Here is a 140,000-nt window from a genome sequence, read left to right as displayed (position 1 = left end):
GGCGCAGCACAGCGCGGCACAGCACAGCGCAGCAAGGCACAGGACAGGAAAGCACAGCAAAACACAGCTCAGCACTGCTCAGCTCAGCACAGCTCAGCCCTGCTCAGCGAAGCACAGCACAGCACAGCACGGCACGGCTCGGCACGGCACGGCACGGCACGGCACGGCACGGCACGGCACGGCACGGCACGGCACGGCTCGGCACGGCACGGCACAGCACAGCACAGTCCTGCTCAGCACAGCACAGCACAGCACAGCACAGCACAGCACAGCACAGCACAGCACAGCACAGTCCTGCTCAGCACAGCACAGCACAGCACAGCACAGCACAGCACAGCACAGCACAGCACAGCACAGCACAGTCCTGCACAGCACAGCTCAGCTCAGCTCAGCTCAGCTCAGCACAGCTCAGCACAGCACAGCACAGCACAGCACAGCACAGCACAGCACTATTCAGCTCAGCACAGCACAGCACAGCACTGAGAACCTTTCAGAGTGCTCAGGGGTTCCCACACAGTAATAACTGACTTCCAAATTTCTTAATGACTTTCGTCGAAAAGGGGAGACTTTTTTACTTTATTTTTGAATTTTATATTTATTTTCACACTTGTTAAGTCTCTTTCCACTGCCAGTTTTGTGGTAGGCCTAAAGCTCCACACACAGCGTGACTCGGCCGCCACATTTTGCTTTTCGATTGAGCTGTCATGCGCAATCGAAAAGCAAAAAGTGGCAGAAGAGTCACGATGTGTTGCGGCAGTGGAAAAGAGCAAGAGCCTACTGTGTTCTGTTGATGGATTCACATCTAAGGCATTGGTCTTTGTCAAGGGCAAGTAGTAAGAGGATAAGTGGTAAATGGTCCAGTTATTACCCACAACTAAATTCTTTTGGCAACATTGGCCTGGGATGATGAGTAATTGGGACAGACATTAGTTCCGTTAAATTTCGATACAATGAAACCAAGTTCACCGAAATGCCAAGTTGACTTGAGCAAGTTAGCACGAATGCCAATGCAAATATTTGCTTAGAGTGTCCCTGATGTTTGCTCATATTCATTCTTCAGTACAGATGAATTAACCCTTCGTATCCTGGTGACTGTGGGCTGGGACTGTCAAACTGTCCAGCCCAGGAGACTGCTCCCAAACTGACAATGTTGACTCTTCAGTTGCACAGTGCACCATAGTCTGATGGTAAAAATGTCAAGGTTCCTCAAAGAACCCTTAGCTCAGGGGTGTCAAACTGGCTGAGGGCCAACAACAAAATATGGAGCGAAGTTGTGGGCCGAATTCAATATTTATTTTCAAAAATTGACTGAAATTGGTGGTATCGCATAACACATAGTTCAAATGTTCAAATGCTCAAATATTCTCCACATATTGTGTTGCATATGAGAGTGAGCTATTTCATTAGCCCGGGCCCACTCTTATTTCTGTGACACACCAAATTTCATGTTCAAGTCTTGCACTATATTAATGGTGTTTGTGGGCCAGCTGTAATATATATTTGAAATGATCATGTGGGCAGAATAAAATGACTCCACCCCCGGGTCTGAGTTTGACATCCATGGTTCATAGGACAGCACAAAAGTTCCCTGAGGAAACCAAAAGTTCTCAGAAGAACCTAAAGGTTATCAGGAGAACGCTAAAACTTCCTTAGAAAACCTTTGCGGAAGGTGTGGCAATTATTTTGGCCCAAGGGCCAGATTGGGTGCAAAATATTGACCGGAGGGCCAGATGTCTCAGGCAACTTGCCTGCTGTGTCAATAATAAGAAATAGTGTACACTGACGTAAGTTGTCAGCTTTGCCACTCCTCCCCATTATAAGGAAATGAATTTAGATGTAGCCTATGTACTTGGTTAATCTGAAGTTCGCAAGACCCCTGTTTTAGGTAGCCATTTTATGAATGTTGAGTGACCGTAAGAATTTGGATTTTAAATGTGTATGTGCAGGCCAAATTTAATGACTCAGCGGCAGGCCGCATGTGGCCCCCGGGCCTGAGTTTTCCCACCTCTGCTTTACGGGTTCTAGAGTGACAATCGAAGGGTAGGCTAAAGGGTTCCTCAGAGGACCTCGAGAGGTTCTTCAGTTTGCCACTGTGGGGGAACCCCTAAATCAATGATTCTGAACCTTTTTTGAACAAATGCCCCCTTGGCCTCATCACAAGCCCCACAATGCCCCACCCCCTTAATCTCATCATACGCCTGACAACGCCCCCCTTAGAATTAAAAAAATAAATGGACTAATGCCCTCCAATAGCAACTAGGCACCACCCCCTCTCAGCTGTATTCTTCTCAACGCCCCCCTAGAGCTCCCTAATGCCCCCTGGGCTACCTGCGAACCGCCCCTGTTCATACTGGGCTCTAAATTTTTTCCGCACGTGACCGTGTTACCCGGATAAACCTGCTGACACATTGTTGTCAAGGTTTGCAGAGAAAAAACAAGAATTTTGCGGTTCGCATTTTGAACCAACTGTAAGGTTTTGCGAACACTAAGATCTGTGTTGTGAACATGACAGCCGGTTTGTGATTAGGTGCGGAAACGGGCACCGGTATGGTTCTCAGTCGGCCTGAATGCGCCATGTGAGGGAACCCCTAAATCTTCTTTGAGGAACCTTTCAGAGAAACGTTAGGGGTTCTCCCAACATAGCAACTGAGGGTTGTTCAAGCAGTTCTGTAATTTTTACAGTATACTTAGTGACATAAGACTGATATAGAGAAAGTGGAGAATTAAGAAGGAAAGATTCTGGCTTTTTTATTTTCAAGTGTGAAAAAATTACATGTATTTTCAATGACCTTGCTGACCTTATTACTAGGAGACCCAATAAAAAATGTGTCCTCTAATTATTTTATTTAAAAAAAGATATAGATGCTTTGTGTTGGCTGAAGTGGTCAAAAATAAATCACTAGAGACTAATCCTGATGTTGACATTTGGTTGAAGTGGAAACATGGAACTTTGAAGTCTACCTTTCCTAAACACTGTAGAATGCCAAACTAACAGATTAATTCTTTTCCGCCGTTGAGTGAAAAGTCAACGCCCTCCTTGTTGTTTATCAAAGATTTGCACCCTTTCCCCTTTCACTCTCAGAATTGCTCTTTGCCTTTCATTCGCCGTCTCCACCTAATGCCACTTGACGGTTTCATTATTACTGTTTGCCGTTTTAATTTTGCTTCTTGTGCGTAAACCTCTGATGTTTGTTAGTGTATCACTGGGGCCATTAGTCATGTTACATGGCCCGTGGTGGCGCAACACCTTCATCCATTCATTCATAATTCATTCATAGACTCATTGATAGGAAGGGCCCTAACGTTCTTCCTGCCATCCTGGGCATAGACATACGTACCGTATGATCCTGGGCTACTGTAAAATCTCCACTGACGTTCACAGTGACGCTCAGAAGGCCACTGTTTACTTGAAGATTGACGGCAGTCTTCGATGACTTCAGTGGCATGGCACAGCAGCAGGAAGACAGGCAAACCTGAGAGGCAAACCTGAGAGGCAAACCTGAGAGGCAAACCTGAGAGGCAAACCTTCTGTGTGGTTGCTATTGGGACTGGACTGGTAATCTGGTATACAGGGAATTTGCCAGTGGTCCGACCGTCCTCAGGGACCGGTTCTGTTTTTTCTTTTTTTGCTTTTTCTTAGGGACTGGCTGGTCCATGGTTTATAGGGGCGGCCAGTTGGTCCCTCTTCAATATACGGCGTAGAGTCCAGGGGTCCCCAACCTTTCTGGGTCTGAGGGCTACCAAGGGCTACCCGAGGGCTACTGAGGGCTAACCGAGGGCTGCTTTTGTTCAAAATCCTCTACTGATGTCTCATCATTCTCAAATCCCGCTATTATTGAATTATAACTTGCTTATAGGTTATAAATAATAAATTATCTAATATTTAAATTAAGAAAAGCATTTTAACTGTGACTAAAATCTGGTAGTCGTCACTGTTCATTAACATCCTTGGTGGGCACCTCAGAAGCTCCTGGAGGGCTACCTGGCGCCCGTGGGCACCACGTTGGTGACACCTGGCGAAGACCAAAGAAAGTAAATTGGAGAACAATTACTGGCCGGGAAATGCACTGGCCACGGTGTAGTACTAGGCCGACGCCGGAGACATGGCCTGAGGACACGAATGGATGAAAAAGTGACTCCGGTGAGCATGGGCAGTGGGTGCGAAGCCATGATGGATAAAAAATGTGATTCCCATGTCATTACGGAATTTGAATTGCATTGTGGGTGCGAGCAGTTCTGCTGCGAGATCTAGCAAGGTCGCAAGAGGATGTCCGGTTGTCATTGTCAATGGCACTAGTGAATGCATGATGCTCGTCCTGCCTTGGAAAAAAAGGAGGAAAAAAGAAAAGACAAGTGGTAAGCCTACACTGATGGCCTAGTGGTGTAGTAGAGCATGTTCTACTCTAGTACTCTAGTAATGTTGTACTCTAGTAATTCAGGTAGGTATACAGATTATTCAGACTGACCACAGAAGAACCTTTCACAATGTGTCAAAGAACTAGCAAGGCAAAAGTTCTTGAGCCATTTAATGTTGATACAACCACATACAGTGGTATGAGAAAGTGGGGTCGGCCCATTGGTCCGACAGCCCATTAGTCAAATAGCCCGCAAGTCAGACATTAAGCCATACAGGAGCATCACGCAGCTACTGGGATAGGCTACGCTACACGTGGGCACGTCTTTCCAGACAAAAACATGCCTTTACTGATTGTTAGGGTTAGGAATTGCTTAGGTTTGGGCATAGTTCTTACTTTTCAGTAAACTTCAAAGTGAATATTTACAAACTTATGATGCTAGAATAGCAGTATATTGACAGAACATACCAATAATGGTGGGTAGGGTTAGGAATTGTTTAGGTTTGGGCATAGTTTAACATGTCTTGTCGGACTAATGGGCTGTCGGACTAATGGGACGTAGCCTGAGAAAGTTTGGGCTCCCTTTAGGAATATCCTTACAGTGGTTTATCTCTTGTTAAGCCTTTGGAGCAGCAACTTCCTTTCAACATTTACCATAGGGAAATAGAACATTTCAATTGTTCAAATGTATGCTAATACATGTAGGTGTAACAGAAACTGTTTTATGTGTGGATTCAAACAAAAATAGGCATGTGCATATAAGTAGAGTTCACCTTTGCTGATCTAATTGCCTGTGGATACTTGCTACATAAGCAGACAAGTTCCCACAGTCTGGTAGGCTACTACTGAATTGTTGCCAATTATTCTACACCCTCAATTCAGCCGGGTTACTTAGCCTAACTCCTTTGTATAGACAGCCTGATTCAAATCAATTCATTCATTTTAAATGGTGGTAAGATCTCTAGATGGTATGGCCATTTCCAGAAATGTTATTTGTACTTTTGCATGAACTCCTGGTTGGATTTTGATCAGAGCAATGCAGTCATTGTCCTTCTGGAAACGCCAAACTCTGCTCAGCTTTAACTTTAACGCTTTGGTTCTGGAACTGAAGTGCATTTCTCCTGACTGTCCATTCAAATTTGATAGTTCAGGTTGAATTCACACCTCTTGCCATTCACTTTTTTCTATTAGCCTATTGTTTTCTCCCTTTCATTGGTCTTACTACATTTGGCCTGTCTGGTCTATTGTGGAGCACTTGGTATAGTGCAGGTGTCTGGAAGTGTGCTATACCAATAAATTGACATTATCAGAGTTCACACTTTGGCACGCTGCAGGGTCATGATTCGGTAACACTTTACTTGATGCCGGTGTCATCTGCATGTCATTAGTGTCATAATAGTGTCATGACAGTATCATAGATAAGTCATTAACATTATGTCCATGTCAGACATTTTATGACTGTTGGCCTTAAGTGACATTCGGTTATGGCAAAGACAATGCGTGAACTGTACCCTCTGAAAAAAGGCCTTGACCTTGATGACTGAACCATGATAGGGCAAAAAAAGAAGAGAAGCAGAGCGTCTTGATTTTATTTGTTCAGATTCTTTATTTCTCGCTGATTTGCCATGGTGGTGGAACTTCAAATGTAGACTCATTCAAACCCTACTCATCCAACTCATCATCCATTCAACACTCCAACCCTGTGCAAACTCTTTGCTTAACCGACCGACCGTCGAAAATCCAAAAACCAGTCATCCTCATCAGGTGGGGAATATCAAAGCTGAACGCGCGCACGCGCGCACACACACACACACACACACACACACACACACACACACACACACACACACACACACACACACACACACACACACACACACACACACACACACACACACACACACAGAAAAAGCTTAAAAAAAGAAAAAAAAAGAGAGGCCAAATCATGATGGGGAAGTTATCGGGCCAATCATAATAATAAAAAGCCTAGAAGCAATGCATGCACTCCTTAAGAAGGACGAGTGCCAAAAAAAAGAGGAAGAAGTGAAATCGGTAAAAAAAAAAAAAAGGCGGGGGGAGGGGAAAAAACAGACATACCTCATCTGCATCTTTACCCTGAAGGTGTTGGCTTGGGTTTGTTTTTCAGTAATCTACAAAATCTTCTGGCTTTTTCTTCATATAAAGAAAAGAAAGCAGAGCAGAGCAGAGCCAGGGACACAATAAAAATGTCCAATTGCATGTCGCCAAGCACACACCAAGGGCCAATTTGAAGCATACACAACAAGAGAAAAATAAAATAAAATAAAAAGTACCCCCTAATGAACAGCCGTTGTGTTAAATGTTGAGGTCCTGGACTTGAAGGATCAGTGCATAGAGATGTTGGGAGACCAGGCTTGTACATTTACATTCAAAACTGATTACAACTCCGAACCAACACACAGCCAAAATGCCAGAAACACTGTCATTGATTAAATCAATAAATTCTCTGCTACCCTGGTTCTTGATTTGGAGAAGAGAAAAAAAAATGAAACGTAACTTAATGATATACATTACATTTATAACAGCAGAATTTCCAGAAATCATGAACATATTTTTTTTCGTATGAGATCGCAATTACATGTATCATATCCAGGTTAGACGCTGTCCATAAAATCTGAGCTTTTAGACCTCAGCCTTTGGGCTTTCAACACCAACAAAAAAAGGAAAAAGAAAAAAAAAAGAAAAAAGAACAAGACAGACCGTCAATCACAAACCAAACAGTGAGAATTTGCAAACACCTTACATTCACAACAGATACATTCAACTAAATGCGTCAAGCTAAATGGTGACACAGCCTAATGCTCTGAGCACTTTGACACAGAGAGGGTATTATCCAAGAAGATGGATCAGAAGCTAACCAGCTTAAGTTAACCTGAAGGTACGTGGAGCTAAGTCAGATAATATAAGAGCCTGGAGTCCTCATTCTCTTAAGTACATGACTCCTGCAGTGTATATAATATATATATATATATATATATATATATATATATATATATATATATATATAATATATATATATATATATATATATATATAATATTTAAAAGTTTGACCACTTTTCTGCAGGTTAACTTAGCCTGGCTGATCACTTCCACCATGTTCTTGGAGATAATCCCCCCCAGCCCAGCACAGCACATGGATTTGCAATAACGGTAGCATGTGATGCGTCACAGCAACAACTGCAGCTTTCTGTGGCACTTTCCTGGCAAAGAGAGCAGGTGTATTCCAAGGAGCACTCCTTTGTCACTCAGTGATACTTAACCACCCAGCGATGCCTCGTTATCCCGCCCCGAGGGAGACCACAGATAAAAGTGAAAAAACTCACGCTTCAAAAAGGATTTTTCTGCTCCCTCTTTCTAAACTTTTTATTACGTAACCCAAGGGTTCTCACCCCAAACGTTACGTGAAAAAGAAAAACAAAGTGGGAATAGAAACATCCTGGTTGAAGCTGTGGCTTGCAGGACCATGAACTGCCTGCCTAGAAGCCTGTCTGCCTGCCTGGTGCTGCAGCTTGCACTGTTGAACAAATGCCTCCCTCTGCTGAGCAACTGCAGAATGTCAACAAACTCTCAAACAGTCGTCCTCCCCCCCACTGCCCTCACACACTTCTTTATCTCTCCGTTTTATGCGTGCGCGCACACACACACACACACACACACACACACACACACACACACACACACACACACACACACACACACACACACACACACACACACACACACACACACACACACACACACACACACACACACACACACACACACACACACAGACATACAAACATACACATAACAACAGACATCTATTCAGCGACTAGACTCAAAGCTTGGGATGGGACGATAATGGGTGGATAGATATATGATCTTTCTTTCTTTTTTATATCAGAATATCTTTTCTTTTTAATCAGTCATAATCTGCCCTATTGAGTCTATGAGATAATAATGAATACTCTCCATTGTGATAGAAATGTAAAAAATAAAGAGTTACATTGTGTTGTTTACATACTGCCAGATTGAGATTAGGCCTAGTCACTCCATACGCAATTTAACCCCCCAATGGCTTTTTCCTCCCGATCATTTATCACAGGTTGCACACACACACATACACACTTGGGGACGCGCCCAGCAATACACACACACATGTGCACACATCTGCGTGCATGCGCGCACAAAAAAAACATACACACACACCTCGTCATTTCTCTCTCTCTCTCTCTCTCTCTCTCTCTCTCTCTCTCTCTCTCTCTCTCTCTCTCTCCCGCCCTTGCTCTTTCTCTCTCTCTCTCTCTCTCTCTCTCTCTCTCTCTCTCTCTCTCTCTCCCTCAAACACACACACACACACACACACACACACACACACACACACACACACACACACACACACACACACGTCCACGACAGTTTCAGAGACACACAAACAGACGCGCACATACACGCAGTCCCACTTTCCAAACTACAGACTTAACTCTCTACTGAACTCTTGTGATGACACCTAAAAAAAAGACCAAAAAACAAAGAACGGAAAAAAAGAAAAATACAGAAGTAGTTTTTTTTTCCTTTTTCTCTCTGTTGTTTAAAAAGATCCATAGCACTCATCATCTTTAAATTAGCATTCACACATGCATACTTTGTGGGTGTTGAATGTTGGCTGAATTGTATGGGGGGGCCAGTCAGTGCCAGTGACAAGGCCAAAGCCAAGCCAGGGGCTGACGAGCCTCGTCTTCTTCATAACTTCCACGCCGCCATGTTGTTTGGTTGGTGGTTGGTTGGTGGTGGTGGTGGTGGTGGTGGTCAGGAGAAAGAGGAGGAGGAGGAGGAGCACGTTTGCAAAAGTGTCAGTAGGGGAACTCTGGGATAGTCACTCCTCCAGCCTTTCCACCGCTTCACTCTCCTTCACACACACACATACACACACTCACCCACACCCTCATCCCCAAACACCACCACTGTCGGATTGCACCCCCCACACCCACCTTTCATACACCCATTTCCCCTCTCCCCTCCCCTCCCCTCTCCTCCCCTCACCCGAACCCCTCCCCTCCCCGCACCCCACACCCTAACTGGATAGTGTAAGATCAAGGCCACTTCCACTGCACAACGGCCGTGACCTCCTCCACCTTTTAAGACTGTCCGAAGGGGTAGGGTCCATGACTATCCTGCATGGGGAAAAGGAGAGAGAGAGAGAGAGAGAGAGAGAGAGAGAGAGAGAGAGAGAGAGAGAGAGAGAGAGAGAGAGAGAGAGAGAGAGAGAGAGAGAGAGAGAGAGAGGTTGGGTTAGAACTTTGTGTGTTTTGTTTTGCATATGAAACCACAAAAAGGTCAATGGGTTTGGCTAACCAGGCAGCATGACTATGATAAACAGATAAGAGTCAAGAGAGAGAGAGAGAGAGAGAGAGAGAGATGCAGTGTTTCAGGTTTTAGGTGATTCCCCTCTTTCCCACCAATGAGGGGACGTGGACATGGGGACGTGGACATGTTTAGACACTGAAAACAAAAGGAAATAACAAACACACACCAGCTGTATTCAGTTGCCAAGGTAGGCCATTTGGGATAAAACGCAACCTTCAGCAAACTTAATGTCTTTATTTTCTTTAAATTTTGGGACTATACAGACACAGCATTTTAATTTTGTATACCTTCTAAAACACGCAAACACATGCACGCCTGCACGCACACGCAGTATATGGCTGACAAACAACCACAAACAAAAAAACAAAACAAAATTTACACACAGTTTGAGGAGTCTACAACTTAATGAGGGCTAAGATGTCACTTTATCAGAATACACTGTTACGATTGGCTCCACTAATATTTGAGTGGGCTCTGCCTGCCCCGCTGCATCTGTGCCTTGGGTGCCTATAGAAGGCAAACCATAAGGAAGAATACCCTAGTAAAAGTACCGAGCAGCACCGAGCAGTACAACAGTACCGAGATGACTTTCTACATATTTATCCATGTCATATTTACAGTAGGCAAGCCGTGGTTATTTTGCCATCTCAGAAGTCCACGGTCCATTGGGCCAACTGTACGGCCATTTGTCATTATTAGTGCCATAATGAACAAATACCCCCCCCCAGCGACCGATCAGGTTCAAAAGTTATGTAAACGACGGTGTTGTAATACGTCCGATTTGTGCTTACTAGTGGCTTTCTTTCTACATAGAAGCTACTGGTCAAGGCGGCGAGTGGTAGCTACTGATAAGGAGGCATTGCCTACCACAGGATTCAGATGCAGCCCTATTATTTACAGATGGCTGGAGAGGTGTGTGGCCACTATGACCCTGACCGAGGTTCCTATAAAAGACTTTCTAGGCTCTATCCACGTCAGGCACCAAGCACCTTCCAGTGAATTTTATGTTTGGTTTTCACATTTCACACGGTGGGGTACAAAGGGGACATTGCATAAAAACGGGAAGTCCACAGGTTAACAGCTGACAAAATAACACATATTCCATAATTTGGTTAGTAACAGTGTTCACTTATGGATATTACATTTATTTGCTGTCCAGTGGATTTCTAGCAATATTTAGCGGACAAAAAAGTTGCCTAGGCTAAGAATATGGTGGACGGGAGGTGTGGGGGGATCTCAAAAATATTCTTAATCCAAAAGTGGGTCCCCGTTGAAAAAGCTTGGGAAACACTGCAGTAAAAAAAAGGGCCATGCTTAAAGACAGCTTCATATAAGTGTGTTCATCATCATGGGTGTTGGATGGGTGTATCGGTGTTCCTCTGTGCGAATGGTGACTCCCCACCCAAAGGGTGTAATCAGCACAGTGTGCTGGTGTGTGTGAGGTCAGCCATTTGGAATGCATGCCAGCAGGGCTCTAAATTAACACCAGCCAACCAGAAAAATGCTGGAGAAATTTCAGTTTGGCTGGTAGAATAGATCAACCTACTATCCACTTTGACCCATTATTGAGTGTGTGTTTGGCTCGTAAGATTAACATCCATTTTGACTGGTGATGAAAAGTTGATTTAATGCCAGGCCAGGCCAGGCCAAGCCAAGCCAGAGTAGAGCAGAGTAGAGTAGAGTGGAGCAGGCACCCTAGCCTGCCAAGACTAGCAGGCAGGAGGGCTGGGGGGTGGGTGGCTGCTGCAACAAAACAACTGCACTAGCGATAGTGTCTTTCATTGAGGTTTAGGGTGTGTAGTGCACCTATGCAATGGAAATAATAATCCAGGCGCCAGACAAGTGCAGCAACTGGAAAATGTACACTCGCCTCCAAAAGAGTTGTTGATTTTCTGGAGAGGTGTGAGTGAATCAGTGATTAAGTATGACACCCGATCTGCGTATTTGAAGTGTTTTGAAGTGACTTATCTGCTCATTTTCACATTATGTTCGATAGGCGACAAAACTTTTGTCTTGTCAAAATCTGCCCTGTCTGTGTTCAATAAAGGGTCAATCTTTCTTTGGTGCATGAAATTTATTTTTGTAAATACATTTTCATTCGGGAGGGTTGTAGCTTTCATATGAGTGACTTCTGAAGCCAAGTGATTAATTGAAAGTCAGGTTATTAGCTGTTAATCCAAACAGATGGATAGTCGACAAATCTTTTGGAGGCGAGTGTAGTAGTGAGAGACAGACAGGTCTGCAGCACACTGGGAGCACAGGTCTGCAGCACACTGACAAGGTAACGTTTCCATCTTTGTCTCAGATCTTCCTCGGGAGGATTCAATGGAGTGAAACATGGTATTCACACATTTTGCTTTTCGCTTCTTTTCTGCTGACTAGTAGCTTCTGCTGTATTGTGTATCAGCACCAGCAGGTTGATTTGACTGTGTCTGTCTGTCTGTCTGTCTGTACTCAGAAATCAATGGGGAAAATATACTGAAGAAGCGTTTTGCAAAACGCAGAGGAGGAATAGCCAGACACAACATCCGGCTGGCACACAGTTTATGCTACGATTTGTGCAGCTTACTTTGTTGGCAGTTTACATCTATTACTACGATTGGCTTCATGCCCTCCAAATGTCCTTGAGGCCCTCTGATGGCATTCCGCCTCTGGGTCATTTCACGTGAAATCAGACACTTTGGGACCCGACCGACCCGGATTTCAATCATACTTGGTGTGCCTTTTCAGTAGCAAGGTAGCACCCCAGAACTGCATTGGTTTGAATCTGACACTAATATTAAGGGAGAAACAGACTAGGAAAGGTTCACATGTGAGGGTAGGACACTATACATTCAGCCTTGAATATATCAGTCAGTGTTAGTCACAAAAAGATGCCTGTGGTGTTGTTTGAAAGCTCTTTTCTGGCTCTACATATTACACAATCGCCTTGGAATACAACTACTCTCAGAATATGAATTATGATAAATTGAAAAATTAAAAATTTAATATCTAAAAAACTTATATTTTAAAATGGCCAGTTCCTTGTCCAAACGTAGCCGGCAATGTCATGAGCAGCACCTAAAATGCTGGTGTTCGGTTTGTTATTCATTTCAGAGAGAATTTGACTCACAAATATGGCGTCATACAGACCACTTACTAATAATATGGTAATACCATAGTAGCATCACATGACAAAACAAAAACAAAACAAAAATGGTCAGTGTCCATGGTCCCAGGTTTCAGAAACTAAGGCAGATGTCCATTTATACACACCAAATGATGATATGTGAATTTTTGAACATTCCTTCTCTGTGTACCTGTGCCATCTTCCCTTTACCGTACTTTAAAGAGATAATCAATGGCTACACTCTCATTTTGTACTCTACCAGTGCATTTGAAGCAGCAGCTGTGTCTTTTGTAGATAATGTATAAGTACGTCCCTTTGGGAAAAAAAATTATAATTATAGATAATGTATAAGTACGTCCCTTGGGGAAAAAAATCTAACAACAAAACAGATTTTTTTCCCCAGTTTCAACTGATCTTGGTAGTAGCATACAAATGGATGGATTGTGGCCTGCACTGGTTGTTCCAGTGAAATGATTGAATAGCATCTTGAATTATAAAACTATAGTTTTAAAAACGTTCCTGGTTCAAGGGAGTCAGTCAAGGATAATGTCAAGAACATCCATTGCCAGTTTGCCACAACAGAGATGTACCATCATGAAGCTGAGAACCTGTTGAAAAGGTTTGAATCTGCAAGAACTATTCCAGGTACTCAAAAACTACACAGCTTCTGCCCATTGTCAATGGACACAGTGGAAGTTAGGCCATTTTCAGCATTCAGAGAAGGCAGAGTTGAAAGAGTGAGCTCAGTAAAGGAATGTGTTACATTTTCAAGCATCAAAGGGTATGTTGTAGCTGTATATGATGGCAACTGGTGGCTAGCATGTGCTGAGGAATGTATGCCGAGCACTGGAGAGGTGAAACTGAACTTCCTGCATCCTCATGGGCCATCTCCATCCTTCACTTTTCCCTTCAGACCAGATAGTCTTGTCATGGATCATCAGGATGTGCTTCTGGTAGTGGAACCTGTAACTGCAAAGGGACGTACTTATACATTATCTACAAAAGACACAGCTGTTGCTTCAAATGCACTGGTAGAGTACAAAATGAGAGTGTAGCCATTGATTATCTCTTTAAAGTACGGTAAAGGGAAGATGGCACAGGTACACAGAGAAGGAATGTTCAAAAATTCACATATCATCATTTGGTGTGTATAAATGGACATCTGCCTTAGTTTCTGAAACCTGGGACCATGGACACTGACCATTTTTGTTTTGTTTTTGTTTTGTCATGTGATGCTACTATGGTATTACCATATTATTAGTAAGTGGTCTGTATGACGCCATATTTGTGAGTCAAATTCTCTCTGAAATGAATAACAAACCGAACACCAGCATTTTAGGTGCTGCTCATGACATTGCCGGCTACGTTTGGACAAGGAACTGGCCATTTTAAAATATAGGTTTTTTAGATATTCAATTTTTAATTTTTCAATTTATCATAATTCATATTCTGAGAGTAGTTTTATTCCAAGGTGATTGTGTAATATGTAGAGCCAGAAAAGAGCTTTCAAACAACACCACAGGCATCTTTTTGTGACTAACACTGACTGATATATTCAAGGCTGAATGTATAGTGTCCTACCCTCACATGTAAACCTTTCCTAGTCTGTTTCTCCCTTAATATTAGTGTCAGATTCAAACCAATGCAGTTCTGGGGTGCTACCTTGCTACTGAAAAGGCACACCAAGTATGATCGAAATCCGGGTCGGTCGGGTCCCAAAGTGTCTGATTTCACGTGAAATGACCCCTCTCCCTCAGCCATTCCATTGACAAAACATCAGTGAGTCATAGAGCCAACTGAGCCAATTGAGGGCTGCCCCCTTGCACGGGTGAGGCATAAATGCAATTTCATTGTGTGCAGTGTGCAGTGATCACTTGTGTGCTGTGGAGTGCTGTGTCACAATGACACATGGGAGTTGGAGTTTCACAATTGGGCTTTCTTAAAAAAAAAAAAAAAAAATGGAGTAGCATGAATGAAGTGGCATGTTACAGGTAATAATTGGCAACAGGATGAGGATTACGTTTTCTACATGCACTGTTGTTGTGCTCTGTACATTACCTATGGATGCTGATGCGAAGCACTAAGCAAACCAGGGCTGCATTTCTTGAAACCATAGTTGCGAACTACGTTAGCTACTTTGTTGATTGCAATGCAATTTCCCATTGGCAACCACCCAAGTTGCTGACTGGCTAACAACTACGCTTTCGAGAAGTGAACCCCAGTCAGTCCCACCAGGAAATCGCGGGCATTTTCTCAAAAAAATCGCGGTCGGAATCGCGATAAAAGTTGCAGAGCTTCTTGATATGTTGTTGCGATTTTGTTGCGGCATGAAGTGAAAGGTGCGATTTTTGTTGCGATTTTTAATGCGTTTCCCCACATTTGAAAGTAAAGGACACTGCCACATTCCAGTCCTCTGGTGTTTTTATATTATTTCCATTTTTATATTATAATTTTGGTTCTTATGCAAAGCAGGGAAGCTGCCAGGGCGAGTTTTTAGCCAGAATGTCGTCGTGAAAAGTTCCATCTCTTTCCCATTACGACACCCTTCATTACAATGCTGTTTATGGCCGTTTGACTCTGTTTTAAATGTCATCACCGTTTCAAATTGTAAGCATACAAACTTCGTATCATGTCGATATCCATTCCTGACTTAAAAAAGTGGATACATAATTAACTATAAGTAGGCGGGCGGAATTGGGCATGTCCAGCCAGTTGAAGAGGGTGCGCGACAGGAACTCTTGTGACTGAAATCCTGGTTAATGTGAGTCGTCTGCTACACATAGCCTGCCTGTGTCGGCGTTTAATTTTCCAGCTTGTCAAAAGCAGCACAAATAAAAGCAGAGGGAGGGGTCGCTTTCGAAAGAAGGCATAGGCCTGGGTTTTTTTTTTTGTTCTCCCGCGCCGTCAACCGGCTTTAAATTAACGGAGGATGGAGTTCACAGATTTCCTGTTGTGAAGGGTGCTTGCTGAATAATGCTCAGAAATTATATTAATTTTGGTGCTCTTGTGAATATAAAAGACGACGAGATTGTTATCTTATAAAACACCACGTCGCCTGCAGAACGGAGGTCTCAGCTGTCAATCAATACCGTCAATCGCGCAAGGAAGAGAGAAGGAGAGGGAGAGACAGAAAGTAGTTTTCCAACTTACTCCCACAGCTTTCCAACGTGTCTGCTCTGGTTTTATTCATGTTCAGTGTTCCTTGTCCGTTTGACCGCGCCAGGTTAAACGAAAGTGATTTGACGACACGGTCACCAAGTGCTCGTATCCAGCCATAGCCCAATTTGCGCGAAAGAGATTACTATATCGGCCAGGCACGCACGCAGCATTCACAATGAAGGATGGAAATTACTCCTTTGTTATGGACAAGGCATTTGCGCATCTCAATTCGGAGGGAAAATGTTGCCTTCTGTATGCGCACAAGTCAAACACCAAAGTGGTCCAGCAGGTGGACCGCTTTAGAAAAAAGAAAACACATCTTGTTGTAGGAGCCCTATACTTGGCGTAATGTAGATGACTGTCATGAAGTGTTAATTATATATTTATGTAGGCCTAGCAAATTTTAAAAATGTAGGCCTATTGGTTATGCCAGACTAGTCATACATTTTCCATGTGACCATGCGAGCAGACGCGCAATGAGAACATGGCGTTTCCTACATTCGTATTTATTAGTTTTTTTCCCCTCACCGACAACTTTGTACATGCATAGTAAAGTGCTGGGAGTGGGACTGATTGCTAGGTTACTTTTTTATTGTATTTTTTTTATTGTATTATCCTTTTTGAAAGGAAGTTTGTCGACGTCAGTTAAGTCAGCGCAACATGGATTGGTTCAAAGTGTTCAAAGTTGCGGGAAATCGCGGTGATTGGTTAAAGTTGCGCTCTCGCGCAGAATTCGCGGGAATTCATCGAAGTTGCGAAAAACGACGCGATCGCAACATCGCGATTTCCTGGAGGGACTGCCCAGTACAGGACAAACAGTTCCAAGACTGTACTGTATGTTTGTCTTCTCCAGGTTTACATGGCATATGTGAGTAATTACACTCACTTCCCTAAATAGAGAATGCCTCCCAGAAAATACATCCATTTTCATTGTTGAAGCATTTGGGGAGGAGTACTTGATGGCCTGGCTGTTGCACCCAGTGTACAGACGAGCTCAGTCTGCCAAGCTTCTCATGAACAGAAAGCTCTAAATGGCATCAACATGCGTTCATTCTAGAATACTACTAGAATTGTTACTGGTCTACAGAGCTACAACCAGTCAAATCACTGAAGCCAATGACATTTTTCTGAATCAGAAATAAATGTGCGTAAGCAGCATGATGAGGAATGTGCGGACTTAATGTACAGTCATAGGCAGTGTGGGCTGACCAAGGCTAGAGGAGTGTTCTGTCAGATTGCTCTGACAATATTTAGCAATATCTACATCATTTCATTTACAGGCTCAAAGTCCAAATTGTACATACAAGGATAGGCTTGTACTGTAGTATAACATTTTTATGGATACACCACCACACAAACGTGTGCGCACATATGTGCACACACACACTAACAACTATCGTGAAGGGTCTGTTGTTAGCTTGGCTATTGCGGCTGTAAATCTCAAAGAAGTTTAGTCTGGCCACGTTGATGTGTGAGCTGTGACTATACAACCTTTAGTACAAGTATGTCCTTCCCAAAATTTGGGGATTCCTGAAATGGCAGAGATAGGCAGCTTGGCTAGACTGACTTGGGCACCACATTTTGTGTGTGTCACAGTATGGGCACAGGCTACATTAGCACTTAAAACGTGGGAATATTTGCAGCCAGCTACATAACTGCAGCCCTTTCCCACTTTGCCAATTTTCTAAAGGAGCGTTATAATGTCACCTTAATCTTTTATCATCTAAATGGCTTCAAGGTGTACATTGGCATGAAAAAAGTTCACTGATTAAAGCTTTGGAGCTGGAACCATCCAGACTAATTACCTTGTGGTTTAATAAGCCAAACATAGAATGAGATCAGAGAGAGAGAGAGAGAGAGAGAGAGAGAGAGAGAGAGAGAGAGAGAGAGAGAGAGAGAGAGAGAGAGAAAGGTTAATCCAATATTGACGCTCTTTCTCTACCCATCCTAATTGGCTAACCACACCAATTTAAAAGGGCGTGGCAAGGTGCCATCTATTTACACTTTCTACATTTTAAAATGTGCCCTTTGGATGGGCACATTGTTTGTACGGGTATCTGTTTGACCTTTCGGTAAAGCTAGTGAACATCTACCCTGGGGTCAAAGGGAAGGCCTGGTGAGTACACCAACCAAACGTTCCAGATTATGTAAAAAAATTGTGATGTACACATTCCTGACTAACCAGGGGCGGAGCACTGGTATTGGGACAGGGGGGCGGGAGATGTGTCAGAGTCGTTGGGCCCACGAAATATCGTAGAATGGGGCCCCTACAAGATGTTTGGCAATCGAAAGCCACTGGCAGGGCCCCCCCTCCAAGTGGTGAAGCCGGGGGTTCCTGGCCCCTATGCCCCCCCACCTCTGCTCCGCCCCTGTGACTAACGTTTTGACGTTGGATCATTGCATATGAAATCAGACCCTTTGGGGCCTGGCCAGCAAGAATTTCAATTAAACTTGAAGTCCTAATCCGAAGCCCACGTACATGGTACAGTACAGGAGGATGTTGAAAGTGTTTTGCTGCATGTAGACCAGATACGACCTACGTGACCCAGGTAGCTGAGGTCGCTAAAGAAGTTTCGCCATGAATTAACTTCATTCGCTCTGGACATGACATTGACATGTTTGACTTAGCCAATCACATAACGGCCTTGGCTTGACAGCCTGGGACATGCGGAGGTATGAACATTCCAATTGGTTTTTGCCGAACTGCGTCATAACTCATAATATCAGCTTGACTTTCATCGTTGTAATGTGTTTGGTCGCTTAGGTCGCTTCGCTCCTGGCGAATTCGATTTGGTAGCTTTATTCGCCTACCACCCATAGAGAAATAATGACTTCCGTTGTTCAGATAGCGTAGGACGCTTTATATCAGCTTGACTTTCATCGTTGTAATTTGTTTGGTCGCTTCGCTCCAGGCGAATTCGATTTGGTAGCTTTATTCGCCTACCACCCATAGAGAAATAATGACTTCCGTTGCTCAGGTAGCATAGGAAGCTTTATATCTCTGTGGTGTGTGCAGTGACCCTATACGGCACACCACTATGTCGGTCAGTGGGCCGGAAACCAGGACACAGTTTGGAGGGTTTGCACACAACGCAGGTCTGTTGACCTCGTCCGCTGTATACCATCAAGCCACACACACACACACACACACACACACACACACACACACACACACACACACACACACACACACACACACACACACACACACACACACACACACACACACACACCCTCTAACCAGCACAACCAAACCCAGACCCAGACCAACTCACCTGGCTGTAGGTGACTACCGACAGGTTGTTTTGCAGGTTGTTTGTGGCTAGAGACACAGAGTTGTGTGACAGTCCATTTTGCTCGGGATGCTGGATGTGTTCCGGCCCCGCCTCCCAGCCCGTCCCCGGCCCCTTCAGACTGCCATCGCTGTGCGGCTGCTGCTGTTGATGTTGGTGATGCTGCTGTTGTTGTTGTTGTTGTTGGTGGATCTGAAGTTGCTGTAGCTGTAGCTGCTGTTGTTGTAGAAGGTCTCCCTCTCCTCCTCCGAGTGCTAGTCCTTCAAGTCCTAGTTCTCCGGCGCTGCCGTCCTTGCTCTTCTGTGGCGAGGCGAAGGGGTTGTAGTCTCCCTCCACGTGGCGGTGCGGCTGCGTGTTGAACTCGGCCTGGAAGGAGGACAGCTGCTGCGTCACGCCCAGGAGGCCCCCCACCTCCACGCTCAGGATCACCCAGATCACGTCTACACACACACACACACACACACACACACACACACACACACACACACACACACACACACACACACACACACACACACACACACACACACACACACACACACACAGACAGACAGACGCGAACACACACACAAACACACGCATGCACGCGTACACACACACACGCACACAGACACAGACACACACAAAAGGGGTTAGAACAGAGGGGAAGTTAACAGAGGTTAGAGTGAGTGAAATTGAAAGTCCCACTGTCATTGTGAAAGTGGAAGTCCTTTTGTTATTGTCTGACACACCCTGACACAGCATGCAGTGCATAGGTTTTTTTTTTGCATTTATGCCTCTTCCGTGCAAGGAGGTAGCCCAACAGGCACCCCGAAAGAAGGGAAGAGGGCTGTGGAACTGTACCATGCACAGGATACCTAGCTCAGTGATGATGAAGGAAAGGAGAGAGAGAGAGTCGGATTGTAGATCACAGGGTTGCAGGTTCAATCCCCACCCTTACCACTCCCATGGTTGAAGTGCCTTTGAGCAAGGCACCTAACCCCACATTGCTCTAGGGGCTGTAACCAATAACCTGTAATATCTGTAAGTCACTTTGGATAAAAAATAGGAGCAGCTAAATGTAATATACTGTACTGTACTACTGGTTATTCATGCCCCTGACCCAACCTGGCAACCCTTGGGCTGACCTACAGCAACAAGTTGTGCGAGTTTTCCTCTCATTCTAATCACTGAAATGTCAGAAAACTTGGGGTCTTGCCTGGAGCAACTGACTGACGGTGGCAGGCTGAAAATAATGTCCTCTTGACTTAATATTGTTCCAAACAATTTTTGGAAAATCTCATCTAGTTGTCAGTCAGCGTGCCACATGGGTGTACAAAGCATGATGTAGGTGACGTATGTTCCAACAACAAACACCACTATTCTAAGAGTATAATGCATTGCTTGAAGCCAACAATTGTTTTCAAATAAGCTCTTAGTTTGACAATGACGGCATTGCAGCGAGACACACCCATGCAATGTATGGTGCCCTGAGGGGATTTGTTTAGGGTGGGGCTGGTTGAGATTTGATCAAAACATTCACTGTGAAACACTGGCTCTTTAGACAGGTCAAAGATACTTCCTTTAGCCCAATCAATCCTACAGTGATAAGCAAATAAACAAACATACAAAGCCTTGTCACCATTATTAATGATTCATGTTTAAAAGGCATTTTTGACGTCTTAATGCTCAAAGAGGTATTCTTGTTAATGAAAGGAGCTTGAGGAAACAATGACAGCTGTAAACTCTGAGTTGTAAAGAAAATATTCCCCAGTACAGTTTATAGCTGTTTATGACAGTTTCACCACACCTAACACATGTTGGGTGTGTAACAGCTTATCTTAAACTACTACACAGTTTGAACCCCGATATATTACCAGAGAATTAGATCATGACGAGGAAATGGACAGGGAAACTTTTTTGATAAAAAAAAACAGGAAAACCCAACTGGCTGGTTTGCAATATGTTCTAAAATGGCTACTTTCTGTTTTACCAGTGGACATTGCATTTGTCAATGTGTGTCATGGGCAGTGTGTAACATTATACTTTACCATTCCATTATTGGGGTGGGCAGCACTACCTTTATGGATGGTGCATTTTTTTACCTGGCTGTTAAATTAGTTAGTCAGTAAGCCTTAATCTGATTATTTGTATCTCTTCAGCTGTTTTGAGGCAGGCTAGAACTGTGCAATGGCTAGCTGCTTACGTGTGAACTGCTTACCTGCATTCATACAGTTTGTTTATTTTAAAGCCTGTCACCCAGATGACCATGCTGATGTCTACTTGGTCTGTTCCCTTAGAAAACGGGAGATTTATTTAGTAACCATTAGAAACCAATTTCTCAGTTCACAAACATTTAATCTTTTTAGTGTGAACACCTCAGATGATTTGAGACAGACAGTAGGTGCTGGAACCAGCACTGTAGCACAGTCTCAGTCAGAAACGTTAAAAAAACCCAACAAAACAAAACAAAACATTGTAACTTTGGGGGCAAATATATCGTATACGGTGAGCTTTAAAGGGACAATTCCAATAGTCTAAAACCACAAGTTGACAAAATGACATGGCGGCGAACCATTGAGAAGGAGCTCCAGCAGCATCATCAAAACTGGGGGACCATCCAGAAGTTGGCTACAGACAGACCTAAGTGGAGAGACTTTGTTGCTGCCCTATGCGCCGAATGGCGTGATGGGGTTAAGGAAGTAAGTAAAACCATGACTTCTCACCTCCATAGAAGAGTCCGGTGGCCGTGCACATCCTCCACTGGCCCTGGTACATGCCAGGCGTCGCGGGGCTACGCATCTGTACGCTCACATCCGAGATCTCTTGTGGATCCAGTGACCGCACCATCACGATGTTCACGTGCCCGAACTGGTCTCCTCCCACATACTTTAGGCAGACTCCAGGGGGCCACGACTCTGCGCCTGTGTGGAGGGGTCGCAAAGAAACACACAGTGGGTTTTCAACATCATGTTGTATTCAGAAGTGTTTATGTAACTGAGGTGTTCCCGTGCAGTCCGTCCCCCTCGGGTCTTGAACTCTCCACCTCCTAGTCAACCAGAACCGTATTAAGACACTGTGGTGCCCCTGGGCACTACAGCTCGCAGGTGCCCCCTTGATAAACATATGTAGTTTGTCTCATGTGGTGCCCCCTAACTGGCTGTAAATGGTTGGTGCCCCTGGACAATGTGCCACTGGACCGTATGGATAATCTGGCCCTGAGTCAACGCATCGGTTTGTGTATGGGAGTCACAGCACGATACCGCTGAGTTACTGGACCAGTCTGATAGCCCAGCGCTACCGATACTGTATGATGCTTCCGGAGGGAGGTTAACTAGCGTTCCACACCACACTGGAAGTTGGCCTTTGTTACATTTAGTTATAAGCAACTGGACTTCCTCTGGGTGGGGATATTTCGATCCTCATCCAAGGAGCTTAGTCATTTCCGTTTGCTGTGAGATGACAATCCAATACTTACTCTTCCCTAGAGTCTAGACAAGGGGTGGGGAATCTTTTTCATTCTAGGGGCCACTCTAGGGGCCAAATTACTCAGAGGGCGGTAAAAGTCCTCCAAGGGTCATACAATGAACACAAACCAGGATTTCCCCCTGCACTTTTAGGCCTATATCCTCTGAATATAACTTAATTGCATTGCAAATGTAATTTCCAAGATTTCTTTACAAAATGTCATTTCATGTGAAGCTGCATAACATTAAAATTGTCTCAGGGGCCGGATAAAACGGCCTCAAGGGCCCTCCAGTCATAGGTTCCCCACTACTGGTCAAGACCAAACATTACCAAATCTGATGAACACAACTTCTTCAAAATCCAAGAGGTCCAGCTGCTTATAATTAACCCTTTTGGGAAAACATTACTTGGATGAACGAGACTCTTCAGACCGCTCAAATTGTAAGTCACTGGACTTCTGATAACCAATAGTCATTTAAAAAAATATATATTTTTTTTTTTATGGGCTTTTATGCCTTTATTTGACAGGACAGTTGAAGATGGTGACAGGAAGCGAATGAGGCAGAGAGACAGGGGAGGATCGGGAAATGACCCCGACCGGACTAGAACCGGGGTCTCCGAGGGTGGGCATGCAAGCCCAAATGTTGGGGGCTTAGCGCGCTGCGCCACAGCGCCACACCAATAGTCATTTTAAGCGGTTTGAATTCAACTTCATAGTAGTAGTGATACTGTGATACTATCCATAAATACAAGTTGTATTGTATTTAACATAAAATTACACAATTTTGTTACATTCAAGCCAATTTCCATAGTTCTGCTGGTTTTCGTTCATGTCACCCACATAGATGGATTGCAGTACCTGTGTTCTGTATTCTCCAGGTTTTTGTGAAAGGTGTGTCTGGTGGTACAGACTCCCCCTCTCCGATAGTGACATCCTCCACAAAGGACATGGATGGTGCTGTAATGTTAGGACTTTCAAAATCATAGTAGGCTCCGATGGCTGCTTGTAGATTCCTACAGTCATGAAATAACATGGGTGAATAATTTCATAATGATCCTTTGAAGAATACCACAACTTTAAGACGTACAAAGAATAATGACACAGTAACTGCAATATGCATCTTCGCATGTATTACACCATAGTATAAAAGGTCAAGGGACTTGTGTCAGTATAGAACCTATTTTAAGGAGATCCAGGTTAGTAATTATTGAGGATACACTGCTGGTGTCGAAAGAGCACAGTGCTAATTTTAGTAGGCGCATTCCTTGAGTAAGCGTCACGTGACAGTGAGCGAGTTAGCCCATTGAGAGTAAATAGAATGGAGGCCAAAATTCTATTTCATTGTTGAAGCCAAGTTGGAGCCAAGGTTGGACCCAAAAAGACCAAAAAATGGCCAAATCCCATTCATTCCTATGAGAGACATAAAACCCTGCATCTCCCTTAAATGCCACTCCAGGGGGATCATTTTTCGCTCAACTAGTAGGTCCCCTTGCTCTCCAACTTACCAGGGTGGTGATTTTTTGTGGTGATGTTTTATTTTAGAGAGATATTAAAAGTTAAATTGACCAATGAGCATCAGAACATGGTTTGATTGACCATTAGAAGTCTTGTTGTTGTCCAATCAGCACCTGCGTTTGGCGTTGCTAAGGTGGAATGTAAGTTGGAATGTTCCCAAATCTGGCTTCAAAGCGTTGAATGGCAAATAGCGTTGATTTGGCGTCCATTCTATTTACTGTCAATGAGTTAGCCCAATGCCGCATGCAAGTCTATTCCAACAACAACTTACTACTACGCTCAATAAATAACGTGTCTTTTTGACGGTATTCTTCACCTGTTTTTTCTGACCATGCTACTGGCTGATTTTCAACAATAGACACTATTCTGATATTCCAAACAAACAACACAGCTTCACTTTTGGTTTGGTGAAGGAGGTTCTGGAAATACTAGCGCACGAGCACTCCCGTCCAGTCTCTATAATTCTGAGGCATAGAGCTATACAGAAAAGGCTGGATGGCAAAAAAATAAAAGACATAGTTCTGTGAGATCACGAGGCCAATCAACAAGCCAGGAGAATTCCAACATTTCAGGATTTGCAGCTGCATGATGTTACGTAATGTAACTGCGGCTCATGTACGGAGCTTTGGAACCGTGCCATCAACTGACTACGTTCCCTACCTGAGTAGCCCAGTAAAACAATGAAGCTAAAATATCTCAATATTTAACACATATAAAATTATACAATATTTGTAACATTTGGAAAATAAATAGATTGTCTGGTTTAATGTAAACTCTTGAACAAGTTGGCTTGCGAACGTTCGACAGCTGACGTTACGTCGGGGAAACCCTACCCTTCAGTTCCTGAAGCGATCTAACTAGCCACCGAGCTGACATCTGCTAGTGAGCTAGCGATAGCCATCAACTTGGCCTCTTCTAAACTCTGCAGCAACACTTGACAACACTGTAAATTACAGCACTTATTTCCACAGGACAAATCTTTCCGTGACGGCAGTCTGTTGAACACGACTTAAAATATTTATCACATTGCCCAAGTCCTGTTGACTCTTCTCAAAAAGAAGCCTGGCAGTTTTGTTAGCTGGCTAATATTAGCGACCACTATTTTGATCTTGGCTAACATTAGCTACTGGAAAGCAAGCATTCAGTAGGAGGTCAAGGGCTAACCTGTTAGCTAATGTAGGGGACCGTTCAAGACAGAGGCTCACTTCATTTCTTAAAATAACTGCATTGGTAGCATCTCATTTTTGGTAACAAAGAAGCTCTGGCATTACTACCGGGTGCAATGTCGATGATACTGACAGAGGTTACAGGAAAACTGCTAACACAAGCTTGACATTATTGCTAAGGCCTCAGATCCCCGAGCTCACCAGTTTGTCATATCCAAGAAGAAGGCGCAGCCAGCAGGGTTAAGTTGAAAGCCCAGCAGTCTTTGGAATTCGGTGATTAAGATATCTTTGTCAGTGGTGCCCATGCAGCTAAATTTCTGCATGAGCTCCGGGTCTAAATCTATGTCCATGCCCTCCATCGCGGGTCCCCGGGTACAGCGACAGGGTTCCTCTTTTAATTTAGTCCGAGGCCTCTCTACCAGTCATAACAACAAATCCAAAAACAACAGGAGTGCGCATGACATTACAGTGGCCGACTGTGGTGCGCTCACAGACTGTACAGATGGATCAGGAATTCTCGTTCTTGCTTTGCCCTACGCTACGCTGTTCAACCTGGTACACGCCTCTTTACCCCCCAGATCCAGAACAACCACCACAGAGAGGGCAACATTATAATAATAATAACAATAGGAAATGGTCAGTCTAGATTTCTATTTTGGTTAAACCACAGTGCACCAGAACTGTTTTCTGGCTTTCATTGAGCAATGCCACACAGAAACATCTCTTAGGCTGTACAAAAATCATAAAATGTCAATTAGACATAAAGTGAGCGTTTAAAATGTGTTTTCTGGTAGTATATTCCAAGCAGCATTGAAACAGGCCTACTGCCCATTCTAGTGAGTCTTTCAGTCTATTCCAACAGACCATTGTAAATTTAAACAAGGTTGTCACAGTTAGTAGGCCTAATGGTAGGCCTAGGCCTAAAATAGAATAGAATAGAATAGAATAGAATAGAATAGAATAGAATAGAATAGAATAGAATAGAAAGCCTTTATTGTCAGTATACAAAGTATACTGAGATTTTAGCTTCCCTACGAAGTGCACAGTCCTTTATAGATGAGCATTGTCCAGTAAGTGTGTGTTCATTGTTGTAACAGCTTTGGGGAAGAAGCTGTTCTTCATCCTATTGGTTATGTCCTATATAAAATATGTCAGATAGAACATATCAAGTTATGTTATGTAGCTACAGCTCATGTTTTCAAGTTCACCATACCCCCAATGATACTATGGCCAATGACATACCATTTGTCTGTGCTCTTTTGTACATACTCTTGTGGCTAGAGACTCTGAACTAGTTACCAGCCACAGCCGAGTTTTAGCAGCATTTGGCTGGTTGGAAGACCTGTGTCAGTGTCAAGCCCTGGTGTGTGTGTGTGTGTGTGTGTGTGTGTGTGTGTGTGTGTGTGTGTGTGTGTGTGTGTGTGTGTGTGTGTGTGTGTGTGTGTGTGTGTGTGTGTGTGTGTGCGCGCGCGCGCGCATGTGTGTGTTTGTCTGCACGTCTGCATAATTCATTCATTCTTCTTATTATTATTATCATTATTAGCCACTATATGCCAGTGGACTAATGGATCTGGTTAGCCTACTTAGGTAAGTCTAACTGAAGAGTTCAGATGCAAACCCCCCTAAGTGCCTTTTCAGAAAATAATCTTAATTCATTTTTATTTAATACAAAGCTATCAAAATTGTATATTTTTCTATTTTATTTATGTAATATAACTATTTATATGTATTATCAAGTACATGAAATTAAACCAAACCAACAATGGGGTTCTCTAAAAATATAGAAGTGCATGTCTTCATACATGGAGTTAGGGGGTTTTGCATCTTAACTCTTAGTAGGCCTCATGTTTTTAATCAATAGTAGTAGCATGTTAGTTTAATACAATTTAATCATAATACAAATAAATAAAATCGAAGCATGTTAAATAAACATTGAATGTATTGATAATTGAAATGGTCTATGGCTGCATTTGTATCTGAATATCTGTATCTTTTAGAATAGCTGTCTTTTTCTGTTACCTAACTCTCTAGAGACATTAAACTGTTGTAAAGTTCATTGCAAAGGTGGGCAAAAAAGTCAGTGTTATGGTTGTTTTGGTTAGGGTTTTTTTTTGTTTTGTTTTTTTTTGTTCAGGTTTATGTTCTTATGTTCTCCAACTTTCACACATACCATTCTCACACCATAGTGATAAATATGTTCAGAAAAATACCTATCAAAGGGCCAAATCTACAAACTACACTGAAGTCCATCGGCCATGGGTGTTTCCATCTGTGTAAATTTACAAAAGCTTTGATCTTCAGCAGATGTCGCTATAATTCCTCTTTCCACCACAGTTTACATCAAAGCCCCCTCTCGTGACATTTTCGCAATGTATTGTGGGATGTTGGAAGACCGAGATGAAATGACCGGTGTGTATGGAAGTGTCCGACGGAGGGAATGCAGAAGATGCTAAATAGACCGATATGCCAAAACGGTAAATGTAGTTAAACGTTTAAACCAGCATATCTTCCTGACCAGTGGACAATACGGACAGAAATGGCGGGGATTATTAAGAAGCAAATCTTGAAGCATTTGTCGAGGTGAGCAAACAAAGATTCCAGTTAACGTAACTAAATGTTTTGTGTTTTTCTAGGTTGAGATTGATCAGTGCGTGTACACTCTTCAATCTCAATTATGGCAAACCCCTAAAATGCAGTGACAACCGAGACGAAATGGGTCAGATTCCACAGAAACAAGTCCAACCGCACTGTACCATGACGCCTACATTTCTGTTTACTAGAGCGTTTTGCCACTAGCCTGCTGCCTAGCCTGCACAATTACACTCAGTGCTTTAATTATGTGTGCCCCGTCGTCAAAAAGCAAGTTGCTTGATTCACGAACACCTACATTGCCTACTTAGTGTTGGTGGATATTTTCACGCTGCCCTTAATGTGTTTCCCGACCCCAGTGTCTATGATCGTGATGAAGGATGGAGCTGTTATCACGGTATTTAATGACATGTCACTTATAAATCCAAGCCATCAATTCTTAATCTCCTTCAGTCTGGAGGATAACGGAGTAGCCTACAGCTGACGACCAGTTTTCATCTCCTCTTCTGTAATTCGTAATTCGCCAAGTACGTCTGTCAATGTACATTTAATATATCAATTAATAGCACAGTCTTGATCATTCAAGTACGATAGATTTCACTTTTGTCCGGGGTCACGTCACTGATGCATGATTTCTAATCAGAGAGTGATGAGCCCACCCCTATCGAAGACAGATACCATTGTTCTCTATATTAGCTTTGTTTGTGATGTACAGTAGTTACAGGACTTGATGTTTCTGTCCCTGGAACTTGGTCATCATCACAGATTGATGAATTCAACAAGCCAAGTGTATAGATCAGTAACTAGGCTACATCCTTTATAACTGGTTGTAACAGTCTCAGAATGAATGACATTACATTGCATAGCGGGCAAGCATTGCTATTCGTCTTTGTTTGAGTCTGGAGTCTTATTTGAGTTGAGTGTGTCTGATGATGCCGATGGCTTACATTTTGTGCAAAAACATCAGGAGCTTCTGATTGAGTTTTGAAAACAGACTGAAGTAATAAGTAGGTGACACATGAAGCTCAGGTGGATGTCCTGCTTGGCATAAAGCCCTCACTCTTCCCCTCACACTCATCTTAGACCTGACTTGACCATCTTTCCTAATTCAGAGACGTGTCGTCGTCTAATGTGCTGCCTGCTGCCTCTCCGTGAAAGCACATGCTTGGTGCAGAGTGACTTCCAAGGCAGACCTGAGCGTGTGCCAGGCAGGGATTCACTCAGTGCCTGTCGCTCTCTTCTGCGTCACACAGTGCTGCTTTGTGGTGGTGGTGGTGGTGGTGGTGGTGGTGGTGGACACATCCAGATTGTGTCTGGTGCTGTCAATATGCTGTGGCTCTGGCTGGCTAGATGAGATTGGAGATGCACTGGTGTGTGTGTGTGTGTGTGTGTTTGTCCCTCCTGACACACAGGCTCTCCAAAAGCTGCCTCTGGCGCAGCTAGTGGGTAAACATGATTTGATTGATGAGCTTGGGCCTCTGTGAAATGGCAAATGATTTCAGACTAAGTGTAGCTCATTCAGGGAGGGTAGTGGAGCGAAAGATGATGACTCACAAATGTTTTCTCCCCCATTCTTGCCTAATGCCTCCATAAAGTATAGCAGTGCCACTACTACCAGTCTTTAGCACACAATATAGTTTTTTTCCTTCTCTTTTCTCCATTCTTATGAACTTTGAATGACATTTATGTATCATAATGTGCTATATAAATATGTTTGATTGATTGATAAAGCATAGCATTGCCAGTACTAACTTACCACTCTTTACCACAGAGTACTTTACACACATAACCACTCTTTATGATGAGCAGTGCCAGGTCTGACATATTTATGATTAGATTTTCATTGCTTCTTTTTAAACAATGCAATGATTTCAGACTAAGTGTAGTTCATTCATGGAGGGTAGGGGAGAGAAAGATGACGACTCACAAATCGTTTTCTCCCCCACTCTTGCATGATGTCTCTGTCATGATGTCATTATGCTGAAAAATGCTGGAACCAACTTCCTGACCAAATTAGAACTGCCCCAACAGTATCTTGTTTTAGAAGGAAATTAAAAACAACTTGATTCTAATCTGCCTTTGGTGAAAGTTAGTTAATTACACACTATCTATAACACAATATAGTTTTTTTTAAGCACCAAGACACTTTATTTTTGTATTACTTGATTGTTAGACATTACATGATTGTTATAGTGGGTGTTTAAGCTTAAATGTTACAAGTTCTACCTCAATTTGATAATGTTAAAGGAATGTTTATTTTTAACTTGAGACCTGGAATGTTTGTCATTTTTTAACCTTTTTTTAAACCCATATCGGCCCCAAATATTGGGTATTGGAAATCGGGTATCGGCCAAGGGGGATGAAAAAAAAAATCCGTATTGCATCGGCCATTAAAAAAACCTGTATCGGTCGACCCCTATTCTTAAGCACATTGAACGACATTTCTGTGTGATAATGTGCAATAAATATTTTTGATTGACTGATTGATTGATAAAGTATAGCATTGCCACTACTACCACTCTTTAGCACAGAGCTTAAACTGCGATGAGCAGTGCCAGGGCTGACATATTCATTAGATTTCCATTGCTTCCTTTTAAACAAAGTGGCATTGAGTGATTCTGTTTTTTCTGACACAGGGTGGAGAGTGGAGCACAACCCCATTGTAAGGTCTGGTGTAGAGGTGTTTGATTCACAGAGGTCTTGCTTGGAAACAAAATGTTCTGTGTATCCTTTAGAAAGCTTGAGCAGAATCTTGAAATTCCTGACCACATAGTGTAAGTAGCTCTGGCTGAGGGCTGAGAACTGTGTGTGTGGTGACTGCAGGGGGTTGGAGGAACGGGACGGAAGGGTCAGGGGGGCCAGAGTGGTGTGGTGTGGTGGGTGATGCTGCTGATTCAGACAGGGCAGCACTGTGTTTCACTTCGTAGAATAGAACAGAGACACTGTCTCCTGTCTTGCGCCAGCTAGCATTGGTGTGATTGGTGGTGTCCCTGTGTCAGGGTGAGCTGAGAGCAGCGCTGCTTTTGAGAGCCATGGAAACCATTCCTGTGCTGTACTGTAGATCCTTCTGTGCTACTCACAGGTCTCGGTCTGGGAACTGGGGTGCATTTCTCGAAAGCATAGTTGTTAGCAGTTAGCAACTTGGGTAGTTGCCAATGGGAAATTGCATTGCAACCAACAAAGTAGCTACCGTAGTTAGCAACTACGCTTGCGAGAAATACACCCCAGTGTTGTTCACCCGGACCTCACAGGTTCCTGTGCAAGGCTACTTTTCAAAGTAGTCTTCCCTGCTGATGTAGTCCAAAAAGCATGGAGCCAAGCCAGCAAGCAGCAAGCACCCTATTTTGAGTCATGTCTCTGTGCAGTGTGCGAGTTCCTGAGCGAGGCTTATTTTCAAAGCAGTTTTCCCTTCTGAGTGCACTGCAGTCCAAAAAAGTATGAACTGGAGTAAGCCAACAAGCAAACACCCTGGATTGAGTCATAGTGTAGTGAATCATCATTTCTGAAGCACAACAGAAGAATAATTCATCAGACTGCATGTTTTTTTCTCTTTAAAGCACAGGCAGGATATTAACCCTCACTTGCACTCGATTTTTATTGTCACCATGTTCCCTTTCCTTCTCCTCCTATTGTGCCTCTGTCTATATTTGGCAGGGTCTTCCTCTGAATCTTCCTCTCTCTACTAGGGCTGCACAATATATCGAAAATGTATCAATATCGTGATATCAAGAGTGGCGATATGCGTATCGCGAAAATTAATTAAAGTAAAACATTTTCTGTGTAATCCAATCACTGAATATCAACAAATGCTCAAGAAGCCCACCATGACCAAAGCCACGCCCCCCCACACAGACCAACAAATTAGTGACAAGATAAACACTCAGCTATAGTATTTCTAAATATCTTTAAAATATCGTTATCGAGGTATTGCATGCTGTTATCCAGTATCGATTTTTTTCTGATATTTTGCAGCCCTACTCTCTACTGTAGCTCTCTGGCTGTGTCCCTCCCTTTCAGTTTGGCTTTGCTGCCACACTCCCTTTCCCCTGTGTCTTCCTGCGTCTCCAAGCAGGGTGACTATCTCGGCTGCGTGTGTGCCCTGACGTCATCAGCAGTGTCCCCCAGACACGCGTGGCCCCTGACTGTCATGGGGTTTGACATGTTACTCATGCTCTTCCCGCTGCTGTGCTGTGTGCAAAAATAACAATGGGAGAGACACTGGAGCGTTTGCTCTTTTCTGACTTCAGTGTTCCAGCGTTGGGTTGGTCAGTCAGTTGTAATGCTCGTCTTGCTCTGGTGGGCGGTAGTAAGAAACTAAAGTAGAGTAGAGTAGAGTAGAGTAGAGTAGAGATCCTGAAAGAAATGAAGGTGTCCAGCAGCATACGTTATTGCAGGATTTAGCACATAGATAGCACACACCTTCAAACATTAGGCAAATCAAACATCTGTCACCCATCTACATACAAACATTAACTGGAGAGAGTAAAAAAAAAGACAAGAAGCATTTATCCTAACTCTTTTCAGTATTTCTGTGCTAGAGTGCTTAGTGTTAATCCAGCTAAAAGGGATATTTCAGTGGTGATGTGAGAGAAAGGGGTTTGTAATGGCCAGGGCCTAGGGAATAGTTATTTCAAGAACACCAAGCTCCCCCGTGGTGCATCTCCAGTGGATACACAATTTGAAAGGAACTTTGAAAGCAACTTCTTTTTTTCCATTTATTTTCAGTCTTTAGTCAGCTGAAGACTGAAAATAAACGGACAAAAGGTAAGTCATTGAAGAGTGCTGTGTGCTGAGATGTGAAAGAATGCAATCCCTCTTTCCTTTCAATGGCCAGGGCCTAGCTTGCATGCCTGCCTGTCTGCCTGCCTGCGGTGTGTGCACTGATGCAGGGCCTAGCCTAGCGTGTCTCCCTTCTCTGCCACTTCACTGCCTTGTCTAGTTGTTTCACTCAGCGTTTTGAAGAGCTTCCAATGAAAGAACAACTTGGCAAACAAATGATAGTATTAATAAACACCTGACCATAGATTAAGCCTATCTGATGTTTTTCACTCTTTTTCATCAAGCTGGGGAAGACCATTAATTAGCATCCTCTTGATTTAGCATATTAGAGGAAATTGAGGCCAAATGCGATAGAATACTGATCGGTAGATTTCTTAGATGTGGCTGGTTGTGGAAATAAAATATTGGCCACTGTTTTACAAGAATATGTGCTGCCTATATTACAGTACATTAAACCTAACAGACAGTTAAATTACTTTTATCCAAAGCAATTTGCAGTTAACTAAGTTTTAGGGCAGGGTTGACATTTCCTGAAGAAATGATGGGGTTAGATGCCTTGCTCACACCTCAGCGATGAATAAGACTGATTTGATTGTTTATTGACATCACATCAGCTTCCTCTTTGTTCTTTCTGTGGTCAAAGAGTAAACCAACGTTCTTCTTGCCAATTCGGGATTTGAACCTGCGACCTTCCAATCCCAAGAAGGCCCTCCGTCCTAACCAATAGGTCTCAGCAGCCCCAGCTCTGGAAAATTGTTCTGAATGACCTGCCCCTCTGTATTGTTGCTACTGAAAGAGAGTGTGTTTGCTAAGTGGGCGCGGTGGGTGCAGGCAAGAGCTCCAAAGTAGGCGTAGCCATAGCGAAAGGATGCAGGCAGAGAATCGTATATGAGAGTGAGATAAAACAGGTGGGTTCTTCTCCGGTATCCACTTTACGTCGGGTGAACGCCCCTTTAGGAGACCTTCGATTAGGAGACCTTTGGAGTCTTGAGATTGAGAATAAATTGAGTCCCCTTAGCGCTGTAGATGGCGGTAGCGCACGTCTTGTGCAAACACCACGAAAAGAGAAGAAGAAGGAGGGACAACGCCCCCTTAGGAGACCAAATTTTGAGCACACACTTTTGCATTGAGTGGGCGTGTTTCGATTCCTCTTTATTATATATCCAACCTCTTTGATGCAGGCTAACTGAGTCTGATTGTTATAGCAACATATCAATGTAAAGGCCCTCTTGGTAAGGCTTCAGACGTCAGTCAGACTTCCATTCAGTGGATTTGAATCAGACCAAGTTGCATCCGGTAGCATAGATGAATAGATATATACATTACATTACATTATATTACACTACATTACACTTAGTTAGCTGACACTTTTATTCAAAGTGACTTGCAGGTATTATTTACAGGGTACGCAACTGTTTTCTGCTTGAAACCAGTACTCGTTTACACCGGTTTCTCTTCAAAAGGGAACTTGTTGGACGTCATCGAAAAAGGCAAATATCGCCACTTTAGATCAATTTTCAATTCAAGAGATACAAATGCTGTGAGGCTCATAAGCTAAATGGCAAGTTGGACCCAATGGTAGATCAGCTGTCCAGTTGAATTGTAGCCTAATGCAGTTTATTATTCAAGTAATTGGAGCAAGCTGTTTTGTCTGCTGTGGCATAATGATAGAAACTCGCCACCCCAAGTTGCGCCACATGTTTGCTTGCAGACCAAAGATGGATGATATTATTGCCAATCCGCAATTCGCAATGTGCTTCTGAAAAAAAATGCTGGACTGTGTAGGGATAATGTGGCAACTGAAATTACGAATTGTGTTTGTGAAGTTGTTGTTCACTATGTAGCCAAGTAAAATGAAAGATATTGGCATACACAAAGAAAATGTTGATGTTGAACACAGTGGAAGCAATGGGCTTGATTAATATATTTATCTATTTATTATGATAGTTTTTACTAAACGAGACAAATTACATCCACATACAAATCAAATCACATAATTGCTACCGTCTGCTTATGGTCAATTAGTGAGTGAAAGACGTCTGTAGTGTGTGTGTTGTCTAAGAGGGGCGGAATCAGGTACCTCGTTTCTATAAATAGCGCAGAGCAGCCTTAGTGGCTCACTCAGCTGAATACATTATAGGGAATGTAGCCAGAGATGCAGCCAGCGCCTCTTCTTTGATCACTTCTCTTGCTCTCTAACACGCACACACACTTTCTCCCCTCTGACTCTGTCTGTCTTGCTCTCTCTCTCTCTCCCTCTCTCTCTCTCTCTCTCTCTCTCTCTCTCTCTCTCTCTCTCTCTCTCTGTCTGTCTCGCTCTCTCTCTCTCTCCCTCTCTCTCTCTCTCTCTCTCTCTCTCTCTCTCACACACACACACACACACACACACACACACACACACACACACACACACACACACACACACACACACAGACACGCACACATTCTATTTCACATACACATAGACATTTGCATATCTCTCTCTCTCTCTCTCTCTCTCTCTCTCTCTCTCTCCATTCTCTCCCTCTCTCGTGCTTTCTTTTCTCCGTTCTCGCTCCTCACTGTTTCCATTACTCCCCCTCTCTCGTCCTCTGTGTGCCTCTCTCCCTGCCTGCGTGCTCACACAAGACAAGAGAGAGCCTATTGTAGCATGTCAGTAGGCTGAGTCGGAGGATATCACCCTGAGGAGGAGGATGCCATCTCCGCTACTCAAGCAGTGCAGTGCCCGCCCGAGTCTTCTTTTGTCCCCTTGCCTGTTCTCTTTCAGCTCAACCCTTGTACCGGATACATTTCCTTTTCAAAAACCTGCTGCCATTCAGCGGTCTATAAGGGGCCTTGTATTTATTTATTTATTTATTTATTACTTTACTTACTTACGTACTTCCTTACTTACTTACTTTACTTATTCTCTGATGAAGACTAATCGACTAATGGACTTTCGACTTTAATCGATCAATGCATTAATTGCTTAAAAAACATTAATCGCAATTAATCGCCAATTCAACTGACAAGAGACCCAAGAGCATTTTATCTCAGTTTCTAATATACATTTTTAGATTTAGTAGGTTTTTTTTTTTCGAGAAACATGGAGATTTTGGGGGAAAATGCTGCTTATCAATTAATCGTAAGTCGATCGATAAGGCAATCAACTAACGATTAATGAATTAATCGATAATTTGCATCCCTACTCTAAAGAAATAAGAAATAGTTAGAAAGGCATCTGTGTGGCACCAGATTTCTTCCCTTTTGTTTATTTATTTATTTATGTGTTTGTTATGTTGTTTATTTTGTTTATTGATTTATTCATTTTGTCTTTGATTGTTTATCTATCTATTTATTTATTTATTTATTTATGTATTTATTTATTTATTTATATTTAGTCAGTCATGCCATGAAGGCTTCTGGTTTGGCTTCATGACAGGGGCAGAGAGGGGGTTGAAGAGTTGGTGCTCCCATGGGTTGGAGTGCTACGCTGGGAGAAGCCTTTAGGCGCTCACAGATGTAGCCTTAATCACATTACGCCCCAGACACACTGCCACTAACTGTCATTGTGACTGAACGGCGGGGAAAATGGGAGAGAGATACAGGCTGGTATGTGTATGTTGAAGGGTCTGCTTATTGGTACTTATTGGTGTGCGTGTGCATGTGTGTGCGCGCGAGTGTGTTTAGAGAGAGACAAGAGAGTTTGTCCATGATGCTTAGCATGTGTGTGCTTGTGTGTTCTCATCCCCATCCCCTCATGCATGACCTCATCAGACACATGTTGACTTGACCACGAGAGAGAGAGAGAGAGAGAGAGAGAGGGAGAGGGAGAGAGAGAGAGAGAGAGAGAGAGAGAGAGAGAGAGAGAGAGAGAGAGAGAGAGAGAGAGAGAGAGCGAGAGAGAGAGAGAGAGAGAGAGAGCGCGAGGGAGAGAGAGCAGAGAGAGAGAGAGAGCGAGCGAGAGAGAGAGCGAGAGAGAGAGCGAGAGAGAGAGAGCGAGAGAGCGCGAGAGAGAGAGAACGAGAGAGAGAGCGAGAGAGCGCGAGAGAGAGAGAGAGAGAGAGAGAGAGAGAGAGAGAGAGAGAGAGAGAGAGAGAGAGAGCTGTCCACTGTAGCCTGTGGTCCACTCATCTTTCTCTCCAAACAAACAGACAGTGTTGTGTTGAGAACCTTGTGGTCACCAGTTTGTTCTCCAGTAAGCTTAACTGCCAGCTACTCCTAAGCTCCTTTTACATGCTTCTGGCCATTGCTTGCCGAGGACATTAACTCTAAAACTGAGGCGGTAAAATGACCTCTGACATTTACAAGTCTGAAGAAGATGCAATGAAGGCCGAGGGCTGAGAGAAACTATCAGGAAGGGTTGCCAGATGTGACTGATTTCTAGCTCAATAAAGGGAAAAAAACATATGGAGACACTAAATGCTGGCCAATTTGAACTAAATTCTATTGATTTATATGACCATAAACCTACAGAAAAATCTACCCAATATGTTGTTTTACCTGCAGATAGGGTGGCCAGATGTCCGTCTTTTCAGTGCCTTGTCCGGCGTCAGGCACAGCATTAAGCCGGACGCCTAATAGATTAAAATGCATTAAAATGCATGAAATCTAAGAAACTCATTTCTAAGAAACACATTTCACATAAGACCCCCAGAATCCCCAGTCCAAAAATACAGTATGTCCTCCTATTGCTGTCACGGAGATGGTCACCCTACCTGCAGATGATCACCCTAAACGGCCCAATTGTAGGAAACTGCCAAAGCTGGCAACCCTGGTCTCAGGGATTGTGCCTGTAAATCAGGAATGGGATGGTCACTTCAGGCTGTATTTGACATTTGCAGTATAGGCTACTAGTACATGGTAATAATAACGTAGTGACTTTGAAATGTTCTTTATGCACTGAATTGTTTCTTGCTTTTTGACCTGGGAATGTGTCTTCAGACTGACTGCAATGCACAAGGCAGCTGGGGGGTCAGTGGACAGCAGGGGACAAAAGGGGACTGTTGTCCAGGGCTTTTCAGATGGCTTTGTCCTGGGCGGCCAAAGCAAAGCTGTCAGCGGTGGGGTTATAAGATAGGAAAAAGCACCCAGTGTCTTCCTTAATGGAGATCACCATGGTGTTCTTTTGCCATGTTTGTGCATTGGCCCACCAACTGTAGAGGCTAGTCACTGTCCTGCACAAGTTGTCTGACTAGGCTACCCTAACAGTAGGGTAAACGCCGAATGTTTGAAAGAAAAGCAGCCATTGAAGGAAGGTACTGAAGGTTGTTGTCCAGCTAGCAGGCAAGCTAGCCTAATGAATAAATGAAATAAACCCATTCTCCTATATTCTTATCTGCCCAGTGGTGGGAGCATAGTGATTACTGTGGCTACAAGCATGTAGCATGTGATGGAGATAACCAGTGCGCTATCAAGCATGTTACCAGGCTACTGGACAGGCAAAGGGTAACTTACTACTGACTAGCCAACTTATTATCAGCCACCAGCCCAATATACTTGTTTCTTTTTGACTAAAATGTATGCAAATTGGCTTTATTTTTGCACGTTTTCATAGGGTTTCACATGAATATTAAAACATGCTATACACAACCACATCAAATGTCTCGAAGTGTTTATTTGCCTAGATTTGTCCTGTCCAGTAGCTCTACATAACAGAATAACACCTCACCAGACATGATTATCCCAAATTATTAGCTGTTCAAATGTGTTCCAAGGAGCCAATTCCCCAGATTCACGGCGAAGCTAGGGCAAAGTTCAAGCCTGTCTTACTCTGACGGAAAGGGCCTGGCTGTATTCCAGAAAACTGGCTGTGTTCCAAAATTCTCAATTCTTAACGCTCCCCAGTTCAACAGCAGCCTTATCAATGAGAGTGTGCCTCGCCCTCGCCCATACTCTGAGAACTGTACATTATCATAGTAGTGAGAAGTGCTGTATTGAAAACCTAGCCTGCATTCCAGAAAACTGGTTAGGCATTCTCAAACATTAAACTGTTAAACAGCTCTTTGTAGGCCCAATCCCAGTAATTCAAATGTTAACTCCTTCACTTCACATTTAGTGCAGCATATTATTAGCCAATTATTAGCTAATGCACTAAAGCACACTTCAAAGAGAAAAAAGTCGTCATTTTGCACCCAGGTTTTTATGTTGAAAAAAGTCAATTATTCCTTATTTGTTTCATACATTTGTGTTAAAAGTTGCTCACAGTTGTTAGTGAAGGATTAACAATGTGAAAAAAAATCCTTAAAATAGTGCCATTTTCTCCTTGCTGCACCAAGAACTTGTATCTGGACAAGACCATCACAACAGTGCTTTGGCGAGCACAGGGAGCTGCATCCTTTATATGAAATATGCAATACAAAAATGTATGGATGACTGAATATATGAAATCTAACCATAGCTATTTTTGTGCTCTTTTTTTCCTATCGCAGGTTCACCAAGAACCTGTCCCCGGACAAGATTAACCTGAGCACGCTGAAGGGGGAGGGGCAACTGTCCAATCTGGAGCTGGATGAAGAAGTTCTGCAGAACATGCTGGACCTGCCAACATGGCTGGCCGTCACACGAGTATATTGCAACAAGGCTGCCATCAGGGTAGGTGTCTGTTGTCATAAGCTGTAAGATATTTTATTGCAGGGGGATGTTATTGCAAGTTGGGTTGGTGCTGCAGAATATGCTGGACCTCCCCACATGGCTGGCTGCCACTAGACTCTGGAGTATGTTCCAACAAGGCTGCCAACAGGGTAGGTGTTGTCATAAGTGCTCTAGGCTGTAAGATACTGGGTACATAGTATATAGTACTGTACTACCTAGTGCAGAACATGCTGGGACTGCCAACATGGCTGGCTACCACTGGAGTATATGGCAATAAGGCTGCCATCAGGGTAGGTGTCTGTTGTCACAAGCACTTTATGCTGTAAGATATTTTAACTATTGCAGGGAGATGCAAGATTGCAAGTTGCAAGATTGCAGATTGCAAGTTGGGTAGGTGCTGTAAAGCATGCTGGAAGTGCCAACATGGCTGGCCGTCACATGAGTATATTGCAACAGGGCTGCCATCAGGTTAGGTGTCTGTTGTCACAAGCGCTCTTATCTATGCTGTAAGGTATTTTAACTATTACACTGGGAGAGGTTATTGCAAGTTGGGTAGGTGCTGCAAATCATGCTGGAACTGCCAACATGGCATGGCTGGCATGTGGTTGTATGGGTTCAGAAGTTGTATGGGTTCAGCAAGAAAAGACCATTTGGTTATTCAGACAGTTTACTGAGCTGTTTGTCTTAGAGTAAAATATAACATTTGGTTGAGACACTTGTGGCTAGAGCCACTGGAGACTTGCCAGATAGCCTACTGCTCGTCTGGTAGACAAACGGGTGAGGCATAAATGCAATTCCGCTGTGTGCAGTGTGCAGTGTTCACTTGTGTGCTGTGGAGTGCTGTGTCACAATGACAAAGGGAGTTGGAGTTTCCCAATGGGCTTACACTATCACTTTCAAACCCGCCTAGCGGACACAAATAATTTTGCCTGGCAAGTTGCGACAGCAGAATGGCTATGGCTAACGAAAACCGGTTGCTTGATTGGCCACTCTGTTGGCCACGGCTATAACGGCATTTGAACTTGTACCTATAACGAGAACGGTATGGCCCCATCCACAGCCCTCTATCTGAATGGAGCGATTCCAGACTAATATTCTCATGTTACTCTGGCTCTCCAGGCTATGGGCAGTCATGGGCAGTCATGGGCAAGCGGTTAGGGCACTCAGACTTGTATCCCAAAGGTTGCCGGTTCGACTCCCGACCCGCCAGGTTGATGGGGGGGGGGGAGTGATTTACCAGTGCTCTCCCCCATCCCCCATGACTGAGGTACCCTGAGCATGGTACCGTCCCCCCGCACTGCTCCCTTGGGCGTCATTGTGGGCTGCCCCCTTGCACGTGTGAGGCATGAATGCAATTTCGTTGTGTGCAGTGAACAGTTGTGTGCTGTGGAGTGCTGTGTCACAATAACAATGGGAGTTGGAGTTTCCCAGGTGGGCTGTCATTCATTCTTTATTTCAGATACTATGCAATGCTAGTGTGGTTTCACTAAATACCTGAAGCAGCAGGCACAAGGCCAGACTGTTAAGTCAGACAGCAGCCTCAAACTAACACTGAACCTCCTCCTACCAGCGAGCAGCGAAAGTCTTTGAATTAAAGCATCCAGCGTATGGATTTGGGTCATGCCTCCTCCCGTAGGGATCCCCTGTTGCAGCACACTGCAGCATGTTTCTGTAGTAGTGTTTCTGTGCTACTACTGTAGCATCCTTGAGGTGCACTCTAAAGGATTCCTTCTTTGCAGCCTTAGTAGTAGCCTGGCTTTGCAACTACAGGTCGGTACAGTCGGTAAGACCACCCATTTCCTCGATCAACCGCAATGCGAGCTGGTGTATCACACCCCAATCACAGCTGGAAATGCTCAAAACTGATTTGTTTCCTATAGAACTTGAAAATGTGTAGATGGTGTGCGTGGCAAACAGGCAAAAACTTTGTGCTGTGTCACACAGTTGGTATGGACTGGCCCAGGGAGGTTAGCCCTGTAGTGCGCTCTAAATGGATGAGGGCTGCGTGGAGAAACTGGTTAAAGCTGACACACCCAAACACCTGACCTGGGAGCAGGACAACCAAATAATAGAAAAGAAAAAAGTCAGCTTCAACCAGTATTTTTTTGCCCTCAATTCTTTTTATTTTTTTAATAAGATTCGAGCAGAAAAATCCAGGTTGAAGCAGACGTTTTTCTCTTTATCTTCGTGGTAGTGAAGTCTAGCTCCTGGGAGTTAGTGTTGTCTTCTACTACAGTTCCGCCCCCATAATGGGGAGCATCAATATTCCAATCGACCGGTGCGCGGGTAATTACAGTGCCCTCCATAATTATTGGCACCCCTGGTTGAGATGTGTTTTTTAGCTTCCAATTATTTTATTTTTTTTCTAAATAATATGGGACCTTAATGGAAAAAAAGAGAAAAATCCAACCTTCAATACAAGTGCATTTATTCAGTGGGGAAAAAATCCCACATAAAGAAATAATTATTTGACATCAAATAATGTGTGTCACAATTATTAGCACCCCTGGTGTTAATATTTTGTACAACCCCCTTTTGCCAACAAAACGGCACCTAATCTTCTCCTATAATGTTTCACAAGATGGGAAAAGACAGAAAGAGGGATCTTCAGCCATTCCTCTTTGCAGAATCTCTCTAAATCATCCAGAGACCTGGGTCCTCTCCTCTGTACTCTCCTCTTCAGCTCACCCCACAGGTTCTCAATGGGGTTGAGGTCAGGGGACTGAGATGGCCATGGGAGGAGCTTGATTTTGTGTCTGGTGAACCATTTCTGTGTAGATTTGGCCATATGTTTAGGGTCATTGTCTTGCTGAAAGACCCAGTGACGACCCAGCTTCAGCTTTCGGGCAGAGGGCAACAGATTTTGATTTAAAATGTCCTGGTATTTCAAAGCATTCATGATGCCATGCACCCTAACAAGGTTCCCAGGGCCTTTGGAAGCGAAACAGCCCCACAGCATCACTGACCCACCCCCATACTTCACAGTGGGTATGAGGTGCTTTTCAGCATGCGTATCTTTCGTGGTACGCCAGACCCACTTAGAGTGTTTGTTGCCAAAAAGCTCAATCTTGGTCTCATCTGACCAAAGCACACGGTCCCAGTTGAAGCCCCAATACCGCTTGGCGAACTCCAGACGCTTGCGTTTATGATTGTGAGTGAGGAAAGGTTTTCTCCGTGCATGCCTCCCAAACAGCCTGTTGGCGTGTAGACAGCGCCTGATGGTTGATTTGGAGACTTTGTGACCCCAGGATGCTACCATTTGTTGTAATTCTGTAACAGTGAGCTTTGGAGATCTTTTGATTTCTCTTACCATCCTCCTCACTGTGCGTGGTGGCAAAATAAACTTGGGTCCTCGTCCAGGCTTGTTTACCACTGTTCCAGTTGTTTTGAACTTCTTAATTATTCCTCTCACAGTGGATATGGGCAGCTGCAGTTGAGTGGCAATCTTCTTGTAGCCTCTGCCTGACCTGTGAAGGTCGACGCACATCTGCCTCACTTGTATGCTGTGTTCCTTTGTCTTTCCCATATAAGATAAGAGGATAAGAGAAATGGCCTCGGTGTCACGTCATATTTATACCCCAGGGAAACAGGAAGTGATGAATTACTAATTAAATGTTCCTACATACTCTGGTAAACTTTGTAAACTACTGTAGAAATGACAGAAATGCTTCAATTATATTTATTTCCTGGGAATTGTTAAGGGTGCCAATAATTGTGGAACAGGTGATTTAATGAAAAATAATTATTTTTTAGTCAGGGATTTTTTCATTTTCTTACAATTCATTTGAGTTGAAGGCTACATTTTCCTACAATTTTCAGTGTGACAGTATTCTTCTGCAATAAACACTGAATTTATTTAAGGCTTTTAACACATCTCAACCAGGGGTGCCAATAATTATGGAGGGCACTGTATATACCACGCTATTTTCATGGCTAGACAGCTACAATTGTACCTCTCGCTCTAGTAGCGGTGTGTAATTACAAGCAGCTGTTTGTGATATTGATGTTATGTGTTGATGTGGTGTATTTCCAATACTGCAGTCCCTTTTACCATGTTGTTCACGGTGCTTTTGACATTTTCATTCACAATACAATATATCAGTGGTTCGCAACCTTTTTTGAACAAACGCCCCCTTGACCTCATCATAAGCCTCCCAATGCCCCCACTGACCTCATCATAAGCCTGCCAACGCCCCCCTTAGTATTGAAAAATTAAATAGACTAATGCCCCCCAATGGGAACTAAGCCCCGCCCCCACTCAACGTCCCTTGGAGGGATGGAGCGCCCCCGTTGAGAAACAATATATTATACATATACAGTAGATACATATATGGGTCAATGACGTTTATTTGGGCTCAGATGTCAGGTGGTAGAACAGCAGCTAATGCCCATAAATGAATTAGTAATTGGCAATTTCAGCAATGAATATGCATCTTAGATAATCCACTAAAACAAAATAATCTAATCCATACAATAGTGGTATCAGACGTCATTGCACCACCCTGTGTGCTACTCCTAAAATGTCATTGACCCATAGGTGGATATTTAAAATAATATATAAAGCGTGGATGGTATTGTATGCTCTGTATGTGTTCCTCTCATCTGTATCTGTGTCAGATGTACCAGATGTAACAGATGTACCATCTGTACCATCTGTACCAGATCTCTATAGTATAGTACATTGCAACTTGGTTTCTTCTTTCGTGAATTGAGAGAAAAAAAGCCCAACCACAGTGACTTTCAAGTTTTTCAGAGAACTTGCACCCTACTTGGAAGAGCTTGCATCATCACTGTACGTCATGAGAAGTCTTGCCACCGCCACCATCACACTTCATCTAATTTATCAACTGGGGACCGGAATAGTGAACAGCACAAGATGCCACCCTGCCCCTTATCATCAGAAACGCAAACGGCAAATAGCATGACATTTGACAATCAGCCCAAAATGTCACTGTGGCCAGCTCTGGCCAATTTCATTATTCATTCAGGTTTGGCTGAGGCGCAATCTGTGTGTGTGTGTGTGTGTGTGTGTGTGTGTGTGTGTGTGTGCGTGTGCGTGTGCGTGTGCGTGTGCGTGTGCGTGTGCGTGTGCGTGTGCGTGTGCGTGTGCGCGTGCGTGCGCACGCGCGCGTGTGTGTCAGTGTATGTTGGGTAGTGAATGCATTATACTGCGTCACCATGAGGTTAAGGGCGTCAGAATGGTGTGATGGTTGACAGATATGCAGAACGATGCAGTTGGGTAAACCTCTCAGGAATATTGAAATATTTAAATACCCACTTGGGCCGCCTACTGAGACAACCATTCACACAGACAGTCATTAACAGCACGCACGCACGCTCGCATGCACACACGCATGCATGCACGCTCGCATGCACACACAAGCTCTCTCCATCTCTCTCTCTTTCCCTCAACCATTCCCTCTTTCCCATCTCTCTTTCTTTCACTTTCTCTCACACAAACATACAAAGGTGTGTACAGCAAATGGAAAAAAGTGTCTGAGATGATTATCAGTCGATCTGCAGACCTCGGGCCGGGCCGCCCCAATAACCCTCCCAGCTCACATTCCCCTCTAACTTTAATGCACAGAGCAGAGGAGGAGAGACTCCTCAGAGTAGAGATGAGGGCTATTTATGTCACACTCACACTGCAAGGGCGAGGAAAGGGAGAAGGAGAAGAGGAGAGGCAGAGGGAGGGGGAAGGGGAGAGGGAGAAGAGTAGAGGGAGGAGAGGAGTGGAGGGCCCATTCACAACAACAGAAGGCATGAGTAAGACGGCTGAGAGTGGAGCAGCAACTAATCAATAAGTTATCAGTCAGCACAGCACAGAGAGGAGAAGAAGAGAGGAGAGATGAGGAGGAGAGAGGAGAGATGGAAGAAGAGGATATGGGTGGAGAACTGAGGAGGAGAGAGATGGGGAAAAGAGAAGAGAAGAGAGGAGAGGATGAAGAGGAGCTGAGGGAAGGAGGAGAGGAGAGTAGGACAAAGAGGAGGAGAGAGGATTTGGAGAGAGAGGGGGAGAAGGGATGGGACTGGGAGAGGAGAGAGAGGGGAGGAAGGGAGCTGGGGGAAGAATAGAAGAAAAAAAGAGGGGAGAGGGGGTTTTGGAGGAGAGAGATGCAAGGAGGGCCGGGAGGAGAGGAGAGGAGGGGAGAGGAGGGGAGAGGAGAGGAGAGGAGAGGAGAGGAGAGGAGGAGAGGAGAGGAGAGGAGAGGGGAGAGAGGAGAGGAGAGAAAAGAAGAGTAGAGGGGAGTAGAGGAGAGGAGGGGATAGAGGAGAGGAGAGGAGAGGAGAGGAGAGGAGAGGAGAAAGGCTTTGAGTTTCTTCCCAGGAGTGGAGCAAACCGTCCTCTACTAGGATTGCGTTGCAATATGCGACCTTGCCTCCTCCACTTGCCTCCTCCACTTGCGTCTCGTCATGATGACATCACTGACAACAGCATTATATTTCAATATCTTGCAAAAGCTCAATTGTAGAGTCTTTTTCTCATTTGCAATTGGGATGGTGAATGAAAAACAGTCCCTCAAAAGTTGTTGTGGCTAGGCTGACAGCTGGGAAACTTTATCGTTTTCTCCACGGAGGAGGGGCCAGGAGGCGGGACGAGGAGACAAGCGCAAGTGGAGGAGGCAAGGTCGCATATTAAAACGCACTCTAGGTCTCTGTCTTGGCTGAGGAGGGAGCACACACATGGCACGGGCGCGGGCGCGGGCATGGATGCTTGCGAAAATCAATGTTATGGTTTTCTCTTGCCGGGGGAAACTCTCTCTCACTAATTAAATCTCAGCCTGGCTGTATCTCGTAAGCGTTCGTGGCATACCTCCACTATAAATGCATTACATTAACTAGAATGATAGTGCAGACCTCCGCCAAGGAAGCTGTTTGTTAGATCATTTGACTATGTTACACCCGATTTTTGTTTTAAGTCTTTCTGCTTTCTTTTTGTGAAGTTAGAAACAGGAATGTCAACATTTGCCCTGTCCCGCCTTTCAATTCGCGGTCAGGGGCGTCTAGATTTGTTCACTAGCGAAGAATCTTTAAAATAGTCCTGGTTCTGATTCGTGATCCGGATCACCACCAGAATTTAATCACTTAATCATTGGGTCATTTCCAACAACTCCACAAAGTTTCAGCCAAATCCATTTTCGCGTTTTTGAGTTATCCTGCTCACAGTCAGACAGACAAATAGACAGACAAACAAACAAACAAACAGACAAACCAACGCGACCGAATACATGACCTCCTTGGCGGAGGTAACAAAGAGACAAACCAACGCGACCGAAAACATAACCTCCTTGGCGGAGGTAATGAGCTGTGTTGAATACAGGCTTTGATGAATACTGTGGAGGGATTTTTTCCTTTTACAAGGAATGCCTTTCACTTTCTCACACAGATGTATTTTTTATTTTTATCTCGTCTAGATACAATGGACAAAGCTCAAGACAAGCCCTATCTGCCTGGTAAGAAGAAAGTCGATTGTATTAACTTTGTTTTTTATCTTATCTCTCATCAGTTCACACAGGTCTCTGTCTCTCTTGCTCTCCCTCTTTCTCTGTCTCTGTCTCTGTCTCTCTGTCTCTCTGTCTCTGTCTCTCTCTCTCTCTCTCTCTCTCTCTCTCTCTCTCTCTCTCTCTCTCTCTCTCATTTCTCTTGGAGCACCTATAATGAAATGGATAGCTGCTACCTTTAGCAGGTGGCTGCGTTTTGTTATGGCTACCCGGTAATGCTTCACATAGTCGAGTTGAACTTTTCAAACACCAACTTTTCTTGTGAGACACCTGTATTTTAGGCATGCCCTGACTTGCTCTCTTCAACCCATTCACACACACACACACACACACACATGCACATGCACATGCACACACACACACACACACACACACACACACACACACACACACACACACACACACACACACACACACACACACACGCACACACGCATGCACACACGCATGCACACACACACACTCATGCACACACCAATCATCACAAAAAACATTCACACCCCCACTCTTCACCTCTATCTCTCTCTCTTCTCAGTTCCTGGACAAGGTGGAGGTGGAGATGCGGACTTGTGAGGAGCCTCGAGCACCGAATGGCCCCTCCCCCATTGCCATTACCGCAGGTCAAAGGTCAGAGCCGCCATTCTTCAGAATCCTGTCTCCCTTTCACTTGTCAGGTGCCATGTTATTGGCAGATCTCTAGGCCCTTTCATCTGCCTGTCAAAAATGTGTCGAAGCATCACTAAGATTCCTTTGACTCGTCAGGCAGCATTTTATTGGTCGATGTCTTGGCGTGCTCTTTCCAGTCTTGGAAGAAATAAATCAGAACAGCACAGTCATTGAAACAGCAGAGCCGTCATTCCTTCACCGGTTAACAATGTGTGAATTCTGCCTACCTCTGATTTTGAACTAGTCAGGCAACATTATACTGACTGATCTCTGAGTGTTCTCCTTGAGGTCTTTAAAGAGATCAGTATTTGACTTTCACAATAATTATACCTTAAACCAAGTGTACTTTTAGCAGGGCATGAACGATGGGTCAAGTGTAGTTCAGATACAGTGCCCTCCATAATTATTGGCACCCCTGGTTGAGATGTGTTAAAAGCCTTAAAATAAATTCAGTGTTTATTGCACAAGAATACTGTCACACTGAAAAATTTAGGAAAATGTAGCCTTCAACTCAAATGAATTGTTGGAAAATAAAAAAAATCCCTGACTAAAAAATAATTCTTTTTCATTAAATCACCTGTTCCACAATTATTGGCACCCATAACAATTCCCAGGAAATAAATATAATTGAAGCATTTCTGTCATTTCTACAGTAGTTTACAAAGTTTACCAGAGTATGTAGGAACATTTAATTAGTAATTCATCACTTCCTGTTTCCCTGGGGTATAAATATGACGTGACACCGAGGCCATTTCTCTTATCCACTCTTAAACATGGGAAAGACAAAGGAACACAGCATACAAGTAAGGCAGATGTGCGTCGACCTTCACAGGTCAGGCAGAGGCTACAAGAAGATTGCCACTCAACTGCAGCTGCCCATATCCACTGTGAGAGGAATAATTAAGAAGTTCAAAACAACTGGAACAGTGGTAAACAAGCCTGGACGAGGACCCAAGTTTATTTTGCCACCACGCACAGTGAGGAGGATGGTAAGAGAAATCAAAAGATCTCCAAAGCTCACTGTTACGGAATTACAACAAATGGTAGCATCCTGGGGTCACAAAGTGTCCAAATCAACCATCAGGCGCTGTCTACACGCCAACAAGCTGTTTGGGAGGCATGCACGGAGAAAACCTTTCCTCACCCACAATCATAAACGCAAACGTCTGGAGTTCGCCAAGCGGTATTGGGGCTTCAACTGGGACCGTGTGCTTTGGTCAGATGAGACCAAGATTGAGCTTTTTGGCAACAAACACTCTAAGTGGGTCTGGCGTGCCACGAAAGATGCGCATGCTGAAAAGCACCTCATACCCACTCTGAAGTATGGGGGTGGGTCAGTGATGCTGTGGGGCTGTTTCGCTTCCAAAGGCCCTGGGAACCTTGTTAGGGTGCATGGAATCATGAATGCTTTGAAATACCAGGACATTTTAAATCAAAATCTGTTGCCCTCTGCCCGAAAGCTGAAGATGGGTCGTCACTGGGTCTTTCAGCAGGACAATGATCCTAAACATATGGCCAAATCTACACAGAAATGGTTCACCAGACACAAAATCAAGCTCCTCCCATGGCCATCTCAGTCCCCAGACCTCAACCCCATTGAGAACCTGTGGGGTGAGCTGAAGAGGAGAGTACAGAGGAGAGGACCCAGGTCTCTGGATGATTTAGAGAGATTCTGCAAAGAGGAATGGCTGAAGATCCCTCTTTCTGTCTTTTCCAATCTTGTGAAACATTATAGGAGAAGATTAGGTGCTGTTTTGTTGGCAAAAGGGGGTTGTACAAAATATTAACAACAGGGGTGCTAATAATTGTGATACACATTATTTGATGTCAAATAATTATTTCTTTATGTGGGATTTTTTCCCCACTGAATAAATGCACTTGTATTGAAGGTTGGATTTTTCTCTTTTTTTCCATTAAGGTCCCATATTATTTAGAAAAAAATAATAATAATTGGAAGCTAAAAAACACATCTCAACCAGGGGTGGCAATAATAATGGAGGGCACTGTAAGTAGACGTTGGCACTGTGGAAGAAGTTTTAGGATTCCTCAGAGAACTTTTAGTTCCCAAATTAAAGTTCTTGAGGAACCTTAAGATTAATATTTTACGGTGTACTCTCTCTACCCTCTCCCCTCCACAGTTAATATAACCTTGCTGAGATGGTGGTGGAGCCGAGGGCATGTCTGTCGTTATTATCAACTTGTCTCTCCTCTCCTCTCCTCTCTTCTCTTCTCTTCTCTTCTCTTCTCTTCTCTTCTCTTCTCTTCTCTTCTCTTCTCTTCTCTTCTCTTCTCTTCTCTTCTCTTCTCTTCCCTTCCCTTCTCTTCTCTTCTCTTCTCTTCTCTTCTCTCCTCTCTCCGTTCTCCTCTCCACTCCACAGTGAGTATGGCTTTGCTGAGAAGGTGGTGGAGGGCATGTCTGTGATCATCAACTCGATCACCATCAAGGTGCAGGCGAGGGCCTTCCACGCCTCCTTCGAGCTGTGGCAGCTGCAGGGCAACAGCCTCAACCCCAAGTGGCAGAAGAGCGACCTGCGCTACACGCGCATCACGGACCCCAAGAGGGGCGAGGTAAGTATTACACTACATTTTATTTAGCTGACGCTTTTATTCAGAGCGACTTACATTTACTATTTTTCAGGGTATTGGTTAGAGTCCCTGGAGCAATGTGGGGTTAGGTGCCTTGCTCAAGGGTACTTCAGCCATGGATGCAGGTGTAGGGAGAGGTCAGGTGGGATTCGAACCTACAACCCTCAGATTGAAAGACCAACTCCCTAACCGTTAGGCCACGGCTGCCCAGACAGTCATTGTTGGATGAACATAGGAACATGTGAAATCCAGTAAAATTGATTTGATTTCTTATGAGTCTCCTCCTTACTAGAGCAAGAGGAAGCAGATAAACTGGATTCATCCCCAGGGTTATTCCATGCCAGCATTAAGTGGTCACATCCAAACGCCCGGTAGACACTCAAGTACAGTGTAGTACAGACCACTTGAGTGGCCGAGAGAGAGACAGTGTGTCCATCCTCCCTGTCATGGGTCATTTAACCATCTTCCGATTTTTCAAAGAGGATTCGTCGTGAATAGCACTGTAGTATTGCTCTAAGCAAGTTTTGTCCCTTCAGCCATCATGCACTAAACAAACATCTGCAACAAGTAGCCCTTCCCCCCCTCGACTCTTTTGATGTGTAATGGCGTGAATATAATTGTGTGTGGGAGGGATGCATTTTGCCTATCGTATGAGGCTGTGTATGTAAGGAGAGATGGGTTTACTCATCCATTGTGCTGTTATATAAGTGTGTGACGTGTTAGAGACACACATTGAAGTGTCTCCCAAAACTATTCTGCTTTGGAGGAGTGAACGCGTCCAAAAAGGTTATCATTACTGGAATATAAGGATACTTTACTTTCCCTTGTTTTTGTACTTTTGTTGCTATTAGACTATTTGCTTCTATTAGACTCTGCACAGCTGTACGGATTACTGATGGTCAGACGTAAACACTGCAGCTAGCATTAGATTAGCATTAGATTAGCCTTTTCTTAATTGGATTAGTCATGTTGTTTATGGTTTTTTTTCGAGCTTGTGTGTAATATCTGCTGCCGGCCGTTTTCGTTTTCTTTCCATCTGCTCTCGATAGTGATAGGAGTCAATAATCAGGTTATCTGGACGTGTGCCACAGTCTGAAGAAGACACAGACATGACTCAGTCCCGATACTAAATACGCATGCGCACGCACGCGCGCACGCACGCACGCACGCACGCGCGCACAGTACTTAGATTCAAGAGAAACTAAACTTGGGCTTGGTTGGTGCGCACACACACACACACACACACACACACACACACACACACACACACACACACACACACACACACACACACACACACACACACACAGACACACACGCGTATGGCAGCAGATGTAGATGCACAGATGGTGGCTGCTGGGCAGTAAACAGACCGTTTAAAGGTTGGGAACTAAATCTGGCCTTCCTGTGTTGAGCAGCACCGTTTTCTTACAAGGGGCCTGAATGGAGAACCTCTTAGCTTAACGTGTGTGTGTGTGTATGTGTGTGTGTGTGTGAATGTGTTTGTGTGTGTGTGTGTGCATTTGTGTGCGTATGTGTGTGTGTACGTGCGTGCGTGTGTGTGCATGCCTGTGTGCGCGCACGTGTTTGTGCATGTGTGCATGTGTGTACGTCTGTGCGTGTGTGCGCATGTCTGTGTGGGTGTGTGTGTGTGTGTGTGTGTGTGCAGTATACTTTGTGTCTATTGGTGCACCAACTGAACATGTGTTTACCTGCGACCTGCTGTCCTGCTCCGCGTGCCCCTCAGGTGCTGACGTTTAAGGAGATCAACTGGCAGAGTCTGCGCATCGAGGCGGACGCCATCGAGAGCGAAGACCAGGACCTGGGCAGCACCCCCCTACGCCTCATCACAAACCAGGGACGCATACGCATCGCACTCAAGAGAAGGGTAATCAGGATTATTACTGTGTGTGTGTGTGTGTGTGTGTGCGCGTGCGTGCGTGTGTGTGTGTGTGCGTGCACGAGCGAGAGAGCGTGCTATTGTTTTTAGTCAGACCAGATTGCTGCCGGTGCTATTTGCCTTCGGGCACTATGTTTCAGTAGGAAGATTGACTAATGTATACATACTGCATTAGCAGCAGCACCAGCTGACTACCTGCTAACATCCACAGTGACTTATTTAGGACAACACAAGGATGCCTCAGCATCTGCCACATGCTGTGTGTGTGTGTGTGTCCCTTTTGTCACTGTGATAAAGCACACCGCACTGCAGCACATACTGCAACTGTAGTGCTCAAAACAAAATGAATTCCTCATCTCAAATTGCGCACTTTATGTCAGTGCACTCACTGATGTTTAGTGCATAGTGCACATGTGGGCTTAGGTGCCTTGCTCAAGGGCACTTCAACCATGTATGGAGGTGTAGGGAGAGGGATAAGGGCGGGATACAAACTTACAACCCAGTCCCAACTCCCTATCCATAACACTATGGCCGCAACATAGTGTACCTGAGCAGCAGTAATAAGCTAGCTACGCATTCTGAAAGCCCATTGGGAAACTCCAACTCCAACTCCAATTGTCATTGTGCATTCCACAGCACACAAGTGCACACTGCACACAACAAAATTGCATTGCAGCGCAGTGCAGCGGGATGGTACCATGCTCAGGGTACATCAGTCCTGGAGGAGGATGGGGGAGAGCACTGGTTGATTACTCCCCTCACCAACTTGGTGGGACTTGAGTCGAACCGGCAACCTTTGGGATACAAGTCTGACGCCCCAACCGCTTACCCATGACTACCCACGTGGTGTGCCTGAGCAGCAGTAATAAGCTAGCTACGTATTCTCACCTGGTCCTCTTCTTCTACCTGTTCTCACCTGTGTTCTCCTCCCTCTCTCCCTCTCTCCCTCTCTCCCTCCCTCCTCAGGTGAAGGACTGTAACGTGTTGGCCTCCAAGCTGCTCTTCATCCTGGACGACCTGCTGTGGGTGCTGACCGACTCCCAGCTGAAGGCCATCATCCACTACGCCAAGTCCCTCAGCGAGGCCATGGAGAAGTCCGCCCAGCAGAGGAAGAGCATGGCTGCAGACTCACTACAGGTATACACACACACACACACACACACACACACACACACACACACACACACACACACACACACACACACACACACACACACACACACACACACACACACACACACACACACACACACCCTGTATGGAGAAGTCCGCCCAGCAGAGGAAGAGCATGGCTGCAGACTCACTACAGGTATGTATCCACACACACACACACACACACACACACACACACACACACACACACACACACACACACACACACACACACACACACACCCTGTATGGAGAAGTCCGCCCAGCAGAGGAAGAGCATGGCTGCAGACTCACTACAGGTATAGTCACACACACACACACACACACACACACACACACACACACACACACACACACACACACACACACACACACACACACACACACACACACACACACACACACACACACACACACACCCTGTATGGAGAAGTCCGCCCAGCAGAGGAAGAGCATGGCTGCAGACTCACTACAGGTATGTAGCCACACACACACACACACACACACACACACACACACACACACACACACACACACACACACACACCCTGTATGGAGAAGTCCGCCCAGCAGAGGAAGAGCATGGCTGCAGACTCACTACAGGCACACACGCACGCATGCAGGCACACACACTGTATGGAGAAGTCTGCTCATAGAAAGAGCAGTGTATGGCTGCAGATCACTACTGGTACGTAGCCACACACACACACACCCGCACACACACACTCTCTCATACACGCTGTATTGGTGACCAACTCCTGACTGCAGGTGTGTAACCTGACCCTGTCCTTGACACAACTGCTGCAGTGTCACACACACACACACTATCAGTAAATGGCTGATGCACACACTATCACTGCCCAACACGCACACGCACACGCACACTGCAGGACAGCCACACACTCTGTCACTGCTCAGATGTCACACCCACAATTAGGATGATGCACACCACACACCCTCACCACCCGACTGTCACACGCACACTCAGTCATGGAATAACAGACACACTACTCCGCTCAGATCTCTCACACTCTCATTCCTGCATTCACACACAATCCCACCGCTACATTCACTCACACACTCACAACATCATTCATGCACTAATCTCTTTACTGCTCACACATTCACAGCTATATATGTATGTATCACCCTCTCTCACTATCCAAGTGTCCCTACCTGACTTATGTTATCATCTATGTCTATCCAGGTTATCTAGTTATCAGTGTTGATTGGAATTACATTGTTTTCTCGGGGTGATGAGTGTATATTCAGTCTTACAACTCTGCATGCACACACTGGCACTGAACTAGCACTCTTTTACGTAAGTCTAGCTTGAGAAACAAAATATTTTTTAGGAGTTGTATTACCTGTATTGTGTACGTACAGCGCTGCCAGCTAGTATTGGCACCCCTTAATTTTATTTACAAATTGTGCAATATATCCAGAAATAAATGGAAATATACACAACTTTTACCACCAGGATCTTTTAATTGAACATTATAAGATATTTGGAATTGCCAAGTATTTATTTCCAAGTGCATTTTGTAATTTCAAGCAAAAACTTTTAAAAGGGCATGTCCAGGAATATTGGCACCCCTCCTTCAAGGGTTAATTGCACACTATTAGACAGCAATGGCAGCCTCTGAAGGTTTTGGTTTTCATCAATGACTGTGTTCTTTCATTTTTACAACCAATCCACTGTGCATTTGGTTGTGTTCTTTGGGTTTTTGTCTTTCTGGAGTGCACATGATGTTCAACTCAAACCAAGTGTTCTTGCCATGGTTACACATTTTACTGTAAATGATGATACCTGTCATGTCATGATGCCTGTCATGATACCTGTGATACGGTCAAATCCTCCAATACCTGATGCAACAATGGGGTGACATAATATTATGGATCGGACACCATGCTTGCTTTTTGGTAGGGTGTCCTTTTCCTTAAAGACTTTCTTGCAGAGTATGCAAACATGCTGTTTGTGTGAGTCACTGAAAAACTGTGCTATTGCTTCATCTGACCTTAAAACATTCTTAAAAGGGCTGTGCTAAGCCTGTATTTTTTCATACAGCCGTCAGGTGTTCCCTGTTATGACTTTTATTAAGCAATGTGGTCTGCCTTGCTCTCCAACCAAAAGGCACTACTTTGTGTAGTGTTTAACACGGGGTGCTTATTGAAAAAAACTACCCAGAACAGTTCAAAGTTGACCGTCAGGTCTGTAGATGTTAGTCCCTGTGTTTTTTCATTATTTGCACCGACTTCCAAAGACTTTTATCATAATATCTTCCTCTACCCCCCACATCCAAGGATGTTCTTTACAGCTCCATGTTTGGCAGATTTCTGAATAACACAACACAGTGTTGAAAATGGTTTACCAAGGTCTTACCAAGGACCTTTTATTATTTGGAGGTCTTGTTTTTGTAAATAACAGTATTTGTGGTGTCCTCGGGCAGCTCCTCTGTCTTCAGATTGGTGAAAGACACACAAGATGTAACAGGTGGCTATTTAAACACAAATATCATAATTCCTTGCCTAATTCATGTTCTATGGGCAAAAGCAATTAGTCAAAGGTGATTCCCATTTGCGATTTACCATAATTGAGTCAAATTAGGTTTCCAAAATGGTATCCAGTAAAGGGTGCCAATACCAGTGATCCCGGGAACTTTACCATCTTCAATTATTTCCCTCTCATAGTTTAGTATTTAATGCTGTTGATATTTTTTATATTTAGTTTCAACCACAAGCTATCTATAGAAAAATCATGGTTGACCATATTATTTGTTTTCTGGAGATATGTCCCATAATGTACTTAAACTTCAAGGGTGCCAATAGTACCTGGCGGCACTGTATGTTGCTCACACATGGGAGGACAGAAGGGCTAAAGTCTGAGTCTGGCTACTTTATAATTCTTCATTATACCATTGCATCACTGAAGCACAATTGGTCCTGCGCTGCTTTCTCTAAGAGCTATGAAACCATTTGAACCACGTCCTCCTCTGTATTGCAGGTATGCTTTATAAATAAAGCTTATTAGTGTTATGCAACTTGCACACAAGTGCTCACTCCGGAACTTATGCCCGGTCCAAAAATTCAATCAGCTTGCCCTGTTGTGTGGTGCCAAGCGCTGTGTTTTTAGCCCCACGTTGGTTTACCCACGTCAGCAGAATGAAAGGGAGTATTTCGAGTATTTATGTTAATGTCAGTGAGTGAATCCCTGGCCTCACCATGTAGCACTTCCTTTTATTACATATTAATGTAGTATTGGTTCCTATTTTGTGCACAATACGGAGAGTGATTCCTCTCTTCTTTACTATGCTTTCTGTGGGCCAGCACCTGCTATGATGTAATGGAATGGAATGTAACGTAACAAAGTGTTCTTTCTCTTCCCCCTTTTTTCATACAGTTGTGAAATTCCCTTTGGCTATCACTTTCCTTATTAATCTTGAAGTGAAATGTCTGCAGGCTTAAATCCTTGATTCTAATTTGAATAGCCAAGCTTTTGGACAGAAGACCTTTCTAGTCCCTAGGCTCCTCAAAGGTGCTTATCGATAAAACGTTCAAGAATACATGGGTTTGCACGTTTGTAAAAAATCCCCAGCTGCTCACCCCTGACTGCTCACTCCTCAACCTTTGATTGTTGGAAACTCAAGAAATGAGCGCACGTGGTTGGCTGCTTAGCATCTTGCTCCTCCTCACAACACGAATGTTTGTAAACGTGAAACCTATGTATATTAACAACATTGATATATTTTGTCGTGGTTTTATTCCCCAGACCGCCCCGCCATCTCCAGGCATCCACACCCTGTGGACGGATCCCCCTCCCCCTCCGGCCCCTTCCGGGGCCCCCAGTACGCTGGGCCAGTACTTCGAGCAGCACGACGTGAAGGAGTCCTCCTACCACACCTTCATCTCCCGCCTCGACCTGCACATCTGCAACGACACCTCCTCCGCCGACTCAGGTGGGCCACCCACCAGGCCAAAGAAAAATAAGAGTTTGGTTCCGGTTGGTTGTCAGGTTTGGTCATGGGTCGGTCGGATTTTTTTTTTTTTTTCAAATTTTTTTTCTTCAATTTTTTTTTTATGTCCGACCCACCCAACCCCCCATATGCGCCAGATTTCGTCATAAACTTTGTTGAACAATGCCAAGGACGATAGTGGAGTGTGGCCTGCTAAAGCTACAATGAAATATAATAGGCCTAAGTATTAATGAGCCAAGATACTGACCGTCACCGAAATGAGGATGATCATACAGCCTACCGTTTCTGGCAATACCTGCCCAGCTGCCAGTTGCCTGACACTGCTATTTTAGCTCCTGTAGGCTATGTCCCGTTTTCTTTTTTTTTTAATTCCGTCCCATCATCGGTTGTAGACCATATTTTCCTTGGGATGAAGGTTCTGGCTTGGAAACATTCTATGTAGGCCTACACACTTTTTTGTTTTACGCGAGGATGTAGACGCCTGAGGCGATATGAATGTTGATGAAGGGTGATCGAGGGGCAACATCGTCATTGCCATTAAATCATTATTGTAGGCAACTGTAGTAGTCCTAGGTCTTCATCGAACAGTCGTATTTGTGGCGACATCATCGTTAATTTCTATTTCATTATTTGGAGGAGGTGCGGAGAGTGAGACAGTGACAGATGCCCTGCTGCTGCGCGATGGTGGAGGGACAAGCAGAGAGAGAGCAAGAAAATAACTGGCTCGGGCCAACGGACTTCTTGGTTAACAAGGCCTTGTGGTAAATGAAAGAATGAAGGGAAACTTGGGCAAAACATTCCCCTTCTCTCGTATTAACTTATTTTACAATTACAAGCTATTGATACAGTGCTACTTTAGAATTGCTGTAACGAGTTATGCATCTCGTCCAACATGCAGCGTGACTGAATGGAAGCCCTTTTCTAATACGACGAGACAATATCAATACATTCAAAAATCGTGGATACTCATAATGTTTTCTGTGTGTTGCATTTCGAGGCGGGTGGTCAGGCTGTGTCCGTGTCGGGTGTTGAGGTAAGGCGATTGACCTATCATTTGACAGGCATTTTCGCCAGGTTCCCAAACTACATCGTAGCCTATTAGTCTGCAAGAACGCTGTGAGGGAAGTTATTTAAAAACTTACGAGCTACAACGACTACCAATTAGCATGTTGTAGCATAATAATTAGCCAACAACGTGACCGATAGGTGCGCAACTCTGCAGTGACATTTGGGGTTTTATAATATCAAGCCGGGCGGCACTTATGGCGCGCGCTTATGTTGCTCCTATGTGGATAGTCATGCGATGCAAATTCAGTAACTTGCAGGCAGGTAGAAAGTGAGAGATGGCGAGTTATGGGAATGAAGAAACGTGTTGTGTCTTGTCTATATAAACAACCCTCCAAAAAACATCGATATTTTTTGAGGATTCCAAAAACTCAAAAAAAATATTTTGGGTCGCACAAAAAATGATAGGGTCGATCGGCAACCGGAACCAAAACATTATTTTTTTTAGGCCCAATGAACAATCAACTTTTTTTTTTCAACTTCTTTTTATTGCAAGTAATAAAGTAAAAATACATAGAAATAGTTGCATTGTTTTTTTTTTTTTTTTTTTAACACATAAGCAATAATACCTACCCCACCTCCCACCCTTCAACCCACCCTGACTGGACCAATGAACATCTTCTCTGGTGCATGGAAGCAGGATGTCTGGCTGCACTTCAGCCTTTTTGCGGTGCTCTCGGTCAAGGACTGAAATATTAAGACATGCTGGGCTACTTCTCAGCTCAAAACTGCCGTGTGATCCCTGGGTCTTATTGATGTTGCCCAGCTTGTTTTAATCTTCTATGAATCACTTATGCACCCATCTCCTGCTAAAGGGGCTCTTTCCTATAAAATTAACCTTTTACAGTGCTGTTTAGCTAACATTTGTCATGCAATGCCACATACATAGTTGTTTTTTCGCATGGACTTGCTGATTGGCTGACTCAGTTGGGTCACACACACTCTTTTGGTCCCTTATGCAACCATCCCAATACCAAAGGGCTCTACATTTGCCAAGCTGTGTGGTTGCAATGGTAGACAGTTAATTGTGACACTCTGTGAATGAGATTTTGTTTTGACTGGGTTGGATTTTTTTGTGCTCCATTTTTGGGGAAAGGTGCTTAGCTTATCAGGAGAAGGTAGATTAGGTACTTAGTCTGATGTGTGACCTCTAAACCTTTGCCCTGGAGGAAAAACAAACATATTAATCTCGCTCCATTTTTTTCATTTGCTGACCTGTATTTATGTACCGGTGCAATACATTTTATTACATTACATTACATTACATTATATTGCATTTTGCAGACGCTTTATAACCAAACGACTTACAAACGAGGAGATAATCATAACCAACATTACTAGCAGATAGAAAGTGCACAGGAAATATACAGAACAACAAATGCAGACGCAAAGAAGGGTTAGTAATTTAAAAAAAAGTTAAGTAGAGTAGACACACACACACACACATACACATGAGTCTGTTAGTGATAACATTTCTGTTAGTATCCGCTCCAGCCATAGACGTTGTGGATACTACATACAGTAGATAGTAACAACGTTGACATGCATTGTCGCAGTGCCTCATAAGCGATTTGGGTTGACCTTTGACCTTTCGACCTCTGGAACCCCCCACTAGATTCCGATGAGCCTCCACCCAGGGCCTCTCAGGGTGCCATGCAGCTGACCTTCCGCAAGCTGGGCCTGGACTACTACCCTTTCCACCGCCCAGGTACACGCATCACACCTCTACTCTCCTCTCTTTTCTCTCTGTCTATATAATACCATATGGTGCATGGGTCAATTAAGTGCTCAGTATGATCCGTTGATTGTATCAAATTTGTGACCGCGTTGTTTTTGCTTAATGAACCCGGGACCTGTAACCTGTAGCTCCAATTCACATCTAAGCCTCTAGAGTGCTTCGAGCCAGGTCAGAGGGTTCAGTGGCCAGGAAGCACAAACACTTATTGGCCCATTTTGTTGCACTGAGAGACCAGTATGGGCTCTCTGTACGGAGAGGAAGGGCCTCCTAATTGGTTGACTGCAATGTAATTTAACTTCCCTAATGGTCGCTCAGTTATGTTATGTTAATGCATTTGAATTGGATGCGCTGTGTTGCATTTGCCTTAGTTAAGTAGTGTAGTGGGAAGCTTTGCGGAGTGGTGTACTACACACGCTGTTTCATCACAAATGGTCCATGTTCGACTCTTAAATTAGAAACGGCCTCATCTCTACATAGTGCAGTGGTTCCCAAACTTTTTTCTGTGGGATACTCTTTTGGGTTCATTTCGGACCCACAATTTTCCACGGCTATTATGTTGTGACCTAATCTTTTGTTGCACTGTCGGGAACTGGTCAATTTATTCTAACTATCAAAAACATAACCATGCATTTGATGCTGTACAATGTTTTGCATCAGCATTTTCATTTTATGTCTATCATCTAATGGGAAGGAATTAACAATGACAGTCAGTCATTCATTACTGCAGTTTGTCTCAATTTTGGTACTGGCAATAAAAATGGCAATTACCCATTGCAATAATACAGTATTACACCACATCTCTGCAACCCACCCAGGCCAGGACCCCTTCGCGACCCACTTTTGGGTCCCGACCCACCAGTTAAGAAACACTTGTGTACACGCTCTGCCTCATCTCAAATGGTCCATGTTCGACTCTCAAAGGAGTTATCCTCAGCTCTCTCTTCAAATATCCTCACATTCCCGTCAGCTCCAATGCTTATGTAATGCCTTTTGCAAGTCCTTAGAGACACAGTCTTTTCGTCTAGTCCATTCAATTTTGTTCAGCTTTTTTGGCTGCTACCATTTATATTAGTGTCAACTGTCCATGAAACAGCTTGAAATCACTCGGTGTGCGATTGAAATGGGTGTTGAGAGAAAAGCCGTTTTCTGCATATCCAAGTGACACATCGTCTGAGATTGTGAGCTTAATGTTGCCATGGCCAGGCTGTTATTCAGAACAGTGCTATGTGGACGATTGCCATTAGACCAGGAGACATTGCACTTAGTAGCAGTTGCAGTGTGTTACATGGGGATTATTAAAAGCCAAGTTTGTCAGCCTGAGTCACTGAAAAGATGTGTTCAATGGAAAGTGACTCTCCATTCATTGTCTCTGTGAAGTTCTTCAGGGACCTTGTCTAGGGTAACATAGATTGACACAAATTGAATCAAATGGTAACACTTCCAAATAAGGGGCCATAATTAACAGTAGAGTAGCTACAACCTAATACTTAAGTAAGGGTTAATAATCATTACTTAATGCCACATTAGACACATATTAATTGTTATTAATGCATTAGTAAGCAGTTACTTAACTATTAGATAACTATTACCTTGTGTTACAAGTTAATAGCATATTATTATTTAACTAATAGATAAGTAAGGGCACAGTTAATAGTTAAGTAGCTATCAGGTCATACTTAACTAAGGACCAAAATTAACACTTACTTAATACAAAAGCAACGCATAACTAATGGTTATATAATACATAAATATTGGGTTTTGGGACCCTTATATTAGAGTTGGCTGAGGATAACTAATGGTTAAGTAATAGATAGATATTGGTGTTTGGGACCCTTATATTAGAGTTGGCTGCGGATAACTAATGGTTAATTAATCGATAGATATTGGTGTTTGGGACCCTTATAATAGAGTTGGCTGAGCATACCTAATAGTTAAGTAAGTAATCTACTGTGACATCTAGTTTTCACTCGTTTAAATGACTGTAATAGTGGCAAAAGGCGCCATTATATAGCAGGGATTGGACGTACACTTCTCAATGATGGTGGGATGATGAGATGTAATTTTTTAATGTACCACTTATTGAATTTAATGGTAAAAACCCTACAATAAATGCAGAACATTATGAAGAGTAACAGTTTTGAAGCGAAACTAAACCATTCCTTTGTGATAATTAGGTTAATGTTTGAGAATATTAGCTCCAAGAAGAGCAGTGCATGATGGGTACGCAATCTATAGACAACAATAATTCGGTATTATTTAATCATTAGATATGCCTTACTTTTGTATTAAGTAAGTGTTAATTAAGGTCCTTAGTTAAGTATGACCTAATAGCTACTTAACTATTAACTGTACCCTTACTTATCTATTAGTTAAATAATTATATGCTATGAACTTGAGACACATGGTAATAGTTATCTAATAGTTAAGTAACTGCTTACTAATGTTTAACATGTGAATTAATAACAATTTATATGTGTCTAATGTGGCATTAAGTAGTGATTATTAACTGTTACTAAAGTATTAGGTTATAGCTAATTTGCTGTTAATTATGTTAATTATAATTATATATATGGCCCCTTACCATGTGTCTCAAGTTAATAGCATATAATTATTTAACTAATAGATAAGTAAGGGTACAGTTAATAGTTAAGTAGCTATTAGGTCATACTTAACTAAGGACCTTAATTAAAACTTACTTAATACAAAAGTAAGGCATATCTAATGATTAAATAATACCGAATTATTGTTGTCTATATATTGCGTACCCATCATGCACTGCTCTTCCTGGAGCTAATATTCTCAAACATTAACCTAATTATCACAAAGGAATGGTTTAGTTTCGCTTCAAAACTATTACTCTTCGTAATGTTCTGCATTTATTGTAGGGTTTTTACCGTTAAAACTAATAAGTGGTACATGAAAAAATTACATCACATCACCCCACCATCATTGAGAAGTGTACGTCCAATCCTTGCTATATAATGGCTCCTGTTGCCACTGTTACAGTGATTTGAATGAGTGAAAACTAAATGTCACAGTAGATCAATTACTTGACTATTAGGTATGCTCAGCCAACTCTATTATAAGGGTCCCAAACACCAATATCTATCGATTAATTAACCATTAGTTATCCGCAGCCAACTCTAATATAAGGGTCCCAAATATCAATATCTATCTATTAATTAACCATTAGTTATCCTCAGCCAACTCTAATATAAGGGTCCTAAAACCCAATATTTATGTATTAATTAACCATTAGTTATGCCTTACTTTTGTATTAAGTAAGTGTTAATTTTGGTCCTTAGTTAAGTATGACCTGATAGCTACTTAACTATTAACTGTGCCCTTACTTATCTATTAGTTAAATAATAATATGCTATTAACTTGTAACACAAGGTAATAGTTATCTAATAGTTAAGTAACTGCTTACTAATGTTCAACATATGCATTAATAACAATTAATATGTGTCTAATGTGGCATTAAATAATGTAGCTACTTTACTGTTAATTATGGCCCCTTATTTGGAAGTGTTACCAATCAAATCAACTAGTGAGTGAGTTAATGAATGAGAGAGCGAAAGAATGGATGAATGGAGAAAGGGATGTCTGCGCTTCAGCCCTTGTGGTGCTCACAGTCCAGGGAACGTCAGTCACTTTGTGCACCAGAAAATCAAAAACCTCTACAAGTATGCTGTGTGCTCCGGTCACCCCTGGGTCTAGTCACTGAGAAGTTGGCCAGTTTGTCTTCAATGTATGAATTGAGTTGTGGCAATTCAGCAATATGGAGGTGACCTTTTCTTTGGTGATAAAGCATCTGCCAAATATAATGTAATGAACAAATAAATAAATTAATGAATGTATTTTTGTGTGTGTGCGTGTGTTCGTTCCTCACAGGTGACGGCTGTCGGCACTGGGAGCGCCACTGCAGTGCCATGGAGGCGCGTGCCCAGTGGGCCGCCAAGCTGCTGCAGGAGTTCCAGAGTCGCGTGGAGGCCTCGGGCTTCCCCGGCCCGCACTCCCAGAGACCCCCACCCTCGCCTGGGTCAGGCCCCCACGGCAAGCCCCCCGTACCCCCGGCCCACTCCCACCCATCCACACCTGGCTCTGGCTCTGGCTCTGGGTCGGGGTCTGCCCCTGGTTCTGCCAGGGAATCCCCCGCCAAAAAGGCCCTGGGTAAGGCATGCGAAACACACAATCACACTCTACTCTGGATGGAGGAAGTGAGAAAGATAATGTGTGTGTGTGTGTGTGTGTGTGTGTGTCTGTGTCTGTGTCTGTGTCTGTGTCTGTGTGTGTGTGTGTGTGTGTGTGTGTGTGTGTGTGTGTGTGTGTGTGTGTGTGTGTGTGTGTGTTTGTTTGTGTGTCTGTGTGTGTGTGTGTGTGTGTGTGTGTGTGTGTGTGTGTGTGTGGGCGCCTGTGTGCCTGTGTAGTATATATGTGTGTGTGTGTGTGTTTTAAGTAGTCACAGCCAGTACTAGAGTTCAAAGGATATCAGAGAGGATTTCCCTTGGTGAATCACTCGAGCATACTGATGAGAATCAGTTTCCTTTTCTGTCAGATCTTCTGCAAAATGTGTCAACGTGGAAGTAAAGTGTGAAGTGATTAGACTTCAAGCCAGCAGATGTTTTATGTGTGTCAGACACGCATGCACGCACGGCAAGGCACACACACACACATAAACGTTGATGCTCGTCTCAAAAAATGGCTTAAAATAAGGCTTTAACGCACAATGGAAAAGATGAAAATAATTGCACTGTATGTGTGCAGACCGATTTTATTATAATTATATTATTATTATATTACTTATGTTTATGTATGTTGGGCAGCCGTGACTTAAAAGTTAGGGGTGGGGTCTTAAGATCTGAGGGTTGCATGTTCGAATCCCAGCCTTACCAATCCCTACACCTACATTCATGTTTGAAGTACCTTTGAGCAAGGCACCTAACCCTGCATTGCTCCAGGGACTGTAACCAGTACCCTGTATCTAAATAACTGTAAGTCACTTTACATAAAAGTGTCGGCTAAGAGTGATGTTATCAGGGCTCTAAATTAACACCAGCCAACCGGTGGTGAAATTTCAGTTTGGCTGGTAGAAAATACCAACTTACTAGCATCTTTAACCCATTAGTGAGTTTGTGTTTGGCTAATAAAATTAACATCTACTAGCCATTTTGGCTGGCATTGAATGTAATGTAATGCATGTTTGTTTTGGGACTCAGATGCAGAGGCCGTCCCCAAGCCCAGCCCTCCCGACCGAGAGCAGGCCTCCCGTCGGAGTTCCACCGCCCCCGGCCCCGGCCCCGCCCCCCCTCCCGGCACCCCCCTCAAGAGGCTGCGCTGCAGCTGCATCGTCTTGCGAGTGGACGACCTCGACATCCATCAGGTCAGAGGCGTGTCTTATGAGTAAACAGCATCCAATTACAGAGCTGGATGATGATTTTTTTTCAGTTGTTTAAGTTGTGGATGTTTGTAGTGTGTTATAATTTATTTATTTCCATTTTTTTAAGTCATGCAATTACTACTCTAAAGAAGTGGATATAAATACTGAATGTGAATGAACTGCTCAAACGGGGTGTGAAAACAACACACATGCTTAGCTATACCTTTGGTGTGCGTGTGCGCTTGCGTGTGCGTGTGCGTGTGCGTGTGCGTGCGTGTGCGTGTGCGTGTGCGTGGTGATGCAAAAAAACGCCCATGTGCAGAGATGGTAGAGATGCCTCACCCGTAGCTCATGGTTTTAGTGCAGATGGAGAGGGTGATGAGTCCATTCTGTGGTCATGGCTGTAGGCACTGCATCCTCAGCAAGCTCTCACCTTGTAGCCTACTGCGTACACACACACAGACACACTTAATTACCACCAACCTCCAGGGTCAGCAGACACTTTAATTTCACGGTCTAAACATACAGCAGATGCAAAAAAGTAGAGTTAGTAGAAGTACTCAATGAGCTGGTAGTCAAGAAGAGCATGGACAGTGACTTTTAAATGGATGTCCAGAACTGAAATTTACTTGAAGAGTTTGGAAAGGCTCCGGGGCCCTCTTCAATGTAGACATGTTGTGATGCAGTGCCTGGGAATGTTGTAGAGCAGTGATTCTAGTGTTCTTTTGAACAAACGCCTCCCGGCGGACCTCATCATAACCCTTCCATCTCTCCCATGCCCTCATCATAAGCCTGCCAACGTCCCACTTAGTTAAAAAAAACCCCAAAAAACCCTAAGCTAAACTTGCAAACTAAGCACCGCTTTAGCTGTCTCCTCAACTTCCTTAGAAGGCTCCCTAACGCCCCCCTGGGGGGCTGTAGAGCCCCTCTTGAGAAACACTATTGTAGAGCATGGTTAATACAGAAGACAGAATACTAGAGCCGGAAGGAACAATGTCAATCAAAGCCAAGGCTGCAGAGATGCCTAATGTGTTGGTTTATTTGCCATTGTTTTGTTTGTGTACTACATGCAAACAGCGTCTGTGATGCTTTTATGGTTGTCTGTTTACCTGTGTTAACTGCTCAGTGGGGGTACTCGGGTGGGGAAAAAAAAGCCAAAGGCTATTTCTGCTGCGACGCATCAGTTGATTTGTATTCATGTTTTAAAGTGGAAATGAAGCAGTGACCTAATATAGGGGTCTATAACACCAGTAAGATAAGCCAGCAAATATATATTTTTCTGAAGTCTGAAATTTAAGTCGTTAATAAAAAAATAAAGCACAAACACGTAACGTTTCTGTTAACGTTTCCAGCCAACAGCGGGTGACGTCACGCGAATGGTAGTCTCCTATTCTAATGCTGTTATGATAGTAGTGAATTAAACATTTGGGACTTGCGTGGCTGATTATGAGCTTATTTGCTTAACCCAAATGAAGCAAGAATATGTGTTTGGGTGGGACAGAACAAATATGAGGCATGAAGGCAGACAAGACATCCCATCACATGAACCACAGGTAAACAAGCAGCTTTTTTTTTGCTAAGGTGACAAGTCGCTAACACATTTTGGTATGAGCCAACATGATCACTATTCATAATCGTGCGATGTCGTGCAATGTTGCAGTTCCCTACCTTCATCTTCCGATGATTTCGCCAACATTTTTCAAGCACCTGACATCTCCGTGCCCACGTTTATCGATGTTATCCAGTCAACAATAATCCAAGGCAACAACGCTATTCCAGCCAGTTTGAGGATGCATCCGCGACTTAAATAACATAATAGTTTACTACAATAGATGCAGCTACTTTAAGCATGCCATAACTTAATGTAGGCCATGATAGTTTAACATGTCATTTCCCGTGGCATCAACTTCAAATCCCCAAAGCTCCTCCAACTCCGAGAGCGAGACGAGAGAGGATGGGATAGCCACACACACAGGCTGCGTCCCATCCCTTCCCTTCACAAAGCTTTCCAAACTTTCGCCAATTTTGCAAGTTATTTTCTATTACTGAATTGAACCACACAGCCAACTTAAAGACATGGGCTTTCAGATTAGCGTCCAACAATGCAGGAAAAAGACGTTATTGGTGACGGTCTGTCACTACAAACCTATGAGATCGAGCAGCCCCAGTCCTGACTCCTGTCCTATGGTGGAGGCAATGGGTGGATGGCTGCAGCTATCCCACCATGCTCGTAGCAAAGGCTTTTTGAGACAAAGTGATAATGACACTTGGCATTTCTCTTTCATCTGATAGTAGGTATATAACATAGAAACCCCATGGACAATGTAAAATGAACCCCTCGTCCTTCTTCAATTTTACTGCCACGATTAGAGTCAGTTAGCGCTGTAGTTAGCACACGCTAACGTTAAGTGAATGGAAGGCTACATTAGCCACCAAGTTCTACCATTCGCGTTACGTAGGCGGCGAACATGGCTGCGCCCTTGTGGCGAAACTCGGTAATAACATGTCATTTTTCAGCAAAACTACTTAAAAGTGCAGTTCAACGAACATCCATTCGTTTATGAAAATAAATAAGCCGCCAAAAAATGATAATAGTTGTCAGTGCTTCATTTCCACTTTAATTGCATACTGTCTACTCTTGCCTAAAACAAATCAGGGGTGAATTTCTCAAAACCAAAGTTGCTTACTACATTAGCTACTTTGTTGTTTTCAATGCATTTTCCCATCGGCAACTACCGAAGTTGCTAACAGGCTAACAACTTCTCTTTTGAGAAACTCACTCCAGAACTGAAGCCACTTAGAGTCTTGCAATAATGCCGGGCGCAGATGCTCAGTGAGTGAGTGAGTGGGTGCAGATGAGCCCAGACTTGCATGCAGGAGAGGAGGGCTTTGCTATGTGGTCAGGATGGGACAGCTGTAGGCTGTACGTACTGTACATAGGTGTTTTGGATAAAGGCTCATTAAAATGTGTATTCTGTTTTAACATCAACTCGTGAAGATATTGTGTCTGTTAAAAACACACATGGCTGGTAGCTCAGCCCATTTGTCTTTTACTGGTGTGTTGGCTGCTCTTGGGTGTTTGGGGATCAATCCATATGAAAAAAGAAAGGTAATTCCAAGCACCCTCAAATGTAAAAAACGTTAAATAATCGTGGCTGATTCACGTTTAAAAAGTCGTATTAAATGTGGCTAATACTACGTACATGTTTAAAAAGCCATTTACAGTATATGGCTGTTTTATAGCTGGCTGGCTGGTTGTTTAACTGTGTAGAACCACAGAGGCTGAAAACAGACATCATTAGCTTGTCATAGGTTATTAGAGTTAGTCTTACAAGCAGTATAAAAAAAAACTTTCTGTAAATTTTGTGTTAGCACTAATGATCATTTTATTGCTTGTGATGGTTTTGAACACACGACAGGCATATGTTCATATAGCACTCATGAATGAGAATTTAAGACCACTTCCCTAGCTGGAAAGTAAAACACCCAAAACCACTTACTGTAGATGGTTTGGCTGAATAAGCATCTTCACAGGCAAATAAAGCTATGCCACTACTCTACTGAGGAATCGAAAGCAGTGAGTGGTTTCAATTTCCTTCTCCAATTAGCATTTCTAGATGTACTTCTGCTTGGCACGCTCTTACCTATTATCATCAGCATAATTGGAAAAAAATTCTGGAGGTCCACTGGGGCAGATTCTCTAGAGCAGTGATAAAGAAAAATATCTGCTTTACAGTATCTGTGCATCACCCAAAAGTTTTGATACAGCTCAAATTACACTTGTCAAGTCAAGTAGGTTTTTATTGTCAATTTCTTTACATGCACTGGTCATACAAAGAATTTGAAATTACATTTGTACCACGTGTTGGTGGTCCAAGAGAGGTCGTCGCTGATGTGCACTCCAAGGAACTTGGTGCTGCTCACTCTCTCCACAGCATCGCCGTCGATGGTCAGTGGTGGCAGTTATTTTTGGACCCTCTGAAAGTTGACAACAATCTCCTTGGTCTTGTTGACATTCAGCAGGAGGTTGTTGTCTTTGCACCATCTGGCCAGCAGGTCTACTTCTTCTCTGTAGTGAGTCTCATCGCCCTTGGTGATGAGGCCCACTAGTGTTGTATCATCCGCAAACTTCACTAGATGGTTAGTGCTGTGGGTCGTTGTGCAGTCATGTGTCAGCAGCGTGAACAGCAGGGGGCTGAGAACACTTGTCACTTACCATATTACATTTAGCAGATGGTTTGATTCCACGTGACTCAGCTGTGTGCAGGTCAGGTGTGTGGGGAGGGAAATACAGAGTTGGCTGATATAACAAGGTTAGAGCAGGGGAGTTGAAGATGAGTTTCAGGGATTTTTTTTGTTCTGAGCCGGCGTAATTTCTCCAACCATAAAATCACATCAGCAGACTTGGAGCGCAGCGGCTGTTGCCAGCTGCAGACCGTGTACCGTACATCACCAGCGTTGTTTTCATAGATTTTATTGTTCAGCTTTAGCGTCTGTGTAATTGGTGTGACCTGTTTTTTGTTGAATTAATACTGTTTGTGGGATTGTTGGGTATGAGCAATTTCACGTGATATTGGTTAGGAACTCAGTCAGGCCTTCTTGCTGTCATAAGGAATGTAAGATCTTTTTTTACAGCTGTATAAGAAATGGAAAGAGGACCTCTGACCCACATCCATCCAGTTTTACGTCAGACAACTAGATCAGTGATTTCCAGTAAGACAACCCCATTGCCCACAGATTTTTTAGTATACTACAGTACGTCTCAGTTTTAGGTTGAGAATGAATAGATGTTGCAACACATTTGGCACAACCAGCGCTGACTCTGCTCGCAGCAAGTACAGTATTGAGGCCTCATCATCTGCTACTCGGCTGCTATTAGCTTGGTCATGCATTACAGGCTCAAAAGTAGTCACTTGGAGTTGGAGGCACACAGTAACTGAATGGTGCCCCATTCAGGCAAATACATTTTTGTGTTTTCTTTAACCCTTTATTCGGACAGAACAGTGTGAGAGTGTGGCAGGAAATGAGTGTGATAGAGAAGGGGGCTATAATCCAAGGCCGAGGGTGAAGTGTCCTCGAGCTAAAATACTGAACCCCATATTGCCATTGTTGTGCTAATTGGAGCTTTGCATGGCTGCCTTTGTAGCCGTGTGTTTGACTGTACAGTAGCCTATACTTTATGTGAATGGGTGAATGTGAGGCATTCAATGTAAAGCGCTTTCGGGGACATCAAAGCCGCCTATTTACGACTAACCATAAGCTACTCAGAGAAGTCACCTGCGTTAGAAGGAAAACGTGGCATGATTTGACACAGGATTGACACCTCTGGTTCTCAGCTTTCACAAAAGGTCTTTTCTCAGTATAAATCTGGATGAGCGTCATAATCCACATGAGAGCAAAACGCAAGAGTAAAACAAAGTAATAAGATACTTAAGTTAAAATACTACTTTAAGTAGTCCCATGTGGTGTAATTGAATGAGCCTGATGTTTTGGCAAAACACAGGTTGTGTTGAAGACTCGCACAAGGCAAGGTCTCGCATTCGTTTCACATTTTCCCTCCAAAGGAGTGGTCCACGTTCCGTCCCGAGACTGACTTGTTTTGTTTTATTGGCTCTGGTGTCGGTTATTGAGCTCACCTGACTCTTGTGTTCTGTGCTCGTCTGGAAAAGTACCAACCCCGCATGCAGAGGCGACTCTAGGTCCAGCTGGGGCCCCAAGCCCAAGCGAAATTTCAAAGGAGTGAACATTTGACAGAAATTGGCCACTACTGTAGCAAAGTGAGAGCTGTTATTCACCATCTTGGGCCTTGGGGGCCCTAAGCGTCTGCCTGCCTAGCCTGGTGACAAGAGGCGCCACTGCCCCGTATGGGCACATGATGAATGGGTAGAGTGGAGAGAAGGACGTAGAAACGAGAGAGGAACTGAGTCACGCCATGTGCTGGCTGTTTCACAGCAGAGCAGTGCTAAAAGTGAAATAGTGAGTTACCCCCCTCAAATTAGCCTCTTGTGGTTTCTTGTTTGTCACACGATTTTCACCCTCATACATCAGAAGTGGTATACAGTAATGCTGCCCTGCAGAGTAAAAAGGCAGTAACTGTGCCAAGCTCTAAACTGAGGAAAAAATGAATCGAGTTTTTGCATTTTATTTTATTGCCAGTATTTTATTTTGATCTGCACTGGCTGTTTGTATGTTTTTTTATAGACTTTTTGTACCTTTGCAATTGTCCCAGTGCTTGTTCTATTGCTCTTGAACGCAAGACAAAGTCTCTTTGGGGCAATAAAGGATTCATTCATTATTACATTACATTAAATTACATTGCATTTTGCCAGACGCTTTATAACCAAAGCGACTAACAAACGAGGACATAATCAAAGCCAGCATCACTAGCAGACACAAAGTGCACAGGAATATACAGAACAACAAGTGCAGATGCAAAGAAGGGTTATGTATGTATGTATGTATGTATGTATGTATGTATGTATGTATGTATGTATGTATGTATGTATGTATGTATGTATGTATGTATGTATGAATGAATGAATGAATGTAAAGTAGACCACACACACACACATATACAGTGCCATGAGAAAGTTTGGGCACCCTTTTGGAAAATCATTACATCGGTTTATTTCTCGTTGAACTTTTAAAGAAGCAACTTCATTTTAACACATATTAAACTGTAGGGAAAGAGACACATTTCAGCAGTGGAAGAATTTTCATAGGTGTAATAGAAAGAATTTTATGTGGATTTAAACAAAAATATGCGTGTGCATAAATATGGGCACCCCAAATAAGGTATACCATTAATATGAAGTAGAGCTCACCTTTGCAGCACAAAACTGGTTTTAATGACTTTGGAATCCCTTCAGTCACCAAGACAGACATGATTGGTCATTAAAATGTTATTTATCATACATAATAGCAGACAAGGCTTGTCCTAAGTTCTGTCTTGGAGAGTGAAATATGGTGGGCTCTGAACAAACTGTAGTTTGTTGAAAAATAGTTAAAAGGGCATGGCTAAAGGATGGTAAGAATGGTAACAGGCACACTACAGAACACCTCCACAGAATTACAAGACCATAGCTGCTGATAGTGCAGACTTAGAGGCTGTTCCAATCTTCGTACTTTCCGCCCTTCCCGCACTGTGTTTGGGTACGCAGGGCGGTTCCATTTCTAATCGCGGCGGTGAAGTGTACTGTAAACTACCCGGATAACGCCCTCAAACCGGCCATTTTTTGAAGTGTGCAGTTATGTACACTTTTCGCACTCAACGGCCGCCATGTTTGTTACGTAGTTTCCTCTCTGGTTGAGTGTCAGATTGGTCAAACTGCCGAATCTCTGTGATGACAGCATAGCTTTGATTCCAAAGACAATAGCCATATTGGCGGTTGGTAAACTCCGATGACACGCGACAACCGTCATTTCCGTGAAGTGTATCAGACAGAACGTGAATTGGACCTGCACTTCACCCTCAAATTTAGCCGTTAAGTTGAGGGTGGAAAGTGCACTGTATCACAGTACAGAGTGCAGAGTGTGGAGAATGGAACACGCTCTTAGACATGGGTCCTTCCACGTATACTTTTCACAAGGCAAAAGCTCATTGGATAGGTGATGCATAAAGAGGCTGTCCTGTGTATCCATCAGAAATAAGTTGTTAAACTTATGCAGAAAGCTTATCTGGACAAGTTAAAAGCATTTTGGCAAACCATAGTGTGGTCAGATGAGACTGAGCTAGAGTTATTAGACCTTAACAATGTGAGGTGGACATGGCAAACAATGCACCCATACATTCTATGACCTCTGTTCTAAAACATACCCTACTATAGGTCTGTATGGATAGTATACACACTGTAAAACCTATTGCAGTTATGGGCCTCACTAATTATTTTCAAATAGCATATTTTTCAAAAGAATGTTCAAGTGTCAGTCACAAAATTAGAGCTGAGCAGAGTTTGGACTTTCCAGCAGGACAGTGTTTGCACTGCACTGATCAAAATTCAACAATGAGTTAATGCAAAACAACAAGTACAATGTCTTGAAATGGTCATACCAATCTTGAGATATCACCATCATTGAAAAATAATTAATTTATTTGAAACAGGATGTCTAAAGAAGACAGATGAGTAACCTGACTGAATTAGAGGGGTTCTGGATAGAATAATTGGCAACTATTCAGTAGCACCATGCAGTCGGAACTTGTCTTCTTGTATAGCAAGTATCCAAAGGCCATTAGATCAGCAAAGGTGAGTTCTACTTCATATTAATGGTAGGGTGCCCATATTTATGCACACGTATATTTTTGTTTAAATCCACATAAAATTCTTTCTATAACACCTATGAAAATTCTTCCACTGCTGAAATGTTTCTCTTTCCCTACAGTTTAACATATGTTAAAAGGAAGTTGCTACTTTAAAAGCTCAACGAGAAATAAACCGATGTAATGATTTTCCAAAAGGGTGCCCAAACTTTCTCATGGCACTGTACATAGCCTACACATCATGTCAAGAGTCTGGCCTGTGGCTACATCGTCCGACCTCTCTGGTTTTCTCCCAGGTGTCTTCTGGTGGCCGGCACAGCAAGAAGACCCAGTCTCTGATCTCCTGCAACCGCAAGGCTCTCCACCTGGCCGACAACGTGCCTGCCATCCACCTGCAGTTCACCGAGTACTACTACCCCAACAACACTGACTTACCCAGTGAGCCTCTCTTCATTCACTCCTGCCAATTTCAATATGCTGTTGTATTGCTCTCGCTACCCTTCACTTGTCAGTATCCGGTGATGCTGCATTTTTTGGCTCAGCCGTTTCCGAGATCTGAGCTACTCTAATGGGGGCAGATTTTGTTTATATTAAGAAGTTTCTTAACATAGGCCTACTACAAATATTTTCCCAAAAGGTATCGCTGTTTGCTAGTTGTCTGCTGATGTTGCATAACCTTTTGGATGTTTTTGGGAATAAATAAAGATGTTTTTTGAAATGTAAACAAACAGCTGCCCCCATTACAATGATCAGGATCTCGGAAAAGGTTGAAGAAGAAAAAAGTCCAGGGTAGTGTGTGCATTACAACTGCATGTTGAAATGCAGTTATCCTTTAAGTTTAAATACAGTACCATATTTAGTTTGTTTCACATTTTTTTATACTGTGCACTCAGCAGTTGATTGACTTGATGACTCAGAATGGTTGCAGCATTTTTGGCATACATTTTGCAAGTTCTCCTCCCACCAACTCCAACAGGCCTGTTAATGGGAACTCTTTAAGCGCATATTAATCACAAAATTCGGATGTAATTTCAAGAGATATGGTCTTAATCACTCGCTCCTTCATTATCCTAATCACTTATTGCTGAGCCCAAATTCATCACTCATTTTCATCAGCTTACCTCAGACACACCATGCTACCGTTTCACAAACTTTGTCTGTGTGTGTGCGCGTGTGTGTGCGCGTGTGTGTGCGCGCGCGTGTGTGTGCGCGCGCGTGTGTGTGTGTGCGCGCGTGTGTGTGTGTGCGTGCGTTCGTGGGTGAGTGTGTGTGTGCGTGCGTGTTTGCGTGCGTGTTTGCGTGCGTGTTTGTATGTATGCCCATTTTTGTGTACATGTGTTTGTGTTTGCGTCTATGTCTGTGTTTGTGTCTATGTGTTTGTACTGTATGAATTCTCATTTCTGTGTGTGTGTGTCCCTCTGTGTGTGTGTGTTTGTTTCCCGTTTATTTGCATCTCTCCATCTCTGTGCTCCCCTCTCTCCAGTCCCCTTGTCCAACCTGTACGGCCAGGTGAACGGTCTGCAGCTGTGTGTGGACCCGGCCAGTGTGCTGTGGGTCAACAGCTTCTCTCGCGGCCTGCTGCGGACGCTGGCGCAGGTCAAGGCCTTCTACCACCTACAGGACACCAGCAAGAGCGACGAGCACGTGGACCTCAGACTGGATGCCTCACAGCTACGGGTGAGGACATGCTTTATTGTGTGTGTGTGTGTGTGCGTGCGTGCCTGGTGTAGTGTGTACAGTGTTTGTGTACTCTTAATTTTGTGTGTGTACTTTTAGTACATCAATTAGTGAGATTCACCTAGAATAGGATAGAATGTAATACAATGAAAAGACTAGAAATGTCTGCCATTCCAGTGTTGATATGTACTTTACTTATTCATTGCTCAACACTCAGTTCTGTATGTTGTCTACTATCAGTTAATGTTGTATCAGTTTATGAGTGATTCTACGATTCCCCTACGCTTTTGGCAAAAGCAAAATGTCAATTATCAGTATTTTTTTTCAACTAAATGACCTAGATGTTTACATAGTGTATATATTTAAGTTTCCAAACAAACAAATTGCCAAGCTTAATCTTAAATCATTTGATAAATACTCGAATGAAAGCGAACATTTGCTTAATTATTTTGTCAACAGTGTTATGGACAAATACTATGTCATTTCAAACATATATGAAAATACTACAGAGTTGAAACAATATATGTTTGAAAGTGCTTATGTCCCTTAGCAGTAATGTTGTCATTAATCTGTGCAACTGATATAGAAAATGTGATTGTTGAGCTTCATAAGTAGGATTTTATGAGTCACTGTGATACAGACTGACACATTTTTCATCATAAATCCCTGTAACGTCTGATATGAATATAGTCACCCTCCTTACACAAGACTTCCTTCTCCAGAGATAATCCCTAGTGTATGTTCATAGGATTTTTCCAACACATAAGGGATCAATAGTGCAAAAACACTTTCAAAACAGTCAACGGTGTTACTCAACTGTGTTACGGTCAACAGTGCAGGGGAACAAGTCGGCACTTTTTTAGGAGAAAAAAACAGAGCAGACAAACCCATCTCCCTAGAACACAAATTATTTTGTTTGTTTGTCTGTCAATATGGATATAAATTGGCAAAAACATACTCCTCCTCAACTGTCATCAGTGTTGCCAGATTGGGCTGGTTCCCGCCCAATTGGGCTGCTTAGGATGGCCGTGTGCGGGTAAAAATGGCATCTATCAGAAAAACCTTCCCACTTTTTGCCATATAAATCAATAGAATTGGGCGGGTTTTTAGGGCGGATTTTGATCATTTTTTGGGCTGGAAATCATCAGCCTCATCTGGCAACCCTGACTGTCATACTTAATTGTAACACCATTGACGGTAACACCATTGACATTTCAGCCATTTTTATGGTGTTGTGCTAACTGAGGACCTCAGAAGTTCCACCACAATACCTTAATCAATTCATGTATCTGTATGCTTTATCTGTGTTTTTCTTCATGTGATTTCTAATTCAGATTCTTATGAATATGTTGATAACACAGTTGACAGGCAATTTTCCCGCTATGAGAACATGAAAAAGAATGGATTAAATTATGGAAGGATGGAGCTCAAAATTTACCAAAAAGTCTTCCCGTATCCTGCCAAAGAGGTTATGACATCACGTGATGTTATTCGTATGGCCTAAGACCAAACCATTACTGATTTATGGAGGAGGTTTCAGACCGTGACACGGTTAGCACAGTTTTCGTGGACACACACAAAATGGCAAATTTCATGTATAATGGAAAGGACAGTGGTCTTTCTGACAGTTTTGTCATATTGTGATGATTACTGTGAATCAACATTTGCAATCGTCTTGGGCAAAACAAGTTTCTTTACATGCTAATATGAAGACTGAATCTGACATTTGGAAAACAGGACGGCATGAAAACGCCCAAAACCAGTATTAAATATTCATTCTTATATTATATTAAATATTCATGCTGAGGGAAATAATGCTATGTCTACACTTTCTGTATTATATGAAAGATAAATGTTTTCTAATGTCCAAAACATCATTGGATGCAGTTAATAGTTAGTGGAATTGCCAAATAAAATCCACAGACTTAAAAGTGTAGGCGAATTAGAGAATCACTCTTATACTGTATTTTCATATTTTCTATCATCAGTTCATCTTGTGTTTGGTCATAAGAAAGAGGCATATGAAATCAAGCACAATTTATTTCTTGTTAATTACAGCTTTTATGTGTTTCTTGTGTTCTATGTGTGTTCGTGTGTGTGAGGTGTACTACTCCTGCACAACAATTGCCCATACTGGGACAAATAAAGCTACTGAACTACTACCTGTACTTGTTAATTAAATGATTGTTTTTTTCTGCCATCAGCTGATCATCCCTCTGGAGTCCTCCATCCTGGACCACCCGGACCGGCCCCAGTCCCTCAGCATCTCCGTGCCCCAGATGGTGCTTAGCAACACGCGCCACGCCCCTCACGGTTCCCGTGGCGACCTGGCCAGCACCTACGCCTGCTTCTCCTCGCGCCCCTTCTTCCGCCGCGCGCCCCACACCTCCACGTTCCCCAGCGACCTGAGCGTGTTCCACCCGCTGCCCTCCGCCTTCCAGCGGCTGGCCCAAGAGCAGGCATCCTGCCCCCTGCTGGATACCCGGCCTCCGCGTGGCCAGGACGTCTGGTGCCTGAGTTTATCCAGGGCCGCGTTGACTTTCGAAGGCGCCCGCCGGGGCCCCAAGGCTAAAGGTTTACCGTTCGTGGAGCCCTTCGCCATGGCCGTGTGGATGTGTCGTCCGGCTGCCTTCGATGCTGCCGCTGCTAAGACCGACGTTAGTCGATCCGGTAGCTCTGCAGACCTAGCGTCGCACGCCAACCACGTCGGCCAGACTTCCAGCCTGCAAAACGGGCTCAAGAACGGTCAAGCGCAGCCCGTGCCCCGAGACAAGGAGGCCCATGAGCGGGACGGGAGCGCGAGTGACGCTGGTGACCCTCCGCCGTCGGCCACCGTCCACGTCCTGGCCCAGTCGGTGACGCCCATGAAGGTGTGGCTCAACCACTTCCAGTACGTGGCCCTGCTGCGCATGAAGGACACGCTGGGCCGCCTGGCCGCCGAGCTGACCCGCAGCGGAGGAGGAGGAGAGGACGGGAACCAGCGAAGGAGAACAGCAGATGCAGAGCAGGATGAAGGGATGGGAGAATCCGAGGACGGAGAGGTGAAGCACGAGGACGGAGAGGCGGAGGTGGAGGACCGTCAAAAGGGGGCGCCACCACCACCACCCAGCGTGTGCGTGGCCTTCCTGGCCGACGCTTTCGAACTGGGCCTGCTGTTTCCCCCCTCGGCCAACCAGCCGGAGGAGGAGGAGGCTCGCTCGCTGGCCGAGACGGACAGCCCCAGCATGAGCGACTCCGACGCCTCGCCCACCCACCGCAGCTCCGACACCGCCGGGCCCCTGGAGGACAGCGGCATCGGGGGCAACGGCAGCACGGCCGGTGGGAAGAAGGGCGGAGGGGAGGAGGAGGAGGAGGAAGAGGAGGAGCAGGAGGGGTCGGTGGAGGAAGCGTGCGAGGCCTTGGAAGCGGACGTGGACGACGTCAGGGAAGGTGACCAGGATCAGGGTACAGCGGTGACCGACAACGTTCCCGAGCTGTCGCCGCCGTTGTCGCCCGGGACGGCCGCCGTGGCTGCCGGTGGCGTCACGACCATCTCCAGGGATGCCTCCACCTTCAGCCTGGAGGGGGAGCTGTCGAGCGCGTATAACGCCACCAAGGACGTGACCCAGGGCGCGCTGAACGTGTCGCTGGACCTGACCAAGGGGGCCTTCTCCATCACCAAGGATGCCTTCAGCATGTTCAGCCGCAGCTCCGGCATGGGCAAGATCTTCAACTCGCCTGCCAAGTAAGTAAGATGCTAAACATTTCAGGGATACATTTCTCGAAACCATAGTTGCTAACTACATTAGCTACTTTGTTCTTTGCAATCCAATTTCCTACAGGCAAATATCAAAGTTGCTAACTGGCTAACAACTACGCATCCCTTATATGACAAAAGAGTTAAAGCTGCTCGGGTGTGGGCAAGATCTTCAACTCGCCCGCCAAGTTAGTAAGATGTTTAGCATCCCCGATTTGACAAAAGAGGTAGTGAACCATCAAATATTTATGTTTGAATAGAAGTAAGAGAAATCATCAGATTATTGAATGGTTGGAACAAAGGAGCACTGAGGAAACGAGCAGTCCCTCCATTGGACACGCCATCTAGGCCAGAGCCGTCTAATAGGAGCGTTGTGTCAACTCGCCCGCCAAGTAAGTAAGATGCTAAGCATTTCAGGGATGCATTTCTCGAAACCATTGCTAACTACATTAGCTACTCTGTTGTTTGCAGTCCAATTTCCTATTGGCAACTACTGAAGTTGCTAACTGGCTGACAACTACGTATCCCTGATATGACAAAAGAGTTAAAGCTGCTCGGGTATGGGCAAGATCTTCAACTCGCCTGCCAAGTAAGTAAGATGTTTAGCATCCCCGATTTGACAAAAGAGTTGAAGCTGCTCGGGTGCGGGCAAGATCTTTAATGCACTCACCAAGGAAAGTAAGATGTCTAACGGTCCTGATTGACAAACTAAACCTGACAAGTAACTAGTCATGGGGAAGCGGTTAGGGTGTCAGACTTGTAGCCCAAAGGTTTCCGGTTCGACTCCCGACCAGCCAGGTTGGTGAGGGAAGTAATTAACCAGTGCTCTCCCCCGCCCTCTTCCATGACTGAGGTACACTGAGAATGGTACCGTCCCGCCGCACTGCTCTTTTGAGTCGTAAATGCAATTTTGTTGTGTGGAGTGTGCACTTGTGTGCTGTGAAGTGATGTCACAATGACAATGGGAGTTGGAGTTTCCTAGTTGGGCTTTCACTTCACAAAATGGTTAAATTCAGTCATAGCTCAGGCACGGGCAAGATATTCAATTCTCTTGCCAATTAATTAATTGAAGAAAGTGATGTTGAGTAGCTGGGGTGAAACCCCAACTGCGCTCTTTGAACTATTAAAACTTATCTGTGAACCATCATCTGGCTACGTCTGAAGAGAAGTAAGGGAAATTATCAGATTGGTACAAGTTTAGTCATTTCTCTAACACTCTCTAATGGTGACTGCTAAGTGAGCTAAAAGTCAAGTGTAGTAGAAATCTGGTCATGGCTGCCAAGTAAGCCAAGACAACATTGAATTTCCATCATGCTGGTGTTATTACGCTCTGCGTGTGTGTGTGTGTGTGCGCGTGCGTGCGCATGTGTGCAGGCAGGCGTTTAAGAGACTTCATACACAAGCTTTTAGCGTAATCACCATGTAGGCTACAACTGTACAATGTGTGGATTAAAGTTGACCCACTCTTTTAAAGCAATTGGGAGGTGCTTGTACTCGTGGAAGGCATTTGGGAGTTTTGGAGGCCTGCGTGCGTGCGTGTGCTCTGGAAAGGGACCAGGAGCGGAACTAATTGGCATTGTCCCCATCATAAGAGTGTATAGAAGTGTGTGAGAGAGAGAGAAAAAAAATGTGTATGTGCAGAGATGTGTGTGAGCTGTCAAGGGCAGGGACAGGGCGACCAGGTGCACCTTGGGCTGGCGTCAGCTCTTCTCTGTTCCCTCCCTATTTCTCTCTCTCTGTTTGCCCATCGTGGTCTCCCCATCTGTCTCCCTCTTCTCTCCTTCCTCCCATCGCTGTCTATTTATTTGCCCTCATCTTTCTTTCTCCTTACGTTTCTCTCTGTCTCTCATTCTCTTTCTCTGTTTGTATGTTGCAGTCCTTATCACTCTCTTGTTGTCTCTCACCCCCCCTCTGTCTCTCTGCCTCTGTCTGTCTGTCTGTCTGTCTCTCTTTCTCTGCCTCTCTCTCTCTCTCTCTCTCTCTCTCTCACTCTCACTCTCACTCTCACTCTCACTCTCACTCTCACTCTCACTCTGTCTCTCTCTCTCTCTCTCTCTCTCTCTCTCTCTCTCTCTCTCTCTCTCTGTCTCTCTGTCTCTCTCTATCTATATATTTTCATCTCAGCTTGTTTACGTTTGCTGTGTAGCCTTTTTGATCTGATCACCGCATCAGCAGCACACCCGTGTGTGTGTGTGTGTGTGTGTGTGTGTGTGTGTGTGTGTGTGTGTGTGTGTGTGTGTGTGTGTGTGTGTGTGTGTGTGTGTGTGTGTGTGTGTGTGTGTGTGTGTGTGTGTGTGTGTGTGTATGTGTGTGTGTAGGCCACAGGCTTCCAGTCAAGCCAGATAACAATATTACAAAGGAGGGGTTTGTCTCATCCCCCTACACTACCATTTTCACAGCAAGGACACACACACACACACACACACACACGGGTCAAAGACGTCCAAAAAGGAATTGTCATTCAGTGTAATGGATACCTTCTACTGACTGTAACTGTAAGAAACATGACTCTTTTTATTTTATTTTTTTCCAGTGAATTCATGAAAGCCTTGGCTGTCATCCATTCACTTGAAACAATTTAAAAACCATGTTTTTTTTTACAGTTACAGTCAGCAGAAGGTATCCGTTACACTGAATGACAGTTCCTTTTTGGACGTCTTTGACACACACACACACACACACACACACACACACACACACACACACACACACACACACACACACACACACACACACACACACACACACACACACACACATACACACACACACACACACACACACACACACACACTGTTTGTCCCTAATAGTATGTCACAGCTCAAGACATTCCCCAGATGTCTGAGTGTCTGCTGCCATGGTCTTCTTCTACACTAGGTTATGCCAGTGTGTATTCAGGTATCAGCCAGCAACTGTTTGAGGCCTCTGTTGGACCCTAAATCTAATCAGTTCAGAGAACAATGGTCAGTGACTACATATAGATAAATGTGTGTCTTTATGCTATCAGTACACATACTTTTTTTTGGAAGTTTGTCATTGATTACGCTACAAGTGTAGTGTAGATGTCATTAATAAAGAATGAACAAAGACAGACAGTAATTTTTTTATTGCTTTTTAGGGATGCACGATGTCAAAAAATTTCGGCCGATACCGATATCCGATTATGATATTGCTGTTTTGGCCGATGGCCGATATTAACCGATACCGATGTTTTTCTTTCTTTTAAAAAAAAAAAAAGAGATGACAATGATGCAAACAAACATCATTTTTGAATGTCGTCTTATTTCCAAAAACACTTTTTAACTCCCTGTGATAATTAGATAAAAAAATTGAGACAAAATAGAAGACAAACAGTGAAAGTCATCGTCAAGTCCATTCTTTTAGAACCGTAACATATAAAAAAAAAACATCGGCGTTAACATCGGCCCAGTTTTACCCATCAGACCGATGTCCGATGTGTTGAATATCGGCCGATATCGGCCGATACCGATACATCTGGCCGATACATCGTGCATCCCTATTGGGTCATTCCACGCCAAATCAACAAGTGCCCGCGCACTTAGGTCTCAAAAAATTCTGAAAATATTACCAAGTGTACCCATGGTACTTAAGAGAAACACTGTAAATTTATTTGAATGTAAGATGTATACTCTCCGTGTTACAGCCAATTTTACTGGGGGAGGGGGGGTGCCCATTTTGTTCACACTCTTTTTTTGTCAAAGTTCACAAGCCCCTAGCTCAATAACTAAACCATGTAGGAAGCTCAAATTTGGCATACTGGTACATAGATAGGAATAGTTTGTTGCTAAACTGTCAGTTTTGGTCTGTATGATCCTGCATTGTCATAGCATTCCCTCAAAGATGATACAAATTGTACTGGAGTTTTTGGCTGTGCTCTGTTTAGGCCTTCAGAAGACATATTTGTGCCCAACATAGCCTCTTGATTTTTTTCCCTTGTGGAGACAAGTAGGAACACTCTCATAAAAAGCTATAAATAGAAAGGAAACCCCATCAGTGTTTGAAAAGAAGACCTCACAAGTCTGACAAATCATTTTGGGTGTCATTTTCAGAGCTCCAGAACCCCTTGTGGGATTGTCCACAGATTTTTATTTTATTTTTTTCTTCATTCTCCATGAATTCTTCTTTTTAAAAATGCCAATGAGACTTGTCTTATGTGATGTTTTCTTTTTTAATTTCCAACCTGAACATTGAGCTCTGAAAATGACACCCAAAATGATTTGTCAGACTTGTGAGGTCTTCTTTTCAAACACTGATGGGGTTTCCTTTCTATTTATAGCTTTTTTATGGGAGTGTTTCTACTTGTATCTACAAGGGAAAAAAATCATGAGGCTATGTTGGGCACAACTATGTCTTCTGAAGGCCTAAACAGAGCACAGACAAAACTCCAGTACAATTTGTATCGTCTTTGAGGGAATGCTATGACGATGCAGGATCATACAGACCAAAACTGACAGTTTAGCAACAAACTATTCCTATATATGTACCAGCATGCCAAATTTGAGCTTCCTACATGGTTTAGTTATTGAGCTAGGGGCTTGTGAACTTTGACAAAAAAAAGAGTGTGAACAAAATGGGCACCCCCCTCCCCCGGTAAAATTGACTGTAACACGGAGAGTATACATATTACATTCAAATAAATTTACAGTGTTTCTCTTAAGTACCATGGGTACACTTGGTAATATTTTCAGAATTTTTTGAGACCTAAGTGCACGGGCACTTGTTGATTTGGCGTGGAATGACCCTATTGCTTTTGGTTTTTATTTAGGGGCATTTTTGCTTTCCTTTGAAAGGACAGTATGAGAGGCAACAGGAAGTGAGTGGAGGAGAGAGATGGGGTGAGGATCAGCAAATGACCTGGGCCGGAATCGAACCCGGGTCGCCGGCGTAGTAACCTAGTGCCCTAGTGCCCTACTGTTAGGGCTTATATTCGAAACCGTCTGGGTAGTTCAGTTCCCCACACTGTCAGAAAGGCAGTGGAACGTTAATAACCAGTGCTCTGCTTCTTCTTCCCATGTGACTTTCCGTAGTGTATTTTGTGTTCTTGGCCTACAAAACTATTTTGCCCACTGGCATTACAATAACCTGACCTTGACTTGACCTTGTCCTGGCATCCAGATGAGGCTGTCTAGTGCCTATGAAATAACATCGTCTTGGTGTCCTGTAAGAAGAAAAGTATTCAGCCTCTGGCATGACAGTAAACTGATTTGAGCTATGTGGACTTGATTTGACTTTGGTAGGGATCATCTACCAAATCGTCTGGAGGACTGGTGGCTGGTCTGTGCTGGAGGGGCTGAGTATACTTCGTTGTCCTTGTTTACAAAAAGCATTTCCTCCCTCAGGAGTAACTACAAACTCATTTGACCATGCTTGGTTTGACTTTCTCTGCTGGGGTTCCGGAAGCTACGGAACGTTTGTTTTTGTTTTTATTAAATTAAATTACATTACATTACATTTCTCTTGGCTGTCGCTTTTATCCAACTGGTTACAGTCCCTGGAGCACTATGGACTTAGGTGCCCTGCTCAAGGGAACCTCATCCATGGAGTGTGGTAGGGGGGATGGGATTAAATGATGTGATACTGTCACCAGTATGGTCTTTTTGTTCCCTCCTACATTTCCTCAACCTTATTTCACCACAGCCCAATCTCCCAGAGCACTCATCCTCTTTCCAATGTTTTGAAGATGAACAGCCCAAAAGGAAACGGATGCCTTATTGGTTCTTTAACCTGACTTGTGATTTCCCCTTTTGGTGTACGAAGTGGGGCCAGCCCTACTTTCCAAAAAATGACTGTCTTGTTAGTTCAGTCTCTTACCTGACTTGTGATATTTCCTTTGCTGTAGGGACCAGCCCTACTGTCCAAAATGCCTCTGCTGGTTTCTTGGTTCTTCAACCTGTCTTGTGATTTTCTCTTTTGGTGTAGGAATCAGCCCTATTGTGTAGAATGACTCTCCTTGTTTTTTGGGTCTTTAACCTGACTTGTGATTCGCCTCTTGTGTAGGGACCAGCCCTATCGTCCTGATGACTCGTCGTCTGGGGCCTCGTCGCTGCTGGGTGGCCTGCGGCTGCAGAGCATGAAGCCCTCCTCCTCTCAGCAGTCCCTGGACAGCGCCATCTTGGACGGCAGCATGCTCGACGACCGCCTCTCTGTCGCCAGCGACACCAGCGACAACTTTGCCATCCTCATGGACTCCGGTGGGTACCAGGTTGGGCCTAGTAGTAGTAGACTGACATAATGCACTCATGGGCACCACTTGGGCCTACCTATGACAAGGCTATGACTGAACAGTAGGTTAAAATATGTGTTAAGACTAAGAGATGATGATTGGAGGAGGGGAGCTGGGGTACAAGGGGCTAACAACTCTGATAGGAGACTATGGTAGCTACTAATTTAGTGCCTGTTTGTGTGCTTGTTTCATGTGTAAGATGTGTAAGAACTTGGTTGAAAGCTGAATTTGACAAGTGTTTTCCTGTCAATGAGTTGCCTGACCTGTCCAACATAGCCCAAAAGCCTTATGTATGATTCAGGGACTGGCATTCTGAGTTCAGAAAGTAAAATCCTCCCTGCCCTGCCACATATTTGTTCCAGCCAATTCAATGAACCAGTTGATCCTAATTACCACACCCCTCTAGCCAGATTAATGATCTTAATTAGTGGATAACCTATATTAGAAATATGGTGAGAAGGAATACCTGACAGGGATTTTTACTTTTTGAACAACTTGTGTGCCTCTGGTGTGATTTATAGATGTACAGTCAATCCGGAAAGTATTCACAGCGCTTCACTTTTTTCACATTTTATTATCTCCGGATTGGCTGTAGGTGTACATATTTAAATGTCATTGAGTTTTCCATGTGTATTGTTCCAGAGTCGGGTCTGGAGTCGATGCGTCCTGAGAGCAGTGTGCTGGGTAGCAGGGGGAGTCCCTCAGTGGCAGCGGAGAGGGACAGAGACGCCGGCTCCACAGCTGACCTCAGCAGCTCCCTGTCACACAGCATGGAGGAACTCAGCCAGGACATGGTGAGAGGACAACCACATGGAAATTGAATACAAAGTCCGCACCTTCAGGCTCCCATTTCTTTTCATTTAATGATTTAATGTGACATTTCGGGCAGCAGAAACGGGAGCCTGGTGTGCAGACTTATTTTTCAATTTTCATGTGACTTTGCTGGTCCTGCACCCAGAATATTTTTGTTGTGTTTGTGTTTTTTTCTTTACTGAACTGAGAGTACAACCACACACATAGTACCAGGGCTCTAAATTAACACCAGCCAACCGGCCAAATGCTGGTGACATTGCAGTTTGGCTGGCAGAAAAGAAAATGTACTAGCCACTTTGACCCATTAGTGATTGTGTGTTTGGCCAGTAAGATTAACATCTACTAGCCATTTTGGCTGGTAATCAAAAAAGTTAATTTAGAGCCTTGCATAGTACCATATGCACACTAGACTAGAATATACAGTACAGTAGCACAGGTGTGTGTGCTTAGTAGGTCCTACAACTCCCTCTCACTCGGCATGGAGGAACAGGGTGAGAGTACAACCACATATGCATAATGGACATATGCACAATAGACTAGAACAGTGGTTCTCAAACTTTCTGTGTGAAGTACCACCCGAGAAAATATTGAGCTCTCCGAGTACCACCTTGACAACCAACATTAGAATATCGCAGCAAAGGCCTTCCATATTCACTTTTGCCAGTCAATACAGGAGAGGTTCATAATGGCATCAACAGCTACAGTCACATTCAGTGCAAGTTTGTTTTTAAATGTCTTGCTTGCCTAGTATTATTCTGCATTATGTTTTCAGATTCATACAGTTCAATATTGCAAAATGTGAGACCAAAGGAACATTTTCGACTGCAACAACTTGATCAGCCTTCAAATCAATGCATAAAAAATGAATTCTTCCAAGTACCACCAGAGATGTCTCAAGTACCACCAGTGGTACGCGTACCACAGTTTGAGCACCACTGGACTAGAATATACAGTAGCACAGATGTGCTTGTCTATGTGCTAGCTTAGTAGGGCATACAGCTTCCTTTCACACCGCCTGGAGGAACTCTGCCAGGACATGGTGAGAGTACAACCACACGTACGTATATTGTATGCCCAATAGACTAGTACACTGATTCTCAAACTGTGGGCCTGGGCCCAGTGGTGGGCCTTGAAAGTATCCCATGTGGTCCTTGGAGTCATTTTCTAAAAATCTAAATAATAGTGTGTGGTGCGTTGCTGTTGGAGTTTTATTGGCTATTGGGTCAGAGGTGGGCCCCGGACATTTGTGAAAATTTCAAGTGTGCTCCAAGTGGGAATAGGTTGGGAACCCCTGGACTGGAATACACATTGACACAGATGTGTCTGAGCTATAGGCCCTACGAAGCTAGCACACACTCAGCTCTCTCACAGCGTGGAGGATCTCCGCCAGGACGTGGTGAGAATAAATAGCCCAATAAATAGAGAAAAAATAGCCCAATACTGACACATCCACCCCATCGACCCACATAGATGCACAGTATGTCTATCTGCTAGCTTAAGTACAGGTCCCCATCACACATTATGGTGGAACACCAGGACATGGTGAGAACAGTAGCGCAACACTGACTCCTCTGCCCCGCCCTGTTTCTCCTGGGCTTGTTGGAGCCGTGCCTAGAAACTATTGGCCTGAAAACCCTTAAAACACCCTATTAAGTTTTGCTGTTTAACAGTTAAACGCATGCCCGTAGTAGTGATTCTTCGAAAAGCCGTGTCATTTGCGCTCGTGTACTGATTATGGCTTAGGCTGTTTTTTCTACTGAACCAATAATGGACTAGACTGGTTTGACGATGCATTCTCCGCATAGTTTACAGTAGAAGCCCTGTAGTGTACACTACACACGTGGGCTGCATGCCAACACGGCACGGCTCTCACTTCTGAACCCATAAGCTGCTTTGCACGCGCGGCTAAGTGGACCACAACATCAACAACAACAAGAACAAACAAGTTGTTATCCTGCTGTGATGTTAGTCTGCTGGACTCATTCCAAGATGTGTTACTCTCTTACTACCTTGTTTTTTTCATTGTCATTATTACACAATATTCACCTTGCACACACCTTCTGCAGAAGAGGTTTTAGTTCTGACTTTAGAGTCTACACTACATAGTTTTCTTGTGCGTGTGCGTGTGTGTGAATGTGCATGTGTGTGTGTGTGTGTGTGTGTGAATGTGCGTGTGTGTGTGTGTGTTTGCTTACTTGCTTGCTTGCTTGCATGTGACCCTGATAACTGAAACCCTGTGGTCTTTGTGGGTTTGAGACAAAAGGCAGTGTGTTGTAGCTGAAGAGTTACAACTTGCGTGCGTGCGTGCGTGCGTTATTGTGTGTACATGTACATCTGCGTATGTGAGTGTATTCTCTGGTTGTAGAAGTCAGTGTTGCTGCTATGCCTTAGTCGCACAGAACAAATTTTCAGTGTGTCAGAGCCAGAGGTGCGCAACTCTGTCTGTGCATTTTTGTTTTTTATCCCCTTTTCTGTCTTCTTCAAGGCTGCTACTCTGTTCCTCAGGGGTGTGAGGATCAACTCGGATCTTAGTTGTGCTAGTGTGTGTACGTGCGTGCGTGCGTGCGTTCGTGCGGCCGTCTGTGTGTGCCTGCCTGCATATGTAGCCCAGAGTCTATATTGCTCAGTCTCAGGGGTGTGGGGATGAACTCGGATCTTAGGTTTGCGTGCGTGCATGCGTATGTGTCTGCATATGTAGCGTTATATGTAGAGTTCATATTGCTCAGTCTCCAGGCCTCTGTGCTCTTATTGTGTCTGAATGGTGTTGGGAGTCATTGTGTCGGAGGTGAGGGGCAAAGGCCGTGTTTGTGTTTGTGTGAGTTCATAATGGATGTCTAACCTTTCCCATGGTGTTCTTGCAGGCGTCGGTGCTGCTACTGTGTCTGAATGGTGTGGGCACCGTGTCGGAGGTGAGGGGAGAGGACTGTGTGGTGGCAGTGGAGGTCCAGGAGATGACTCCCCGGTCGCTAGGCAACCAGAGGCTCTCGGAACTCTTGTCCGGTGTGACTCAGGGTGAGCCAACTGCCCTCTGGGGCGCCATGGTGACGCAAGACAACCATGACTCTTACTGTACGAGTCTTAGCTGCTGAGCAAGAAATCATTTGTACATTCTTCTAGCCAGGCCCAGTTCACTTGACTCTGAGAAATAACTCTTTACTGAGCAGAAATATCATTTCTTCTACTCTATTCTCATTCTATACTCTATTCTACTCATTCCCAGGTTTTTCTGCTTTAATCAGCTATTTCTGCACCATTAATAAAGTCCACATAGTCTTGAGTGCTATTTATCATCAATATCAATCTGACAAAAATAAAGTATCTCTATAACTATTCACCTACCGCTTGTAATGATAATGGTTAATAACAAGTGGTTTTGCCCTGTACCATTTAAGATACTGATCATTAGACAGTTTATACTCTGGAGTCTGGACACCAAAAATAATTTAGGTTTCTCTCTTTGCCACTGTCTTAACAGAACTGCTTAGTTGAGCAATTATGAACACATAGTACAGCGTTGTCATTATTTATCAGTCATCTGTTCACTCACTGTGGTTGCAATCATTGGGGGCTCCTTACTTTTACGAGCGGTATTATGTTTTATGATTTACACTAATTATAGTTATATGGTTATTACCCAGCCCCAACTTAAGGAAGAAAAATCCGCACTCACAAACTGCGTCTCATTATTTATTTATATTACCACCATGTCCAAAAAGCAAACGCGTTTTGGCTATCAAGCCTTCATCAGCCCCCAGCCCTCCAATTGTGTCTTATGACTCTTATAACTCTTACAAGTCTTTCCACCCTTCACCTTCCCTTTGTGCCCCAGTCAGATAGGTGTAGGATCCCCTTCTTTCTATTTTTTTAAATGTGTTATTCCCTATAGTTTAATGTTCACTACCATCATTATATTATGATAACTTTTTCATGGTGTTGTTGTCTATATGAAAAACATTGAGCAGCCTTGTTATCTAAAATGTTCTAGTTATCTAAGATATGTTCTGTCAACTTTCCTCCATATTTTTACTTTTTGGAGCACAAAGCCTTTCATTGTTGATGAATCAAATTCATGAGTATATTTAACATTTAATATCTTGTATCTTGTGTCTTGTGAATAAAGCTTGCCTAGCCTTGGCCCCAGGTCCCTGTAATTGTATCCTCTAAACATGGCTCTAAATTAACACCAGCCAATTCTGTTTGGCTGGTAAAAAAGACCAACTTACTCACCACTTTGACCCATTAGTAAGTGTGTGGTCATGAAAAAGGTTTCAGCTTAAAACAGTTTATTTAGAGCCCTGCTTTTAAATAATCCTTTCCTTTCCTTGCCTTGCCCTGCCCCCCAGTTCCCGGCTTGACGACACCCACCAAGCCCCTGTCCCCGGCCCACCGGCCTGGCCGCACTTCCTCCTCCACGCCAGTGGTGGCGCTGCGCATGGAGATGGGTCCCTCGGCGGCGCGCCACAGCCCGCTGGCGGAGAGCGTGGGCTTCCTGGAGCTGCTGGTGCGGGGGTGCCGGGCGGAGCTGCTGGGGTCGTCCCTGGGGGGGCTGGGCCCCTTCCTGGAGGACGAGCTGGCGGCGGACGTGCAGCCCATGAGGATACGCATCCGGGACACCGTACTCACGCTAAAGGTGAGAGACAGAGGTTGCACTCCAATATGCGACCTTGCGTCCTCCACTTGGCCTTGTGGCCTCACGTTTTGCTGAGGCTCTCCGCCTCTGTGGAGAAAAAAATTAAGTCAAAGCCTAGCCAAAACAATTTTTGGGGGACTATTCTTCATTTACCATCCTGTTTGAAAATGAGAAAATTGCTTTACAATTGAGCTTTGGCAAGATATTGATGCTGTTGTAGTGATGTCATCACGACGTATTACTTCCTGGTACGAGGCTACAAGCACAAGTGGAGAGGCAAGGTCACATATTGGAACGCACCCACAGTACCCATGCATTGCAAGTACTGTACTCACACTCAAGGTGAGAGACAGCGGGCTCTACCGTAGCTCTAACGATAGGGCACTAGATTGCTATGCCGACGACCCGGGTTCAATTCCTGCCTGGGTCATTTGCCAATCCCTCCCCCACCCTCTCTCTCCCCACTCATTTGCTGTCAAGAATAAAGAGACGGCTTACCCATGCATTACAGGTACCATGCTCTCACTCAAGGTGAAAGACAGCGTACCCATGGGCATTCAGGGTCAATGAGTGCAAGGCTTTTGATTCTTATATTCCACATTATGTTTATTTGATCTTTAGAATTTCAAAATCTTATTTTTCTTAACAATCACACTGTGGGTATTTTACATGTAAGCAAATAATCCTATTTCAGTTTAATTCTTGACTTTATTCAGTTTAATGATTGACTTTTTAAAAATTGTCAATTAACTTCACAAATCCGGATAATATTTAATTGCTGTGAAAAGTCTTGGCACACGGCCGTAGATTTTTCAGAAGATGAAATGCTCCGATGAATGCTTTAATCGGATTTCTCTACAGTATGCATATGATAAGCCATGTTGTTAATCATGAGGAGGGGGTGTTATGACCAACAACTCCCAGGCCTGCTTCCATTAGTGGCAGTTAAATGTACAGATGTATTTAAAACTAGATTGCATTTCCTCACAGAAAATGCTGGAGTATGCTTGCCCGTCTTGCATTCGTTGCCCTTCATGCATGCCTTGCCCTTCATGCATGCATTGCCCTTCATGCATATGCTGCCCTTCATGCATGCCGACATACAGTTAACCATCTAGATTACGCTAACTTCCTGTTTGGTATGCAGCATATTGGCAAAACACATTTTCATTAACTGTAGCGCCCCCCAGTGGCCGTTTTGCACCAAATTTGGTAGGTACCCCCTGGGTGTACTGGAGATTATGTGTAAGAAATTTTGTTAAGATCTGTTAAGGCGTTGCTGAGATATGAGCTAACTTCCTGTTTGGACGCTGTGTTTGTCTTTGTTGTCAAATTAGATTGCATGCTGTGCGCCGATGCTTTCAGCTATTGCTCTGTAAATTTCAGCATAGGGGCAGAATAGTCCAATGGACGAGCAGAAAAAAATTGTGGGTGGAGTATCATTTTTATTGATTTTTTAGTATGTCAAAATGGCGGGAAATTCATGATGGAAAATATGACATCATAGTATGCGTTGGATTTGGCTTGACCCAAGGACTTCAGCGATACCAATCGTTTGATGAATTGAGGTCAATACGGGCTAATATTGTCAAAAACACACTTTTGCTTATTGTAGTGCCCCCTAGTGACGTATTAAGACGAAAATTATTATCCTCCCTCTGGAGATAGTCTTGATTATGTATATAACGTTGGGTTCTGATACAAGTAGCCGTTGCCGAGATATGAGTTCACTTCCTGTTTGGCGTCTTCGCCGCCAACTTTGATTGGCTCCTGTTTGAAGACGGTTTGATCAATCGTTCCAGGAGTTTTAGGGTAGATGTATCTCAGTCCGAAGATGCCCTCATAGAATTTTCACGACAATCGGTCAAAAATTGTGGGCAGGGCGTCATTTTTAGTGATTTTCACAAAATTCAAAATGGCGGAAAAACTTTCCAGGCGGAAAATGACGTCATAGGGTGCAATGGATTCGGCTTGGTCCAAGGATTCCAGGGATACCAAGTTTTCGAAATTCTGACCAATGGTTCAAAAGTTACAGCATGTTACAATTTCAAACTTTGACCTGCTGGTGGCGCTACAGAGCTTGAGGTACCCCTGTGAAAAATACAAAACCTGGTCGTCTTATCGAGCCGAACGTTTCGGTCTTTGAACGGATTTTCTATCTTGAGCGGTTCTTCAAAACGAATGGTTCGTAGACGGAAGATGAAAATTAAGAATAAAAAGAAACGGGAAACGGGGGAATAACAACAGTATGCTTGCCGCTGGCAAGCATACTAATGATACAGATATACACCGCGTTCCACATTATTACGCAAATGACATTTTTTGCCGTTTTCCCAAATAATCAATAGAAATGACAGTCGTCATATTTTTCAAGTCATCAGCCATTAGAGTACAATTTTAAACGTTTTTGAATGAACCTTCCAATGACATCGGTATTTTTTAAAATAATAAAAAACTTAAAATGCCCAAAATGCTCTGTTCCAATTAATTACGCAAAACAGTTTTGTAGTGTTGTAATCCAAATTTCTTTCTTTTTTTCCCATTTACATCAAAACAGTTGGCATTTGGTACCTTCAATACATTTCAATGTTCAAAACTTTGCTATAAGCTGTAACTGGAATGCTGCATTTAATATTGAAGTGATGGAATTGCATGGTAGTTATGGAAGCCCAGATATCCTTGCTGCTTTGATCTCAGCTGTTTTTGTTTGTTTGGTCGGGTGACCCACACTTCACTCTTCAATATACCCGTAGATTTCCATGCCACGTTTAGTGCTTTGGAGATGATGACATTCTAACACACCAGACATAACATCCATTCATTTTCAATGGGGTTTTATGTCTGGTGAGTTAAAATGTCGATACCACCAAAGCACCTAAACGTGGCATGGAAATCTATGGGTATATTGAAGAGTGAAGTGTGGGTCACCAGACCAAACAAACAAAAACAGTTGAGAGCAAAGCATCAAGGATATCTGGGCTTCCATAACTCCCATGCAATGCCCTGCCATTGACTTCAATGTTAAAGGCAGCATTCCAGTTACTAAGACAAAGAGGTTATCATCAAGTATTGAACATTGAAATGTAATTTAGAAGGTACAAAAATCCAACTGTGTTGATGTAAATGGGAAACAAAGAAAGAAATTTGGATTACAACACTACAAAACTACTTTGCGTAATAATGTGGAACAGAGCATTTTAAGTTTTTTATTACTTAAAAAATACCGTTATCATTGGAAGGTTCATTCAAAAACGTTTTAATTGTACTCTAATGGCGGATGACTTGAAAATTATGACGACTGTCATTTGCATTGATTATTTGGGGAAACAGCGAAAAATGTCAGTTGCATAATAATGTGGAACGTGGTGTAGTTACAGGTGTTTTTAACCTGATGACTTGTATACGTTGTTTGACCTTTTGTGCCTGGAGCGACATATACGCTGCAATCAGGCTCTTGAGATTTTAGCTTTTTTACTAAAAATGTCGATATGTTACAGCTCAATGAACACATTCTAATGCAAGATAAGGGTCCTAGCCTAAGACTCTTAGGGTTTAAATGCAATCATGTTTCATGTTTTTATGTGCATCAGAGGCTGAGATATTTAAGTTTTTATAGGCTAAGGGAGGCAACTATCCCAACAAGGGCTTAGGCATTCAGGAGGCGTTTTTTGCAGGTGCTTTAGGCATCAATGGGTTACAGATATAGTTACAGGGCCTTTTAAAAGAGAAAAGCACTTTCTCAGCAGCACTGTAATCAGAATTCCAGTGGTGTGTTCCAATGATAGGTCCATGATGTGTCTCACAGAGAATATTTAGAGAATGTTCCAGAGAGTGTTGATTTATGTGTATTTATGAAAGTTACTTGACACCTTAATTTCCCCCCGGGATCAATAAAGCTACTCTACTCTACTCTACTCTACTCTACTCTACTCTACTCTACTCTACTCTACTCTACTCTACTCTACTCATTTGTCACTAAAAAAAGAGAGTGTTGTGCATTTCACTTTACTTGGTGGCTATTGGGAACCATTTTTTCTGTTTCTGGACACTGGTTTTCTATGTGAACATATTGACCAGTCACAACCCATACCTGCATGGATTTCTGTCATAACATGGATCTTTTTCTATCCCTTTTTGCCTGTCCACTTCTTTCAGGACAACGGGCCGCGTGTCTATCCCACGGCCCCCCAGCCCATCCCCGTAGTCTTCAGCCTGGATGGAGTGGTGCTGGAGCGCTCAGACGACGGAGTCTTCACTCTCAGACGTGAGTGGAGTTTGTCCAGACAAAACATATGTGTGTATATATATATATATATATATATATATATAGATTTTTTAAGATAATTTTATTTACATAGGACAGAACTGTAGCACTCTCTAACTCGCTAGCTTTCGAGAGCTGACAGGAAGCAAGTGGGATACAGACATGAGGGTAGGGTTGGGTAATGACCCCGGCTGGACTCATATCTGGGTCCCCATAAGCAACCTGTACATGGTGTCTTAGTACAATGCGCCACAGCACGCATGAATTAAAAAAACAGATTTTAAATATTTTATGAAATCTTCTTTAATTTCACCATGTTATTTCACCTCAAAATCACCTGTATCTAGGATAGAAAATAGTTTTTAGAAAATAGAGTTTTGAAATACAGGATTTACTGTGTAGGGTACCATTTTATGTAGGTGACAGGTCACACCCATAATGTGAAACTTGCCATGTGTACATAATTCTTAGGATTATAATATTATAATACTCATACACAGAATGGGACTTTTGTGTTCATAATTAGCACTGGAGTGGAAAAACACTGCGTTGCCCTATTTCTTTAACTCAGCAACTTTGACTCTATTCTACTATGTGATCTGGCTTCTTTACGTGCTACACAGGATACATTTTGATATGCATATTCATACACATCCATCATTTGAAATTGCCCATAGGTACTATACTGTATGTTGTCATGGGTACTGTACTTGGACAGTATGTAGGCTACTGGACAGGGCTCTAAATTAACACCCGCAAACCGGCCAAATGTTGGTGAAATTTCAGTTTGGCTGGTAGAAAAGACCTACTTACTAGCCACTTTGACCTATTAGTGTGTTTGGCTAGCAGTGTTAATTTCGTCAGCTTTTTAAAATGTAGTCCTAGTGTTAGTCACAATGACGAAAATCAATTTTAGTCTTAGTCAAATTTAGTCATTGCCTTCACAATTTAGTCTTAGTCTTCGTCTAAATGACGAAAATTAATTTTAGTCTTAGTCAAATTTTCGTCATTTTAGTCATTTTAGTCAACATTTCACATTTTCGTCATTTTAGTCAAATTATTACACAAATTATTACTAGATAGCCTAGTGCAGCAAATATTCACATTGTTACTAGCTTATTTTCCAGCAAAACCCAAATCAGTCCTGTAAAAGTAATTTCAACAGCATAGAGCAAAGGAGCATTAGACACACACTTCCAGGTGCAGGTTGCGCTCTCTCTCTCTCTCTCTCTCTCTCTCTCTCTCTCTCTCTCTCTCTCTCGCATTAGAAGCTGCTGCATATTATTTGCTTTTGAATTTGATCACGTAGCCTAAAAGCTCTTCATCACCTGACCGCGTGACTCATAGCCTGCAGATTGCAGGCAGTGGGAAGACCAGACATCCCAATGAAGTCCAAGAAGTTTCTCTGATATTTGATAGTGGCTCCCCGATGGCCGTGAGTAGATAAAATATTCCTGATTTTAGACTATGCAAGTTCGCGTTATTTCGATTGGCAATGCGGGACAGAGAAAGATAATGGCTCGTGCGTCATTCCTGGAATACTTCAAATAGATTACGCGCACTTCGTAGGGCGCCCTGCAAAAGTCTTGGGGAAAAAGTAGGCAGTTGTACTATGCAGACTGGGCGACAGAAAGGACATTGACAAACAATGGTTGAACACTAATGCTGTTTTGTTTGTCGGGATGTCGAGGGTCGATAAGCATCTCCAAGTTTAAGCAATGAGTTTTTAGAACTTGGGATGTCTGGGAGACGCTATTGTAATACGCATCGCATGGAAGGGATGTCTACTGCCTTGGGTCTTTTAGCGTTGCCCTCGACGGGAACAAGTTTCAATTCTCCACCCTTTAAACCCTGATCGCCCACACATTGATTCTTATCAAAACTACAGTAGCCGTGCCTCTGTTTAGACTACTTAAACAACTTTTCCCCTGTAGCGCGCATCCCTTAAACGTCTCCCGGTGTCTGATCTAAATAAATGCATGAATCCGATCTTCATGATTTGCTTGCAAACTGCCTATTCATACGGTTAAACAACCAATATACCAAACATTACAAAAGAACAGACAACGGACGTAGGCGTATGCATAAGTGGAATGGAGAAGAGAGGAAGCTCGAGGAGGTTTAAAATGACAGCATCAGAGGAAGATTGGCGCGAGTGACGGTAGCACTATTATCATGACTGCACAAACACACACGTCTTCGTTATGGACAAAAGGGTATAAAGGAAACAATTACAAATTATTTTAATTAATTTACAATTTATTTACAATTAAATGTTTAATGTCCATTCGTCCATGGCTTGTAAATTTCGTCTTGTCTTAGTCTCCTTAACGAAAATCTATTTTTATTTTCGTCATATTTTTATGTTCTGGAAGCAATTTTTGTGCGTCATCGTCTCGTCATCGTCACGGGAAAAAGGGGCGTTGACGAAATATTTTCGTCATCGTCCTGGTTGACGAAATTAACACTGTTGGCTAGTAAAATTTTCTTCTTGGAGCAGGCGTCACTCTTAATTATTTCAGTCTCTGAGGGTGCTGGCCCAAATTTCAAATTCAATGTTTCAAGAAGGAGGCCGCACCTTGCATAGTAGTGTTTTTTTATTGCACAGACGCGTTTCGGCGTGTGCCTTCTTCAGTGTACACGCCGAAACGCGTCTGTGCAATAAAAAAACACTGCTATGCAAGGTGCGGCCTCCTTCTTGAAACATTGGCTAGTACAATTAGCATACTAATCATTTTTGCTGGTGATGGAAAAAAGTTAATTTAGAGGTCTGGTACTGGATATATTTTCAATTGTAGCAGCGTTGACCTTTTTTTGTTTTGCTTTTACACAGTTATAATGTAGACTGGAAATTGTAAGAGAGAGACAGGAAATGAGTGGGGGGAGAGAGAAGGGGGAAGGATCTGGAAATGACCTCGGGTCGATCTCATACCCGGGACCTGTACGGGACCCTGGACGGCACCTTAGCCCACTGAGCTGTGGCACCCCCAGTAGCTTCATGACTCTTGTCCACTAGTCTGCCTGAAGTGATCTGGTCCCTCCATGTGTTTTCTCTGGGTTTTTTCAGCGGGTGATAAGCAGTCTGATGAGGAGAGGGCAGCAGCTACCTCTGTAGTGTGCAGTGTGGAGAACAGAGAACAGAGCTGCGGAGGGGCCTCACATAGTGACAAGGTACCATCGCCACACACGCACGCACGCACGCACGCACGCACGCACGCACGCACGCACGCACGCACGCACGCACGCACGCACGCATGCAGAGAGCTGTGGAGGGGCCTCACATAGTGACAAGGTACCATCGCCACACACACACACACACACACACACACACACACACACACACACACACACACACACACACACACACACACACACACACACACACACACACACACACACACACACACACAGACACACACAGAGAGAGCTGTGCAGGGGCCTCACATAGTGACAAGGTGCCATCGCAACACACACACACACGCACACACACACACACACACACACACACACACACACACACACACACACACACACACACACACACACACACACACACACACACACACACACACACACACACACACACACACACACACACACACACACACAGCTGTGGAGGGGCCTCACATAGTGACAAGGTACCATCGCACCAGAACTCATTGACACACTGGACACAGAAAACACACACACGCACACACATAGGCACACACACACGCACACACACGCACACACGAAAAGGAAGGTCTGTGGATGTTGACAGCTCTTTGAGTGAGCACACTTCACAGCTGACTGAGAGGAGTCTGGAGTTATTCATCATGACTGTGTGACTGGACTGCCTCACTCCGCACCTCTGTGGAGTCTACTAGACAGCCATATAGAGTAAAGTGAAAGTGAAAGCCCAACTGTTAAACTCCGACTCCCGTTGTCATTGTGACACAGTACTCCACAGAATACAAGTGAACACGGCACACTGCACACAACGAAATTGCATTTATGCCTCACCCGTGCAAGGGGACAGGCCCCAATGACGCCCCAAAGGAGCAGTGCGAAGGAACGATACCATGCTCTGGGTACCTCAGTCATGGAGGAGGATGGGGGAGAGCACTGGTTAATTACTCCCCCCACCAACTTGGCGGGTCGGGAGTCGAACCAGCAACCTTGGGGCCACAAGTCTGATGCCCTAATCGCTTACCACTTAGAGAGAGGCTTAAAGATTGGGGAAAAAAAGAAAAAAAGCACATTCATTTTACAAGGAGAGTAGACCCGTTGAGATTAAAAATCTCCTTTACCAGGGCATCCTGGCCAAGTGGCAGCACAAGTTACAAAATTGAAATTTTAATTTCAAAAACAAATTAAAAATTGCATATAGACATACAGACAGTGAGCCACAGAGGCTGTTGAGGGGGAAAATTGTGCACATCCCAGGCAAAAAGGCTGACTGAAATTTTGGTGTGAGGAGTCCGCACACTTAAAATCCTTGGATTACGTTTTGACCATTGTCTCAAGTCAAGTCAAGTCAGCTTTTATTGTCAGTTACTTCATATGCACAGGTCATACAAGGAAATTGAAATTACGTTTCTCTCTCTATACCATGAAGGACATAGACATTCACAGGACTGACATTTACAGACTGACATCAAAGTGCAAGACAGGACAAGTAACACTGATGGACCAATAACAGTAAAGTGATGAAGTAATAAAAATACTGAGCAATACTTCTCTTCATCCGATTCTCTACGTCAGAGACACAGAGCCACCGAGACATACAGCCACAGAGACAGACAGAAAGACAGACAGAACAACAGCCTTATAGACTGAAAGGCAGGCAGAGAAAGACAGCCACCGACAGTCACAATCAGACAGAGAGCCAGACAGACGGACAAACTGGCTGAGAGCCACACAGACAGACACACTGAAAGACAGACAGATAGACAGGCAAGCCAGCCATACAAACTTGTTAGGTTAGGGTTAGGTTACTTCATGAGTCTCCACCAAGGAGAAATTTGTCTCAGAGACAGGGGGGTTGCAACAGTACATAAACACAAAGAAGGACAACATCAACAAACGCATAAAAGTACTGGGAAATAAGAAAATACAAGGATAGACAAGACAAAGGCTCAGAAACATTGGATGCCCCACTAACCCTGCCCCATCCAGTCCATACTGTCCCTGCCTCAGCATTTCCACACCATTGCACATTCCCCTTCAACACTACCCATCCCACCCCCACCCACCACCGCCAACCAAGCAACAGTAGACTGACAGGGCTGTCAGACAGCCAGAGGGACATGTATATACAGAACAACATAAACAAACACGCAAGATTCAATAGATTCAAGAGTTTATTGTCATTGTCAAAAAAGGCAACAAAATTGTGTTTGGGGTACAATACTAAGTAGCAGCAGCTTTTCAAGTAAAGTGAATAAGAGAAAAAGTGACACCAGTGATTGACCCCCCCAGCCACAGGCTCCTCTGGTATTGATTGATTTAGACCGAACTAATTGACCTGTCGGGACTTATTCTGACCACTGAGTCAATGCTGATGGACATGCCACCAACTCTTCATTGACTGGACCGGACCTGGGGCACCCTTAAGCACTCCTTAGACACACTTAGTTACGCATGTGTGAGATCTTCACACTATGACACTACATGTTTGCTTATTCAACCAGTATCTTTATTGCTTGTGTTAAATAGATAACCTTGTTTCCTTGTATAGTGTCTCCACACTTCAGTAGAAATAGACAGAGTAACTAGCCTCATTCATAAAACTCTCTCTACTCCTGAATTGTAGTCTTTAGCTATCGATCAGCTCAGTATTGAACTGTGGATCTTCTCCAGCTTGATGAGATAAAATCCATTTTTGTAGTAAAGCATGCTCACCTCCTCCTCCATCCAGCAGCAGGAGATGGGCTCTGTTGTGTCTGTAAGATGTAATGATAATCACTCATTCATAAATGTCCTGTCTGAATTTTAGTCATTAGATATCGATTAGTTCAATCAATGTTTTTTTCATACCACGCCAAAATCAATTTGCATACTACTTAGGCATTGTTTATTGCCTCCTGTGCGCAGTAGTAGTAGTAGGGATTCTGTTCTGCAGCTAATGCAACAGTAGATGGGCCAGGCAGTTTGAGATGCAATGCTAATTTCTTCTTCGTAAAACTCTCGCCTGAATTCCATGCTCTATCTACACTGCATGGAAAAATCAATTCATGCTGTAAGGCAGGGGTGGGGAACCTTTTTCATTCAAGGGGCCACTTCAAATTCCTCCTCCGAGGGCCGTATTATGAACACAAGCCAGGATTTCTCCCTGCACTTTAGGCCTATATTGAAGGCAGCCCCCTTTACAATGCAGTAGACACCACCTTCTCTAGGTCTCCCGAATATAACTTAATTGTATTGCAAATGTAATTTCTAAGATTCCTTTTACAAAATATGTCATATTTCATATGAAGCTGCATAACATTAAAAATTATGTTGGGGACTGGATAAAACGACCTCAAGGTCCGCAAACGGCCCTCGGGACATAGGTTCCCCACCCCATAAGGAGTCCTCACCATCTTGTAGTAGTAGTAGTAGCTTCAGGTCTGTGTGACTGATACGTCTGGAGATGAGCAGGTGGAGAGATGTTCTTTTCTTTCAGACATGTGAAAGTTTTATATGTCTGAAATAAAAGAAAAATAAATACTTGCATTAATAAGAATGTACAGTATAATGAATGTAAACCATCTACTGCATGATCTTCATAACTCTGCATACTTAACCATCGTCTTAATGCATTCACACGATGTGCTTGTTTCTTTCTATCTCCACACCACTCTAGAAATGAGAAATGGCGTATCGTAACTAGCCTCATTCATAAAACTCCCATCTACGGTAAACTTAAGTCATTAGCTATCGATTAGGTTAATGTTCTACACAGCATGGCAAAATCAATGTTCATAGTAAGGCACCCTCAGCACCCCCTCCATGCTGTAGGCCTACCAGAGTCTCTAGATGGCAGCTGATACCGTGTAACAGCAGATGGGACTAACTGATTGAGATTTTGTAATTATAATCACTTACCAAAAAAACTCTTTTGAATTCATACAAAATATATTTATAATATTTATTTTGAAAAGTGCTTTGAGTCAACTTCATAGTTCTACTGCACTATATAAATACATTTTGTATTGTATTGTATTGTATTAGCTATCGGTTAGGTCAATGCTGTACACAGCATGGTAAAATCAATTAATGTGGTAAGGCATCCTCACCATTTTTCTTGCAGTTGTGGAAGGGTATCTATTCTGCAGCTGATGCAACAAGAGATGTTCTGCACTGCATGGAAAAACTCAATAGCATAATAAGGCATTGCACATCACCTTCTGCAGGCTTCAGCAGTGGTTCTAGGTGGCAACACCTGATGCTATTGGACAGGGTGTGATTTCTTAGAAAACCAGAAGGGGGAATGTGTTTCAGATTTCAAGCAATATCAATGAAATTACTTTAAACTGTGATTATAATCATGTAGAAAAAGTGGCGATATCCCCCCCCCCCCCCCAAAAAAAAATAAAAAAATCACACCCTGCAACAGGAGATGGCTCTGGCTGTTGGAGATATAATGATAATCACAATTCCTGTCTGAACAATTCAATAACATAATGAATACAGGTCAGGGTTCTGCACAGCAGGGCTAAATCAATTGCTTCAGTAAGGCATGACTTGCCATGCCATCTCCCGCATGCAGTAGTAGGGCTACTGGTCGGCAGTTGATGCAAGCGGAGATGAACAATGATAACCATGGTCATGATAACCATGGCGATGATATAAAACTCTTTAACTCAATGAATTCATACAAAATCTAGTGATGAGCTATTGATTAGTTTAATGTTTGAGGCAGTATAACACCATCTATTGTCACTGGAAGGTGTGTTCACCATGTATGCGTGCAGTAGTAGTAGTAGTAGGGTGTGCTGGTGTGTGACTGATGCAACAGGAGATGGGGCCTGGCTGGTGGTTTGAGATGTAATGATAATCCGCCACGATAGGCAGCGGTAGTTAAGGATGGTGTAGGTAGCACCTGTGTGGTCGGATTGATCTTAATTACTGTGACTCACTTACAGCGGAGGCTCTGCTACTCTCTTTGCCAACACTGCTGTAATCTGGTGCTCTATACCAACGGCTCTTAACCAGGGGTGTACACTGTTTGACTGTCCCCAAGGCCGGATTAACGTTCAGGCTAGATATGGCTGAAGCCCTGGCAGGTGGGGGCCCCTGATTGCAGAATTGTGACAAGATGCAATATTGACAAAAACATCTGTCGTGTTGGGTTGGGTACAGTTGGTAGACAAGTTATCCTTAATTCTCAGATCATAAAAATGACACTATGTAAATTTTGTCGTGAAATTTTCCCTGCTGGGGGCCTCACAGCTACCTGTAGCCTAGGGGCCCCAGGCCATCTTAATCAGGCCCTGACTGCCCTCATTACATTATGGACAGTGTAATAAAGTGTGACAGACTGTAGGCTTAGTAGATACTGAATGTATAAATGCAAGTGTAACTAGGCTACATGATATTGTACGTTTTTATCTTTAAACGAAACCAAAAGGAGTGTTGTGCTCCTTTTCAACCTGATGATGTGAAATGATTAGACTTGATCTAGGTCAAAGCTCAAAAAGATATTCAGTCCTCACACAGCGCTTTATAGTAACTTTCATCTCTCCAGGGAAGCACAGCTCTACAGAAGATGTGTAAAATATTAATCATACTTGCATATTTATAAGCGGCATATGTGTCCATATGTCAGGATTGCACCAATAGAGTAAAACCCCCTTTTGCAACATTGCTGCTTTGTATGTGTTTGCCAGGCACAGTATGAATGAAGTCAATTGTTCATTTCGACAAGCTGGTGTTTCCACATGCTGCGTAGCAAAATACTTATCCAATCAGACGAAGATCTGCTGCCTGCCTCGCCCAAAGCACAGGCTACTCTCACAAGCAAGGCCCATCAAAAAAAACTGGGACATTAACAGTACATTTCAAAACCCAATTTGCTGCACAATTTCAGCATCCAATGATCGTGTTAATCACGGAAACGTATACATTTTACCATTTTACATGTTCCTTTTTCCCTTAAAATGCAGGCTCTTGGATCCCAGCTGTGCGAGGCGCAGTCAGCCCTCTCAAAGGCGCTCTCGGACCGTGAGCTCCTCCTGCAGGAAGTTCGCAAGTATGACCCCTCATTTACACTCTGAGGCAATACATGGAAGGAGCCACCAGGAGGCGACATCCACCTATTGAAGAAGTCAAGACTGCACAACCCAACCAGCAGAGAAGTGCCACAGTATAAGGATGCTCTTTAACGGGTCTTAGGGGGGAAAGGATAACAAGGAAATGGCCTTATAAATGTATGTACATAGTCAACAACTAGAGGCAGAAGTGGGGGTGCTCTTCCTGTATAGTCCCAGTTTTTGTTTGTTCTTTTCTTTGTTAATGGTTCAGGGGGTGTAATGTGAGGTGTGTTGACTAGGTTATCATCATGCCTTTTTCCACCCTCTTGAATTAGAATGACTTGTAGTTGGGATATTGTGTCCTCTCATCGCAAACATGTGACACAGTGGGGGAGACATATCTCTCTGCATTCTCCCAGTCATTTGGAATTGGAATCACTGGCAAAAGCAATTGCACACGCACTGCCGAAAGTATCGTGTGTTAAGCTTATAGTTTATTCCCACGTTTCAGTATTTTTTTTTCTTTTATGTGTGTGTATGCGGCTGTATATTGTGTATTCTGTGTTCGGCATGTGTGCGGTGTACGGGATGTGTGTGTGTGTGTGTGTGTGTGTGTGTGTGTGTGTGTGTGTGTGTGTGTGTGTGTGTGTGTGTGTGTGTGTGTGTGTGTGTGTGTGTGTGTGTGTGTGTGTGTGTGTGTGTGTGTGTGTGTGTGTGTGTGTGTGTGTGTGTGTGTGTGTGTGCGTGTGTGTGTAATCGTCCCTCTCTGGCACACTGGTAATTCCACTAGAATAATGACACTGGCCCTGTGCCGGCTGGGTAACATCTCCCAAAGGCCCAGAGATCATGTAGTGTGCAAATGAACTTTAAAAGAAAAAAAAAAATTAGCCTGAAAATTCCTTTATCCTGACCTGGGTAGAACAGTAGGTGTATATATCTTTATAATGAGTTGGGCTGCTACTTTTCATTCATCAATGCCATGCAATTCTGTGTCAGACCACTATGGTGTTAAGGTAAAAAGGAGTTAAAAAAAAAAGTATAATGAGCACTTTGAAGCAGACCTCTATCCTGTTGAGTACTATTACTATTTTGTGTGTGCGTGTGTTTGCGTTGCAGCGGTGCCTGTAGAACAAGGACTCTTCATCTCTCAGTATTTTAATGTCAGGGTAACCAATTTGTAACCTGGCTTGTGCCATCTGGCTGCGTTTCGCCAAACTACACACAAGGACGTTCTGGTGTCCTCACACAACCGTCTGAGGACCGTGAACATCAGAAATATTGCTGAACGAATGAGCCAATCAGGATCACCGGGTGTGATTTTCCATAGATGGGTGGCGTTATGGCTGTTCTTCTCAGAGTAATTCTCAGCTGTGTCACAGGTCGAGTTAAGTGTGAGTGCCTGAAGTGGCATGTCCCTAAAGATGAGGACAGGTTGTTAATCCAATCACATTCAGGATACTTGATGAAGACCATCATTGGAAAACATGTCAGTTGTGGGAGGTTCCCAGATGATATCGTGAAAATGAAGGCGAAACATACCAACTGGCAATAGAGTCAGGTTAACCAATTTGAACTTGTGCTGAAAAGTCTGGTTACCGCGAGGTATGTGTATGTTTTATGTGCGTGTTGGGCAGACACGGGTACGGGTCATCGATGAGGAAGACTAACCTACTTCATACACCTTGCCTTGTATGCAGAGGAAGTCTTAAACACCGTAGGCCTACTTATCCAATGTGTACATGTTTAGGTGGTATTATACTGTACAGTGTCAAAACAGAGGTCGGTGCCTCCTGCTGCCATCCTGTGATGAGCAATGCACATGAGGAGAGAAATGGGGGCCACTGATCAAGCCCTTTTTTTTTTTTTTTTTTTGGTTTGTTTTTTGAGCCTTCGTTTTTGTTTATACTCTTTATATAAGACTGTACACTAAATGTGTCAGTCTGTTGAAACCGATAAATTACTAACCACTAATGACGTTTTTCACAATGCTTGTTTTGGGATGTTAATTATTATTAGTTGTCTTTGATGTAGCAGGAAAGACATATCTATAAAAAAATGATCTTGCCAATTACTGGCACTGTGGATTGTTCTCGGAGTGCACCTTTGCACAAGAAATGCTTAAAGGGGTATGCCACTATTTTGGGGCTTAACACAGTTAAAATCGTTGGCTGGGGTTTATAAAGATGGTAAAGTGTCTTATTTTTCATGTTAAGCGTTGTCTTGCTTTAAGACAAGTTAAAAGAGGGAATATGTCGCTAAGCTAGTGAAAGTCAATGGATCCGTGTAGCATTGTAGCATGCTACACGGATCCATTGACTTTCACTAGCTTAGCGACATGCTCCCTCTTTTAACTTGTCTTAAAGCAAGGCAACGGCTTACATGAAAAATAAGACACTTAACCACCTTTATAAACTCTGGCCAGCGATTTTAACTGTGTTAAGCCCCAAAATAGTGGCATACCCCTTTAATCACTAGAACAAAAGAGTCTAAATGCTTTAGAGTATAGAGTAGAGTATGGGTGTGATACATTGAATACAAGAAAGCACTCTAAACATACCTAATGCCAAAAATTCCTTGTTTACTAAAAAAAGTCAATGTAATGAAGAGTAGTTAGTAAGGCAGGTGAAAAAACCACAAATCATTATTTTTGGGGATTGATTTTGCACAGGTGTTCCTTTATATTCCTTTTTAAATTCCAAGTACATTAGTGTTATATATGCATGTTCCACAGAACAATTGTTTTTACCCCATTTTGTTTCCGTGTCAGACACAGTTTAAGTGTTAGAAATAGACAGTGGAGGACTCACTGCTGAAGTGAAGTCTTACTAAATAAGGCCAAGACGAGTGGGTTCTTCAAAGCCCCAAGTGTGGCAAAAGGCATTCATATGGCTCAGTGCAAAGAAGGCAAGCTCTCTAAGTGTCATAAATTATAAAGGCTCACCCTCAGGTGGCCCCTGGGTAAAAATGTGGGTTATGCATACTGTATATGACCGACTCCAGGGACCCATGTTGTTAAGTGTACACTTTGTGACTAGGTGAGCTCCACTTAACGTATACGTATACTAGTGACTAGTCCCTCACCACTCGGCGAGACCCTAGGGTGAAGGTGCTTACCCATAGTTCACCTGCGAATGGGTCAACCCTTTATTGCCTCCTCTCCTTTACACAGGCCCATATCAGTGCCTTAATGCCCATGCGGGGCAGGAAGCAGAACCAGACAAGCAGGCCTAGAGGTAGAAAATAACACTAGAGGTGACCCCGCCCCCCTTTTTACGGCAATCTGTAGCGGCCATTATCTGTAGGTAGATCAGAGAAATGGAAATTAATGGAGAACGAGGCTCACCTCTGTCAAAAATGGCTTAATCATGTGAAAATGTCCATCAACACACTATACAAGGACAATAGTTGAAGTGTGTTGATTTTTTGACAGGGGTGGGCGTGTTCTCCATTGACTTGCATTGCCTGAAGGTACCTACACTACCTACGGAAGTTGGGAAGCTCCATCTGCCATTTCCAAGTGCTGTCGCAAATTGCTGTGTCCTCTCTAGTGTTATTTTCTACCTCTATGCAAGCAGGCCTTAAAACAGGAAGTGAGAGGTGGCAGCAACCATGGTCATATTTAGATAACGTATGTACATATATTTCTATGGAATCAACGTGTGCGTGTGTGTCGATGAGGTACTGTAGAACCTGCCTCCTCACGTCTGACTACTCTTGTCAGCAAACTGTAGGTACTGTATAAAGAGCAATATGTAACAAAATGTATACATTACGAGTGTACGAGTAGATGGAAAAAAACAACAACAAAACAAAACAAAAAACAACTCCTCTTTTCTCGGGAGGTTCAAGCATGCTATACAAAGTCTTTTTTTTCATGGTTTTGTGTCGGTGGGGTACTAGTTAAAAACACTAGCTTAAAGTCAACAGTATTATTATGCAGTCATTTGTGCCCATCAGTTCAGGGACATCAGATTTGTCTAGCATGCTGTTCTGTTTACGTACATTTCACATTTTGGACTTGGTGTTGGTGATGACATTGCTTCATAATGTGGAATAGAAAATACAGTAAACAACAAGGAGGCTATGGAAATGGCAGTCACTATTTCCACTTTGTGACGAATGGAATAGAGCTTTCTTTTCATTTCCAAGGAAAAAAAAATCTTTTCTGCATGATTTGTGTTACAGTGCTGCTGTTTCTTTTTTCTTGTTTACTGTCAAGGTCATAATGGAAACGAGGACGCAGATATGTGTTGTCTTTTATTACAGAAATATAGCTCCGTTATCTGATATGGGTACTGTGAAATGGCACGTACAATGTTGTCTGTTTTGAACATTTTAAAAATATATTTAATGTTCTCCCCCAATTTTCACTATTGTTTATTATTACACACGTTCTCCTACTGGTTAGGAGGCTGTAAAACGCTGCGTCTTTGTGAAATGTAATCACAAAGGAGAGATTTTGTTGTTGTTGTTGGTGGTGGTGGTGGTGGTGTATGATGGTATTTGATGTGTATCACTGGCACTGTCCAGTGGACTGGTAAATGCTTGGGGCGTGGGAGAGGGTGAAACAGGAGGGTGCAGGAGCTAGACGGAACAGATTAAGACTACTGTATGTATACATTAGAAATATGTATGTGTTGACATACTCCAGTCTATTATGAAATATGGTCTGATCCTACGTAAATGCGTTTCTGGTGGAAGAGAAGACAACTCCCTTAATTCTCTCCTCCATTTTATTATTTAAAAAAATATATATATTTGTGAAGATATGGTTTGTTTCTCAGCAATGTCATTCTGCACATGCTCATCTTCGCGGCCTTTGTGTGTGCGTGCGTGCGTGCGTGCGTGCGCGGTGCGTGCATGCGTGTCAGCATGCCTGGTGTGGAACATGGACTTTCCCCTTGGAGATCCATGGTAGCATAGGCAGTGATGGGGAAACCTGGATTCAATAGTTATTCTATTGCCCCATATTCCAAATGATCTGCTTTTACCTGTCCAATTCTATTTGGTGATTGGCCAGCTGAATGATCACCTGGTTTAAGAGGACGGGTAAAAACCTGGTCATTTGAAAAATGGTATTATATATGCACTGTTTTGTAACCAGGGCTCTAAATTAACACACGCCAACACGCCAAACACGGGTGAAAATTCATTTTGGCTAGTAGAAAAAAAAACCTACCCGCCAATTTGGCTAGTAGCGCCCGAGTACAGTAACTTATGAACGGTAAACCGCTGCTCTGACGAACGTTATAGGGCGAGATTTCCTACATTACCCATGGACACTAGCGTCACGACGTAGCCTCCCACCGTGGGCTTTCCAGTGCATCGAGCGTCAACTCCATGCTGTTGCGCGCGCCAGGATTGAAAACATTTCAGACGACCAGCCTTCTGTCAGTTAAGCTGCGCTCACACTATTCTGACAGGCAGCTCTCCTCCTATGCTCTCGTCGCTTTCGCTACAACCCCGTCACTACTGCCATTATTACTATATGAACCTTGCTGTAACAGGCTGCATTTTTGAAGCAGCGAAACCCTGACCGTTTCAATAACAGGACTTATGCAGATTATGCATAGCGCTACTTCTGTTGTGTAGACTATGTTTTGTGCAAGTGATGAGAATGTGGCAGGGGTTAGAGCAAGGTTCTGTGTGTTGGTGAATGCTAGTAGTAATTGTAAATAGTGACGTTAAAAATGAGTGGTTGTGGAACGAAATAGCGACCAGGGCAGAGGAGGAGAGCCGACTGTCAGAGTAATGTGACCGTAGCTGTCAGTTCAGTTGTCTTCTGAAATGTTCAGAGTCGTGGCGCAAAGTTGGAAAGCCCACGCCATCGGAAAGAAAAAAAAGCAACCAACGACGAAGCTGTGGAAGTAACAAAGGAAGCGAAGATCCCCGAGATATTATTTACTTTTAATTAAACTAGGACTCTTGTCATTTTGTTGCGCATGGTGGAGAAGAGCTCCTCCTCTCTCCTCTCATTTCCCCCTCATCTCTCCTTCCTTGGGGTGTGCGTATGTGAGGTTTTGTAGTGTTTGGCTGTGTGCTTGGTTACTGTATGTTAAAGGTCTGTTATGTGAGTGGCTTGTGCGATGTGATTCAGCTGTTTTCAGAGGAATTGAACAAAAACTAATCAAATTAATTAGGCCTAAGTAATGAAAGTAAAAAATAAAGCAGAAGTTAAAAAATAATGAAAAAATATATAGCCTAGGCCTATAATATGCTTAATTATTATGTAGGCATATAGTAGCCTATGCAGGCCTATAGTGTAGGCCTATCTGTGTTGTAGAAACAGTTGGACAAAATGACCATTTAATTAGAAAAAAAATAACTAGCCTAATGCATAGTTTATTTTGGCGAGATTAAAAAAATGGCTAGTTGAACTTCTGTTTGGCTGGTAAGAAAAAATGTCCACTAGCCAAATTGGCTGGTGGTGGAAAAAGTTAATTTAGAGCCCTGGTTGTAACTAATGACTCCGGGTTGCCCATCACTGTATATAGGGCACCACAACCTCTCTCAACTATCTCCTTTAGACCCAATTGTAGACTCTAGAAGTTCTCCAACCCCTTGCCACTCTCTGGACAGATGATTTGTACTTCCTTTATTAATACATAACCGTAGTATTATAGAATAGCATAGCAACGTGTAATAGGAAACATAGTATAACGCAAAATTCAATTCAATACGCCTTTCAGCATGTAGGCTAATGTCACCCTAGTATCCTCACAGGTGTACAGATTTCCCCCGTCTTTTATGACTCTTCACCTCCAGCCCCCCCAAAAAAGATCTACTGTATGTCTCAGTTGTGCCTCAGTTTAAATAATAGCCGTAGTATTCTTTGTTCCATATGGAGAAAAGAGATATATTTCCAAAAACGAATCATTATACTTCCATTTTTAAAAGCCTCTCTTGTATTATAACCATGATGGTGTTAACAACATGGGCTTCAGTTCTATTGACGCCTATTATTATTACAACTGGAAAGAATGCTACAGTGTGTGTACAAATCCTTTCTGGAATGGAACTTCTTTTTTATGTTTTTATTTGTAACACTTTGCTTCCCATGTGTAATTTACTTGTGTATGATTTAGAATGTGATATTTGAAGTTTAAAAACAGGTAGAGCATATCAGTTGCAGATTGTATATTGAAATGGTCTTTATATTCTTTAGAAGATGGAGTTCACTTCACTCACACGTCTCATTGCACTCAGACATACTCTCATTTTTAGCCATAGTTCTTCCGTTTAAGCTGCACTACTTGAGGATGAGAACTTGAAGTCCCATAGTGTCTTTTTTTTGTCACTTAAAAAAAAAATCGCATGCAGGTGAGCCACATTTGTACAATTTGCCCCTCTTGTGTGTTCTGAGTGTGTTCACGTGTGTGTGTTTAAGTGTGTGCGTAACTCACCAATGATCTGAGGTCAAAAGATTTTTGTATCATCACACCTTCTACTCTACTGTATGTGAGATTGGTTCTGTGAACCATCATCGCTTTGTGTCAAGGATATTACAAAGCTTAAAATAATAATAAAGAAAAGGGTTTAACTACCTATCCTCACACAAACCTGTGTCTAGTGGTATGTTAATGTTTGTATCATGACTGCAATGGCTCATGTGAATCCAGCTATTTAATTGAAGTCTTCCGACGCAATATTTGAACACAATACTTAAGTTGTGGGTGGGTTGACTAGTGTCATGACTCATGAATAAAAATGTAAATGAAAGGATGATGACTGTGGTGGGATGTTGGGTATAGAACAGTACATTGCTATGAGTGCTATGAATATCAAGGTGATAGAAAATGTAGAGGTGACCTTTTTATATATAAAATAAGACTGCAGAAAATGAACAGAAACTTGCACTTTTTTTTATTAAATTCTTCAGTTAAAAAAAGTGATAAAAACTTAATACATCAAGAAACGATGGCCTACTGCTAATATTTAATAATTAGGGTATACAGAGCATATTTACATTTTGTCTACCCACAGGCACACTGTGTACACAGGGCTGAAAAACAGAATTTCAATGTCTCTGTACAGTACGTTCATAATTATTTTACACAACTGAAATGAAACATCAACGTCACTCAGTGCTTGCAGTGATTCTCAGCTTGATCTCCATATCATCATCAGCTGCTGACCTACATCAAAACCATGAGCTTGTTCTGACTCACTTGAAATCGCTCAGGCTGGTCAAAGGCTGGCTTAGAAAACCGACATGAACTAAGTTACACATTTGGATCCAATGTCACTAAACAACGCCATACCCTTCCATGTGCATTGTGACAACATTCTCCACATCGTTTCCAGTCCAACATGTAACATTGCTGTAAGTCACCCACTGACCAGCCTGGGCTGCGTTTCCCAAAAACTCTTAAGCCTAAGTAGTACTTAAGTATGAGGTGTCCTCTAGGCAATATACCAGAAATAGGTCTCACATCATCACTAAAAAGTTATAAATACACTATTTTACCTTGCATATGCACTTTGCGAAAGCATTTTATTTGCATGTACCAAAACAAAACATTGCATGTAGGCCAATACAATTATTTTATGTATAAACTTTTGGTGATGTGATATATAGCCTAGGCGGCACCTCATACTTAAGTACTACTTAGGCTTAAGTACTACCTATGAGTTTTTGGGAAATGCAACCCTGGTCATTTCAAACAAGCCAATGTGCGTGCACAAGACCCGGGAGTGTCCTTGTTGGTGGTGACCCTCTCCTCTCCTCTCAGTGGAAGAAGGTGCGCTTGTACTTGGTGTTGGGGATCTGGTCTCTACTCTTCAGCCTCCTCACGGCCTCCCTCATGTGCTTGGGCTGCAGGGGCGGGGTGTCCCCCCACTTCTCACACACGTCCAGCGCTACACACACCCAGAGAGAGAGAGAGGAATTAAATTGTGCATTTTGGGGTTTTAGTTAAGCGATTAAAGACACAAAGAGCTAATGATACAGAGAGGAAAGTAACAAAATGTCTTGATTTATGTTAATTGAGGCCTTTATTATTGTATAATAAGCCCTGAATGGTTACTGCAAAAAGGTCTACTGTACATACAGAGGAGGGTCTTATTATAACTGTTATAAACACTAAATTACAGTATGTTCACGGTTTTATTTTCCCACTTACCTTCTTCTACAATTTCCCCAGCAAATACTTTGGAGATGCCGGACATGGCAATGACTACATTTTGAGAGACGGATGTTCCTGTAATTGACTGGATGAGCTGCAAACAAAACAAGTAAAGGACATACAAGAAACGAGATTACTATGACTACATTACATTTTCATGACATTCTACTATTCACAGATGCTTTTATAAAAAAAGGAAATTACAGTCATGTACATAGGCAGGGCTCTAAAATAACTTTTTTCATCACCAGCCAAAATGACTAGTAGATGTTAATCCTCCTAGCAAAACACACTCACTAATGGGTCAAAGTGGTTAGTAGGTTGGTCTTTTCTACCAGTCAAACTGAAATTTCGTCAGCATTTGGCCGGTTGGCTGGTGTCAAGTTAGAGCCCTGTACGTAAGTATGGAGTACACCCCCTGTAGCCACCTGAAGTCAGATGAATTGCTCAACAGTACATAAGCTATTCATGAGGGTGTAACAGACCACCCACGTTCTGGCCATTGGTTCAGGGTGCCAGTCTGTAACTCACTCATCCCACGAGAAACTGCATATTACCATTTGACCACAGCTGTCTCATTCACATATACTGTACATTTTGAATGTGGGAATGTGAATGTGTATTTGAAAGAAAGCACTTTGAGTCAACTATTGTGCTATATAACTACATTTTGATTGATAGATTGATTGATGGATTTTCATTCTGTTACACCTTACTATAACAAAGTAACTTACCCTTTTTATGGCAGCTTTGGGAAATGCTGACCGCCTGTACATCTCATATCGATTAAGCTGTTCCTCTGAGAAGGAGGAGACCAACACCCTGGTTGGAGAGACAAGCTTTCATGATTACATGTCACTAAGGGGTAACAGTCGGAAACTAAGATGAGAGAAAAACGTGATTAAAAAAAAAAGAAGAAATAACTAAAGTTATCAACTTACTGCATCTTTTGGATTTCATCTTCATCTACTTTTTGCTTCTTTTCCTTCTTCTTTTCAGGGTCAACTTTTAGTTTTTTATTGGCGGGGGCATTAAGTCCTGATGTTCCCTCCTCCTCGTCCTCTCCTGTGGTGGCCTCCTTAGCATGTTCCTGTACCAGGTCAAGTTAAGAACAAATTACCAGTTTGCCCATATTAAATAATGGTTGGTTTCCCAGAATGCGCTTCAGCAAAGAGAGGTCCTGTAAACTCTCTCCAGAACCTTATATTATAATTACATCTTATCTTGGCATAGTATAGTATATAATCTATCCTCCTTGTGTGAGTGACTGTGATATTATCGTTTCATATTTTAGGGGTCTTATAACAGGTCGGCCCAGCCCAAAACGTAGTATTTTATCTGTTTGGGGGGGCAGATAGGGTCTTGGGGAAAGAAAAGGATAAGGGGTGCCATAACCCTTTGGACCCGGTGTGAAATGCTATCTGGGTCCGTACCACCTGGTGACTGCAGATGTTAGAAGCAATGGTGATTGTTCGTGGGTAATGTCACTCTTAATTTAGATTGATAGAATTAAGTTTTGACCAATTGCTGTATCATCTGAAGTCGCCACTTGGTATGGGTACCCAGATAGTCTTTCACACAGGTATGCCACTGAATTCCATACATGAGCACTATTGGAAAATGCATGTATGTGTGATGTCATATCAGTTATCATGTGAATCTATATGTTCATCTGAAATGGTCAGTGGTGTGGGTGACTCACTGATTTCTCGTCATCTTTGACTGTCTGCTGGGAAGTGGATTCTGCTGATGCCTCGCTTCCAGTGGGGCCCTTATTACCAACTTCGTTTTCCTCCGACTCTTCTGGTTTAGGTTCGGGTGCAGTTGATGCCGGTGGTTTCATCCTAGCAGGGTCGGCCATGGCTGAGAGCTTTGTCAACCCCTACAACCTCTTAGCAATGACGTCTGATGGAAAACAACACTGCACACACATCAGCACCATCCGAATGTGATTACATGTCCAAGCCGACATCACAAGCGTGTAGAGCCAGAATCTCTGGTAGAGCATAGTGACAGGCCACAACAAACAGCAGAAGGCAATCTTAGCATTTGCTATCAGCAAGTAGGGCTCACACTACGATGGGAATGTTGTGTTTCTAAACATAAAACATTGATTTTACACATAAAAGTTGTTCCAACGCATAATAATGCACTTCATGTATGGGTTATATTATATTCTAATTTAATGGCTTGCAATTATATGGTATGTTGACTTTCAAAGCAATGCTAGCATGCATAGCTAACGTTAGTTGTGCAGTAGTAATGGTATCTGAATAAAGAGCGACAACTCGCTTCTTACCAAATAGATATTCGTCTCAATATATTCACGGATGGAGGGGAAAAAATGATAATGCTAACAAAGAAATATTCATTAATACACGGTTTGCGTAGTCATTTATGTTGCCCGAGGAGCAGCTTGCTATCTTGCACTTTGTTGATGTGTGGAGCCTTCAGTCAACTTCCTTTTCCGGAGTTGAGCGTCCAATCGAAGAACGTGGATCCACGTTCTTTGGTCCATAGAGTTTGCATAGAATTATGTGTTGTTTTGTTAACTTAGTTTTGTTTCGTTAATATATAAACAATAATGTACATAATATATATTGGCAGCAAAATGAATTGTTACACACAATGTGTTAATAAAATAATTTGTTAATAAAATTACAATAATTTGTTTCACAGATGCCTATTTATCAGAATACAATCATTGTGAGAGGCAAATCTGGGAACTGACAAAACAATACATTACTAACATTTATTAATCCTCAAAACACACACACACACACACACACACACACACACACACACACACACACACACACACACACACACACACACACACACACACACACACACACACACACTAGAAATGTCCAGTTGCTCTGTTGGCATCTGCACATTGCATCGACTGAGGTTCCTCTATTTTAACAGGAAATTAGTTTTGCTGGTGTGAGTGTATTTGTTTAGAGCTTCTGATGTCTGTTTGTTGCATCCAACCAGACATTGCATGGCTGGCTGTGCTGATGAAAGGTGTCAGCCAGGCCCCAGGGCCTTTTTTGTTTTAGGGAGAAAAGGCTCGTGCAATTTTCTCAATTGTACATGCATCATCTCAATTGCAACGGACCATTTTGGTTTTGGTGCAATACCTTGAAGACATGGCACAGTGTTGCAACTTGCACTGCATTGCATTTGCAGATGCTGGCTGTGTCCTGTCTTGACAGCACTTGTGGTGATAGTGCTCTCATATTAATCAACCTCGTTTTAAGATGAAGGCTTATACGATTTGGAATGTGCATTTATCAACTGTATGTTAATCATTAACCATGAGAAACAATGCGATTACACAAAAATATCACAAAACAACGTCATGTCGAGATGGTTGTTTCTAGGAAGTGACGTGTCACAGACTGGCGAAGGAAGTTTGTCCGGTGGTGGTGGCGCTGCTGAAAGAAACTTTCGCCGGAGCCGTACCAGGAGTGCGCGAGTCCAGGAGAAGAACAGCAGCGCAGCTGGGGATACGGAGGCAGGCAGCTGCGGACGGAGGGACGAATCATTGTTCCGTGTTCGGATACGATTAAGCGAAGGAACAATAATTGGCTTCATCGGAGCGCTGAGGAATTTGCTCCCGTTTTCAAATCCCTCTCTCCCCCTCGCCCTTCTCGATTTGAGATGGGGAAGGAGCAGGAACTCCTTGAGGCGGCGCGCACGGGGAATCTTGCCGCCGTTGAGAAGCTTTTGTCAGGGAAACGACAGTCCACCGGGATCGGTGGTGGATCGTCGGGAAACTCTGGAAGCAGCAGCAGCAGTGGACACAGTTCATCCCATCCTCTCTCCAGTTTACTCAGGTATGGAAAAGCAGAAGCCAGCAAGACAAGGGGAAGGGCGAGTGAGGCAAGCTACTCCGACCCATGGGGGCAGACAGGCAGCCAGCCGGGCTATATAAGCGCTGCTCGAATGGGTTATCTGGCATCATGTTGCTGTGAACAGTTTTATCTTCTTGTTGAACTAAATGTGCAACTGGAAAGGATACGCATGGTAAAAACGGTGTCACAAACCAGACATCTACTGCCCACACATCTGGTGTGCCCAAACTGCTAATCAAACGTGAATGCCTTTTGTAACCTAAACCTGGCTCTTTCCAATCACGGGTTTCAAGGAAGGACAATGCACATAGCCTAGTCACCCCTTCCAAATATTTCCCGCAAAAGGGATTTGTGGTAAATGCTCTGAATTGGGCAATGGTTGACTGCCATGTTTAATAACAGTGGCTGGCTAGTGTAGCAGCACCACACACGCGATGCAATCCTTCTTTGTTCCAAATGGGTCTTGCACTGGGTAAAACTGGGAAAACTCTCGCTCTCGGTTTCTGCCCTACACACTCGAACAACTGTTAGGTTTTATTTTCGCGTATTCAGGTGGTTGTTGTTTTTGTAATATTACAAACAGGTCCCTGTGCGGAAATGCTGAAAATAACTTCCTTCGCGCACCCGTTTTCCCTGCTAAATTAACGAGACCTCAAATGAACCACCGAATGGAAGACAGGGGGCTGGCTGCAGCGAAAACGTGAAACGGTAGCTAGCTGTTGAGGGAAAGATTTACGACCAAAGGGGCTCACGAAACTCCCAGGCCCTTAGTCTTAATTTTAACAGAGACCACTCACACAAGCTGTCAGTTTGAAATGTGTCATGATTTCTCCCCTATTGTGTGCACGTCTTGTGTTTTCATACCAGGCGTTTGTCTGCCTGAGCGGTTGGAATGCCTGATGTCGGTACCTTCAAAGGGAATGTGTGTGCTGTGCCTCCCTGTTTTCCATTAAGTCCTTTTACAAATCCTCCCAGTTAAACCTCGGTTGACAACTTCACCTAGACAACGAACGAATCGATCTACGCCTAGCCTAACCCCCCTGAGGATACCTCCCCATTCATTAGCCTCGTCTTGTACACTGCGTCTGTCTGTCTGATTTGCACACATGAATGTCACCAGGCATGCCCATGATTGAGACAACAACAGCAAGCAGTTGACTTGTGTTAATGGCAACATCCGTGATGTAATGTCGGCCTCAATACTGGCAACACAAGTGAAAAGATGGGATTTAGTTGGAAAGAGTAGGCTATTGTTGAGTGTGTTGTCTCCCCATTGCACACCATTATGTAGACACAGTGGTTTTGCTTGATTCAGGTTATCTTATTCACAAATGCGGACTAAACACTAATACTCAGTTGATGCCTAAATCCACATTGTTGAATACTGCAACCAGAGCCAGATCATCGTTTTCTTTCTTCCCTGCCCATGCAGTCTTTGTTCCTAACTTAGCGTAACATCCCCATCCATCCTTCCACCACCTTAATGCATCCATCATCCTCCTCAGAACGGATAGATAGATAGATGGATGGTTGATGGTATACTGTCCAGAGACTCTCCTCAGTAGCACTCTATGCAAGAGGAGCCCTAGTTTACACCGGCTACTTGGAGGCTGCATGCATCAGTGAGGAGGCGATGCATCACTGGCTGGCCTGGCCTGGCCTGGCCTGGCCTGGGCTGCCCAATGCCAGACTGCCCAGTTCTCAAACTAATTACATTAACCCCTTTTAATCAGAAATCCAATTCAGGGATGTCATGCAGTCAAGACGGCTTTCTTCCTTCTCTCTCCTTCTCTCTCCTCCTCTCTCCTCTTCTGCCTCATGTGAGGAACCCAGCTGACGTCTTCAAGATGCCTTTCCTCCTGATACTCCTCCTCCTCTCCTCCTCACCTCCTTTCCGTCTTGTCCTCCTCTGTTCCCTTGGCTAGTGTCCAAGACTGATTTCCTCCTCCTCCTTCTCCTCCTCCTCCTTTGTCCCTCTCTTCTCTCCTCTTCGTCCTCTCTCATCCTCTTCCTCATCTTCTATCCTCCTCCTCTCTCCTCTCTCCTCCTCTGGCTAGCGTAGTGTTCTGGCTGAATTGTCCATTGTATGGCTCTGGCTACTTTATCGCTGCCAGACTGGTCCACCAGAGATCAATGGCTGGCCCTCCTCCATACAGCGATAATGATGAGACTAGCATGTGTTTGAGATAAATGAACGGATGATGGGGTCGGCACTCCAGTGGATAGTGTGTGTGTGTGTGTGTGTGTGTGTGTGTGTGTGTGTGTGTGTGTGTGTGTGTGTGTGTGTGTGTGTGTGTGTGTGTGTGTGTGTGTGTGTGTGTGTATTTATGTGTCTGTGTATGTGTTGCGTCATGGATGAGGGTATGCTGTGAGAAGGAGTAAAAGCAAGGACATTACGAGGCTCCTGTGCTTAGCTTTAAGTGTGCATAATATTCACACATGGTGCCACAATGCTTTGGTGTTTCAGGCCTGCAGCAAGCCAGCCTAGCAGACTTGCTGCGTCTCCTCCACTCCATTCCAGAATTATCGGCGTTTGTGTTTACCGCAAAGTGGTCAGTGGAGGCCATTCGTTCGTTTGTTATTGTTTGTGACACTTGATGTAGCGCCTGTGATCAAAATGTCAATACTGTACCGCTTTTATGACTATTGATGTGGATTACCAGCAGTAGTCTGGCCGTTGGTCCACTGCCTGCCTCATGTTTCTATGCGCTTAGCCGCTTACGCACCAGGCAGGTGGAGGAGTCCAAGCCAGACTGAAGAAAGTAAAAGTTCTACCTTGGTGATAGGCAGAGTCACGACACTGTTTTGTGGTGCAAGAAGGGAGTATCGTGATGCGCCCTTTCAAAGTTCTGTTAGCCTTCAGTCCAGACAACAATGTTGGCCAATGTGAAAAAAGCAAGTGAATTAATTTTAAGATACATCAGAAAAATTGTGGAGTATATCAAACCGTAGGTCCAAAATCGTGATTCATCAGTTGAGTGTGTTGTTACATTACACTACCTTGAGTGGGATGTCTTGAGTGATTTGTACTTCTTTGTACTGTAACTGTTCTGACTGACTTGAGTGTATGCACTTTGTGTATGCGTCTGGTCTTCAGGGACCTATTAGTCTGAGGCGTGATGGGGGGGGGGGAGCCATCAACAGATTGAAAGTATCGCTGGCCGTTTGTGGCTGGAGTAATGTGTGGAGAGTGGTTGACCGTGTTGAACTCTCACAGTTGTTCCTCATATTCCCACTGTGCGTGTGTGTGTGCGTGTGTGTGCGTGTGTGTGCGTGTGTGTGCGTGTGTGTGCGTGTGTGTGCGTGTGTGTGCGTGTGTGTGCGTGTGTGTGCGTGTGTGTGTGTGTGTGTGTGTGTGTACTGAAACAGGAACAGAAGATTTCTGACACACACCTCTTTATTTTGATTCGTCAATAGCTGCAACGGTTTACAGAGACAGTTGACAGAGACATACCTATTGTTGACGATGCCAAATTTGCAGGGATTTGCGTCAGTTGATGGTTGAGCAGGACGGGGACAGTTGAGTGTGTTTTGCGAAAACAGCACACCAACATCAAATTAGCCAGTTCTGTCGTGCCAAACTACCAACCGCTGCGCTATCATACCCCTGTAGTCATGTGATGGGGACAGCAGAGGGTCAGGGAGGGAGAGGGAAGCATTGTTGGCCACTTAATGAGCTTTGGTCATGGTTTGCCTGAGGTGGAGGATTGCAGAGAGCTAATCCATCTGTTCCAGTGTGACTGATGTGAGGACACTGACTGGTTTGCATTGGTTTGAATGTCAGGCTACAGTATAAGTGCGGTTGTTGTTGTCATTAAGACAGTGTCGCATCGCAACGTGGACAAGTAGGGGCATGAATCTTGGGCGATTGGTTGTATTCATGGTTGAAACTTTGATTTAAAATGTTGCGGAGTGTGGACGCGATATGCCATGTTGTTGTCCCATTTATTGGAGCTGACATTGTCTTGGGGGGTTGTGTACATGCTCATTCTCACTTTTTGGTGTCAGTGATTGCATTGGATTTCACCCTGACTCCAAATCTCCTATCCCCTAAATCTACACGGTGTTAAAAGTTGAGAACATTAGTTTCATGCTGCTTGGTTGCCTCTTCATCCTTTTCAACAGCCTTCACAGCCCAGCTGGTGATTCTCTCGGCAGAGAGGTGGGCTGTGGCTTTCTCTTCTCTCTCTCTCTCACGCTGGATTCCTAACTGTCAGTTGAAGAGACAGGGAGCGTGTCATGGCCTGCATCGGAACAGGTAGTCAAGGGGTAGAGCTTCACATTCTGGAATGTCTCACGTTCCAGCATGGAGGTGCACAGCTCGAGGCTTGCTCCAGGGATCAAAACAAAACAACAGGCTCAACGTTTCGTAGTATTCCCAACTTGTCATTCCTTCAAACACGCTGCTCCTCGTGTATTTTAATCTAGTGCATTTATTGACATACTGGTGGTCAGTGATGTGTGTATCATAGAATGTGAATGCATGCAATAATTTCAAACTGTTTGTAATTAAATGAACCTGACAACAAAAGCGGGGTGGCCTATCCAACATCGTACAGATGTCATATCCTAAGAGAAATGTGGAGGCCTTCTCAAGCTTCTTGTCTCCATAAAACTCTTCAGGGCATGCAGGTAAAATAAGGGAGCGTGTTTGATGTCTGTCTCTGTTCTGAAGTCTCTTAAGTCAAGGGGCCCCTGTTCTGTTCTCTTCCAGTTGGACTTTTCTTTTTTTTTCTCAATGGGGTTCCACAGGAAGTCTCTGTCTCTGGCACTTCCTGTGGTCCCCAGGTTTTGTGGGGAGAGAGGGAGGGAGTGAGCGAGAAGGAAAGAGGGGGAGACATGCTGTGTAGAGTGGGAGAGAGGGAGAGAGGGAAGCTGAGAGAGATACAGTATAAGAGATACAGAGATGGAAAGAGAGAGACAGAGAAAGAGCGAGATAGAGGCAGAAGCGAGAGAGTGAGGCAGAAGAGGGAATGACTCGGGGAGGGAAGGAGCTGAGGGAGGAAGAGAGAGAGAGCTCTGGGGAGACTGGAGAGCGTCCTGGTTGGTTCTCTGGTTGGTTGGACTTGGCCGGGGTGTAAAGGAAGTTCATGACTTGTCAAAAAGAGACGGCTCACTGGACAGAAATTAGCGTAGGAATGCGTGAAGCGCCGCATATGGTGCTCCTCTCTGAAAAAAGAAGAAAAAAAAAGATGCCAGAGACTTCTTGGCTTTTTTTCCTTCCCTCTCTCGGTTTGTAAGCTGAGCTTTTTTTAATCTAGTGAGGAAAGAAAAGATACACAGTTAGACCTATCTGCTTGATCTATGTGAACCACTTCCTTGTTTGGAAGTGTGTGCGTGCGTGCCTGTGCGTGTGTGTGCATGCGTGCGTGTGTTAATGTTGATTTAGTGGTGTAGTTATTAATATGGTCGGCATGAGGAAGCGGAGGAAGCGAGGGAGCCTCTAGAGTACCCATGATGCACTGCTCTGGCTCTGCTCTGGCCATGTGGAAGATGTTAGCAGCAGCTGAACTCTGAACCAGAGCCCTCTTATGTTGTGTTGCCTAATCAGCATTAAAGGCATTTAATGTCTCCCTGTGTTTACCACTGGGCTGAAACGTAGAAGAACGGCTAATCACTTTTACAAGGCAGTTCAAACGCACACACTCACTCACACTCACACTCACACTCACACTCACACTCACACACACACACACACACACACACACACACACACACACACACACAGCTCAGAGCTCCCTTTGTCATCTAAATTAAACGTTCTTTTTTTCTGAAATAAGACTGACAGGCGTTATGTTTTCTGACGCCTGAGTTGACTGCTCTGTTTTTAGAAGTGCCAGCGTCAGTTTCTTGGAGAGCCTGACGCAGGGCCTGTGGTCGGTAAGGGCAGCAGTGTCAGTAGATGGTAGGCCAGGTGTTTCCTGTCCGTGACGTCAGCATTACTAAAAAGCTGGTGTATGCGTGCGTGCGTGCGTGCGTGCGTGCGTGCGTGCGTGCGTGTGTGCGTGTGTGCGTGTGTGCGTGTGTGCGTGCGTGCGTGCGTGCGTGCGCGCTCGTGCGCGCTCGTGCGTGCGTGTGCGTGTGTGTGTGCGTGCCTGTGTGAGTGTGTGCTTTCATGTGTCTGTGTGTTTCTATGAATCTGTGTGTCACGTCAGTCAGTATACAATGTGTATGGCCTTCCTTGCCCGTGTGTGTGCGTGCATGTGCTTAAGCTGTGTGTGTGTGCGTGTTTGTGCTAAAGCTGTGTGTGTGTGGATCGACCCTATAGACAGGCAGATTGGAGAGGCTCACTTATGATCACAAGCCACTGAGTGAGGTGTGTGTGTGTGTGTGTGTGTGTGTGTGTGTGTGTGTGTGTGTATGTGTGTGTATGTGTGTGTGTGTGTGTGTGTGTGTGTGTGTGTGTGTGTGTGTGTGTGTGTGTGTGTGTGTGTGTGTGTGTGTGTGTGTGTGTGTGTGTGTGTGTGTGTGTGTGTGTGTGTGTGCGTGCGAGAATCAGAGACCTACCCACTTTCAGGTGACCACAGGCCAGTGAGAGGACTGTCTCCGTGGCACACTTGGAGTGTGCTTTACCTTAGCCGGCAACATGCATGATCATAGCAGCTATAGTTATACTTGTTCTGCACCGTCATGAATGATTGTATAAGTAAGGAAGTTAATTTATTTTATGAGCGGGTAGGGAAGTTTGGACTGTTTAATTGTGATAATGATTTGGCTATGATTTCAGCTAGCTTTATAGCTTTAACTAAAGCTGCTGTTAATCTCCTGCGTTATGTCTTTTGAGCACGTTTCTCCTTCGTTGACTATTTCTCTTACATCTTCATTGCACATGTTCTTTCATGTGCTCCGTCTCTAGTCTGCTCAAAAGCCTGTACTGTGTCTCTTATCGGCCTCAAATTACGGCATGAAGTGGGACAGCGGTTCAGTGCATTGGGACAGCGAGTCTGCAGTCTGGACTGGAGGCAATGGCAGCATTGTTCCCTTGCATGAACCACGAGGAGATTGGAGGCTTCTCCAGGGGTTTCTCCAGAGGCCATGGCTTTGAGGAGAGATGGCGAGAGAGACACGCATACACACACACACACACACACACACACTGGTCAGCAAACAGAGTGTCGTTTGTTGGATGTTACAGGCCATCGAGCCTCTGCTGCTGCTGCTGCCGCTGCTGCCGCTGTGTATGTTGTCTGCGTAGCGCCAGTATGCTTTGTGTTGCTCTCCTCCTTCAAACTGGAGTGGCACATAGAGAGTGGTCAATCTGCTGCTGGACTTGTGCTGTATGCTAGACTGGACTGAAGTGGACTGCACTGAGTCTTTCTTTCTTTCTTTCTTTCTTTCTTTCTTTCTTTCTTTCTTTCTTTCTTTCTTTCTTTCTTTCTTTCTTTCTTTCTTTCTTCCTATTCCTGTCTATTCCTGTTCTACATCTCTCATTTTCACTCACTCACTCACTCACTCACTCACTCACTCACTCACTCACTCACTCACTCACTCACTCACTCACTCACTCACTCACTCACTCACTCACTCACTCACTCACTCACTCACTCACTCACTCACTCACTCACTCACTCACTCACTCACTCACTCACTCACTCACTCACTCACTCACTCACTCACTCACTCTGTCAGCCTGTCTGTCTGTGTCTAGCGTTTTCTTTGTGCTGCAGCCAGACTCTGCTGTCTCCAAGTCTCTTGCCCCCCTGCTGGTTTCATTGCCAAACATCTGAACTGCGATAGAAGCAACCACCGCAGCCCCCCAAACCTCCCTAGCAGGCTGGCCGCCACCCCCTCCCTCTCTAACAGGCTGCCCCCCCCCCAATAGGCTCCAAAGCAGATTTTATTAGAGAGGCAGGTATTGGGTATATTGGCTTCACTGGGAGAGTCATTAAAGCTCCCTGCAAGATGGTTTAGTTGTAAGCAACTGGAGTTATTTTTAATCTCTTCCACTGAAATACTTATTCGGCTCTAAATGAGAAGTCTTTATTTTAAAGCAATACTGTACCAGGGTCAAAGACGTGCAAAATGGCATTGTCATTCAGTGTAACGGATACATTACCTTCTGCTGACTTACGGTAAAAAACATGATTTTTAAATTGTTTCAAGTGAATGGATGACAGCCGAGACTTTCACGAATTCACTGGGGGAAAAAATAAAATAAAGAGTCATGTTTTTTACAGTTACAGTCAGCAGAAGGTATCCGTTACACTGAATGACAATTTCATTTTGCATGTCTTTGACCCACCAGCAGCGAGCTGGAACCATAAAATTCAATGATAATAGCTAGCCTGTAACTAGAATTAGCTTCACAAGACGATGAGAATGGCTTAAAAAACTGAAGAAAGGTAAAACTTAATTGTTTAACTGAAGGGGAGGTGTATAATGAGTTTATTTCCATAAAAGGTACAGTATCGCTTTAAGATAAGCAGGATGAATGGGAATCTTTTCTCTGCAGGATGTTTGTCTCTCTTGTCAGCCCTCCCTTTATGTGACATGTGCAAGATGTTCCTCTTCTGGCATCTTCCTTTTTCAGTCATAGAAAGTACTTGTTTAGCACTGCTGCATAGCCCTCTGATAGGGCTGTTGGAGGGGGAAAAGGGGGAAGGAGGCATCATCATGCTAACGTGTACTGTTTGCATGCTCATTGTGCATTGTGCACTATTCTCCTAAGCAACATACAGCAATGAAAAAGCTCATCGCACCTAAAATTGTTTTGCTGACTTGTGAAATTCAGCAGAGAAAAAAAACCATGATATGGCTTTGCCTGAGGAAGTTAAAGCAAAACTTACATACACTTGCAAAATGTGCTCAGATTCACAGCCTGGAAAATCAGTTCATGAAACACACTTAAAAAGTAAATCAGCACTTGATAATAATCAAAACATCTGATTTATATCAAACCCTCCATTGTGTCATGAGATTGTACATAAACCGATCCATCCTTGAGACACGGGGTGAAAAAAGGTGTGAGTTCAATATAAGATCAGCCAGCAGTGATACCAGAGAGAGTAGAGAGAGAGGTTCCATTGGCCCATTTTTTCCGGGTTCTATTATTGCAAGGGGGAGTGGGGGGAAATCCCCCTTTAGGCAGACCTAAGCAGAGACGTTCTTAATGCAGAGAATCTTTGACCTAAGGACTGTTCTATTCAATGCTAGGAGCATTATGACACGCCCTGTTAGGCAGACCGGAACCTGGTCACATTAGGTGCCCATAGCAACCTATTATGTTGGCATATCTCTATATACTTAAAGAATCTCTGGTGATACTGTAGGCAGGCATACTCAGTCGAACTTTAGCACACACAAAACACAAACGCTGTGACCCTTCGTCTGGTTACAGAGGTGTTTGTGCTCGTCTTGCTGCCCAGCTTCACATCTCTACAGTTCTCTATGCTGTGGTTGTTGTGGCGACTCTGTCTCCGAGAAGGAAAGAAAAGAACAAACGAGTGGTGAGCTGCTCTGTGCTCTGTTTCCTCTGTATGTGGTTGTGGTCAGGTGCAATCAGCACACAACGCAGCACAACACAACTCAACACAACACCGACAGCACAGTACTAGGTGCTGCTTACACATATGTGGATATTTTTAAATGCAGATATTTTTTAAAATCCGTTTGCTTGTTAACATGACGTGGATGAAAATAAAAACTCCATTGTGACGGGTGCGTTTTAGCCTCCCTAAACCGGAGTTTTGAAATGTGAATTCTAAAACTGTTTACGTGTAAAGGAGAGGCCAAAACCCATATTTAAAAATGTTTAAATATCCATATACATGTAAATGATTTCCTAGAGGTGACCTGATCAACCTCATTCTTTTCAACCAGGGCCCTGGTGACAATGGTAGAACCTTAAACTGCCACTAGTGCAGCTAGCGATATCGCCATACTAAGTTACTTCTACAACAGTCTCACACAGCTAGTGATATCGCCATACCTCTAGTACAGGAGATATACCTTTACAGCTAGACAAGTGATAAACATGGCACTATACAGTAGTACACACAGCTTGAGGGATATTGCCATGCCACTACTGTAAGAGGATGTACTGCTGGTTTCGAACAGTGTGATATCAGCATGGCATAGTAGGGCCTGCAACTACATATTGACGATACAGATGGATCAATGACTGTTTAGTGGTAGCACATGTCAGGGTGGTGCTACCACAGCGAATGCCACTGTTGTATGGATTTAATGTTTTTTTTTGTTTGTGGATTTATCATTACGCGTATTCATGGCAGTACATCAATTAATTAATGGTTGTACAACCTGACGTCTGAGCCCCAAAAACCATCATTGACCCAGATACAGTTTTCAGCGAGGGCCCAGGTGACTGTGTAGTACTTAGGCTGCCACACCTATTCGTTGGATTGTGCCATCAGCATGACTGCTGCAAGAAGGCCTGAGTCACCACCACCATTTGGGGACAGACGTTTGGCTTTGTTTTATGACTCTTGCATAAGGGTCCTATCCTTGATAATATGACACTATTTTTCCCCCTAAATGGTCACTTTATGACAGTTGGTGATGTTGATGTTTTACGGTGTTTGCGAAAGGGTGAGGGGTCATTAGGCCTACCCCTCATTAGGGTGAGGGGTAGGCCTTCAGAAGACATATTTGTGCCCAACATAGCCTCATGATTTTTTTCCCTTGTAGATACAAGTAGAAACACTTCCATACAAATCTATAAATAGAAAGGAAACCCCATCAGTGTTTGACCAGAAGACCTCACAAGTCTGACAAATCATTTTGGGTGTCATTTTCAGAGCACCAGAACACCTTGTGGGATTGTCCACAGATTTTTATTTTATTTTTTTCTTCATTCTCCATGAAGTCTTCTTTTTAAAAATCCCAATGAGACTTGTCTTATGTGATGTTTTCGTTTTTAATTTCCACCCTGAACATGGGCAAAATGCAAAAAGAGAGCAACATGATTTCTATAACATTTAATGTAAAAACTAAATAATCAAATGCAAATTTTGCCCAGACATGATCACCCAAGAGTCCTTGTGCAGGGGTGCAGGAATCCCTTTCGATTTCAATGATTTCAGGAGCGTTCAATGTGGGAGCAGGTTCACACACCAAAAGAGACAGTAGGTCAAGCACAAAGAGTCATGTTGTTACTTTTTTTTGACCAGCAGATGGCAGCGGAAGAAACGCATAGAAAACATATTGCTCTCAATGTGCATGGTTCCCATGTTCAGGTTGGAAATTAAAAAAGAAAACATCACATAAGACAAGTCTCATTGGCAAGTCTCAAGTCTCATTTTTAAAAAGAAGAATTCATGGAGAATGAAGAAAAAAATAAAATAAAAATCTGTGGACAATCCCACAAGGGGTTCTGGAGCTCTGAAAATGACACCCAAAATGATTTGTCAGACTTGTGAGGTCTTCTTTTCAAACACTGATGGGGTTTCCTTTCTATTTATAGCTTTTTATGAGAGTGTTCCTACTTGTCTCTACAAGGGAAAAAAATCAAGAGGCTATGTTGGGCACAAATATGTCTTCTGAAGGCCTAAACAGAGCACAGCCAAAAACTCCAGTACAATTTGTATCATCTTTAAGGGAATGCTATGACAATGCACGATCATACAGACCAAAACTGACAGTTTAGCAACAAACTATTCCTATCTATGTACCAGCATGCCAAATTTGAGCTTCCTACATGGTTTAGTTATTGAGCTAGGGGCTTGTGAACTTTGACAAAAAAAAGAGTGTGAACAAAATGGGCACCCCCCTCCCCCAGTAAAATTGGCTGTAACACGGAGAGTATACATCTTACATTCAAATACATTTGCAGTGTTTCTCTTAAGTACCATGGGTACACTTGGTAATATTTTCAGAATTTTTTGAGACCTATGTGCGCGGGCACTTGTTGATTTGGCGTGGAATGACCCTGAGGCATTTGATGTGACGCACATAACTTGCATGCTGACCTGGTGACAGGGGATTATGTATTGGTCATGTTTTGTTGTGGCTTTTGGTGGTACCAAAACTGTGCCACACTTATCTTTTTTATTTTTATTTTTCATTGTTGACCTGATGGCAGTTGTCCTAAAATACCTCCTGACTCACTTGACTGGCTGACTGGAGGGTGTTCTCGTGGACTGTGCCACTTTTAGAGGAAACCACCTAAAAAAAACAAAACTGGAGCAGACAAAAGTTAGAGGGCTATTTTCAGATGGGAGATCTGGATCATCTGTGTCTGCTGGGATTGCCGTGTGTGCGTGCGTGCGCACGTGTGCTTGTACGCACGTGTGTGTGTGTGTGTGTGTGTGTGTGCGCGCACACAGGCTTTGAGAGAATGACTACCACTAATTGCATTTTTATTACCAAAGATAGCTATTATATTAGTCAACAATTGGACTACTGTGGTAGTGAAATGTCCTGTGAATGAAGCAATACTAATCCTCCCAGAACTAATGTCTGACTCTGTCCCCTGGCTGACCTGAGAACAGCTGATGCTAACATGACGGGAGAGGAGCACTACAGGGCTAGGCCTAGGAGTGCTCTGTCTGTCATCTGTGCCCCACTATCATGCTGGACCACTGAGCTCTGTGCATTGTTGGTGTGTGTGTGTGTGTTTATGGGAGAGAGGCTGTGTGTGTGTGGGTTGGTGTGTGCGTGTGTGTGTTTGTTTATGGGAGAGAGCATGCGTGTGTGCGTGTGTGTGTTTATGGGAGAGAGTGTGCGTGTGTGCGTGCGTGTTTGTGCGTGCGTATGTGTGTGTTGGAGAGGGCAAGATGTGTAAAGCCATAAAGAGCCCCGTCCGTCTTGGCACAGATGCTGGCAGTCAGGCAGGGACACAGACAGACAGACAGACAGACAGACGCATGCCAGCTCATGGGTGTTGGTTCACATACCATTCATGCCTGTTGCCAAAACAAAGGGAGCATCTCATTGGAGGCAGCAGGGCTGTTTGGGGACTGGGGTAGGGGCAGCTGGTGTGCGTGTGCGTGCGTGCGTGCGTGCGTGCATGCGTGCGTGCGTGTGTGTGTACGTACGTACGCACGCACGCACGCACGCACGTGTACGTGTGTGTGTGCTGGTCATATTTTTGTGTGCTGTATGTTGTTTTTCCATTCTAAATCTAAATCACACTGTGTCAAGATTTTAGTGCAATTTTTCAGAATCTATTGCAGACCAACAAACCAATCAATAAATGTACACACACAGAAACCCTGCCTAAAACTCCTTGTTGGAGGTACTGTTGCCAGTTTCTCCATTCAGTGACAAAGCATTGCCTATACACTCGCCTCCAAAAGAGTTGTCGCCTATCCATCTGTTTGGAATAACAGCTAATAACCTGACTTTCAATTAATCACTTGGCTTCAGAAGTCACTCATATGAAAGCTACAACCCTCTCGAATGAAAATGAATGTACAAAAATAAATTTCATGCACCAAAGAAAGATTGACCCTTTATTGAACACAGACAGGGCAGATTTTGACAAGACAAAAGTTTTGTCGCCTATCGAACATAATGTGAAAATGAGCAGATAAGTCATTTCAAAACACTTCAAATACGCAGATCGGGTGTCATACTTAATCACTGATTCACTCACACCTCTACAGAAAATCAACTTTGGCCTTAGGTGTATGTTTAGGGTCATTGTAATCATGGAAAGCAACACAATGAAAATCAATGGAGTTCAATGAGAGATGGTGACATATTCGCTATTCGTAGAGCAATACATTTTTAACTTCATGATGTAGTCAATGATAAAAGCCCTCACACACCAGCAGCATGCATGCAGCTCCACATAAGAGCTGTCCCTCCCATGTTTGACTTTAGGCACCATGTATTTTTTTTTCCAAATTCTTCACCTTTAACACCAAAGAAGTCTCTCCCACTGTCCTGTCTCAAAAAAGCAGCCAAGAGTATGTCAGGCCTAATTCTGACAAAAATGAAGGCTAATGGGACTCATACTCTGAAGTCAGGATCCCAAGATCAACCATTTTAGAACTGATAGCATCAAAACTATATGGTGTTGTAGATGAAGAATATGAAAAAAGAGAAATGGTGCATACAGTGAAACATGGTACAGATACAGCTCTTATGAGGAGCTGCATGCATGCTGCAGGTGTTTGAGGGCTTTTATCATTGATTAAATCATGAAGTTAAACATGTATTGCTCTACGAATAGCGAATATGTCACCATCTCTCATTGAACTCCATTGATTTTCATTGTGTTGCTTTCCATAATTACAATGACCCTAAACATACACCTAAGGCCAAAGTTGATTTTCTGGAGAGGTGAGAGTGATTCAGTGATTAAGTATGACACCCAATCTGCGTATTTGAAGTGTTTTGAAGTGACTTATCTGCTCATTTTCACATTATGTTCGATAGGCGACAAAACTTTTGTCTTGTGAAAATCTGCCCTGTCTGTGTTCAATAAAGGGTCAATCTTTCTTTGGTGCATCAAATTTATTTTTGTACATACATTTTCATTCGGGAGGGTTGTAGCTTTCATATGAGTGACTTCTGAAGCCAAGTGATTAATTGAAAGTCAGGTTATTAGCTGTTATTCCAAACAGATGGATAGGCGACAACTCTTTTGGAGGCGAGTGTACATATAGTAGCAGAAATAAACGGGCCTAGGTATGCATTAAGATTTCTGTTGTGTTATACCACAGTGCTCAGACATTGAGGAGTTGAACCGCAGACCCACGACAGGAGTTTGCCCTGAAGTGTCACCAAGCCAAAATCTCTTTAGATAATGTTTGTGTTCCACAGCAGCTAACTGGGCTATGGCTCTGAATTATAGATGAGTGCTGTGTTTCCAAAATCCACATAATTTATTTCATATTTTCATTCAAATCCTGCACTGCAATATGACACTCGGGGATGTTATGGGATGCTGCTGTATTGGGTGCAGTATTCCTGACAGCCTGCTATCATTTCATTATTGTCCTGGTGTGACCTCCCTCCACACTTCATTTTACACTGTAATCCCCTCGAGGCAGGCCAGGATGCTGGCAGTGGCAGACAAGAGGTAGGATACTGGAGGGAACATTGCAGTGTGTGTGTGTCTTAGCTGAGATGCTTGCAGAGGAGTAGGGCATTGCAGCGGTGTGTGTGTTTGCGTGTGCATTTTCTTTGTCGTGGCTAGGATGCTGGCAGGCAGAAGGAATGCATCTACCTGTGTGTGTGAGAGAGAGTTTGTGAGTGTGTGAGTCTGAGTCTGAGTCTGAGTCTGAGTCTGAGTCTGAGTCTGAGTCTGAGTCTGAGTCTCAGTCTCAGTCTCAGTCTCAGTCTCAGTCTCAGTCTCAGTCTCAGTCTCAGTCTCAGTCTCAGTCTTGAGTTTCTGCTCTCCTGGCTGGGATGCTGAATGGCTGGTGGTAATAGACAGGTCATCAGCTGGGAAAATTAGGCCTTTCGTCCTACCGCACTTTTCTCTGTGGATTACTGACCAGAAGCCCTATTGGAAGAAATTAAAACATGGGGCCACGTCAATTTTTGCTCAGAATTCAATATGGCTGCCATTTTCCAAAATGACTTGTTTTCATGCATTATTACATTGTACTATAAGGTGATATTCATGAACGATTAACTACTTTCAGCACTATTCTGTCCTATTTCCTTACATACATGTTTACAGAGGTTGACTAAACTAAAAGAAATGAAAATAAAGGTGGCCACCTTGCAATATCCAAAGGAAAGTGCTGAAAATAATGATTGAAATGCACATACAGAGTCTATGGCTGCGAAAATTAGGCCTATGTCAGGGATTTCACAGTGGATTACAGACCAGAAGGCCTATTGAAAAAGATTCAACAGCTGGTTGCCATCTCAAATGTTCTCCAAAATTCAAAATGTTCTCTGTTTTTCAGAATGGCAGACTTTCACACATTTTTCTCAATACTGTAAGACCACAATTATCAATAAAGATAACCTATTTTCAGTGAAATTCTGTCCTATCTCCTTTCTACAGACGTGAGTACAAAGGTTGGCAACAGAAAGATGTAAATTTCCTATTGACAATATCCTAAGGATTGTTGTCAGAAAATGATTGAATTACACATACACAGTTGACTGCTGAAAAAAGGCTATTGATCTGCCAAACTTTTCACATTAGATTTCTGACAAAAAGTTTTTCAGGCCTACATTTTTTTTGCATAGAGCAAGGATGAGCGTGCGTGCGTATCCCCCGCTCATCTTTCCCCTGCTCTACAGTGTCTTTTCCCCACACACTATTCTGCCTCTTCCACCCCCTCACACACTATTCTGCCCCCAACCCCCTCCCTCTTCCTTCCCATGCTACTCTGCCCCTCCACCCGTCACTCACCCCCCTCTATTCTGCCCCCCACGCTCACCCCCCCCTGACTCATTCTCCCCCCAGCCCCCCACAAAATACTCGCCCACCCCCCATCCAATGGGAAAAGTTAGCCAGGTCAACCCCCCCCCCCCCCGACTCAACTTACCCCAGCCCCCCCCCCCCCCACACACACACACATTATTCTGCCCCCCCGAACCCCACACACTATTCCCCCCCACCACCTCACTCATCCCCCACACACTATTCTGCCCCCCCACCTCCTAATTCAACCCCGAATCATTCCCCCCAACCCCCGCTCACCCCCTCATTCATCCCCCCGCTCCTCCACATCGTTCGGTCCCCCCTACCCACCCACCTTAATGGCACATTGCACCAGTAAAGTGAAGTGTGAAGGTTCAATTAGCAGGGTAAGAGTACAGTTTTGCTCAAAATTTTGCAATGCACACAACATTATGGGTGACATGTCAGAGTTCAAAAATTCTGTGTAACTGTTGCATCTTTGACCGAGACAGCAAGTCTTTGTGATGTATCAAGAGCCACAGTATCCAAGTTAATGTCTGCATACCACCAAGACGGATGAACCACATCCAACAGGATTAACTGTGAATGCAAGAGGAACTAAATCACACTAAAATGACAGGTGTCTCAGTTATTTTGTCCACCCCCTATATTCATGCCTTTTTCTAGACAACCTTTATAGTCACGTCTGTAAGGAGATAGGACAATTTAACTGAAAAAATAGGTCATCTTTAATGGTAATTATGGCCTTACAGTATTGAGAAAAATGTGTGAAAGTCTGCCATTCTGAGAACATTTTGAATTTTGGAGCACATTTGAGATGGCAAACAGCTGTTGAATCTTCTTAAATATGCCTTCTGGTCTGTAATCCACTCTGAAAACCCTGACATAGGCCTAATTTTCGCAGCCACTCTGTATGTGCATTTCAATCATTATTTTCAGCACTTTCCTTTGGATATTGCAAGGTGGCCAACTTTATTTTCATTTCTTTTAGTTTAGTCAACCTTTGTAAACATGTATGTGAGGAAATAGGACAGAATAGTGCTGAAAGTAGTTAATCGTTCATGAATATCACCTTATAGTACAATGTAATAATGCATGAAAACAAGTCATTTTGGAAAATGGCAGCCATATTGAATTCTGAGCAAAAATTGACGTGGCCCCATGTTTTAATTTCTTCCAATAGGGCTTCTGGTCAGTAATCCACAGAGAAAAGTGCGGTAGGACGAAAGGCCTAATTTTCCCAGCTGATGACCTGTCTATAAGCTACTGGTAGGAACATTGCAGGGGGAAAGGCTGCCCAGCCTCAGGGAGAGAAACAGAGAGATAGTCAAGGTGAACCTCTTGTTGGCTGTGTGTGTTGTGCCCTTTTTGTGTGTATATTATCTTCAATGTGTCTGTGTGCGTTGTGCATGCATGTGTAATTTGCATGCCATGTGTGTATAGCTCCCCTGATTCCAAACGAGCTGCTGTCCAGTCTCCTGCCTGCTCTCCTCTCCTCTCCTCTCCTCAGCCAGCCATGGGCAGCCTGCTCTGCCGCGCCTAATTAAACCCAATTGCCCTGCTAGTGGGCCAGTGGGGGCGTAGACTACACACACACACACACACACACACACACACACACACACACACACACACACACACACCTAATCCCTGGCAGGGGCTGGCGTGTGCCAGACACCGTTGGGCAAGGGAGACCCGTAGGGGCGTACACACACACACACACACACACACACACACACACACACACACACACATCCTAATCCCTTGCCTCTCTGCCCCGCTCCACACTGTGACTGCACCGTGTGGTGAATACGGAAGTTAATTGGCTCGTGGAGAAATCCGTCTGACACGGAGGCAGGGCCCTCACTCTCACCTGCATTTACTTCCCCCCGGATGGCTCCTGACCTCCTTTTGGTGTGTGTGTGTGTGTGTGTGTGTGTGTGTGTGTGTGTGTGTGTGTGTGTGTGTCTGTGTCTGTGTCTGTGTCTGTGTCTGTGTGTGTGTACACACAAGTACATGTGCTTGTTGTTCATTTGTCCTCTTTTTCCTACGAGCGCACCCCCCTGGCGTATCATTGCTCATGCTGTCAGAGGGGCTGAATTAATACTACTGCGTGCATGTGTTGTAAGGCCTGCTGTATTCTATAATATGCATGGCCTACTAGGTTCTGCTACTCTGCATGTGTACGTGGGCTGATCTGTGCTACATCATGTGTACATGGTCAACTCTACTGTGTACAGCAGTGGTTCTCAATCTTTTTTGAACAAAAGCCCCCTTGACCTCAGCATAAGCCTCCCAACGCCCCCCTTGACCTCATCAGAAGCCTGCAAACGTCCCCTTAGTATCGAAAAACATAATGGACCAATGCCCCCCAATGGGAACTAAGCCCCGCCCCCACTCAGCTGTATCCTTCTCAACGCCCCCATAGGCCTTCCCAACAAAAAGATGTCCGGAAATTATGTCCGCAGTACAAAATCTTATCCTTTCAGCTGTACGACCTGCTGAGTTCTGCCTTGAGTCAAGCGGCAGTTGGACTTCCGTTTCCTCTCCGGCCATGTGCTCACAGTGCAGTGTTGTGAATCAGCTCACCCCCTCACTCACTCACTGCACTCTTGCACAGCACCATAGAGCAGATCCCACTCCATACTGATATGAGCGGACCAGGGCAGGGCGGCGTTTCTCCACAGCATCGTTGCTAAATAAGTTAGCAACTTCAATCACAGTCCTATGCAATTTCCCATTGGAAACCTAAGCTAGTAAGCTGCTGACTGGTTAGCAACAATGCTTTCGGGAAATGGGGTCCAGGCCAGTCCATACTAAACAATGCTGCTTTGTCTATCAAAAACTTCAATAAAAGAAGTGCAGTTGCTTACAACTTAAAGTTTTTGATAGACAAAGCAGCATTGTTTAGTGTGGACTAGCCTGGACCCCGTTTCTCGAAAGCATTGTTGTTAAGCAAGTCAAGTAATAAACAACTGTAATCCTTTTTGGAGTTTGGAGATGTGGTTTGAAGCTTCAGAAAGAAATTCTTCAGTTGCTTAAGTTACAACTTGCTCTGTTTTGACTAATATAACCTAGATGCATAAGAATCATCATATATACAATACTGCTTAGAAACGGCAAGATATCCTCTGTGCTTCTGTCCAACTAATGAAAGTTAGAGGGAAGATTCACAAGAGCAACTCGAGTATCCATGCCTTGGACTTAATTTATTGAAGTACACATCCGAACAGTGAAAAAATATGCTTACTTTGTTGTTTTTCAAGTCACATTTGTATACTTCTTCAGCTGCACCACCACCAACACAAACAGTAAGTGTTCATTACTTTCAACTCGTGCCAAGTAGGTTATGTTTCCCCAATTCGTCTGGTTTGTTTTGTCTGCTTTTGTTTATTAGTCAGCAACTTCCATGCAAATTGGTTCATTAGGGTTGGTGTATTTAAATTGTCCTGCAAGGAAGTCTGGAAACTGACTAATGAAGCAACTGACTAGACTGTGGTTGCCATCCAGACCCTGATCTGCATCTCGTGGATTCATACTGTATTTTAGTGTTTCTCAACGGGGGCGCTACAGCCCCCAAGGGGGTGTTAGGGAGCCACAGGGGGGCGTTGAGAGGGATAAAGCTGAGTGGGGGTGGGGCTTAGTTCCCATTGGGGAGCATTAGTCTATCTTATTTTTCAATACTAAGGGGGGTGTTGTCAGACTTATGATGAGGTCAAGGGGGCGTTTATTCAAAAAAGTTGAGAAGCACTGCTGTATTTAAAGCTGCCGTGAGTTTTCCTGTTGTACGTGAAGCCTCAATTCTGCAATTTTGGAAATAGTACGTACATGAGTTACCAGCACAAAAAACGAATTTGACAAAAACTAAATATTCAGTCGTTAAATGCGTGTAATTCCCAATTTTAGCCGAATCCTAGTTATCAAGGTGCACTCTGAGTGTTTAATTTCTTCTCTTTGTTACTAGATGTACTGTACCTGTGCTGTCTGGTGTTGCGGTTGTCAGGTGTAAAGATGGCTGGCAGGCTAAGTGGAGCTGGCATCACCCATTTAAACCATTTAACCCTGCGCTGCATTAAATGTTACCAAGGACAAATAATATGGGGTGACAGAGAAGAGATGCCAGGAGGCTGCACTACACACACACACACATACATATACATACACGCACGCACACACACGCACGCAACAGAACACCCCAGAGATGGTTGCTACTTGTTAGAAAATATCTCTGAATACTCTCTCTCATTCACCATCCATCGTATTCTTTTCTTCTTTTTCTTTTCTTCTCTTTCTTCTCATTCTGTTTCACCTTCTAATTTTCAGTCTGTCCATTGCTCTCTTTCTTTCTGACTTGTCTTCTATTCCCCTCCATACTGCCCTCTTTTGCTCTCTCTCTCTGTCTGTTTCTCCCTCTCTCTCCCTCTCTCTCTCTCTCTCTCTCTCTCTCTCTCTCTCTCTCTCTCTCTCTCTCTCTCTCTCTCTCTCCCCCCCTCTCTCTCTGATACCCCCATTGGGAGATGAGGGATTAGCCTCTCCTTTCACGCTGCTGCAGCTCTTAAAGCAGGGCCTCTTCCTCTCCTCCTCTTTCTCTTCTTCCTCCTGTTCCTCTTCTTTCCTCCTCTTCCTCTTCTCATCTCCTCCTCCTCTTCCCCTCTCCGGCTCCTTCTCACATGCATGTGTCTCCCCCCACACAAATCACATTACCCCCCCCCCCCCCCTCTTCCCCTCTCACGTGCTCATATCATCTGGTTCTTTCCTCTCCTCTCTCCTCTTCTTTTTCTCTCCTCCTGTTCCTCCTCTCTTCTTTTTCCCTTCTTCCTCCACGCTCACTTCTCCCCCCTCTTCATAGTCGGCTCCCACAGCAACCACCACCCCCATCTTCACCTCCTCCACCACCCCCATCAACAATTCCTCCACCTCCTCCACCATCTCCACCTCCTCCCTCTCCCCCATCACCACCTCCTCCACCTCCACCATCCCCAACAACAACTCCACCACCTCCTCCACCTCCACATCCCCATCCTCCACCATGTCTCATAAGAAGACATTCACACTCTGCGCCCTCCCCACATCAGTGCCTCGCCACATTTCCTTAAAGCAGTTCTTTTGGACCAGTACTTAGCATTGCATCTCTCTTTCTCTAGCTTTCTTTGTGTCTGTTGGTTTCTGTCGGTCTCCCTCTTAGTTCTCAGTGTCCTTCTCTCTCTCCCATCAGTTTTCCAGGATCTCTCACTGTCAGTATTCTTATTCTCTCAGTACTCTCAGTATGTCTGGCAATCTCTCTCTCTCTTTCTCTCTCTCTCTCTAAGAGGATGAGGGGATTGGGAGTGAGTAGACTACTAGACTGTCGTAAACTAGAGCAGAGTAGTAGAGCAGCTCTGCAGCACAGCAGAGTAGAGTATAATACTGCACTGCACTGCATCTGGTAGACTGGAGTAGAGTCGCGTACAATACTGCACGGCATCTGGTAGCAGCATCTCTGCTCTCCATATGTCTGTGTCTGCGCCTTTCTCTGCTGTGTATTGGCACACACATGCATTCACACACACACACACACACACACACACACACACACACACACACACACACACACACACACACACACACACACACACACACACACACACACACACACACACACACACACACACACACACACACAGACCCCCCTCCCTCCAGACATCAGCTTAGCTGTGCAGTAGTGTGCAATGAAAGGAGCCAGCTTTGCATGTTAATAGTGCCTTCCCGCCTTAGTAGTGTTGTGCGCCGTTTCCTCTCCAGTAGTGTTTCTCAACGGGGGCGGTACAGCCCCCCAGGGGGCGTTGGGGAGCTCTAGGGGGGGCGTTGAGTAGGATACAGCTGAGAGGGGTCTGTGCTTAGTTGCCATTGAGGGGCATTAGTCCATTTAATTTTTTGATACTAAGGGGTGCGTTGTCAGTCTTATGATGAGTTCAAGGGGGCGTTGGGAGGCTTGTGATGAGGCCAAGGGGGCTTTTGTTCAAAAAAGGTTGAGAACCACTGCTCTACAGTTCATTGCACCCACCACCCCACCCCACCTCCAAAAAAAACCCCCCCATACAACAGAAGGAACAAAAGCTAGAGGAAAGCGTGCATCCTTTTCCGTTCACTGATCTCCATAACGTGTCTCTTCTCTGCTCTTCCTCTTATGTGGAGGAAGTGTTCGCATCCACTGTGTTTGAAGCCATCAATATGGCATGATGTGGAGTTGTGATCTGGGAAGGCATTGAGCAGCAAGCGGCGAGCGCTAATATGGGTTATGTAACCCTCCTCTCCTCTCCTCCCCACCATGCCTGCCCTCTCTCTGTCTACATCTCCACTCTTCCTCTCTCTCTCTCATCCCCCTTTCCCTATATGTCTCCCTGTTCCACTCTGTTCCTGCGGCCCTTTTCCCTTCGACTGTCTTCTTCTATCCCCACTTCTCCTCTCTTTTGTTGTTTATCACAGTCTCTCTGTCTTTGTCTCAGTCTCTGTCTCTGTCTCTCGCTCTCTCTCTGTCTGTCTCTCTCTCTGTCTCTCTCTCTCTCT

At 43.8% G+C, this 140,000-nt stretch overlaps 3 protein-coding genes across 6 annotated transcripts; 1 reads left to right on the top strand and 2 right to left on the bottom strand.

Annotated features, from left to right (window-relative positions):
* Positions 1 to 9,427: 9,427 nt before the first annotated feature.
* ilrun (inflammation and lipid regulator with UBA-like and NBR1-like domains) lies at positions 9,428 to 25,948 on the bottom strand. The gene is made up of 5 exons (XM_063208614.1): positions 25,637 to 25,948; positions 23,613 to 23,767; positions 22,012 to 22,209; positions 19,289 to 19,746; positions 9,428 to 9,552 (listed from the first exon to the last, which is right to left on the bottom strand). Exons 1-5 carry the CDS (start codon positions 25,792 to 25,794, stop codon positions 9,517 to 9,519), a joined length of 1,005 nt encoding a protein of 334 aa, XP_063064684.1. The 5' UTR covers positions 25,795 to 25,948; the 3' UTR covers positions 9,428 to 9,516.
* A 1,878-nt stretch (positions 25,949 to 27,826) lies between these two features.
* bltp3a (bridge-like lipid transfer protein family member 3A) lies at positions 27,827 to 104,794 on the top strand. 2 transcript variants are annotated; one of them, XM_063208648.1, is made up of 21 exons: positions 27,827 to 28,015; positions 39,214 to 39,376; positions 46,792 to 46,830; positions 47,414 to 47,505; positions 49,923 to 50,112; positions 51,878 to 52,018; positions 52,997 to 53,167; positions 56,952 to 57,138; positions 59,837 to 59,929; positions 63,854 to 64,132; positions 65,179 to 65,342; positions 73,893 to 74,034; positions 75,080 to 75,273; positions 77,478 to 78,997; positions 85,028 to 85,221; positions 85,896 to 86,047; positions 88,928 to 89,078; positions 90,410 to 90,696; positions 94,852 to 94,960; positions 98,028 to 98,131; positions 104,089 to 104,794. In XM_063208648.1, exons 1-21 carry the CDS (start codon positions 27,972 to 27,974, stop codon positions 104,197 to 104,199), a joined length of 4,527 nt encoding a protein of 1,508 aa, XP_063064718.1. In that variant the 5' UTR covers positions 27,827 to 27,971; the 3' UTR covers positions 104,200 to 104,794. The 2 variants fall into 2 exon arrangements, with proteins under 2 accessions (XP_063064718.1, XP_063064719.1); XM_063208649.1 differs by lacking the exons at positions 27,827 to 28,015; positions 39,214 to 39,376; positions 46,792 to 46,830; ... (2 more) ...; positions 51,878 to 52,018; positions 52,997 to 53,167 and adding an exon at positions 53,742 to 53,785.
* A 7,221-nt stretch (positions 104,795 to 112,015) lies between these two features.
* Positions 112,016 to 115,765, bottom strand: taf11 (TAF11 RNA polymerase II, TATA box binding protein (TBP)-associated factor). Of its 3 annotated transcripts, none has more exons than XM_063207583.1 (6): positions 115,600 to 115,765; positions 115,003 to 115,221; positions 114,242 to 114,390; positions 114,035 to 114,122; positions 113,298 to 113,394; positions 112,016 to 113,034 (listed from the first exon to the last, which is right to left on the bottom strand). In XM_063207583.1, the coding sequence occupies exons 2-6, from the start codon at positions 115,159 to 115,161 to the stop codon at positions 112,904 to 112,906; spliced, it is 624 nt and encodes a 207-aa protein (XP_063063653.1). In that variant the 5' UTR covers positions 115,162 to 115,221; positions 115,600 to 115,765; the 3' UTR covers positions 112,016 to 112,903. The 3 variants fall into 3 exon arrangements, with proteins under 3 accessions (XP_063063653.1, XP_063063654.1, XP_063063655.1); XM_063207584.1 differs by having other exon boundaries at positions 115,003 to 115,205; XM_063207585.1 differs by having other exon boundaries at positions 115,659 to 115,759.
* Positions 115,766 to 140,000: the final 24,235 nt, after the last annotated feature.

The sequence above is a fragment of the Engraulis encrasicolus genome, chromosome 10 (genome assembly GCF_034702125.1).
Source record: "Engraulis encrasicolus isolate BLACKSEA-1 chromosome 10, IST_EnEncr_1.0, whole genome shotgun sequence".
Taxonomy (NCBI): Eukaryota; Metazoa; Chordata; class Actinopteri; order Clupeiformes; family Engraulidae; genus Engraulis; species Engraulis encrasicolus.
Note: the sequence above shows the minus strand (reverse complement) of the source record. Positions and strands in the feature narration are given on the sequence as shown.

What these genes read in the sequence shown, in the direction of transcription:
- ilrun (XM_063208614.1), bottom strand. Translation starts at nt 25,794, where the DNA reads ATGGAGGGCATGGACATAGATTTAGACCCGGAGCTCATGCAGAAATTT. An exon ending in TTCTTGGATATGACAAACTG is followed by an intron (nt 23,768 to 25,636) that starts GTGAGCTCGGGG and finishes TCATGACTGTAG; the next exon opens with GAATCTACAAGCAGCCATCG. An exon ending in CTGGAGAATACAGAACACAG is followed by an intron (nt 22,210 to 23,612) that starts GTACTGCAATCC and finishes CCCTCCACACAG; the next exon opens with GCGCAGAGTCGTGGCCCCCT.
- bltp3a (XM_063208648.1), top strand. Translation starts at nt 27,972, where the DNA reads ATGGCGGGGATTATTAAGAAGCAAATCTTGAAGCATTTGTCGAG. An exon ending in GCAACAAGGCTGCCATCAGG is followed by an intron (nt 39,377 to 46,791) that starts GTAGGTGTCTGT and finishes TATCTCGTCTAG; the next exon opens with ATACAATGGACAAAGCTCAA. An exon ending in TGCCATCCTCATGGACTCCG is followed by an intron (nt 85,222 to 85,895) that starts GTGGGTACCAGG and finishes GTATTGTTCCAG; the next exon opens with AGTCGGGTCTGGAGTCGATG.
- taf11 (XM_063207583.1), bottom strand. Translation starts at nt 115,161, where the DNA reads ATGGCCGACCCTGCTAGGATGAAACCACCGGCATCAACTGCACCCGAA. An exon ending in GATGAAATCCAAAAGATGCA is followed by an intron (nt 114,123 to 114,241) that starts GTAAGTTGATAA and finishes CTCTCCAACCAG; the next exon opens with GGTGTTGGTCTCCTCCTTCT. An exon ending in CCAAAGCTGCCATAAAAAGG is followed by an intron (nt 113,395 to 114,034) that starts GTAAGTTACTTT and finishes TTTTGTTTGCAG; the next exon opens with CTCATCCAGTCAATTACAGG.